The sequence below is a fragment of the Rattus norvegicus genome, chromosome 7, assembly GCF_021556685.1.
Source record: "Rattus norvegicus strain SHRSP/BbbUtx chromosome 7, alternate assembly SHRSP_T2T, whole genome shotgun sequence".
Classification (NCBI taxonomy): Eukaryota; Metazoa; Chordata; class Mammalia; order Rodentia; family Muridae; genus Rattus; species Rattus norvegicus.
In genome coordinates, this window is record NC_141540.1 from 16,392,109 (window position 1) to 16,536,287 (window position 144,179).

The window sequence follows — 144,179 nt, forward strand, 5'->3', positions numbered from 1 at the left end:
ACGTGCATGCGTGGAGGACAGGGAAGGCACTGCGTCCCTCAAAGCTGGAGATCTGGTCATTTGTGGAATACCCAGCTTGTTAACACCAGATAACTGGGGTCTGAAATCCGACCCTCATGATGCTGCTGCAAGCTCTCTTAACAATCGAGAGTCTTTCAGGCCTATTCGTTGCTGTCCTGCTTTGGAGGCTTCTTTTCAGGCAACCCAGACTGGCCTTGAACTTACTGAAACCAGAATAACCCGGAAGTCCCAATCTTTCTGGTTTTGCCCCCGCCGTGCCATGATTGCTGCGGTGTGTTTCCATGCCTGGTTTTTTGTGATGCTGGGAATGGAACCTGGGGTTTCCGGTGTGCTAAGGAACCCTACTTTGTTACCACATCCCCAGCTCTCGCCCAAGTTTACATTCGGAGTTTTCTGGTTGTTCCCAATAACATCCCTTATAGCTTCTCTGCCGAGCCAGGACTGGATCCCAGGTCTTCACCTAAAGTTGTTCCTCTGCCTTAGCTTGAGGTCGGCTGCTGAAAGGATGTCTCTCAGATGAATGGCCTGCAGGTCCTACAAGATCAGCTTTATGCGTCTTTGGCAGAATCCCCGCATCCTTCCCAGGGCACCTGAATCATTATCAGGGCACCTGCCATCTTTCCCCAATACTGGTGGTATTAAGATTTGCTGGCTTGGGCTGAGCTGTCGAAGTTTTCTTCCTCTTATCTCAATATTTTGTTTGTTTATTTGCAGCGCAGAGATGATGCCTGGGGCCTTGAGGGTGCTGACCAACTGCCCTACCAGAACACCCCTGGGCGTTTTGACACAGGGTCTTTGTATGTAGTCGGATTCCCCTTGGAATCACAGTGTAGCCCGGGCTGACTCTTGAATGTACCTCCTACTCCCTAGTACTGAGACTGTAGGCATGTGTGCCAAGCATGGTGTGATGGTGTGGACAGGAACGGCCTCCTATTCATGTATTTGAATGCTTGTTCCGTAAGGAGTGGTATCACTGGGAGATGTGGCCTTGGAGTAAATATGGCCTTGTTTAAGGAAGTTTGTCACTGTGGGGCCGGCTTTGAGGTCTCCTATGCTCATGGCTTGCCCAGTGTAGTCTACAGTCTTCTGTTGCCTTCAGATAAACTGGAGAACTCTCAGCTCCTCCAGCACCAGGTCTGCTTGCACACTACCGTGCTTCCTGTCATGACAATAATGGACTGAACATCTGAAACTGTAAGCCAGCCCCAATTAAATGTACTTTATAAGCATTACCATGGTCGGGCTGGAGAGATGGCTCAGCGGTTAAGAGCACTGTCTACTCTTCCAGAGGTCCTGAGTTCAATTCCCAGCAACCACATGGTGGCTCACAACCATCTGTAATGGGATCTGATGCCCTCTTCTGGTGTGTCTGAAGAGAGCGACAGACTGTGTACTCACATACATAAATAAATCTTTAAAAAAAAAAAAAGTTACCATGGTCGTATTGTCTCTTCATGGCAATAAAACCTTAACAAGAAATGTGGTATCCTCCATAACAAACAATTATTCTATAAGGGAATATTCTGAGACTATAAATGTCCCAATGACCAGTAAGCTTTTTTTTTCTTTTTTCTTTTTTTCAGAGCTGGGGACTAAACCCAGGGCCTTGTGCTTTCTAGGCAAGCGCTCTACCGCTGAGCTAAATCCCCAACTCCGAACATTAAGCTTTTATCCACTGGATTTTTGCATTTGTTGGCAATTTCTTGATTGTTGTTGTTTTGTTTTGTTTTGTTTTTCAGTTTTGTTGGTGTTTTAGATAGTTCTGCTTTGTTTTGGAGATTTGGATATATATATATATATATATATATATATATATATATATATATATATATATATATATATATTCTCTCTACCTAGCCCTGACTGGCCAGGGACCAGCTAATTGGCCTCAAACTCACAGAGATCCAACTACTAATTGGCCTCAAACTCACAGAGATCCAACTACTTTGGCCTCCTGAGTGCTGGGTTTGAAACTGTGCACTACCACACCTGAATCTTGACTTTATTTTTTAAGTTGAGGTCTACTTCACATTATATAAATTCACATATCTGGGAGTTTGATGTTTACAATTCAGTGCCACCTCACACATCCTCAGTTGTGAGCAATTGTGACCTCTCTAGCTCCAAGATACTCCATTATCCTGGGAAAGGGGTCTTGTTCCTCTCAGCAGCCATTCCTTGTCTTCTCCCTGCTACCAGCTTCCTGCATTTATGGCTTTGCTTGCTCTGGACGTTTATTTTCTATAATTTTATTTGTTCCTGGGGCATGCACAACGTCGGTGCGGAGGTCAGAGGACCACTTGTAGGAGTCGGTTCCTCTTTTCTACCATGTGGATTTGGAATCAAACCCAAGTCATCAGCTTTGGCTCTGAGCCATCTCTCTTTGCCCTCAGAAAAGTATCCCATGTCAATAGCCCCCTGCACTCCGTGGCCACCTTCTCTCTTTAGGAGGGCGTATGTTAAGACAAGGTCTCAATATGTACCCTTAAGGGGCCGGGAACTCACTGCGTAGGCCAGGCTGGCCTAAGCTCAAAGAGCACCTCGTGCCTTTGCTTCCTCACTACTGGAATTAAAGGCATGTGCCGCCTCACTGGGCCGTGATTTCTTCTTTGTACTTAAATTTTGGAAGAGCCGAGGAGTTACCAAAAGACCTTATATTTGCCAGGCGATTGTCCTTCCACTGAGTGACCTCCTCGACTACAGTCTTCATTTTATTTGCTTATTCGTTTTGAGATGGGGAGAAGAACTTACTACATTGCCGGGGCTGACCTTGAACTGCTGTGCTTATATGCTCTTCCAGGACCAGGGCTATGGATAGCTTACCGTGCACAAAGTCCTGGCATGGATCCCCACCACCACAGCTTAAAATCAAAACCCCAAAAGCAGTCGCAGTGCCACATGCCTGCAACCACAGCACAGGGGAGGGCCAGACCCTCAAGGTCATCTGTAGCTAGGTAGGGAGTCCCAGGCCAGCTTAGGCTACCTGAGATGCTATCCCAAGAAGCAAAAAACCATGAGCTGGAGAGGTTGGGGATTTAGCTCAGTGGTAGAGCGCTTGCCTAGCAAGCAGAAGGCCCTGGGTTCGGTCCCCAGCTCTGAAAAAAAGAAAAAAAAAAAAAAAAACATGAGCTGCTGAGATGGCTCAGCAAAGAAAGCACATGTTTGTTTGGTGTGTGTGTGTGTGTGTGTGTGTGTGAGAGAGAGAGAGAGAGAGAGAGAGAGAGAGAGAGAGAGAGAGAGAGAGAGAGAGAGAGAGATTGGTTTGGAATCAAACTCAAATCATCAGGTAAAGACACCTATTCCCAGATCTGATAACCTGGATCTGATCCCTGGGAGCCTCATGGTGGACGAGAGACTGACTCCCGTAAACTGTCCCGACCTCTACAGATGCACTGACGCAATGCACAGCCACATATCCGTATGCAGTGCTCTTCGAGCTCCAGGCTAGCCTGGCCTACACAGTGAGTTCCAGGATACTCAGGGGCACCTAAGAGAGGATGGCCATGAAGCTCAGGGTTCTTCTCATATGGATTACTGAGTGCTGAAAGACATGGCTCAGAGCCAAACCTGGTGACTGGAGTTTGAGTCCACGCCCACACGGAAGAAGAATTCGTATACATACACTAAACAAATAAACATTTAAAACATGTTTAAAATTAAATGACCTTCCTGCTTTAGCTTCCCAGGAGCACACAGACTCCTTTAGATAATACTTTTTGTTTGTGTGTTTGTTTGTTTACTAGAGATCCAACTCCAGGCCTCACATGAGCTAGGCACTGAGACGGGGGCCAGGCATGAACGTTACTGCACAATTTCTTTCAATCCTCCTTAGATGGCTTCCAAAGGCTGCCGTGGGATGGGGTGATGGTGACTGACAGGGGGACATCAGTGAGAAAGGAAAGCATGAAAAAGAGGGAACATGGCTGATTAGAGGGTGGTGTTAGAATTGATGCTGCCACTCCCTTCTCATGGGTGTGTCCCTTGTATGGGAGAAGAGCTATCTGCCTAACTTGTGGGCGGAGCTAAATAACCTTGACAAAGTAATTTCACGGATGCCCTGTAAAGGAGCTGAGTTTGCTGTTTTGATAGTATGTGTGCATATGTGTGTGTGTGTGTGTGTATGTATGTATGTGTATGTATGCGTACATGTGTGTGTATGTGTGTCTGTGTGTGTGTCTGTGTGTGTTTGTGTGTGTATGTATGTATGTGTATGTGTGTATGTGTATGTGTGTATGTGTATGTGTACATGTGTGTGTGTCTGTGTGTGTGTGGGTGGTGGTGGTGTGTGTGTGTGTATGTATGTATGTGTATGTATGTGTACGTGTGTGTATGCGTACATGTGTGTGTGTCTGTGTGTGTGTGTCTGTGTGTGTATGTATGTATGTGTATGTATGTGTACGTGTGTGTATGCGTACATGTGTGTGTGTGGGGGTGGGTGGGTGGTGGTGGTGTGTGTGTGTGTGTGTGTGTGTGTGTGTCTATGTGTCTGTGTGTCTGTGTGTCTGTGTGTGTGTGTGTGTACATGTGTGTGTGTATGTTCATATATTCCATGGCTCCAGTGTGGAGTCAGAGGGTAGTTTAATGACATAGGTTGTCCCCTTCATTGTGTGGGCTCTGTGGATGGAAATCAGGTCACCTGATTTGCCTAGCAAGTAGCTTTACCCGCTGAGCCGTCTCACCAGCCCTGTCGCTGTTGTTAGCTTTTGTTTGGTTTGGTTTTTTTGAGACAGGGACTCTCTACCCAGTCTACCCTGACTGTCCTGGAACTCAATCTGTAGACCAGGCTGGCCTGAACTCACAGAGATCTGCTTCCTGGGTGCTGGGATTAACGGTGAGTGCCACTTGGGGCTGAGAGACACTCAACAGTTAAGAGCACTGACTGCTCTTCTTCAGGACGTGGTTTCAATCCTTGGCACCCGCATAGCAGCTCACAACTGTCTATAACGCCAGGATGTGACACCCTCATACTGTCACACACAAACATACAAGCAGGCAAAACACCAATGTGCATTTTAAGAAAAAAGTGTCTGCCACTATGTCTGCCTAGTCATTAGTTTTTGTTTTGCAGTTGTGAAGGTTGAACCCAGGACCTGGTGCATGGCAAGCAACCAGCTGTACCAATTACCTACATCCCTAACATTAAGAGCTCAGATTTGGGGCTGGAGAGATGGCTCAGTGGTTAAGAGCACTGACTGCTTTTCCAGAGGTCCTGAGTTGAATTCCCAGCAACCACGTGGTGGTTCACAACCATCTGTAATGGAATCCGATGTCCTCTTCTAGTGTACCTGAAGACAGCTACAGTGTACTCATATAAATAAAGAAATAATAAATTTTTTTTTTAAAAAGAACTCAGATGGTAAGGGACTCCTGGCCATGTGGATTGCAAGGGAGGGATAAGGAAGGGGTAAAGATTGGACAAAGAAAGGAAAAAATAGGTTGCATAAGGCGGTAGGCTGACTCACGGCAATGTGCTGAGTCAGCTGTCGACTGACTCAGCTATGTCTCTTTAATCAGCTTGGGCAGGTGCAGCACAAGTTCCTCCTCTGCTGTGAGCCCAGGAGGAAATCCAAGCCCCACCTCCCCATCCTGTTGCGCAACCCCCATTGTGGAAAAAAAAATCATGCCCAACAGTGGTGGTGCACACCTTTAATCCCAGCACTCAGCAGGCAGAGGCCAGCCTGGTCTACACCAGCCCGGTCTAAAGAGCAAGTTCGAGGACAGCCAAAGCTCCAGATCTTACCGGCTGGAGAACGGCTCAGAGTTCTTGAGGAGGACCTGAGTTGGATTCTCAGCGCCCATGATGAACTACTCACAGATACCAGTAGCTCAAACTCCAGGGTATTTGACTCTTAACTCCAAAGACAATTGCACTCACATGCGTAAACCCATGCCCAGACACACACATGCTCGACATTAGTAATGAAACGAAATTGTGTTTTACTTACTTTGTGTATGTGAGTGTGATGACGTGCATTTGCCACACGTGTACAGAGGTCACAGGGACAACCTGAAAGTCAGTTCTTTCTACTGTGTGGGTTCTGGGAATCAAATTCAGGTCACTAGGTCTAGCACAAGCCATTATCTCTTAAAAACACTTCCATTAACCTGTATCAAACTATCTTCAACCAGCGGGCCTGCACTTTTCATGGCCCTAGCCCAGACTTTTCTCTCTGTCCATGATGAGAGGACCCTTTTGTTTCCTCTCCAGGCAGAAACTGACCCACAACACATGTTTTTAAAACACACATTTAAGCCAGGCCTGGGGACACACCCCTGAAATTCCAATGCTCAGGAGACATTGGCTCACATATTAGCCCTGGGTTGATTCCTAGCAAACATGATTTTCTGAAGCTGGAGAGTGGGCCCAGTGGTTAAGAGTCATGACTGTTCTTCCAGTGGATCCAGCTTTGAGTCCCAGCAACCACGCAATAGTTCACAGCCATCTGGAACTCTAGTTCCAGAGGATCCAAAATGTCCTTTTCTGACCTCTGTGGGTATCACATGCATAGTGCACAGACACACATACAGACAGACCATCCATCTAAATAAAACAAAAATAAACAAAATCTCAAAAAAACATAGTTTAAAAAGGAGAAAGAAAGGGGCTGGAGAGACGGCTCAGCGGTTGAGAGCACCAACTGCTCTTCCAGAGGTCCTGAGTTCAAATCCCACAATCGCATGGTGGCTCACAACCATCTGTAATGGGATCTGATGCCCTCTTCTGGTGTGTCTGAAGACAGTGTGCTCACATACATGAAATAAATAAATAAATCATTAAAGAGAGAGAGAGAGAGAGAGAGAGAGAGAGAGAGGTAAGTAAGTATGGAGGTGACAGCTGTAATCCTAACAGGTGGGGGCAGGAAGATTAAAAGTTTAAGGTTAAAAAAATAAAAGCCAGGCAACAGTGGTGTGGTGGTGCAAGCTTTTAACCCAGCATTTAGAAGGTAGAGACAAGGGCTGGGGATTTAGCTCAGTGGTAGAGCGCTTACCTAGGAAGCGCAAGGCCCTGGGTTCGGTCCCCAGCTCTGAAAAAAAGAACCAAAAAAAAAAAAAAAAAGAAGGTAGAGACAAGCATATCTCTGTGAGTTCAAGTTCATGCACGCACACACGCATATGACACACACATATACACACATATATACATATATATATACATATATACATATACAAACACACACATACACATAGGTAAAACACTCATGCTAAACACAGAACAATAAAAACAAAAAAATTAAGTGTAATTTAAAAGGAAACACAGACAAGTAAGTAAACAAATGACAAATGGCTTAGGGGATGAGGGAAGAAAAGGAGGAGGGTTGGTGAAGAGCTGTCCTGGGCATGGGACTAGTGTTCTTACCCTGGAAACAGCCTGTCAAAGGCTCAGAAGGTTTGAGGCAGGGAGGTGAAGTTATTAAGGACAATGACCGTGCCACTCTAAGCATTTTGGTAATTCAGGTATCAGAACATCCCGGGTGGGAATGGGGGTGCGGGGAGGAGAGAGAAAAAGAAGATCCCAGGGAGGCTGTGTTACCAGTCCTGCCTGGGTCCCCAACCCACATGTCCTGGAGTCCAGCTCCGCCATACACACGTGCAACACTTGCCTCTCTCCAGTACCCTTCCTGGGTGTGAGGATCTTGCTGAAGAGTTTATGCAGAGGGAGGTCCTGGGAGGAAAAGCTAAGGGCATGTTCTCAGGTTCCTAGTCCGAGTTCCTACAGCTGTGTCTTGGCCTGGACCCATGTCCCAAGTCCCCAGGGACTGAGCTCATGGAGGAGAAATGTAGTCCCTAGCCAAGGCAGCCAGCAGGGTCAGGGGAGGAGGGGCTTGCCCATCCACACCACACAGGTCTGAGCCTCAAAAGGCTGCAAGGTTGTGGGAACGATCACTGCGCCCGTCCTGTGCCCTTGGGACTCCGGGATCTTGGGCAATGCTTCTGCCGCAGCTAGAGAAGCGCAGCAGGGATTTGAAAAGGATTTCTGTCCAATTCCTGTTTTGTAGCTGTATCTTCCTTTAGCTTCTACTCCTCCATGTCATCCTCACCCTTGGGTTCGCAATTTCCCATGGACAGGAGCCGCAGGATTAACAGATTCCTTAGATGCTTTTTGTGCTGGGGATCTCGGCGCACCCCGAGACCATCCATTGTAAGAGAAAGATTCCAGTCAGATGGAAAGGACCTGAGGGCTCTAGCTGTAGGACCTTCTCTGGATCCCAGGAGCATCCGAATGTTTCTGAAGAGGGTGTTTTGGAACCACCGGACAGCTTTTTACAAGCATCCTTACCCTCCCGGTCACTTCCGGGCTTACCCTTCTCTGTTCTCAGCTCTTGGGGCACTCATCTTTCTTCTGATCCTCAAAAAACCGCTGTTTCCTGTGGGAAGGCTGTGGCCACAGAGGGAGATAAAGACATCTCCAGCCCCTTGTGAAAAAGGCTGAATCAAAGGGAGAGAGCTCAGCGGCGGCGAGAAGACTTTTGCTTGTAGGGAGGCAGGGCTTCCTGGAGAGGAATTCTTTTTTTGTTTGTTTGGTTGGTTGTTTTTGTTGTTGTTGTTGTTGTTGTTGTTGTTGTTGTTTTAATTTCTTCTTTTTAAAAGAAATCTTTAAAATGTGTTTTTATTTTGAAGGGAGGCGGGGCACGAGCGTAGAGGTCAGAGAATCCATTCTCTCCTAACACATGGGCACCAGGGATTGAATTCAGCCATCTCTCCAGTCATTTATTCATTTATTTCAATTTTGAGACACATTAGGTATCCCTGGGCTGCCCAGGAATTCCATATGTATACCAGACTGTCCTCAAGCTTGCCAAGATTTACCTACCTCTCCCTTCCAAGTGCTGGGATTAAAGTTGAGTGCCACGGGTGTGCTCAGCTCTGATTTTGTTTTGTTTTGTTTTGTTTTTTCTTTTCGGAGCTGGGGACCGAATCCAGGGCCTTGCGCTTGCTAGGCAAGCGCTCTACCACTGAGCCAAATGCCCAACCCCGCTGATTTTGTTTTGTTTTTTTTTTTTTTTGGAGCTGGGGACCGAACCCAGGGCCTTGCGCTTCCTAGGTAAGCGCTCTACCACTGAGCTAAATCCCCAGCCCCCCGCTGATTTTGTTTTAAACTAAACGTTACTTGTTTAGTTTATACGTGCGTGAGACATTTTGTGCATGTAGAAGTCAGTCGGTTTTCTTCCTTCATCACGTGGTTTCTGGGATGGAACGCTGGTTGCCAAATTTGGTGGCAAGTGACTTAATCCACTGAGCTCTCTCTCTCTCTCTGACCCTGTTTCATCGGGGGTGGGGGTAGGGTTGAGACAAGTTCCATGCATCCCAAACTAGCCTTGAACTTGTTGTAGAGCTGCGGCTGACCTTGGACTTCCTAAACTGCCTCCACTTTCTGAGCATTGAGGTCGCAGCCAACACACCATGCCTACTTTGTGCAGTAGAGACTCAACCCAGGGCTCTGTGCACGCTAGACAAGCGCACTACCCACGGAGTCACCAGGAACAAGGTTTATTTTTGTAAATACTATTTTATTTTAGGTATGTAGGTGGCGTTTCGCCGGCATGTACTTCTGTGCACCCTGTGCCTGGCTGATGCCTTCAGAGGCCAAGAGAGGGTGTCAGACCCCCTGAAATTGGAGTTATAGATGGTTGTGAGCTGCTGTGTGGGTGCTGGGAATCAAATCTGGGTCCTCTGGAAGGGCAGCCAGTGCTCCTAACTGCTAAGAAAAGTGAACAGGAGGACACCAGGCCCAGGAATGAGGAAAGGAAAGCAGTGTCAGAGAGGGTCTGACATGGGCATAGGGTGGCTTGTGTGAGAAATAACAAACCATTCCTGACAATAATGAAGGTACTACACACACACACACACACACACACACACACACACACACATGCAAACACACGCACATGCACATATCATATATATATATGTGTGTGTGTGTGTGTGTGTGTATATATATATATCATATAGATATATATTTGTGCACCTCTTGAGTGCCAGATGCCTTTAGAAGCCACAAAAGGCCATGGGAGCCCCTGGGACTGGAGTTTTGAGCCGCCATGTTGAGTGTTGGGGGATCGAACCTGGGTCCTCTAGAAGAGCAGCCAGTGCTCTTAACCGCCGAGCCATGTCTTCAGCCTTCTTAATTACATTTTAAACATTATTTATTTGTGTATATATGCGTGTGCATACCTGAATAGCATGTGTGCTGTGGTCTCTGTGGAGGTCAGAGGGCAACTTGTAGAAGTTGGTTCTCTCCTATGATGCAGACCCTGGTCACAACTACCAGTTGGGCCATCTGACCAGATTGTTTGTTTGTTTTTTTGTCTGTTGTTTATGAAACACGCTCTCACGTGCTCTAGACTAGCCTTGAAGTGACTCACTCACTCGCTATACGGCCAAAGACAATCTTGCTTTTCTGTTCCTTCTTCTTCTACCTGCCAAGTGCTGGGATTAGGTATGTAACACCACATTCATTCTGTGTGCGGAGGATCAAATCCAAGGCTTTGTTGTCTGCTAAGCAAACAATGTACCAATCGAGCTGCACCCAAGCCCTGCTTGTTTTCTGAGACGAGGTTTTAATATGTAACCCAAGCCGGACTTGAACATTGTTTGACAGTTTGTATATGCTCGGCCCAGGGAGTGGCACTATCAGGAGGTGTGGTCGCCACTGTGGGCGTGGGCTTTAACACCCTCATCCTAGCTGCCTGGAAGCCAGTATTGTGCTAGCAGCCTTCAGATGAAAATGTAGACCTCTCAGCTCCTCCTGTACCATGCCTGCCTGGATGCTGCCAGGCTCCCTGCCTTGAGGATGATGGACTGAACTTCTGTACCTGTAAGCCAGCCCCAATTATATGTTGTCCTTGTAAGAGCCCCTTTGGGGGCTGGAGAGATGGCTCAGTGGTTAAGAGCACTGACTGCTCTTCTAGAGGTCCTGAGTTCAAATCCCAGCAACCACATGGTGGCTCACAAGCTTCTGTATTATGATCTGATGTCTGATACCCTCTTCTGGTGTGTCTGAAGACAACTACAGTGTATTTATATATAATAAGTAAATAAATAAATCTTAAAAAAAAAAAAAGAGTTACCTTAGTCATGGTGACTAAGACAACTAGATTCTCCTTCCCTCAGCCTTCCAAGTACTAGGATGCTAATCAACACATCCAGCCTGGCAAAGGCCTATTGTAGATGGAAGTGATCTAAGTCAGAGCCAGTTTCTCTGATGAGAGACAGAAAAAAAAAAAAAAAAGGAGGCTTAGCCTCGTGGCCCATGCCTGTAACTACAGTACTCAGGTGCCAAGGAGGACTGTGAATTTACACAGTGATACTCCGTCTCAAAAACAACAACAAACCCTACCTTAATTTGCTTTTTTTTTTGTTTTGTTTTAAGATTTACTTATTTTTACATGCATTAACTTTTTCCTTGCATGTATGTCTGTGTGGGGGGTGCCAGATCCTCTGGAACTGGAGCTACCGACAGGAGAGTTGTCATGCCGGTGCTGGGAATTGAACCTGGGTCCTCTAGAAGAGCAGTCTTTGCTGTGAACCACGGAGCCATCTCTCTACTCCCTTAGTTTGCTTCCTGTTGATGTGATAAAGTGTGAAAACCAAAAGCAGCTTGGAAAGGAGAGCCTTTATTTCACCTCACAGACCAGACTAACATCAAGGAAGCCAGGGCAGGAACTCAAGGAAGGAACCGAAGCAAAGACCCTGGAGAACTGCTGCTTACTGACTGGCTTTTCACGGCTTGCACATCTTCCTTTTTTTTATACAACTCTAGACCACATGCCAGCGTGGCACCTCCCACCACAGGCTGAGCCCTCCCATCCCATATCAATCATTAATCAAATAGGAAAGCCTCCCAGACTTGCCTATAAGTCAGTCTGAAGGAGGCATTTTCTCAGTTGAGGTTTCCTCTTCCAAAATAATCCTAGTTTCTGTAAGGTTGACAAATAACAGCTAAGCCACACACAACCAAGCAAGCAAACAAACAGCTAAACATGTGGCATGGCACTCCCTAGTATGCGTGTGGTTCCCCCAACTATAAATATAAGGAAAAATATAGCCTGGGAGAGACAGCTCAGCAGTTACTATGACACATCCCTGCTGCAGAGGACCTGAACCAATTCTTAGCACCTACATGTCAGCCCACGACTGCTTATAACCCAGTTCCAGGGGAATCTGTCGTCGGAGGGCGTCCACAGGCACGTGGCACACGTATAGACAAGCAGGCAAAACACGTGCATAAAAATTTAAAATCAGGCTGGAGAGGTGGTTAAGAGCACCCGACTACTCTTCCAGAGGTCCTGAGTTCAATTCCCAGCAACTACATGGTGGCTCACAACCATCTGTAATGAGATCTGATGCCCTCTTCTGGTGTGTCTGAAGACAGCTACAGTGTACTTATATTTAATAAATGAATAAATCTTTAAAAAAATTAAAATCATTAAAAATAAAAAAACATAATAAGACGTTAAAGACTGAGGCTGGAGAGATGGCTCAGCAGTTAGAGCACTGACTGCTCTCCCAGAGGTCCTGAGTTCAAATCCCAGCACCCACATGGTGGCTCACAACCATCTGTAATGGGATCTGATACCCTCTTCTGGTGTGTCTGAGGACAGTGACAGTGGACCCACATATATAAAAAAATAAATCTTAAAAAAAAAGGGGCTGGAAAACAAAACTGTAAATTTAGGTTGCTGGGGCAGGGGAGAGGAAGAGACAGACCCAGCCACTTACATTTAAGTTAGTGATCCCAACTTAAAATGTATGTATTTATGCATTAGGTGAGTTGCGTATGATACTCAGAGGAGCTGAGCAGGGAGATCTGAAGCCCTCTTCTGGTATGTCTGAAAATAACTACAGTGTACTCATAAATACATTAAGTAAATAAATAAATAATAAATACAGACGTATACAGGCGTATACAGGCGTATAGCTCAGTAGTAGAAATTTGCCCAACATGTCAATCCTTAGTTCCTAGAGGGGAAAGAAAACAACAAAACAAAACCTACTGAGAGATGATGGTTAAATTGTGGCAGGAGGAAGGGAGGGAGGTGTGGCGAGGAAATACAGAATGGCTTGGCTGAGGAAAGAGAATCAGAGAAAAATGAACTGGGGAGGCCAGCAGCCTGGGGAAGGATGTTCCAGGTAAGGGGACAGTAAATAGTCACTCCCCTTGGAACTAGGAAGTAGGAAGCAGGGCTCTGGGGTAGAGTTAGCAAGAGGTCAGGGGAACTAGAAGGCTGAGTTTCACGAGACCATTCTACAATGAGTACAGTGGGAAACAGTGGAGAATTTTAGTTTAAGAGGATGATCTGATAATCTTGTAAACAGATCATTCTTGAAAAAAAATCCCATCTTCTTGTCTCTTAGGGAACACCCAGTCCCAAGCTACCATGGCCTTCTCCTCCGAGTTCCAGATTTTCTGTGTGATCCTGCGTGGGTCCCCCATCCAACTACAAGCTCTGTGGGCTCCCTGCCCACAATGCTGGATCCCTACTGACGAGCATACAGTCTGGTGCACAAGAAGCTACATAATTGTCTTACGTAGCTTCGTGCTAGAGCTAGAACCTAAGGCATACTTGCTTGGCAAGTGTTTGCCACTGAGCTAACTCCCCGATCCCTGATCCTGGTAACTGTTACTTGAATGACTTGAAATGTATGCAGCACCAGGGCCGGTCCATACCCTGAGAGCCCCTTGTCTGGATTCAGATATCCCAGTCCCCATTAGATCAGAAGGAATGGTGGCTGATAGGGCTTTTGGAGGGAGAAGATGGGGGGGGGGGTAGTGGAGAAGAGGAAACTCGTTTCAGTTTGGCTGAACTACTGCTGAAGCCGTTTTGGCAGAGGAAAGAGTGTCACCTCTACTTCTAAGCACAGGCCCCCTTCCACCCTTTCTTCTTGCTTTAAGGAAGGGAGGTTGCGGGGTTGGGGATTTAGCTCAGTGGTAGAGCGCTTGGCTAGCAAGAGCAAGGCCCTGGGTTCGGTCCTCAGCTCCGGAAAAAAAAAGGGAGGTTGCTTCCCTGGACTGAAGTGTTTGTAGCTCACTGAAGGAGCTGTGCAGTTCTCGGTTAGATTCCTAACAGTGTAAAAAGTTTAAGAGATAACATTTAAGTACTTATTTTATTTTTAAGTGTGTGTGTGTGTGTGTGTGTGTGTGTGTGTGCACTCGTTTACATGCGTGCTCACACAGTTTTGTGCGCACACGCGTTTGCAGGTGCCCACAGACCCAGAAGAGGGTGTCAGGCTCTCTAGAGCTGGAGTGAGAGGTGGTTTGTGAGGCTCCTGCTGTAGGTGCTGGGAACCAAACTCAGGTCCTCTGACATAATAAGACATGCTCCTAACCACTGAGAGATCGCTCCAACCTCTAAAAGATGCTATTCTTAAAAGCCTGCGCATACAGAGTGCACATAAACTGACACAGCCGCACATAAACTCGGGCACACATATAAATAAAATAAGCGTTCTTTAAAAAGCCTAGAGCAGTCAGGCCTTTGTGGGGGACGCCTTTAATCCCAGCTCTCAGGAGGCGGAGACAGGCAAATCTCGGAGTTCAAGGCCAGCCTGGTCTGCAGAATGAGTTCTGGACAGCCAAGACTATACACAGAAACCTTGTCTCGGAAAAAAAAAAAAAAAAAGAAGCTAGAACAGCTGGTATCCCCCGTCTCAATAAACAAAATAAATAAATGAAAACTAAAAAGACAACTTTAAAAGTGAGGGAGTGGCTTGCCACACAGGGACATAATGAAAACAAACAGTGCTAGAAGATCAATTCTTCCCTCCCGCTTAGCCTCAGGCTGAAGCTCTATTTACACAGCCAGTGCTCGTCTCTCAATGGCCGAACCAGCCCTATCTCCTCCTAGCACATCTCCTTTCTTCCCTTGCTTATGCTTTCGGCAGGGCTGGACCGATGGAAGCGCTGACAGAAGATGATTTGGGAAGAGAGACGACTAGTTCTTGGGTCCCTCCCTACGGAGTCACTTCCGCTGCTGTGACCCTTAACCAAAGTTCCTTTGTCCAGAAACCTGTCTCTAGGCTCAGTAGACAGCCTTTCTTTCCCATGTCGAGTCAGAAGCTCCTGACGCTTTCCCCATCCTATGCCCACCCACTAGGTTCCCAACAGTCCCTAGACCTCTGGCCACCCCTGGTTAATCTCCCTCAGAGAGGCTCTGTCAGCCTTCCAATTTTCCTCCTTCTTGATGTTGTGAAAAGCTTGGCTTTCTGAGTCCTACAGTAGTCTGCATGCTTGGTCCTCACCCTCGATCGAGCAGCGCTTCTTTTGACACCCTGGCGCGGTTCCATTGCTGGGGAACGGAAGTGTGCGCGCGAGCCTGATTGGCTTCTTCCTAAGATCCCGGGGCCCTCTTTCCTATGGAGAGAAGCCTCAGCTTTAGTACTCCACCCCCTCACCCCCGACTCCCAGTGCATGCTAAAGCTGCCTCTGTCCTTAACCTGTGAGATGTTTCTAGATCTCTATTCCAAGTCCAGGTCTCTTAAACTATACATGTCTTTAATCTGCCTCCGTGCCTTCCCCGCGCATCTGTGTCTCCCAGTTCAGTCTGTCTCTGTCTCTGCCCCCACGCCATTTGAGCCCCCTTATTAGCCCCCAAATAATGTTTCATGTACAAACTTATCCAGGCCCCTCCCTTGCTGGTATTTTAGTGTCTTTTACAACCCCACGTCATCTTAACACTCACCAGTCTCTAGTCTCAAGGGAATGAGAAATCAGCGTGGGTGAGAGGCTCCCTAGGGTGGGACACATTTTTCTCCACAGTTCAACTCTGTGACAACCTCTTCCAGGCAGACTTCCTTTTCCTCCTCCTACTTGTTCATTGTCCCTGCCCAGTTACTTATTCTCCTGGGACCTGACTACATCCTTGTCATATCTCTGTCCCTGTTCTGCTGTGTTCCCTCTGCCCTTTCTCTGGAGCAGGGCTGATGGTGTTCGACCAGTGCGATGTGAACTGATGGATGAATGGATGAATGGATGAATGGATGAATGAATGAATGAATGAATGAATGAATGAATGAATGATGGAAAGTGGGCTGAAGGCAAGGGTTAGAGAACCCAGCCCTCCACTGTGGCCCAAAGTGAGGCATATGCTGGGTCCCTGGGTCAGAAGAAATTCACTTCCCCATTGATTAGCTCAGGCTAGGGCTGGCCAGAGGATTCTGCCCAAGGAATATTACCCCTCCTTCAGAAGACCCTTCTTCCGCCTGCTCCCTCTCCCTTGTTCTACTTCATGACGGGAGTTTGGGGGGGGGGTAGATGAAGGGGGAAGGCAGAGCCTTCTGGTTACTCTGGCAACCATCCCAGCAACTGTCCAAGTCTGTGGTCAGCCTTTGCCTGGGCCTCTCTAGTCACCCAGACAACCGCTATCTCGTTCTGGTCAACCATCAACCCTTCTCCCGTCACCCTAGCAACCACCGGTGGACCCACCACCCTGGTAGGTCCTCAACAGGCCTACAGATTTTTTTTCTCCCCGGACCTCTACTTTAGGATCTGAGAGCCCCTCCTCCTGATCTACGGGGAGAAAGAGCCTATAGTGTGTGTAGGCTTGGCCCTAGGGGTCACGTCCAACCCCACCCCCCAGTCCCTGTCCTCTGTCCCCCATCCCCCGCCCCCTGCAGTCTGAGAAAGTCCTTTCCTGTCTCCCCGCGCGCATTCTTGCATGAACTGTCCAGCCGCCACAGGCAGCTCTTCAAAATGCAAGCCGTGTCTCTCCTCTGCTAAAAAAATCTCCCGGCTCTCTTTGACAATCAGTCTGCTTACAGCTTCTGATGGCCTGGGAGCAGTGACTGGCCTCCCGGTTATACCAATGCCTGGAACTCATTCCTTCCTCGGACTTTCCTAGTGGCTGCTTCCAGACTCCTGGGAAAAGTGCACCCCTCCCCTCCCCTACGAGACTGTGGCTACTCCGGGACCCCTTATCTGAGTTCTGTCACTCACTGGCAGAACCCTCTATTCCCTCTTGCTCTGTGAACTTCAGAATTCCAAGCCCCTTGACTCACATTCTATCCCCAGAACCCACAGAAATGGCTGCTGTCTATACGCTGAGTAAAAAGCATGTCTCTTTAGGAACGAAGAGGGCAGAGAGCAAAGGCCAGCACAGAGGGCTCTGGCTAGGCAGGCTCATTTCCAAAATAGAAGGCATTTCCAGGTCTCCCAAGCTCTTAAAAAACAGGTGATATTGAGGTCCACATCTTTAAAAAAAAAAGAAAGAAAGAAAGAAAGAAAGAAAGAAAGAAAGCTAAAGGTAACATTTTTCCTAGGGAGTGAGCAAAAATCAGAGTAATGGGGACGGGCAAAATAGTTTATCTGGCAAAGGTCAAGTTTGACTGCTGCTGGGACACACATAGTAGAGGGAGAGAAAGAAAGAACTTTTGCAAGTTGTCTTCTGACTTCATAACAAGCAATGTAACACTAGAGCACACAGAATAGACAGACAGACAGATGTAATTTTAAAAACAAAAGGAGGGTAAGTGAGATGGTTCATTGGCTAAAGTTGCCTGTCACCAAGCCTGATCTACATTCTGGTCCCAGGACCACATGGTAGACAGAAAGACCAATTTCTACAAGCTGTCCTCTGACATCCCATCTGTACAACACACACACACACACGCGCACACACACACACACACACACACACACACACACGGGCACATGAGATAAATAAATCAAATGTAATTTTTAAAAGGAGAGAGGGCCAGCGAAATGGCTCGGTGGGTAAAGGTGCTTGGTGCCAAAATTGACAGGCTGAGTTCAATCCCCAGGACCCACAGAGGAATTTTAAAAGTGTAAAACAGGCTGGGCAGGGTGACAAGAGCCTTTAGTCTCAGTACCTGGGAAGCAGAGGCAGAACAATCTCTGAATTCTAGGCCAGCCTGATCTAGAGTTCCAGGACAGCCAGGGCTACAGAGAAAACCCCTGTCATGAAAAACTGTTAAAACCAGAAAAGAACACCAAGTTAAAGGTAGTGCACAGCCATAAACCCAGCACTTAGGAGCACTTCTTGCTCTGGCAGAGGACTTAAGGTCCCAGCGCACACACGAAGACTCACAACCGCCTGTGACTCCAGTTCCAAGAGACCTAATGTCCTCTTCCACGGACACCAGGCATGCATGCATACAGACAAAATAATAGTTGGGCATGGTGGCTGTGTCTTTAATCCCAACACTCAGGAGGAAGTGACAAGTAGGTCCCTGTATATTTGAGGCTAGCCGGGACTACCTAGTGAGATCCTGTCTCAAAATAAATAAATACATCAGTTAATTTATTAACTATAAAGGACTAGACAATAACATTATTTTGACTATTACAATCAGTCTGGAACTGGTGGTCCACCTCATACTTGTTTTGAAAACGTTGTTCTAGTTTTCTTTTTCTTTTTTTTTTTTAAAGATTAAAGTTTTTTTTTTTTAAGATTTATTCATTTATTATATATAAGTACACTGTCGCTGTCTTCAGACACACCAGAAGAGGGCATCAGATCTCATTACAGATGGTTGTGAGCCACCATGTGGTTGCTGGGAATTGAACTCAGGACCTCTGGAAGAGCAGTCAGTGCTCTAACCACTGAGCCATCTCTCCAGCCCTTGTTCTAGTTTTTTTTTTTTTTTTTTTTTTTCCGGAGCTGGGGATTGAACCTAGAGCCTTGCTCTTGCTAGGCAAGCACTCTACCGCTGAGCTAAATCCCCAACCCTTTGTTCTAATTTTCTAAGACTGGGTCTTACATGGTAGTGTAAATTAGCTTCCTTCTTACTGTATAGCTCAGGCTGGCTTCAAACCTGTGGTCATTTTGCCACAACCTCCACTGTCCTGGCCTCACAAGTTTGCACCATCTGCCATGCCCAGCTTTCACTGTCCATTTGTAACCCTACCATTGCAATGCTGAGTATACAGGCCTTTAGACGCACACAGCAGAATCTTGGCTAAGCCAAATATGTTAGCACATGCGTGTAACTCCGGCACTCAAGAGGCTTTGGCAAGAGGATTTCCAGTTCAACACCAGCCTGGCCTACTAAGTAGAAAAAAAAAGGCTTACTTGGAGCAGAAGATTCTAAAAGCTGGAGGCTGGAGGTCTCAAATCCCATTGGTGCCCATTTATTCGTATATACATACATACATACACACACACACACACACACACACACACACACACACACACACATATATATATATATAAACGTGTATGTGTGTGTGTGTGTGTGTGCGCAGAAGTAGTATTATGGTGCGCATGCAGAGGTCAGAGAACAAGTTGTGGGAGTCAGTTCTGAGCTGTTGTGTGAGCCTCAGGGATTGAAGCCATCGGGTCCTCAGGCTTAGTGGGGAGCACCTTTACCTGCTGAGCTGGTTTTTTTTTTTTTTTTTCTTTTCTTTCTTCTTTTTTTTTCCGGAGCCAGGAACCGAACCCAGGGCCTTGCGCTTGCTAGGCAAGTGCTCTACCACTGAGCTAAATCCCCAACCCCCCTGCTGAGCCGTTTTGCCTGATCTCAGATGTCTATTCAGGAGCTGGCCCTTTCTTGTGCTGATTCCAGCACAGCCAGCTTTCAAACAGAATTCAAAGCTGTTTCCTCGGGCATCTGAGGCAGGCTAAGAAGAGAGCATTTAACTTGACTTGAATCCAGTCATGATAGAGACCGGGATCTTCGGGATCTGCCCTCAGTTTGACTTGAGAGGAGTGGGCTCACTCGCCTGTTTCCTGTGAGGAACCTTACCTCCTGAGGTAATTAGGAAGCAGCAGAGAGGCTCCTCACTCTTGGATTGATTGATTGATTGATTTTTTTTTTTTTGAGAAAACGAGGCAAAACTTATTCATTTTTTGCATTTGAAGTACTCTTTCCATAACCATTATTACAACTGCAAATTAGCTGCTTTACCCGGCTTCCCCTCTCCCTCCCTTTTGAGGCCTATCCATTCCCCTAGCTTCTTGTTCTCACCAACCTCAATCAGGTTGGTTTGGTGCCTAACACAAAATACCTCCACTGACTTGACATACGTTGGCTCATCACGGTTGGACGTAAGCACACAGATGGGCTTGGTACCAACAGAGGCCAAGCACTAGGTTATCTCAGAGGAGGGAGGTCTTTTTTTTTTTTAAAGATTTATTCATTTATTATATATAAGTACACTGTAGCTGTCTTCAGATACACCAGAAGAGGGAATCGGATCTCTTTACAGATGGTTGTGAGCCACCATGTGGTTGCTGGGAATTGAACTCATGACCTCTGGAAGAGCAGTCGGGTGCTCTTAACCACTGAGCCATCTCTCCAGCCCTAGGGAGGTCTTTTGTAAAGCAGTATTGACCATTACACCTCAAGCAGCAGTGCCTTCCTTGGCCATGGTAGAGGATTGTAGGTGAGGCTGAATCCTGAATACACCTGAGTTCTTCACAACTCCATCCACAGCATGAGGGACAAGGCCGTTGCTATTTATTAAGACATGGTACTGTCACATGTCCCAGGGTGGCTCTGAATTCAACGGTATTCCTGTCCCAACTTTTCAAGTGCTGAGGTGACAGGGGTGCACCATTGTGACCACCGAGCACCCCCTTTCTTTTTTTTAGTATATGTGCTGCCGAAGCGAGCACACCCCCTTTCTTTTTAAAAGTTGATTTACTTATGTTGTCTATCTGTGGGTACATACACTTGAACCCTGACTGTCAGGTTTGGTGACAAAGTGCCACCATCTTTCTTAATCCAGTGATACCTTCATTGACAGTCCATTGCAACTTTCTGCACTTACGTGATTTAGCAGTCAGTACACAGCCATTGTGACCAAGACACTATTTTTTTTTCAAAGATTTATTTATTTCATGTATGTGAGTACACTGTCGCTGTCTTCAGACACACCAGAAGAGGGCATCAGATCCCATCACAGATGGCTGTGAGCCACCATGTGGTTGCTGGGAATTGAACTCAGGACCTCTGGAAGAGCAGTCCGTGCTCTTAACCACTGAGCCACCTCTCCAGCCCAAGACACTGTATTTTTAAAAAAGATTTATTTCTTACTGGGCAGTGGTGGTGCTCTCCTTTAATTCCAGCATTTGGGAGGCAGAGGCAGGAAGATCTCTAAGTTCGAGGCCAGCCTGGTTTACAGAGTGAGTTCCTGGATGGCCAGGGCTACACAGAGAGAGACCCTGTCTCGAAACACGCATACACAAAAATTCTTTATTGAATGTTTTTATATGTAGGGGTACTTTGCTTGCATGTTTGTGTGTACACTGAATGCCTGCCTATTGCTTAGGGATTCCAGGAGAGGGGGTCAGACCCCCTGGACATGGATTTATGGACGGTCGTGAAACTCCATATAAGGTGCTGAGAATGGAACGCAAATCCTCTACGAGAGAAACAAATGCTTTTAGTCACTAAGCCGTCTTCCAGGCTCCAGAGATGTCATATTTTCCACAGTGGTTCATCTTAGCTCATTAGCATTTCAATTGAAGTATCCCTGCGTGTTAGAAATATAATGGGTGCAATATTGAGGAGGACTCAAACTTCAGACTTGGGGTGGAAAACAAGACAGAAAGGTTAGGATTGATGTTCTGTGTAGCCGTTGGGACAGGCAGGCTTCGAGAAGGAGGAAGACAGTCCCAGCATCTAGCTCCACCGAGGAGAGGCACCCGTGGCTACCAGCATCAAAGTGGCTGCTCGAACAGGGCAGACATCCATGCTATGTGTGAGGCAAGATACCCACAGATGTTTTTGTGTGCAGTTCAGAGTTATCTGCTTCAGGTGATCTGGGAGGCCACCCTGTATGCACACACTGCATGGACTCCCAGGTATACATGGACGGGGATATGTGTTCCAACATATCATATACCTGTTAGGCCGGTGAACAGGAATTTCTAGCCCAGCAGGTCTTGCAAGAAGGCCCACATGTACTGATGCATCTCCTCAGGATGGCTCTGTGGAATCCAGTGCCCACTGCCTGGCAAAATGTGGCTTTCCAGCCGGCCTGGCACGAAATGGCTTTCGATGGCTTCCACCAGCCCCTGCTGCAGGGAGAAGTCTTTTTCCCCCCACAGCAGCAGTGTGGGTTTTGACAGTTCCTTGGGCTCCAGGGGGAAGTTCCTGTGGCCAAGAGAGACAAGTTGACAGAAGAGTGACCACTCTCATTTCCTTTGCCTGGCCCTTTGCTGGGCTTCTCTCCCCGGTAGAGGCTTACCTGAACACGTTTCGGTAGTAGTTGATGGGCCCAGAGAGGCCTCCGGGATGGGAGAAGGGATAAAGGAACGCTTCAAGTTCACAAGGACTCAGGCGTGGGATGCCTTTCTTGTGGTGAGTGAATATGGATTTCAGAATCTGGGTGCACACAAAAACGTGCTGGTTTCAGTGCCTCGGTTGCTTACCCCCAATCTGTTATCCCCATTCCTAGGCTGTAACCCTCACTGCACCTGGAAGTCGGACAGAGACAGCAGTTTCTCTGGCAGCCAGGGGAGCTGAAACAGGAATATGTAGTTCGATCGGAATAACTGGCCAATGTGGCGGGTTGAGTATTCTGGGAATAAATAGATAACGGCTGTGAGGTCTGGGATTGGGGCAGTCCTATACGTCTACCCTCCTACACACAGAGTTTGGGCACATGGGCCTCTAGCACAGCACTACTGCCTGTCTGTGAAGGCAATGACCCCACTCTGGCTCCGTACTGCCCTGCCACGTCGTCTTCACAGCTACAGACCGGGCAAACTCAGTGTTTAAAAGTGCTTGCTGGGGCTGGGGATTTAGCTCAGTGGTAGAGCGCTTACCTAGGAAGCACAATGCCCTGGGTGGTTCGGTCCCCAGCTCCAAAAAAAAGAACAAAAAAAAAAAAAAAAAAAAAAGTGCTTGCTGTCCCCAGCTCCGAAAAAAAAAAGAATAGAAAAAAAAAAAAAAGTGCTTGCTGCTTTCCCAGAAACCTCTGCTTCCCAGCACCTCTGTTGGGTGGTGCTAAGTGATGTGTTACTCTAGTTCTAATGATCTCCTCTGGCCTCCATTATACATGCAGCACAGATGCATACATATAAACATATAACAAAAAGAATTCTTACTGAGTGGTGATGGTGGTCTTTAATCCCAGCACTGAGAAGGCAGAGGCAGGCAGATCTCTGAGTTTAAGGTCAGCCTGGTCTAAAGAGTGAGTTCCAGGACAGCCAGAACTGCACAAAGAAACCCCTTCAAAATAAAATGGGAATCTCTCCCTTTGAAGCTCCCGGGTGCCCTCAGGAGGCACCAACAAGCTTCTCCTACTTAGGCCTGCCATACTCCCCCTGCTTCAGGTAATAAACATTTATTGATCACCTACTGTGTACCGGCTCCCGCAGAAAAGGGTAGAAAGAAATGGATTTTGATCATAATGAAGATCACAATGCTATTCAGGTAAGCTATGGAGTGTAGTTCACTGACAGACTATGCGGTTGGCAATCTTGAAGTTCTAGGTTCTATTATCCACCGCTCTCATACCAGCTAACAAAGGTCAAGTGACAAAAGACACTAGATAGCCGGAAAGACCATCTGATTGTACTGTGGTGAGATTCATTCGTTCCTTATATCTTGCTGTCAGTGCCGAGCGTAGAGGCACTGGATCCCAACATCCAGAAGGCAGAAAGCAGCAGACCTGGTACATAAAACAAGCTCTGGGCCAGCTCAAGTTTCATAGTGAGACTCGTCTCAATCAATCAGTCAATCAATCAATCAATCAGTCAATGGAAGAGGGAAGTAAAAGAAAGAAAACACAGACATCATTTCCTTTGCCTCAGTTTCCCTCAACTAGAACATGAAGCTAAAACTTTCATCAGCCCAAGAGCTCTGGATAATGGCTCACAGGCAAGTTTATTATAGGCAACTTGTAGGCGCAGGTTGACCACCCTCATCCATAAAATTTAAATGTCCAGAAATTTAAATTGTTGGGTTTTTTTTTGTTTGGGTTTTTTGTTTGTTTGGTTTTTTTTGTTTTTTGTTTTTTTGTTTTTGTTTTTTTTTTTTTTTTTTTTTTTTTTTTTTGAGACAGGGTCTCACTGTATTGCCCTGGCTAACTTGGAACTCACCATGTACACCAGACTGGACTTGAACTCACAGATCCATCTAGCTCTGCTTCCCAAGTGCTGGGATCAAAAGTATATGATGGCTAACCTCTGATGGTTCAATGTACACGTCTGTGTGTGTGTGTGTGTGTGTGTGTGTGTGTGTGTGTGTGTGTGTCTGTGTCTGTGTCTGTGTGTGATGTTATGTTTCAGACAAGAAACAATATAGCCCAGGCTGGTCTCTAACTCACGATCCTCCTTCCTCGGCTTCCCAAGTGTTGATTTATTTATTTATTTAGACTTAATTCATGTTTTAGTTTGATTTGGTTCAGTTTTTAATGAAGCAGGGTCTCACTATGTAGACCAGGTTAGCCTTAAACTCATGGAAATCTACCTGCCTCTACTTCTCAAGTGCTGGGATTAAAGGCATGTATCACAATACCTGGCTTCTTTTTAGACCTAAGGCCTTGTGCTTCCTAGGCAAGCACTCTACCACTGAGCTAAATCCCCAACCCCTTGTAATTGTTTTTTTATTGATGTTTAATAGTGTCTACATGTATGTATTCATACCACATGTGTGCCTGGTATCCAGAAGTCAGTTTAGGACATTTAGAGTCTTTAGAACTGGAGTTACAGGCAACTGTGGGCTATTATCTGGGTACTGGGAATCAAACTTGGGTTCTTTGAATAACAAGTGCTTTTCCCTGATGAGCCTTTCCTCCAGTCCCTGCCTCTCAAGTGCTGATATTAATAAGTGTATGCTAGTACAGACAGCTTCCCAAACTTTTCTTCACACACAAAATCACTAAGACTAGGCTAGAGAGATGGCTCAGCGGTTAAGAGCACAGACTGCTCTTCCAGAGGTTCTGAGTTCAAATCCCAGCAACCACATGGTGGCTCACAACCATCTGTAATGGGATTCGATGCCCTCTTCTGGTGTGTCTGAAAACAGCTACAGTGTACACATGTACATAAAATTAATCAATCTTTTAAAGAAATCACTAAGATTATTGTATAAATTTCCTTCAATCTATTCAAATCTAGGTGTAGAAAATATATAGGAAGCACAAATTAGGCTCTAGCAACAAGAGGTCTATTTGATTATGTGTGTAAACACTCTAAAATAAAAGAAAACACAAAATCAGAAACAATCCTGACCCAGTTCTCCTTCCTCTCTCTCTCTCTCTCTCTCTCTCTCTCTCTCTCTCTCTCTCTCTCTCTCTCTCTCTCTCTCTCTCTCTCTCTCTGTCAATGCTGGAGATCACATCTAGGCCTTCTAAGATATTAAACAACCACTTAGCTATCCCCTGTCCCCAGCCTGAAGCATTTTGTTATACTCACCTCCAACCTGAAAGTGCTCAAAACAATTTACGTCATTCCTAAGCGTACTATCATTTATCTGGGTCCCTGACACGGTGACAGGTCACAGATGAATACTCGGGCATTTAGCACATCCCAACACACCTTGGAATACTGACATGGGAGGTCCACTGACCACAATCATCCGATCCACTAGGGACGGGAAGTAGACTGAGAAATCCCAGGCAAGGGCGGCCCCCCAGTCGTGGCTCACGAGGATGCACTTGGAGTACCCTGGTGGTGGAAGGCGACAAACACAATGGTGTAATATGTTGTAGGGGTGAGGTAGGCGTGTAGGAGTGGGTACCAAAAGGAGCAAAAGTGAGGAGATGAGCTCATACCCAGGCCTAGGATGATATCCTTGATGTCAGTCAACAGCAAGTCAACGGTGTAACAATCTACATCCTTTGGAGCATCAGAGGGGCTATAACCACGCAAGTCTACAGCTACTACGTGGAAATGGCTCTGAAACTCCCGCAGCTGGTAGCGCCAGCTGAACCTGTCGGATAAGTTGGGAATTTAGTCAGCGTCCGCAGGATGCACCTCCTAAACCCAGCAGATACCTTGGGCCACCCCACATTTATGTTCTGGACTTTTGAGGAAGGAAATAGTGGGATCCCAGGATTACTCAATCCTATCTATCGGTTCCCATTTCCTAAGTACCTCACAGTCAGAACTCTACCTTTCCCTACTCTAGTGAGCGCCAGGATCCGGGGACCCAGACATACCAGTTCTCTGGGAAGCCATGCAGAAATAGCATGAGGGGCCCATTGCCGCGACCAGCAGAGACGTAGTGCAGACGCAGGCCGGAACTCTGCAGAAGGACACAATCTAAGTAAGAGTTGAAGGGTAAGGAAATAATGGAGCTTCCTCCCTAGGCTTGAGCCCCCAAGGATGGTTCACATTCGACATTTCAACCTCCTTTCTTCATTTTGCATCCACCCTCAAGAAACCTACCTTTGAGGAACACTCACCCTGAGGGTTAGAAAACAATGCTCGCCCAGCGTGGGGTCTCTCAGGCACTCTGGGGCAGACCTCTGGCGGCCGCAGCAGCCCCGGCGAGGGTGGCACAACACATTGGTGAGCGCGACGCAGCTGTAGACAAACGCGGCTACCAAGGCAGCCAAGTACACCAGGCTCATCACCAGCGCTCGTAGCAGCTTCAGCGACAGGCGTGAGGGCGCGAGCAGCGCGGTCACCACAAATTCCGGCATATCCTTGCGCTCCGGGACCACTACAGAGCCGTGGTCGGAAGACTGAGCAGGGGGCGCTGGTGCCGGCAGCCCACCACCTTTGTTTTGGGTTTCCACCGTGCTGTCTGAGTCCACTGGACCGGCCGAGGAAACAGATGCGCGACTCGGATAGAGACTGCCACCGCACATGACTCACTCTAAAGTGTCAGCTAAACTACCTGGGCAGAATGAGACACTTAAGCATGAGGAGGTGGGGCCTGCGAGGACCTGTTTTCTGCGGTTGGGGAGGAACTTTAGGGGAAAGAGGGACTGTGGGCGGAGCCCGAGGACATCTTGGATGGAGTTTAAGACAGAGGCAGGCAGGGAATTAAAATGATTTCTGTAGCAGGTGGCGGTGTTCAGGACCTAGAGAATGGCTGGGCAGATAGGAGCACTTGGCACCACGCCTGGCCACCTAACTTTGATCCCAGAGAACGCAGTGGAAGGAGAGGACTGACTCTCACAAGTAGCCCTCTGTTCAACACATAAACCCCTTGATGCTTTACTCTCAGCACTCGAGGGACAGAGGCAAATGGAGTTCAAGGCCAGCTGATTTTATATATAAAGTTCTAGACTAGCCAGAGTTACAAACAAAAAAAAAAAAAAAAAAAAAAAAAAAAAGGAACTGGTAAGGCTCGAAGGAGAGTTGAATCTAGAAGGAACGAAGGGAGGAACTCTGTGAGATGGGTGGACCCAGAGGCTGTGCGAGGGTTGAGGGGCGTGGTTTATGGAGGAAGGGGAATTAGGTGGAGTTTGTATTTGAATGAGAAAGACTAAGGCTAGGCTTGTTGGCTTGGGTAGAAGCTAGACCCAAGAACTAGTTTGTTCTGGAGCTGGAAAGGGGCAGGAAACTAACGTGAAAATGAGTGTAACAATCCCCAAAGTGGAAGACCAGGTAACGTTATATAGCTGGAAATTGTAGGTAGTCGTGAGCAGGAGGAGTCTCTTCGTGTGTCTTCCAAGACAGAAGGCTCCATCTAGAAGGCTCTACCATTAAATGAGACCCATTGTCGCTTTTACCCGGTCCTGGTTCCAACCCTGCTTTGTCCCAGGATGATGGGGCATCGTGTCAAGCAAGAATCGCGTCTCGGTAAGAAACCAGCTTCTTTTGCAACCTTTGCCAAGATCTTTATTTCAGGGACACCCATTCTTTAATCCTTACTGCAGGTCTGCATTAGCATATCCTCACAGATTATGAACCTGAAATTCGGGGATGAGGTCATTTTGCCTGAAGTCATGCATCTGGCCTAGCAGCAATCCAGAACAACACCGAAGCAGCAATCCGTGCTTCCTCCAACACCGAGGCCACTGGCAAGCTTTCAAAAGCCCTTCTGGTGGTTATTTAGGTATCTAGAGAAATATTAGGCATTTAGAGAGAGACATTTCTGTAGCTGCGTCTGTCTATTTGGTACTAGTGACGGAGCCCGGAGCCTTGCTCATGCAGGGCAAGCACTTCGGCAGGGAGCATCACCCTTAGCCTTAGAACAAAACCATTACCGAGTTTTACCCAGCTGTTTTTAAAAAGTGACATCACAAAATTTGCAGACACATTAGTGGAACTAGGGAAAAAAAATCATCCTAAGGTAACCCAGACCTAGGAAGAAAAATGGGATATCCATTCGCTTACATGTGGATGTTAATAAAGCTCATGCATTCGCTTACATGTGGATGTTAATAAAGCTCATGTATTCACTTACATGTGGATACTAAATAATTCAATGACAATCAATCTACAACCTGTAGACCCAGAGAGGTCAGGTAAAGATGAACACTAGGAGGACACATGGATCTCTTTGGGAGGGATTTTAGAACAGATTTTACTGGACTCAGGGCAAGTAGGAATAGGAATGGGAAGACCAAGTGGGGCGGCAGGGGGAGAAATAGGGTTGAGATAGAAGTGGGGCATTTGAGGATGATATGAAATCCTAGTGCCATGGAAACTCAAACATATGAAGGTGATCCTAATGAGGTCTCCTATAATGGGGGATGTGGAGTCCCAACTGGCCATCTCTTGTCACCAAATGAGGCTTCCAGTACCAGGACTGGGGGTTCCCATGAAAATTCCAAAACCACCCAGGCTGTCGCTAAAACAATGGGTTGCTCTCCACAAACTGGCAGTGGTGGCCCACTGCGGAGGACGACACCCACACAGCTCATTGAACATGGAGAAGTAGAGCTGGTGTCTACTTGCAGCCTTCATCCCTATGTTCGAGTGTCTTCGGTATACGAAGGCACTCAGCAGGATACCAAGAGAAGCATAAACAGCAACTCAGCCACAAAACCTTTGCCCTCCAATCTGCCCTGCCTACGAGATATGCTAGTGCAACGGTGACGCTTGTGAGAATCTCTTACGGCCCACTCCACAAGAGAGAGCACACCCAGTATTGCTTGGGTGACCAAGAACCAGCGATTAGTCAAGACCTAGGGTAAAGTCACACTACTGACCTAAAAATGTATCTAGCAATAATGTGACTCTTAATGACTCTTTCTTTACTCAGCCATCCTCAGAGAAGCTTCCTCCTGCTGCACAGAGGCAGAGACCACACAGCTAGCTATTACATGTAGACTCCTTGGAACGCTCAGTCTATCAAACCCTTCCCCTTAGAGCGCAGGGAACCTGAGGAAGAGGCGGTGGGGAGTGTAAGAGCCTGAGAGAGTTAAGTATGCCAAGAGAACAAGGCCCTTTGAATCAACTCAGTGGGGCTCATTCCAGAGACTGAAGGGTAAATACATGGGTCTGCACTCTCCACACACACTATAGCTTTCAGCCTTTTGTTTCCCTCTTCCTTTTCCTGGTCGACCCCCACCAGTACCCCAGACAAGGTTTCTCTGTGTAGCCCTGGCTGTCCTAGAACTCACTCTGTAGACCAGGCTGCCCTTGAATTCTGGGCTTAAAGCTGTGGGCCACCACTGGCGGGTTTTCAGCTTAGTATTTTTATGGGATTCTTCTGGTGTGAACAAGTGTGTTTCTTGATTTTTGTGCTTGCTTTTGGGGCTCTTTTCCTTCTGTTGGGTTGCTTTGTCCAATCTCAATGTGATAGTTTTTTTTTTTTTCCCTTTTTTCTTGTTTTCGGAGCTGGGGACCGAACCCAGGGCCTTGCGCTTGCTAGGCAAGCGCTCTACCACTGAGCTAAATCCCCAACCCAATGTGATAGTTTTTATCTTGATTGTATTTTGTCTGTTATCTTTTAAAAGCCTGTTATTTTCTCATGATCTAGAGAAGGAAAGAAGTAGGGAGGAAATGAGAGGAAGGGGAAACTATAATCAGGATATATTGTATGAGAAAGTAACCTGCCTTTAATAAAAGGGGGAAGAGAAAAGCAATCCTTATTTATTAGGATTTCCCCCACCAGACTGACTCTTGCAACTATGTAGCTCAGGATGGACTAGAACTAGCCTTCCCTTCTGGTTTGATGGGAACAAAGAAATAGGCCAACTGTATCCACATTTTTGAGACAAGGTTTTACTTGCTAAACTGCTCAGGATCCTCTTGTGCTTCAGCCTCCTGAGAAGCCACGTCGGCTGCCTGGCTGAGTGGCTAATTCTTTGAGACGGGTTCCCATGTATGTACCTTAGGGTTGGTCTCAAACCCTCTCTGTAGGGAATCACTAGCAGCTTTTGATCCTCCTGTTCCCTGAGTGTTAAGGAATGCATTACCATGTCTGGTTTCTGTGATGCTACAATTGAACTCAGAACCTCACACATGCTAGGCAAGCACTCTACCAGCAGGGCCACATCCCTTCCCAAGTAACTAACTATATGCCTTTGTACTACCAAACAGATATTTACTGTTGAAGGACCGTAGTAACACACTCACAGTGAATGGCCACACACATTGTTCTGCCTTAGTTAACTGGGCACTTGAATAGAATTTCACTGCCTTTGTTGTTCTAGGACTTAACCATCTTTCTTGCGTGATTAACCAGTATTGCTTTTCTTTTTTCTTTTTGGTGGGTGGGGCAGGGCTGGCTACCTCCTCAGAATTCTGCTTCCTCCATCCCTCCTGAGTGTTGGGACTGTGAACCACTACACCCGGCTAACTTTATAGTTTTAAGCTCATAAAAATCAGTTCTCTGACAATACAGTTCCCAGGATCTCTCCTGAGCCCCAGCTTGGCTCTTATGACTAAGAGGCATCTAAGACTGCCCTTTTTCAAACTCCACTATGCAATCTTATCTCTAACCCCCAACTCACATCCATTTCCCAATTCTACACTCAGAAAGACATCAGTAATCACAGGAGGGTAACTTTATATTCAGTACAAATGTTTATTTTTGCAATGAGAACTGCACAAAAAAAACCCCCTTTAAGTATATAAGTGAAAAGTCTATGAATTCCCTTCTACAAATGTCTAAAGTATTTTAATACAAGTCTCAGATTCACTGACATAATTATTGGCCGAGCGACCCGTGCATACAGTACAGTGGGGGCTTGTACACACCTCTTACTCTTGTATAGGACTAAGATGTCTAGTACTGCAGGAAGGATTTGAAAATGGTCAGAGAAATTAAATAGATCCCAGTTCTAATTACAACCCAGTTAGAGGAACACCCATGAGGAAGGTGCGGAGGCCATTCAAAACTCCAGCAAGAAGGTACAGCTGAAATGATCTCCCCACCTCAGAAGTGGGGCCCAGCGTGGGGAAGTATCTCAAGAGAAGACTGTGAGGGTCGGATGTGGTAAAAGCCGCCTCAGAGGACTAAACCTGCCATTGCTCCAGCACAGTTATGTACGAATCGCCTGGAGCAGGACAGGACCTTAAGGGAAGGGAGGGAGCATTGGCTGGGTACCTCAACTGTGCCCTGTACTCTGAGGTTCGGCCTTTCTGGTTGAGGGGGGAGATACGGATTAAGAGTGCTAGAAACTTTGAGTCAACGTGTCTCTGCTTATGTAGAATTACTTATCTTACATCACAGAGACTGTTCTTGGGGGCCAGGACATGTGTGAACAAGTGGGCACAAGGTAAGGAAGCCATCTGGGGGCTTTCTCAGTGGAAATGTGTTCATGTGTAGGGATACAGAGATCCTATTTGGAGGGAACGTACATTACCTAAGAGTATGTGGTTAACCCTGAGCTTAAATCAAATTAGGAGTTAGGTAGAGGCAAGCATGGTGGGAAAAGCAGCCCCAAGCCTTTGTGAAGAAGGGACTAGGATGATCAGGACCTTCAGGAAGAATGTGGTCTGGATAAGCCAAGTTTCAGTGAGCCTCATCACCACCCAGTCCAGGCAGTTACAGGGTGTCTGGCTCCCTATTAGAACTTCAGCTTGGGGTGGGGGCACTCTGAGCCCAGGCAGCTCCTGCCCAGGAAAGGCAGGACTGGCCAATGGAGAGTAGCTGTGTCCACTGTTGGTAAATCTTACACAAAGGTGCCTGGGAACCTGGGCCTAGCCTAAACAAACTAGAATACCTAGTTGGTTCACAAAGAAATTTCAGGGAGACACCAGCATTAAAAAAGAGAGATGTGTTTATTCCATGATCAGTACAGACCAAATGCATATTCACCACATGAAAGTCAAACCAGTCAGTGACTCCAGAGTTTGGCCAACACCGAGGCACCAGCACTGTGGTGTAGACTGGGTTCTCATGGCACATGTAACCTCACCAGGGGCTCCAATTTAAAAACAAAACAAAACAAAACAAAAATGCTAATGGGAAGGAAGGAAGGCCCAGCGCACTGGTCTGACCAGGTGCGCATGGGACCTCTGCCTCAGTTTGCAGCCCACCAGGGCCTGGAGCCCTCCCCAGGCTCTCCCTTTCTTGGTAAAAACAAACAGATTTGACATTAAAAAACAAAGAAGCCAACAAACAAGGGGTAGAGGGAAAAGAAATTGCAGCTTTCTGGTTTTATAATTAAAAATAAGACTAATAAAGTTTGAAACTGAATACAAGCAGGACTTTCTGTGTGTGTGTTGGGTGGTTTGTGGGGGTTTTTTGTCTGTTTTTGTTTTTTACACCAGTTTGGTGGAGTCACCAACAAACTTCAAACAAAGATATGCCAACTATGTTCACTATACAGTACAGCCACAGTCATACACTACCCACAGCGGGGAGGGGGGGGGAGCTGCCGCTCATGAGGAGACGGTCACACCATTTGGAGATAAGCAGTGCCACTGTGTCTGAGGAGAAGAGAGAGTTAAAAATAAAATAGAATTCAACAACAACAAAAAAATATATATATAGGAAAAAAAATAAAATCAGAAACACAGGTGGGAAGGACTGACTTTGGTTGGTGGCCTTACTCCCCAGGCGAGGCCTATCCACACATGTGAACAGTCACCTCTGTCCAAACTGCCATGGGCACACACACTTCCACGGCACTATTCCCTTTTGCACAAGCGAACACTTATAGAGAGCGGCTCTCAATTAAAGGCTTGTGGGGGGAGGGGAGAGGGTCTGTTCAAGGCAAAGTCAGTGCCAGCAAGGGGTGGGCCAGTGCCTTGCTGCTCCAGTCCACACAGGCTTGCCCTGGCCTCCTGGGAGTGGGCAGCGATGGCTGGGGTGTGAAGGACTCCCAATGGGTAGGACGTCACAAACGTCATGTTCTCAGGGACAGAAAATCAGTCACGGTGGCGGCAGCAACAATGTCCTGTGTATACTGTGTAGACATTTGGCGCAGAGAAGGGCCTCTGCCCCGCACGCGGGGAAGCAGGCCTCAGGTCCAGCCGGCACTTGACTCAATATACTGAGACGTGCTCTGAACTGACGTCCACTGAGCGGGTGGCATGTGGTAGGACGTCTGTCCGGCTGGCTGTAAGGCAGATGGGCTCTGCGATCCTCAGCTGCCCGTCAGGCCTGCCCCGGGCATAGCATGCAGGAGAGCCAGGCCCAGAGACATCCCTGGCTGCTGCTACTGCTTCCACTGCCGCCCCTAACACTATGGAGAGTCAACATTTTTGCCAGAAAAGTCAGAAGTCACCTGGGTGCTCTCAAAAAAGATTTTCTTCAAATATTGACAAAAGATCACTCTGGAAATTCATGTCAATTGTAGCTGCCATCTAGAGGGGGAAGAAGAAGAAGAAAGAATTGAGTTTGGGTACCCTGCTCCACCTGTTCCCCATATTGCTTACGCACAGCTGCAACCCTCCTGGACCTTTTCAAACCCAGTTGTCAGTGAGCTAACTCCTCAGACCAGGCTGGTGGAGAGCAGCAGGCCTGGGCTCACTGCCTGCCCGTCCCTCCCTAAGTCCTAGGACCTTTATCCCCAAATCTTCAAGGTGAACGGACTCCTGCCCAAAAGTTCCCACCAGGTCCCCCTACTCACTGCCTCCCTGCGCCTCCGCTCCTGTTCTCGCTTTCGGGCCAACTCCCTCTGCTGGTCCAGCATAGACTGGGGCTGGGAGCTCTGGGCCTGGGGGGCGGAGGCAGCGGCCACAGCAGCTGCCTGCTGTTGCTGCTGCTGCTGCTGCTCCTGTCTCTGCTGCTGCTGCTGCTGCTCCTGGCGCCGTCGTGCCTCCTCATGGGCTCGACGTGCCTGTTCCAGCGCATCCTCATCCTCTCGGCTCCTGGGCAGAGCGGGGCCCCAGGTCAGCCTGGAGCCCAGTATGGCCCTGGGAGCCCCAGTGCCCTGCATGGACCCCAGCCCACCTCATGCGCTCCTGCCTCAGCCGCTCCTTCTCCTTCTCTGCGTGCTCAGCCTGAGCCTTCAGGGCCTTTTCCCGCTCCTCCTTCTCCCGAGCAGCGCGGCGGAAATGCTCAAAGCTGTCGCTTGAGGACTTGGCTGTGGAGGATGGGGTGGTCGGATGCTTCTGTACCAGGCTGGCCCAGGAGCCCATGTTCTTAATTTTCAGGTCCTATGTAGGCAGAGGTCAAGGGCCAGGTGAGGAGGGCCTGCTGCCCAGCATGTGGCAGGAGGCTTATGCCCACCCACAGGACTCTCAGTGAGATGCGGATGCAGAACACGTAAGCACCTACTATCCTCACTTACCTTTTTGGGCGCCACTGGTGTTTTTGGCTCCTGTTTCTGTTTGTCCTTGTCAGGGGCCCCTGGTGGGGGTGCACTCTGCTCTGGAGGCCGGATCACAGGCCTCCCTACATCTACAGGCTTCATCTCAGGCCCTAGAGTTCATAAACAGTGTGTGAGTCTGGGCACCTGGAAGGTGTGGTTCACGGTGTGTGGGTTACAAGCCAGGTGCAGGCAGAGGACACTCACGCTGAGGCAGGTGGACTGGGGCCTTCATGTTCTCTGGGTGCTTGGGCGGCTCTGGGCGAAGTGAGGTGCTAAAAGGCTCACTGCGGATGATTGGTGAGTGAATCTTCTCCTCCTTCACTACCACCAGGGGCTGGGGCTGGACGACTGACGGTGGGCGCAGCTCCTGGGACAGCATAGGTACGGCAGCCGGTGAGGCAGGTGGGCATCCCTGGCCTCGGCCCATGACTGGCCCTGGGGGCTGTGGCTCAGCCCTGCCCTTTACCTGCTTCTTGGGCTGGACGTTTTGCTGGGGTGGAGACTGATGGGTCAGGCTCTGGAACTGTGGCATTTGAGGGGAATGTATCATAAGCGGAGAAGGGGCTTCACGAAGATGACCTAGGAGATCAGACAAGATCTGTCAGGGAGCTGGTATATAGGCCACTAGGATCTTGAGAAGAGAGTAATTAAAGGTCAGGCTGTACAAGGGATGTCACATGGTCCAAACGAGCTGAAAGAATAGAAACGTATAGTATCTGCTCTTCCTGGTAAGGATGACACGGCCTTTCTTCCTTGAGTGATGTTAGAGAGCCTGTTCAGTTATGCCCCAGGCTGGAAGCGCAGAAGCTTTTGTGTAGTCCTGAGGTGCTGAGCCTCAGATTCGACCCTTCTGCACCTCAGCATTACCCAGGGAGCTTTACTAAACACGCATCGGGACACAGTGCATCTCATGTGGATGCCAGAGCTTTTTAAACAACACCGCTCCCCTGCCCCCACCCTGTGCCCAGAAGACTCTGAAGTTAACCTGGATTATTCCTAGGTTATTCAAGGGATATCAATAAATTCTGAAAACTGAACCAGATAATCCACCTTGTTTCCCTGTAGCCTGGATGGCTCTAGAGGCAATGCGGCTGCTTAGGCTCTGGAGGGAAGGCGGGCTGCTCCCAATGCCGTTTCCTAGCTCAGTCTGCTCATCCTACAGAATGCAGGGAAACCTGGGGCTGACCTCTACCTGGGCAAAGCAAGTCCAACGGGTCCCAGGGTTCACAGTCTCCTACCTGCATCTAAACAACAGGGCTAAGGAAGCTAGGTGGCCACCTACACACCCAGCACATGTTAGAAGAATTCCAGCAAACGAAATACAGAGCAGTCAGTTCTGACACTCAGCTGTACCAATGAGGAAACTGAGTCCTTAGCACAGTGAGTCAGAGCCTCGGCCCGGGGAACTAGAGAATCTGAGTTTGATCCCATGTAGTTTGCTCTCTACTTAAATCCCAGCTAGAAAGGGGTTTTGCCACCTGTTCTATAGCTCAGCTAGCTACAATCCAGGGTAGTCCTCCAGGTTCCACTTCTAGCCACCATGAGAGTATAGGAACTCTTACTCTGACAATATCCCCTCTCCTCCTGTCTAATAGACCTATTTTGGCAGACCCAAAGAAGACCATAATATCTTATGTGGACAGACCTTTGGCTCCACTGTGGGCCAGTATCAAAGTCCAGCAGGGTGAGTTCTGTCAGATTTTCTCTTTTCTTACAATCCAGCTTATCAGGACTCCTTTGGAAGTTATCACCCTGGTTCCATTTGTCGGTAGTTCACAGGAATTATGTCTGTGACAGCCCATTGCCTGGGTCAGTGCCACCAAGAGCACCTGGTAGGCTGATCTGAACCAGAAGACTCTCTGGCCTAGTAGATCAGGGATGGTGCTGGGAATTGGCTGGGTGCCCATCTGAGTCTCGACAACTTGGTTTTTGGCCCCCAGCTGTCAGCTAAGTTTCAACTCATATGACTCCTTACAGGAGCTTAGGTGGAACCCTAAAGACTCTACACATTCAGAGGGAGGTCCTAAGTTGTTGGCCCAGGCTGCCCAAAGCTGGTTCTCTTGCCACCCGTTCACCACCTTCCTTCCAAAGGGTGAGATCAGCATAGCTAGATGGGTGGCCATGTCCAACTCTAGCTTTTCCCAGACAGAACCAACAGCTGCACTTAGCTCAGGGCACGCAACGATTTGTTTGCCACTTGGTCGTTTGTGTTACGCATAGGTGCAGTCACAGCCCTGCTTTGATAATCAATTTGCAGGCAGCACTCAGTTCAACCCTTGGGCAAACTACATGGCGTATGTACGGTGCTGAGCCCAGGAAGCACACCCTGGCCCTCAAATGCTACTGTAAGATGTTGCTGTAAGCTTTGACTGGGACATTTTCTAGCCAGGGATGGGCAAAGCATTTTGGTTATCAACAGCTGAAAGTCAAATGTGCAATAAAAACCCCAACACACTGTTGAAGAATGGAAGTCTGCACCAGGCTAGAGACAGACATGGCTCCTGAGTGGATTCTGCCTATGAGTCCCAACCATAGTCATCTACATGGTCTAATCAATGCCGCCTGGGTCTTGCAGGGCTCAGTGCGGAGATTGGCTGTTCCCAAACTATCCTCTAATTCCCAACAGGTTTACCAAATTATCTCCTGCTTAACTCATGGTCACCTCCAGGAACCTACCCTGACCCTGAATGTGTAGATATGGTGCCTCGACTGGCTCCTGGCTTCCATTTAGAAGGAGTTAAGGTCAAGGAGGTCTTTTTCTGAACTATTTCTGCTGAGAGCAAGACAAATAACATCACAAATATAAAACAGGGGCACGATACTCCAATTACACAGTGGCCGCCAGGGTTTGGCTCTGAACCCACTGAAGCCTGAAACACAACTGACAGTGTAACAGTCTTAACAGTTGTTAGAATAAACACAAACCCAGCCCAGACTCCCCTGAATACACAAGTAGGATTACTTACCAGCTGAGTAGGGGTCTGACTTGTGGTGCCGGGGTGAAGGGTGATGCTGGATGACTTGCTGAGGCTTGGCAGGCTGTGGTGGGGGTGGCTGCTGTCCTGGGGGTGGGTGGGTGGGTTGCTGTCCTGTGGGTGGTGGGGGCTGCTGAATGTGAGCAGAGAAGGGCATGGATGGCAAGTGAACTGGTCGTGGTGGGGGCTGGTGTTGTTGCTGGGGTGGTGGCTGTGGCTGAGGAGGTGGGGGTGGTGGTGGCTGCTGCTGGAGCTGCTGTTGCTGCACAGAAGGGTGGGGTGGAGGCGGCAAAGGTGGTGGGGGTTGGGACTGCACCTTCACGGAAGGGAGTAGTGGTGTGGGAGGCTGCACCTTCTGCAGCTGCTGTAGGTACAACTGCATCTGCATGGAGGTGAGGGGTGGGGCAGGCGGCTCTTCATCCTCCAGCAGCACTTGGGGGGGCTGAGCCATAGGTGGCTGTGGGAGCAGGGGGGGCTGGGCCAAGGCAGGGGACACAGCTGGGGGTCGGGCAGGCTTTGGGGGCAGAGCAGCAGCTCGGTTGCTGGGCCGAGATGGTTGTTGGGGCAGCGCATTGTGCAAAGCTGGAATTAAAAACAAACAAAACTGACGTGAGGCTTTAGTTACTTTATGATTCTGGACTGGCTTTTTGTTCTACCCTGACCTTGTCTAGACTATAGCGACCACCTTCTGTTCTTCCTCCACTCTATCAGCTTCTACAGCAGTACAATAAAGACAGCTTTCAGAAAGCCCACAGGAGCAGATCCCTTGTCATCTTCCCTAGATTCTGTGTCCCTGCTCTTTCCTCTTGTTTTCTGCAGACCTTCAGGCCTCACTGCAGGTCTTTGCTATCTGCTCATAGACTTTCATTAGCTTGCCAAGCGGGTAAGCATCCCTGTTTCTCTCTCTCTCCCCTCTCCCTCCCATCCGTGTTGCCCAAGTCCCACAGGATTAATTATGAGAATGAGTACGTCTCCTCCATGCCCTAAACCAAGGGCTGCAGACAGATCCAATTTTTTCTGATCTAACATAATGCTTGGCCCCAAAGAACTAAACTACAATCTCCTGACACACCAGTCATGTCCCAGAGAAGCAACTGACAATCAATCACTGAAGCTAGCAGGCTGCTCAGAGTAACTGGTCACGCTGCAGTAGAACAAGGTGACAAAGGGAGAGATAGCCATGGCTCACCTGGAGGAGAGACCACAGCATGCTGGTTGAGATGGGGTGGAGTGCTGTGCTCCGGTGGCTGGGGCAGGTGAGGAGGCAGCTCTGGCTGCGGCAGGTGCAAGATGGGCTGGGTGAAGTGGCCAATAGGGTCAAAGACACTGCCTGGTAGCTGTGGTTCCAGGACGGGTACCTGGGCAGTGATGAAGGGTGGGGGCGAGGACTTCATCGCTGGGGCAGTCTGCTGTGGCATGGAGGGCGGAGGTGGTGGGGGTGGGGGCTGCTGCTGCTGCTGCTGCTGCTGCTGCTGCTGCTGAGGAGGTGGGGGTGGAGGAGGCTGCTGTGGAGGTGGCGGCGGCTGCTGGGGCACAGGAGCTGGGGCTGGCTGCATCTGTGGGTGGTGATGGTGATGATGCTGAGGGCAGAGAGACACCCAGGCTGACGTCAGACAGGAGACAGGCCGATGCCTGCATCAGACTCACAGTACCCTCTCAGCAGAGGAGAGGGGCCAGCTACCACTGAAGGAGTAGATATCCCTGAAGCACATACCTTTTTCTGGTCCCTCCCAGTGTGCCCCTTCTTTTTTGACTTGGGAGCCATCTCTGCAGAGAAAAGAAAAGGTAGTGAGACTTCAAGGAAGAGATTATGAACTGGCCTTGGATGCAGAAGACAAGGACATAGGGCATTTAGGACAAGGGCTGGTAACACTGAAAATGTCTCTCAACTGGGCCATCACAGGGAGGAGGAGCAGATGTGTGGCGTATCACCTACCCACCTACCTTTCTGTAGCTTTGCCAAGGAACTGCCTGAAAAATGCCTCGGCAAGCTCCAGACCACAGGCACAAGTAAAGGGAAAGGCCCTGGCTATCTATGTCGGCATCTGAGCTCTAGAGACCTTACCACCTCCCCATGTCATGAGTCACACCTGGGATGAGAGTGTCAGCACACTCTGTATTATAACCCGCCATGCTCTGGAGTAACTCGGGATACTTGCAATGATCCCAGGTGAGACTAGCTGAGAACAAGGCTCCAGCCAAAAGTGAGGACAACTATTCAGGACCACAATGCTGAGTCGCAGTTTAGGGCCTCTGTTTACTGAGGCAGTCCTTGCCTGACAGTAAGAAGCTGAGACTGGGACTGAGAAAGATCAGTGATACTGGCTGGCATTGAGCATAACTTTGACCAGCGCCAGAGCGGGAAAGGAGAGGGACTATGAATGAGAACGCAGAAAGGGACACCTTTTGGGAGTAAGGATTGGGCTATCCTCCCCAGAATGACCAGGAACAAACAGGGCAGGTGGTCACTGCCAAGAAAATGGCACTGGCACCCTTTCTCTTCTTTGGGCAAGACAGATGTCAGTCACCCTTCTCTGGACAGTCAATGTGCACAGAAGGTCCTTAAGAGGCTGAAGATCAGTGCTTAATGTGTGCAAATGTGCCTTTCTCTGTTAAGCTGGTTAAAAACCTAAGTTTATACTTCTGCCTCCACCTTAAGAGTTTATAAGCAATTTTTACCAGTTGGATACTCCAGGAGAAGGAAGGATAACACCTTGGCCAGTATTCTTGGGCTGACAAATACTACAAATGCCAATCAACCAGGTTGGAGGCTGGGCCCATGGTATAGAGCCTTTCAGATTACTGTCACTAGGCATCACTTTTGTGTCCTGGTTTTGGCCTTCCCCAAGTGCCTTGTCAGAACACCAGTTCTTGCTGTTAAGTGTTAAGGTTCATAGCTGGGTGCAGTACGCTACCAACAGAAGATGGGACCTTGTACCCTGCAAGAGCTCACCACTCCATGCAGGACTACTGACAAAACAGACACAGATCTCAGCAGCCACAAACATGTCCTCACACAAATGACAAAGGGCAGCAAGTGAGGACACCTAGCACATGAGAACCCAAGGCTGAGCCCCAAATTTGGATGCCAGAAACAGAGCTCTCATAACTCCTTGGGTCAGTAGAAGAATTTGGTAAGAGAGCTTCTTAAAAGGAAGACCTTCAAAAGGAGGTTGTTGGAAAGACTTGTAGAATCAGGGCAGGGCATTTGGCTATTTAAAATGTAGAAACAGCACTACCTAGAGACCTCACATCAAAAGGACTTGAATGACAGGGGACACACAACAGCCAGAGCGCCAGTAATTCAGTAGTGGGGGAGAGAGAGGGGCTGGAACAGCCATTGGACAGTCTCCTCTATTAGCTTTTCTGGTGTCATTGTAAGAAGCATGGAGTAAGCAGGGAGATAACAAAAACGCTAGGGATATTCTTGAGGGGATCTCAGCATACAGAGAAGCCAGGAGACGAAGCTGAAACCACTGTGTCCAATGTGATTTGGAAAAGCCTTGAGGGTGGCACCCAGACGCTGAACTGAGTGGTGAGATGTCTAGGAAGGAAGTGGTGCTTGCTTCCTCTTGTCTAGTAACATTGAACATTGTTTTCCTAACTTATATAAAAGGGACAAATGGCTCCTGCCTCTCACCACCTACCTCAAGTTATGGTCTACAAGACTAGGCTTAGGACCAAGAGCAGTGGGCAGAGGAGTTCTAGGAAATATCTCAGCTGCACTGCAAAGGTCACAGGAGTATTTGGGGATTCATCTTCAGAGTGGAAGTGGAGGTTACAAGGCAGCCGGCCCTCTGGGCCCCAGTGAGACTAACTAGTGGAGCTGAAATGTGTTGTGAGGCAGTCCTATGCAGCTCCTATAGCCCAAGCCTTGTGTTGGTTACCAGTAAGAAGGCAAGACAGTCAGTGCACAGCATCATTACACAGCAGCCCCAGACACCCCCACACAAAACTCTCTAGAAAGGGTTACATGGAGATGGCCTCAAATACTGTGTGATCTTTATTCCAACACAAATTTCATCTTTACATAGGATGGTATTGTACAAAGTAAAATGATTTCTGTAAACTCTGATTAAAACACTGATTTCTTCAACCACAGCCCAGCCCCACTTGAATGAAGGAGACAGGTTTGAGGGCAGGGCAATGGAGGACAGAAGCCCTCCACTGTTGTTGCTGGCTCCCCAACAGGATCCCACAGTCAGCTGGTACACTAAGGCTTTCCAAGGGACCTCCTCCCATTGCCCAGGAACAGAAAACTACCAACAAGGAAGAGCAGGTGGGACACTGTCCTTTCTGGCTGTGTTCCCGGCGTACCAAGTACAATCGGTAGTTTAAGTCTAAAGATCTTTCAAGTTCAACAGGTCCTGAGTGTTCCTGCCACACAGTAGGCCCACACAGCCAGGGCTGGGATTCAGGACAGCAAAGAGTACTAGACAGGGCAAGATGCCTATATGTGTGCACACGTGTAGACAGAGTGTTGGGAGGGGCAGGGGTGGCACATAGCCAAGATACTGTGGGAATGTAGGCCATCATTTGGTCCAAGATAGCAAAATCTTCCCAGAAAGATAATGCCAACAGCTTTCCCAACTGTCCTGTGGGAATCTCTGGGCAAGAAGCCTCCCCTTCCCCCAATTCCAGCCAAGCCAAGTTCATTGGGAATACGTCAGGCACAGGCCAAAGGGCGGCTGAAAATAGTATGTTTGGCAAAAGGAGCTGTCTTGAAACTAGATACACAGAGGATTTAGAATGGTCTGTGCTCAGCAGCATCATCTTGGGGTCACTGGGTATTCTAGGGAGTCTGAGACCCAAAGGCCGTCGTATCAGATCTAGGATAGCCAGTAACCCTTGAGTAAGGGAAGTCTGGAGTCTGGGAAGGGGTACAGCACCACCTAGCTTCATCTTAGCCCCAGGGAAGACAGGCTCCAAGGTGTCGGAGACAGTCCTCTCAGAAATACATAAAAGCACGTTTTAAAAGAAAAAAGGACAAAAAGAGCCCATTAAAATGGGGCTTTTTATGTCAGGCAGTTTTCTGGTGAGATGCTAGATTTGTGATCAAAAAAGGGCCAGGGCCAGATTTTAGGGAGGAAAAACATAATAAAACAACAACAACAACAACAAAAGGTCTCAACCAAACACAAAAACAGCCTATTACGGTTTGTTTCTGGAAAGGTTTGGATGATATGGCCTGTTCTTGCCTGGTCTAGCCTCAATAGCTGCTGTCATTATAGGAAGCTAAAGATGAGGATGGCCGTGATGGTGGTGGGACTTGGAGAGGCACTGTATGTAGTTCACTAGCAGCCATGTTATCTTTCTTGCCCACTTCCCAGATCCTGACCTGGCTTGGCAGTGGGGCTAATGTGCCTGCATGTCCCTCACCAGCAACCTTAAAGGGTATTTTCTCATGTGACGAGAAGACCAAAGAACTCGGGGGAATGTCCACTAGCCACTTTGACTTTTAGTACTCTGTGGGGACAGCAGAGACTGAAGGAGAATTCAGGAGGCTGTGTGTCAGCTAAAGCTGACACAGCCTCCATCTGATCAAGCCAACCAGGGTGGCCCCACACAAGAGGCCAAAATGTTCATCCTCAGGGCGAATTAGTTTTCCTGGGCTAAAGTCACTGCAAGGTCTGGAGTCTCAGAAAAAGACGGAAGGGACGGAGAGAGGAAACACACTGTGATCAGGCTGTGCACACAGAGCAGCACCACATGTATGCATAGAGGAGGACAACCATCACCCTCTAGGACATGCCACCCACCCAGAGGACCCCAGATGACCAGGGAGGCTGGGCAGGATAGCCAGGCAGTCTTTGAACAGAGAGGCCCAGGCAGCAGGCCAGGCAGGCAGCCTTCCTGAAGGTGAGACTAGGTGTGTGCTGCTGGACATGACTAATCCACCCCAGGGGATAGGCCCAGGGCTCTGAGCAATTCCATAACTTGATGGAGTCCTGTCCCTTTCACAGAAGAAAATGGACTTAAGCTATAGCTCGCTGGGAAGGAATCTGGAACTGAAGACCGTTTTATTAAGAGTCCGTGTCCAATGATTAGGCAGGACCTACATAGAGGGAGAAAGAAACCAGTGTGAGAGAATGGTGTGGAATGTACCGTTCAAGTTATAAGAACAGAAGAATTGCAGACTGAGCCAGCTTCTGTGCCCTAGTGACTGAAAGGGCACAAGAGGACCTTGTTGGAAACCAAGAGCCCCATCCTCAACTGGCTTGCCACAGCAGGGATGGATAAATCTACACCATAGGAAGGTCACAGTATATAGAAGTCTCTAAAATTGCTTGAAGCTTGTCTGCATTTCTGAACAAACCTGATTTTGCTAATGAGTTCCATGTGCCCTGCCTGAGTGCACTGGTATTTTCTTTACTCCTGAAGTCTCTCTTACAGGAGGTGCCCCCCCACCCCCAAAGCTATCTCACCAGCCAGGTGTGTTAATAAAGTCACCAGGAACCAGCTAACCATTCTTCAGAAAAGCAAAATTACCTACCCTTTCTCATAGTGTGGTCAGGGAAGAAAAGCCCAGCAAAGGAGGCAGCACTTCCCACCGAGGAAGGCCAAGAGCAGAGCCATCTCTGTCTAGCTCCGAAACCAAAGTAGAAAACTATAAAAAGCAGAACTGGTGACAGTAACAATTGTTGAGGAAAGGCAGAGGCCAAAGAGAAAAGGCCTTGTCCTTTCCATCCTTTTTCAGGACATCCAATATGGCTTCTAGTCCAGAGAGGGGTCTGGATTGGTTCCCACATGTAGCAGAGTGGCGCCGCTGCTGGAATTATAAATGTTACAATCCCTACTCCCAGAACATGCCTGGGAAAACCCCGCCCACTCAGCCTCTTACTGTAGGCCACATTCCACAAAGCTGGCCCTCACCCCAGGGAAGCCCCAATCAATTCCTTCAAACTCCTGGGCTTCTGGAGATGCCACCTGGCTCTGCACATTTCCTACTCTCAAGGGGCTTTACCCCTTTCTGAAGTAATTGTCACAATCTGGCAGCAGGACCACTATAACCCTGAGATAAGACTGAAGGGGATCTCTCAAAGATACTGGGGCCAGAGAGCTGAGGCTGGCTTCCTGATCAGAGCCTCTAGAGTGTGTCTCATGGCCCCTGTCTGCACTTCCCAGCTCCAGCCTTTCCAAAACACCATGCATTCCTCTTTACCCTGGAGCTATTAAGGAACACCCACATGTTCCAATCCTGGGAAAAGGAAGTAAGACTAAAATAGCTGGACTGTGCTCTTGCATGAACAGGCTGCAGTTCCAGAGCCTTCTCTCTGTGTGGCTCCAAACCCATTCCAGCCCAGACAGATGAGGTGCACTATAGGGGTGGCTCCAGAGGGGATGTACACAATCAGCTATGTGGCTACTTATACTTAAAAAGACCTGTGAAAAACATTTGAAAAGAACCAAGACAGTCTTAGGACATCCCTTACCCCATAAGAGGGATGATTTGATCCTCTGCTGGTGACTGGGGTGTAACAGGAAAGGAGACCCATAGCGTCCACCCCTGACTTGCCTAGCCCAGGTTTGAAGACTTCCTAGAAGCTGAAGGGAGTTGCACCTGGGCCTTATTCTCTTTATTCTAACACTGAACCCCTAAGCAGTTCCAGACTCAAGTTAGAATCAAAGCTCAGTGAAAATCAAAACAGCCCAACTACAAATAACTGGGCTCAAGAGAAATGTCAAGAAGGGCCATTGGTGCTGCTGCAGGAGATGAGGGAATCACACAGTAAAGCATCACAGCCATTTATCTGCAGCGAGGTCTAACCCTATGCATCCCTGTATATCCTTCTAGCCCTGCTGAGTGCTGCTCTTCAGTGCTTTAGATGATGTGTGTCACTAGGGCCATGCCAGTAGACCTGACCCTTAGTACAAGTGACAAAAATAGGTCCCATGAGAAATTTTAGCTTCAAGTAAAAAATAAAAACATAAACTAGACCTAAAGACCAAAGTAAAACATGTTCTGTGTCTACTCCATCTCCATCACGGTCTCCTGCCATGGTAGCACTACCAGTGACTTGTTACAGAGGTTGGAGTTGCTGGGCTTCCTGGACCTAGGATATCAGCTACTAGAGGATATGTCCACTTCTGTATTCCAAATTCCACAAAGTGCAGTGTCTGTGTGGCATAAGGAGACAGAAGCTGTTTTACTGGTGTATCATATGTCCATGCACATCCATGTCCTTCTGTGTGTCCTATGTGTGGCTCTAGAAATGTTAGTAGGTCCTTCCTAAGTAGTCCTGTCAACACAGCACTCTGAAATGAAGACAAGTGGGAGCCAAAAATGGGAAGAGCATCATCTGGAAGGAAGGAGAGGCTCCGTCCAGGCGGCCAAAATGGTCAGGACTACATAGCCAAGGCCTAAAAGGCTGCAGGTCAGCAGCTCCATGACTTTAAATTCCACCCTCCTTCCCGCCAAGACAGCTGTTCCCAGGACTCTCAGATTACTTGTTGCCCAAGCTTTCTACTTAAGTGAGGAGGCCGGTTGGGGGGGGGGGTCTTCTTTCTGTAACAGTAGCAAAAAGCTTCTGGAAATGTCATCATGACAGCCATCAGGGAAAGATAGATGCAGGGCACTCATGTAGGACCACAGGACCATGTGACTACCACCCAAAGAAGAGGGTTGTGGGGGCAGTGGCTCAAAATACTTGTGTGTGAGGGATCAGAGTCCCCTAAGATCCCAAAGGTAAGCCAGGATGTTTAGGTCAGGGTCAGTCTCTGGGTTGTAATTTAAACACTTGGATTTTAGAAAAGAAAGCTGCAAAATCTCAGGAGGGACAATCTAGAAAATACAGGACCCCCCCCCCCTCCCAGAAAGAGAGAGAAAGGGAGGGGGGAGAGAGAGACAGAGAGAGAGAGAGAGAGAGAGAGACAGAGAGAGAGAGAAGGGGGGAGGGAGGGGGAAGGGGAGGGAGGGAGGGAGGGAGAGAGAGAGAGGGAGGGAGGGAGGGAGGGAGGGAGGGAGGGAGAAAGGGGGGGGGAGAGAACAGAGGAAAGGCAAATCTAAAGCTTGGCTGGCAATGAAAGTGAAAAGTCAGTGCCCAACAAGAATGCTAATGGAGCCCCAAGAATACATCTATTCACCCCATTCACCCTGCTGAAGGCAGTGGCCCCAGTTCAAGGAATGGCTCAGGGCCAGCCTTTCCCGGCAGGCTTAGGATGCAGCTCCCCCTGCTGGTTCATGGGAAATTGAGGCAAGGTGTTTTAGAATGAACAGGGAAAAAGAAAAAATAGGGGAGGTTGTGAGACCAGCCAATTTGCACATACACACCATTTAGTAGATTACATTTTCTTTGTAAATACATTGCTCATCAAAACAAGGCAATACAGAGAACTGGGAAGGCCAAAGCCTATTCAAAAATGTCTCTTCCAACCTAGCTTCCAGTTTCTGTGTGTACAGCTTGAAATAACAAAGCTCATCCTCGCTGTTGAAAGGGAGCCTTGACTCTCCATGATCAGGTGATTACTCCACAAGTCAAAGATCCATGGAAGACTGCCAGGAGCCTTTTTGTCTACAGGCCCTATAGGCCCTCTGCTCACTATAGAACTCACACATCCTAGCCCATTTTCGTGAGGCCCCAGGGCAGGCTCATAGGTGGACGATATTCTCAGCAAATAGAACCTGCCCTGCCCACAGGAGCCATGTGTCAGACAACCTAGGTACAGCATACCTTTCCCTTGAGGCCAATGTGAGTACCTGCTCCTCTGAGAACAACAAAGAAGAGTGCACCTCTGGGAAGGAAACCTGTTCCCATCTTTACCGCAGGCTCTGTAACTGGTGCTCAGAACAAAGAAACTGAACACCACGATATAGGCCCACAGAGCACAAGGATCAGAGGAAGAGCAGGACACACATACAGTTAGAGCAATCTGGGGACAGACAACACAAAACAGCAGTGAGCACATTGTGAAGAAAACGGCAGCTTCCATAGTTCAAGGTCAGGCTCCAAACAGACTGATCATGCAGGATGTCAGATACAGGTGGCTTGGCTCTACTCTGCTAAAATGTGGCCAGATTCGTTTCCATGCCAACTGTAAGGCTAAAATACTGGAAGAGGAGTGGGGACATTCCAGCCCAATGTTGATGGGACCCCAACAACAGTCCTGCAGTCCTCAAGGTCTACCACTACCCAGATGGAGAGAATAGAGTGCTCCTACACAGGGCAGGGAGAGGGAAGATTAACATGATGCACGGGTAGACAGGAGAGCTCAGGCAGTTCTCAGTGGCCATCAACTCTGGGCTCTTAAACAGCCTAGACAAAGGACTGAGAGAGTAGCAGGTATGAATGCGCAGGGTAGTTTGATGAGATGCTTGGACAGGAGCCAGCTAACCTGTTTCAGAGTCTTCACTGTCAGAGGAGCTAGATTCGCTGGTGCTCTCCGACTCAGAGGATGAGAAGCCCTTCATCTTGGAAGAACCAGCAATCACATCAACTTTTTCAGCTGCAACCCAAACAACAGAACTGTATCAGAAAGGATACCAACTCAGACAGTCACTGCTAGCCACAGTGTATTCCCAACTACCCAGAGGAAGGACCAGAGAGAAGCCTGTACCCCGCAGGCTTAAAGACTGCTCCTGAAGACGACTACCAGCCCAGATCCTGAGTGCAGAGGCTCTGACTGGTGTCCTACACATTCAAGGCCTTATCAAGCTCTTTTGTAATACCCTCTGCATGGTTTCTCCTGGACTCAGAAGACCAAGCAGAGCAGTAATGTCTTCACACAGGTTATCTGCTGTGTCCAGAGCACAGCAAAACAAGCAAAGGGCTAGCTCCAGGGCTCTCAAAGCTTTCCTGTTAAGCTGCAAGAGTAAAGCCCATATGATGTCACTGAACATCAGATTCTGAGGACCTAGAAGTTAGCATGGGCCCAGAAAGCAGTATATAAAAATATTTTGACACACACCCTAAGCTAAATCAACCCTCTAGTACTAAGGGGGAAAGTTACAAGCCAATGTAAGGCGTATATAAGATGGAAGAGAGGTCTGGAAGGCTGATGGCAGGGATGAGATGGGCATCACCTCTGCTAGCAAAGTGAGGCTTAGTACTGAACATCAGTACACATTAATAGGACATCCAGACACCTCTTTCCTCCTGGCCTCACCTCAACAGAGGTGGGAGATCATTTTTGGAGAAGACTGTATGGCTAAGAACTAGAGATGAAAACAGCTGCTGTTTAGAGCAAGGCTCAAAAGACAGCTGATTCAGGTAGGTTTCAGCCAGCCACCAAAGAGGTCCAGAAAGGCACGACAGGGTCTACTGCAGTGTCATTCTTGGGGTTTCCATGGTAAATGTGTGTGGGGTGGTGAGTGGGGCTTCACTGTAGAGTGCTGAGTTAGAAGAGGGCTAACTGAGGGTTTCCATGTGAAGGACCCCAATACCAAGAGTTCTCAACTATACCTTGAGGTTTCCTTTTCTTCCGCAAACAGGAGGTGACATATCGCTCCAACTCTCGTAGTGTAGATGGCTTCAGGGTCTCAAAATCAATCTCAATCTCATCAGGGTTGGAGTTTTTAAGTGATGGTTCCCTCGACTGAATTATGTGTACTACACGGCCTAGCTTCTCACCAGGAAGTTTGTTGATATCTAGACTTAGCTGTCGCTTCTCCTCATAAGACATAGGCTTACACTTGTCCTCTTCTTCTGATTCATATGTGGGAGGCGGCTTGGTCTTCGTGGGTGCTGGTTCCTTCTTGCTATGAAGGGATGATATATATATATATATAGTTAAGAATGGGTTCTCCAGGGATTGGGGATTTAGCTCAGTGGTAGAGCGCTTACCTAGCAAGCGCAAGGCCCTGGGTTCGGTCCCCACCTCCGAAAAAAAGAAAAAGAAAAGAAAAGAAAAGAAAAAAAAAAAGGTTCCCTGATGAAAATTGCACACAACACTCAGAGTGTATGTGATTAGGTGTATGTGTGTGGGGAGGGGTGTTGTTTGACTTTGCACACCCAGTAAGTAGGGAATGGGATTTAAGGCTACTTGCAATCAGAAAGACCAGCAGTAAACTGTGGCAGGTTACAGAAGCTGTAGCTGCATGATGGCTGCCTACTGTACCCTCTCTGGTCAAGCAGTGAGTTACCAAAGCTCATGGGGGATGGGGGAGGTGCTTATGATAGGGCGCCAACCCAGACTGGAGACTGAAGCAAAAGGGTGGTCTTCTTCCCCACCAAGGACTTTTGGGCCAAAGATGGAGAAGCTGGGAAACACAGACCTCACATTGCTGTTGCTGCTGTTATTTTTCTTTGTCTTTTTGGGAGGAAGTTCCTTGGCTTTGCTTTTTTTATTTTCCTCCATTTCTTCTTTCTTTTTGTGCTTTTCCTTTTTCTTTTCCTTCTTGTCCTTCTCCTTTTTCTTTGGTTTGTTCTGTTGGGGCTGTGAGAGGGCTGCAAGCTGCTCATGCACGGCTTTGAGCTGTGGAGCAAACAGGAGACACAGACACAGACACAGACACAGACACAGACACAGACACACACACACACACAGACACACACACACACACACACACACACAAACACAGAGAAAAAATAATCACAACCAGGCCAGGCCATGATGGCGCAGGCCCTATAATCAATCCCCTTTCCATATTTGAGAGGCAAAGGTAGATGGATCTCTTTGAATTCCTGGCCAGCCAGAGTTACACAATGGGAACCTGCCTCAAATGCAAACTAACCCACCCACTACCAGGACTAAATGTTCTTCTCACTACCTAAACCCTGGAGGACAGCTCTGTACCATGTTAACCATTTATGCTTGAGTGTTAAGCGGTAGGCATGGTAGAAGCAGACGACATGCTGGCTTCTAGCCATGGACCTACCACACCACATCAACCAGATCCCTACAGTGCTTACCCACTCCTTCATCTCCAAGGACTGCTACAGCCCTCCACAACAGACAACCTGAAGACCTCGACAGACACTAAAGCTGCTGCTTCTCTCAGTCCTAGGGTGTCTGAGGGAAGGAGGATTTTAAGGGCTAGGTAAAGGGGATACTGAGACACTGGGGCTTGGTGACTAACTCAAAGGTAAGATTATTGTAGGCAAACAGCTTCAGGATCCGGAAGCCTACTCTCACAGAAAATGTTCATACCTCATCCCTACTCAGAACACATAGCATATATATCTATAGGGTTATCATGCCGTTGAGAAAGAGGAAGTGCCTGCCACAAGGATCTTTAAGAGGTAGTGAAGAACATCTCTTAGATAGCAGTGAGACTACTATCCTGCTGTCTGCACATAAAAGCACAGATTACCTCACCTGCTCCTGGAGCTCAGCCAGCCGCTGGGCTCGCTCTTCCTCAGAGTCGTCAGTGGAACTGTCACTGTCAGAGGAACTATCACTGCTGCTGTCACTAGATGAGGGTGGGGCTACCACCTTTGTAGGGGGTGGCACTGCAGGGGAGGACACCGTAACAACTGGCTCTTCAGGCTCATCAGGCATCTTGGCAAAGCGCATTTCAAACACATCCTGGGGAGAAAAAGCCATGCTTATGTGGGTGCTCAGCCTCAGGAATGCCTGGGACCAAGTCAACAGGAAGTGGACAAGCTACAGGTTAGGTAGGTACATCTCTGTGCTGCATGTGGGTGTGCCTGATGTTACTAGGATCCACTCCCTGGAGAAAACAGTAACTAGTAAAAACTAGTCTTCTGAGAACGTTAGTGAGGACATTCAGTGTTAGGCCAGGAGCAAGAGCACCAGAGAACATGCCCAAACCTCCTGCCAGGTCTGCAGCTCTCTGACATGAGGTTCTGCTGGCCTCCTACACAGAGGAAAGAATCCTGGCATAGGCTCTGTGTGGAGTATTCCCAGTAGAGTGCACATGGCTATGTGTCTGCATCTGCCTCTTTACTCAGAGCAGTCCATGAGACTGAACAAGCCCATGGCGCACCCATCTCTAGAAATGCTGGCTAGTTAGGTGTAGGGTGCTTATGGCAGGCTTGGGGAGGGGATACCTTCTGAGGTGTAACAAACCAGAGCAGAAGCCACAGGGATTCTGGGCAGAGGAACACACTTTAAGAGCTGCTCAGACTAGCTGACAGTTACATGGAGTTACAGAACAGTAATCCCTGCCTGTGTTCCTAGGAATCAAATCACACATAGCCAACCAACTGGCTCCTGCACCTCCTTCCCCCATGGTGGGGACTCCACAGCTAATCCAACAACAAATTAAAGAACAGGCATGTAAGGAATAAGGCTGGCTTCCCAGAAAGATTTCTTTTTAAGACCTGATTTAAGAATAGAATACTCCTCCCCCAACCACACCTACCCTATCCCCTGCCCTGCCCTGCCCTGCCCTGCCTGCAGCACGTGGGAGAGCAGCCTCGACAGCACAGTGGAGCTGGCTCTGGAGTTGTTGGGTGCAAGTGAGCACCGGAGATCATGAAAGCTGACCCTAGCTCTCCTGCTGATAGAGGCAATGCGAGGCCTAGCTGGAAGAGTGCTAGAGAACTCACCCTGATGGTGCATGCAAATAAGGGTCAATCCTGCTGACCCAAAGCTACAGGATCTCCATGACACAGGGCAACAACAGAATAACCGAAAGGAGTCCCAATGAGGATCCAATATTGGTTCACAGAACATATATGCAGAGGGTCTAGGTCAGTCCCATGTGTGTGCATGTATGACTAGGTTTGTGTATTAGAATACTAAGCAGGTACCTGGCCCAGGGTGTATGTGATATATGAAAAAAACATAAAAGTCTTTACAGTACAAATTCAGATGCTAGGAGGCCAGTGTCTATATAAACCATCTCAGATGAACATTCCAGAAGCTAAGGTTGAAAACCCATTGAAGATTTTGGGGTACAAAAATGGAAAGTTCAGTAGGTGGTGCCATAAGCTTGGGATGAAGCTTGAACAAGGCACACACGCATAGCGAAGCCTGCCTGCCTCTGGTACCTAATATAGGATCCAATTTCTTTCTAGTTTCTTTCTATGTAAACAATTACAACCACAAGGAATTTGTGGCCACCCCTCAACAAATTAAAGTCCTGTAAGCCCAAGAGCTGAAGTTACTACAAACCTTCGGAAAGGAAGGTGAGAAGGAAGTAGACCCTTTTCTAACTTTCCCAAGTCAATTCTATTCTTGCAGCACAGCCAATTAAGAAACCTAAGTTCACCTCAATAATTTTTTTTCTTAAATTGTGTTTAGGGTTGGAGAGATGGCTCAAGAGGTTGAGAGAACTGGCTTCTCTTCTGACCCGCAGGCAGGCATACATGCAGGGAGGACATTGTATACATAATAAACAAACAAATAAAGGAATGAATCTTTTCTGAAACTTGGTTTTTTGGGGTTTTTTTTTTGCATGTATGGATCAGTGTGGGTGTTGCCTATGGAGAGAGTAGGTGTGCATGCCTGTGTGCATAGAGTCCTGAACAGGGCACCAGATGTCCTCCTTTACCATGTACCTGATTCTTTGAGAAAGGTCTCTTTGGAATGTAGAGCTCATTTTTCTTGGCTGGATAGTAAGGTAGCAAGGACTAGCCATCCTACTCTCTCCATCTCCCTGGAAATTGGGGTTATAAGCATGTGCAGGATGCCTGACTTATTATGCCGGTTCTGAGATCTAAATCCTAGTCCTCATGATGCCTAGAACACACTCTTAAACACTTAGTCGCCTCTTCAGCCTCCTTTACACTTTTTAAAGGAGTAAAGACGGTAAGAGCTTTGTGTCCCCCTTTCTAGCTACTTATAGCATTTTGACAGGGGACATTTGTAGAAAAAAAATACAAAATCCAAAGATACTACAAACACTGCCTTCCAAAATAGAAACCTGCCTGGCAAGAGATAATGCTACAAAGAGTCTCTGCCTCAAGTGGACTGTCCTTGAGAACAGGCATCTCATCTAAGCCAAGCTTGTTAGGAAGTCAATGCCCATGAAGAACTCATCCCTGGAGGTTGCTAAGTGGCAGATGGCTTGGTGATTCTAACAATGAAAATGGCAGGCTTGGACAGATTCGTCCACAAGAAGAGAAAGGTACACAAAAGAAAACTTCTAAACAAGACACCAAAATGGAAAACCAAAGCAAACCCTCAAAGGAGGACAGACTGTAAAGAGGGAGTAGTGGCAAGGTATCAGGAGGACGGGGAATCAGACGGGGGTGGGGGAGGAGTGCTGTGCTAGGAACAGTGGCTTTTCATTCCCTTCTTTAATAATAATCCTTCAAGGGGCTGGGGATTTAGCTCAGTGGTAGAGCGCTTACCTAGGAAGCGCAAGGCCCTGGGTTCGGTCCCCAGCTCCGAAAAAAAGAACCAAAAAATAAATAAATAAATAATCCTTCAAGATAGTATTTTTCCTTGCTGGCAAGTAACTGAATTGAACTTTATAGTTTCTGAAACGGGCAAAAATGGGCAGCTATTAAACGGGCAAATACTACCCTGGATCTTCAGGAAACTGAGCAAGAAGAAAGGTCTTGAGATCCAAGACTGAAGGCGCACTGCCACCTGGTGGACCTGTCTAAGAATTGCAGTCAGCTGAGTTTGTGTAGCCTCTTTAATTCCAGCACTCCAAATGCAGAGGCAGGACTAGGCAGCGATAGATAACAAGAATATAGCTCAAATACATTAATAAATAGAATATATTTTAAAAACTGTAGCAAAATTTAAAAGCCCAAATTCCACACAAAAACTAGTCAAAGCAAACATAAATGGTGAAGGGGCTGCCTTTTTTATGAAGCTGAAGGACAGGTAACACAAACTGGAGAGAGAGGGAGTCCTAGAGTCCAGTACAAGTTGGGAAAACAACAACAACAACAACAACAACAACAACAACAACAACAACAACAACAACAACAGAAACCTAAGGAAGATTTAAACAAACACCAAAATCCAACCACAAAAAAACAAAACAAAAAAGCCAAACCGAACCCAACCTTCTAGGTGCTGGAGGGCTAATACTGGATGTTCTTGCAGGGGATCCTGGGTTGGTCCCTAAGCGCCTTTCATGAGGCTGAAAGCTGACAAAGCCAGTCTGGAGGGTCTGCTACCCTCTTCCAGCTTCCACAGCCATCAGATATCTCAGTCGGACCACCCATGCATAAGTGTAAAAGACAAAACCAACCAACCAAAGACAATAGCAAGTGTGATCATGTATTTGAATTTTAAGAGCCAGGTCAACACTAACAACAAAGGACAGTCAATCCTGTCAAGCCATCCTTGAGACCCACAACTCATATACATACCCATGCTTCCTAATAGTAGGTTGCTCAGCAGACCACTGACCCAAGAGCAGTAGCAACCATGAAACTAATAAATGGCTAGGAATTGAGGTCTTTCCTTTAAGGCAGATCTGGGCGTTATAGGGAGGCTCAATGGTTAAGAGCACTGTGCACCTTACAGGTCTCAGATCCGTTCCCCACACCCTGTCAGGCAACTGACAACTCACTTTAATTCCAACCAAACCCAGGACATCCAAATACCCTTCCTTTTCTGGCCTCTATGGGCACCCACACACATGGCATACACAGAAAGTTATCTAAATAAAAATAAAATTAGAGTAAGTAAAAGGCGGGTCATAATAAGGTAATAAATATTGCCTTTATTCTCCAATTTTAAACATATTAATAAACCTTATGTAATAAGGGGGGTGGGGGTGGGGAGGACGACGACAATAGGATGGAGATGGCTCAGTGGTTAAGAGCACTGACTGCTCTTCCAGAGGTCCTGAGTTTAATTCCTGACAACCACATGGTGGCTCACAGCCATCTGTAATGGGATCTGATGCTCTCTTCTGGTGTGTCTGAGGACAGCGACAGTGTACTCACATACATTTAAAAAAAAAAAAAAAAAGTATCTTAAAAAAAAAAAAAAAAAAAGCCTCCTCCAGGTTACTAGGGTAGGAGAGAGGAAGAGAGAAACAGACCCAACCACGTTTAAGTTGGTGATCCTAACTTAAAATGTATGTATTAATGTATTAGGTGAGTTGCGTATGATGCTCAGAGGAGCTGGGTAGAGGAATCTCTACTAGTTTGATTCTGGCCTGGTTAATTTGATTCTTACCTGGAGTTTTCGAGCCATGGCTACCACTTCATGGTCAGGGGGATTGTACTTGTAGCAGTTGGAAAACATCAATCGGACATCAGCACCAAACTCCTGGGCATCTCTGTACTCCCGGGACTCTAGTTTAGACTGCAAATATAAAATAAGTAAGTCCTAGTTAGATATTTGTGCGTTTTAATGGTGTGTGTGTGTGTGTGTGTGTGTGTGTGTGTGTGTGTGTGTGTGTGTGTGTGTGTGTGTGTGTGTGTACACAGTGATGGCTACTCGTGGAAACACGATGGCCTCTTAAGAGGCTCTCATTTTAATCCGGGGCTAGACTACGGATTATGGGGACAAAGAGGAACAACAGGATCACTCCAGTTCTCAGCATGAGACAGTTCAAGTTTTGGGGCTAGGAAATGATCTGTTAGTGCCAAGCTTACCTACTGAGGTCAGTACAATGTCTAAAGGGAAACTGAGCACATAGAGCCCCAGAGGAGATTATGCCAGAACTGATGAGGAAATAGAGTGGGGTCCAGTTCTGATCTTTCACGTACTGAGGGTACAGAAAAGAATATAAGTTGGACACAGCATTGTCTCCTGACTAAGCAATGCTATTCTACTTCCAGAAGGAGAAAAATTAGAAGAGTCCTTAAATAAAATACTTTGGTGATGATGCTGGTAGTGCTGTGTCTTCTACAGATCAAACAGCAAAGCCTTTCTTTCCCATCACACTGAACCCAGAGTAACCAGAGTCTCCTAGGCCACCTGCCAGGTGCAAGGGGGAACCACTGAGAAAGCCTCAGAGTATGCACCTTCTATCTCCTTACACCAAGGAACGAGGCAGTTATCACCCGAAACCAAGTACACTAGGTTAGTGATCATTTCAACAATGAAACTGCAGGGGGCACCCAGAACTTTATGGATTAGTCTAGGAGAAGTCCCATCTTTGACTACCATCCCAGGTAGCTAACCTTGATTGTGCTCATGTCCATGGGGTGTTTAATGATGTCACAGTAGTCGTGCAGACCCAGTGCCTCCACATCCACGGGCTTGTAGAAAGGCCAGGCATAGGCAGCATGTTTCTTAGCAAACATCTCCTTGAGGATGCCACTGCAGCACTTCAGCTGCTCAGAGATCTTGCTGCTCTTCTCTGGCCCTGGGTGCTGCTGGGAGTCTGGTACATCCTTCTTTGGGGGCTTCACAGGTCTGCTGCTCTCCCGCCGAGGACCCAGCTTGGCGGTCTTGGGCTCCGGGGCCAGTGAGGGCGGCTCATGAATGGGGTCGATGGTGGTGGGGGTGGTGGTATCTGCTTTCCTCTTCACCCCTTTCTTTGTCTGCCATGAGCACAGGCACAAAGGTCTCAATCAGAGGCTCTGGCTGGTACAGTTGCTCTTCAGGATCACCTCTGAAACCAAGCCCTGACTAGGATCCCAATACTCAGGACAGGCCCAAAGGTATAACTGCATGGAGACCCTGTCATACCACTGTTTTCCACAGCTGGAATAGAACCAACCAGCAACAGGAGAAAAGCACAAAACTGAATAGAGTATTTGCTCCCTAGAGGCCACAGAACCTCCTGAAGAGGTTTCCTGCTTAATATCAATCAGGGCCTTGACCACAGAGCCCATAGAAGAATCAACTAAGAGAAGCCTGCCAGCCCGTCTCTGGTGGCAGCAGTCCACCAGTGCCCAGGATGCTCACCTTCACAGGCTGTGGGGTGGTCGCAATGATGGGAGGGTGACTCTGCACAGGCTGTGGAACTGGAGCAGGTGGGGGTGGTGGCTGAGGGGGTACCGGTGAAGGAGTCTGAAGTGGCTGGGGGGGCACCATTGTCATGACAGGAGGCTGGGCAATGAGGTCTGGGGTGACAGCAGGAAAGGGGTGAGTTGTGGCCTGCACAGGTGGAGGAGGGTTCTGCTGAGGCATCTGGGTCTGCGGAGAAGTTGATGCTTGAGTTGTGTTTGGTACCGTGGATACACCAGGCTTTGCTGTCCCTATCAATCATAAAAAGGATAGGAAATTTAAAATACATGCTAGCACACACTGGCTGACCCTCACAAAACACCCATACATATTTCAGATATCACAGTGCGGCAAACTTATCCCTGTGCCCGCAGGGTTGAGAGGGAAGTGGCACCGTGCTGCATTTCCTGAGGTATCCTGGTGGCAACTCCTCACTCAGAGTCAGGCTGTCAGAAGGGAAGCCCAGGCTAAAAAGTAGGAAACCTATATGCTATGGTAGCACCAGGGCTGCACCAGGAAATCAGAAATATGCTCCTTGGGGAGTCCAAACAGCTGCCTTCATTTCCTTCAGAGTGCTTTTGGCAGGACCTGGCAGCAGCCAACCTTGCAAGGTGTCTGAAAACTAGGATGATCTCAACTCTCAGAGCCACTGGAAACCAGTGGATAATTGTGGCCATTTGTGACTACCCTCGAGCTATACCTTCCAACACAAAATAGTCACATGGCGCAGCACTTCAGAATTAAAAACAAAGAATTAGGGGTTGGGGATTTAGCTCAGTGGTAGAGCGCTTGCCTAGCAAGCGCAAGGCCCTGGGTTCGGTCCCCAGCTCTGGGGGGGAAAAAAAAAAGAAAGAAAAAACAAAGAATTATAACTACAGCTCAAATGTGAATAGGTGGACCAGGGACATATCCTGTACTGCCAAATTCCTCTTATGCAGACGGAATGACATGGAAAGAAAACAGACCCAATACACTATAAAAGCAAGTCTTTAAAGCCTGCAATCTCAGCAGTGAGGAGGCCAAGATATAAGGGATTAAAGTTTTAGGGCCAGCCTGGACTGTAGCAATTAAAAAAAACCCTACCTCAGAAAGGAAGGGAGGAAGTGGAGAAGGGGGAGAGAAAGGAAGAAAAAGCATTCTATGTCTGTAGGCTGTCCTAGAGCACTGCCCAGGAACCATATGAGGAAGGGGGAGATTCTACTGAATTTCCCAATTTTCTTTCTAGTCTCCAAGCCTGGCACCTTCCAGGGCTGATAGAGAAGATGCCCATGCCTGCCCCACAGTCAAATAATCAAAACCGTTAGTCCTAGGAAGTGAGGAGTAGGCTCTGCGTGTACAGATAAGGGATGTGGTTTAATATGTGTGCCTGCTACAAGTTCTGAGTAGTTGGGAGTATCTGCAATACCAATACTCAAGAGCATGAAGATTTTGAGTCTGAGTCAGCAGAGGGAAGGAGAGGGAGAGGAAAAGAGGGAGGCAGCCAGGAGAATGGAAGGGAGAGGGAGGAGAAAGAATGGGAACATAACATGTGAATGACTGGCTTTCTTTGGTAATTCCAAGAGCTGCTCTGGATTCGGTCGTTCCATGTCTTTGCCACTTTAGAGCAAGGTGGGAGGCCATGATAAAAGCATCTCTTCAGGGGTTGGGGATTTAGCTCAGTGGTAGAGCGCTTGCCTAGCAAGCGCAAGGCCCTGGGTTCGGTCCCCAGCTCCAAAAAAAAAAGAAAGAAAGAAAGAAAGAAAAGCATCTCTTTAAAGAAGCAAACAACTAAGAACCAGAAGCCACCTGAAGCTGTCACTTTTGTAGCTCAGAATCATCAAGTGCAGGACTTAGTACCCGTTTATAGCAACTTTGCCAGACGGCTGCTTGAATTTTGTTAGTAGTGGTGTAGGTGGGAACTGGGAGGCAGGAAGGAGTAATTGGCTTCAGATATGTGAGCAGAGGCAAGCATGACTGGACTGGCACAGTGCATTAAGGGAATTCAGATAATAAACCTGATTGGGACACTAGTTACAACAGCTTCTGTCTGAATAATTTCTTTATTCGAAAATGGAAAAGCAGGGCCGGGGGGTGTGAAGCTGAATGGTGTGATTGATACCTGCCTAACCATTGAGTGGTGCTGGATTTAAGCTTTAGACCACAAAACAAGTAATAAATAATAAAATTGAGAGAAAAGCAAGAAACACTGACAGTACCAAAGGGGAAGAATGCAACCACCAAAGTGCTTGGGAAAGCCATGCTTTCTTTTACACCTAAGTTTATCAACCACAACCACTCAGGCCCAGTGATTTTTGCCAAGGGGAGACTTCAGATCCATGGGACGCCCTGGGAGCATAGATAATACTGAAACTAATCCCACCATGTTCAAACAACAGCAATGAAACATTTGCTGTCACCACATACCCCTGTAATCCCTACCACTCTGCTAAACTTGGCAAACAGGCAAACATGAGGGAGAAACACAACTACCTGTTTCTTTCCTCCCTCGTCCTCGTCCCTTTGCCTGGACTATCATGATCTCGGTTTCTTCTGTAGGCAGTTCATTGATTTTCTGCAAGAAGAGCTTCTCCAGAGCTTCTGCCATTAAGACGATGTCATCTCCAGGCTGGATGAGGAAACAGGTGGGGTAGAGCTGGAAGGCCCCTTCTTCCCATCTTTGTGGATAGGACACCAAGGCCACCCGCATGCCCCAACACATGGAGCATTGCACCCAGGCTCCTTCCATGACATGGACTCCAGGGGCCACAATCATTATGCTACTAGGTAAGGTAATCCTAACAATACTGGACTCCAGGGGCCATAATGGTTATGCCACGTGGTATTCCTAACAAGACCTATCCACCTGAATCTCCCTTCAGTTTTAAGCTTCAAGAAACCATCCTTGTGCCTTATGTACCTACCAGCTCAGTCAATTTCCTAATGGGAGGCCCTCCTTTACTTTGGGATTTTTTCAGATACAACTCAAATGAATTCACTAGAAATACTCAAATTACACAGCTTTTTTTTTTTGTTTTGGGTGATGAATACTTTTTAGGGTTCCAACAGTGCTCCCTAATGTACCCCAATGGCAACTCGGTGAGGTTTGGACAAAGCCCTTATCACATTGTCTTATGGATCCCCACTCTGTCACCACATCCAGAACATGCTGTCCCCGTTCAGCTCTAAACTGAGGGCCTAGTCTGTACATTTTGCTTTCCACCTAAGTGGTGAGAACTAAGGCTTTACAAAACACAGTAAACTTCAAGAAACTCACCTACCCATCTCTTCTGGGCAATTTTACCCACTACACGAGCAGAGGTCAAAAGCTGAGTTCTGTATAGTGTCTCCCTCCAGAGTCGTTCTATTTGAAAGGGTTGGTTTTAATCACATCTGTGGTCTGAACTGTAAACAAATGATCTGGCTTCATGGCACAGCCGAGCCGAAAGGTTTGGCTACGGGGTTAGGAAGTGACCCATGGGTCTATATGTAAGACCAGGGGGACACTGGATTTTATGGCCATGTCCACAGTTCCAGGAGACTGTGACCCACAGAACAGCTGGGGTCTGCAGCTAGCCCCACTGTGCCCTCTCACATCAAGGTTTGTGCCTGAGCACACTTCTGCAAAACTCTAAGTTGTGCAGGCTCTTTTACCTGAAAATGTACACCATCCCAATGGACCATCTGGTGTCATCTGACCTCATACGTTCTCTACTAGACATGCTCAAGAACTAAAATAAAAACCCCAGGGTACTACAGGCAGATGCTTCAGGCTAACAAGGGTAATGCCCTCCTCCCCATAAAAGAAACACCCAGTCCTATGCACAACTACAGGTCCCGTTATCCTACTTCTTGGAGTCTCTCGCTGTCATACTTACAGCCCAACTATCCCAGCAGCCCTGCCCTTAAGGCTCCTGACAAGTATCCCTATTTTTACTTCCTCTCCTTCCCAAGCAAGGAAACTGGACCTCTGCCCCCAACATCTCACCTTGTTATAGATGTAACAATTTGTAAACATAGTGTTGAAGTCCTGGATACATTCCTGAGCATTCCAGTAATAGTTGTTTTCCAAGCGCTTCTTTATTGTTCCCATATCCATGGGTGTTTTAATAATCTTATAGTAATCCTGAGGAGCAGAGAAAGCAAAGGCCAGTGTTACTGGAGCAGTTAGCACGTGAGCCCTCTCATGGCTTAATAACTCCACAGTCAAAATTTTTCACACGGTGTCAGTGAAGAACTGAACATAAAGTGGGTACAGGACAGATTCCTAAACACTAGATTGCAATTTAGACGGAGAAAATATATAAGCTAACAGGTTGTCTTCACCGGGTGTGTGTGGGGGTGGGGGGTGGTGGTGGTTGAGATCAAATACTTTCTTTTTACATAAAAAAAAACAATAATTTAGTGTGTACACAATGTATTTTGATCAATATCTACCCTCATCCCCTAATCCCCTCATCTAGGGCTCCTTGTCTTCCTGGTTTTTTTTTTTTTTTTTTTTTTGGAGCTGGGGACTGAACCCAGGGCCTTGCGCTTGCCTAGCAAGCGCTCTACCACTGAGCTAAATCCCCAACCCCTCCTTGTCTTCCTGTTAAACATTCCACTGAGTCATCGAATCACTGATGCCTGTATGTGCATGGGTGGGTGGGGCTGTTAGTGCATCGGCAACCTCCCAGTAGACATATCCCCAAAGAAATCTGACTCTCCTTCCTCTCAGCGGCCAATTATCACTATCTCCTCAGGTAGGGTGGGGCCTTATAAGCTCCCCTTCCTTCTCTCTGGGGGATGTTAAACATCCCTTCCTTGTAAGTATCAGGGAAGGTACACAGTATTTTAAAAAACAGTTAGGGATAGAGGGACGGAGGAAAGCACCAAGATACTGTTCCAAAATTAAAGTGAGCAATAAGGTTTTGAGATGTGTTGACACCCAGAAAGAAAGGGCCACCATTGTCTATGCAAGAGAAGCCACATACAGGTGGTCTTGCTCTGGTAAAGGCTGCATCTGTACAACCAGGCCGAAAGACAGAAAATCAGACCTTCTACTTGTTTCATACTGTTTCCTCCCTTCTTAAGAGAAGTAAAAACAAACAAACAAACACCTATAGAAATCTAAACATTTTTATTCTGTGGAGAAAACTCTGAGAACAGTGTTTTGACTTGTATTGGCTAGTATTTCAAGTGGCTCAAAGACAGAAGGAAAACATTAAAGGGCAAGCTGAGAGCAGTGAGATAAAAGAATGTTGGGGGAAAGAAAATAAGAGCTGAGGCAATGGGTTTAAGGTAGGACAAGAGGTCAAACTGCATGTGAAGAAGACATAAGGCCTCTAGAAAATACAAAAGGGGGACCTGGAAGGTGGCTTTCTAATAGTTCCTGAAAAGTATGAGCTCTTATGCCACCGGATGATTAGCCCCTAGGTCTATGCAGATTAAGGGCCTTGAGATCACCCATGTCCAGCAACCTTTCTTTGAAGACATCAGTGGAGGTACACACCTGCAATTCAAAAGTTAGGAGGATATACAGTCAAAGGACCAGACCTGGCTATGAAACAGGTTCAAGGCCAGCCTAGGACTCTGTCCCTTTATTTTTAAAAAGGCTGCTAAATGTGAAAACAAAATTTAGAAGAGGGGTAAAATTCACATCATACAAAAGAGGGAAATTCAGGTTCATCTTCAGGAATTCCAGTCTCTGCACTTGACAGATTTTAATAGATAGGTATTACCTACAATATACTTACTGGCCAAGATATTCCCATAACCTCACTTGAGTTCCTTAGAAATCCCAGTATGTTCCTGTGACCTCACCCGAGTCCCCTAGGAATCTCCTGTATTGGTTGGTCTTTGTCCCTGCAAAGGCCTGTGACTCTGCCCCTATTGAATCTTTCTATAAAAAATTCATATTCTATTCTAGCCTGGACATACTTTTCCCTCAAAGCCATGTTTCTTCAAATAGCAGTTTCATATCATTATTTCATTCACACTATCACAAATCTGGTTTTGACTTCTATGTCGACAACACCCTTCTAAAGTCAGTAGGATCATAGTGTAGGACTCTCATTATTTTCATTTTATGTTCTGTGATGTAGAAATCTGGAGACTACTGTTTGCTGGTGATTGTTTAGCCTCTCCAATAAGCGCTCACCTTGCCCCTCTTCTCATAAAAGTTTGGAAAGCTGCCTCCCACACTTCCAGCTCCTTATACTCTATTTGACCTAAGTGTGTTGCTGTGAGGTCTAGTGAGGTCAGCTGCCATGCGTTTATATACTGAAACGGTTGGCCCCTAGTTAGTGGACTGTTTAGAGCATACACCAGGCCTGGGGAATTTTACTCTCTCTGCTCATCAGGGTATAATCTCGTAGCTACTGTTCCAACACCACACCTGCTCGCCAACATACTCCCATCTATGATGTCCATGGACTAACCCAATACTCTGAAACTGTAAGCAAGTCCCCCAATTAAATACTTTATTTTATAAGCTGCCTTGGCCATGGTGTCTCTTCACAGCAAAAGAACAGTCACCTGGTGAAAACCTGTTATAAACGATTGCCATTTATCTCCTCAAGCAGCCCCCCAAGTGACCTGCAGGTCCTACTGTCAGCTGCTTGTATTGCTTATCTTAGTCAATGGTGAGCACTACCCTCACAACATCCCTTCTAGTAAGTTTATAACCCAGATGTCTTGTCTCTTCTCCTAAGGCCAAAAGACATATATTTAGTGGACAACACAGTTATCAGAACTGTGATTTTTCAAGATAGGTCAGAGTAGGTTATCACATTTTGAAGAACTTGAACACCTATCAGAAACTAAGCCACCAACTCCACATGAAAGAGTTCTAGCCCTCACAGACCATAGACTACCACCAGATAACACATTCGCCAGGGGGAGCATGGAGCTTAACACATACCAGACAATAACTCAGAAACTATGCCTTGGCTTTTGAAGGAAACTATGAAATCACTTGTCCTAACCATTCACTGAGGGTCAATGAGGTAGTTCAGATTACTGAGTTGCCTGCTAGGGATATGTACAAACGGGACATTCCCCAAGAAAGAGAGATGCCCATGGGACAGTAGTGGTCCCCTGGGAACCCCAGAGCCTGTGTGGTTTGAAGTACTACTTGAGGTTCTGACATTAGCTTACCCTGTTTTAAACTTTCTCTAAACAACTTTACCTGGGGTTCCAATTAACTAAGAAATCAGTTTATGTCTAAGTCAGTTAGCTTCCTCTCTTTCTTTCCTATTTTGATTATTTTCAAGTCTACAATACACTGAAAGACCACTGTGGACACTCTTGTTCAGAGTTCAATGACTCCAAACCCAAGTGCACCCTTCTGCAGAATCTTCCTTCCTCAGGAGACTGGGGGCGCTGGAAACCAGAGACCCTGTCCAGATAGCTACTCACAGGGAGGTTCAGCTTGACGGCATCCACAGGCTGCTGGAAAGGCCACGCAAACTGGTGTTTCCATAGTGTCTTGAGCACCACTCTGAGCAGATATTGCAGTTGGTTGGTCTGCCTCTTGGGCTTGTTAGGGTTGGAGGTCTCTGGGGGTGGAGGATTGGTGCTGGCTGCATTTGCTGACTGGGGTTGGGCCTGGGCCTGCGTTGTAGACATTTGGGAGGTTTCTAGTCCATCCCCCATTACTGGCAGATTTCTCAATCTTGTCCCAGGGCCGCTCTCCGTAGACATGCTAGTGATCCCATCACATTCTTCACCAGGCACTCTACACAGAAAGAAAAAAGTCCCATCAAAGACCAGATAGCACATAAAGCAAACTGGAAATGAGTAACCCTGGCTGCAGAGTCCAAAGACTGGGCTCCATCGGCATTAACTGGTCATATCCCACTCTCCAGCTAAGAGCCTTCTTCTAAGAGTGGCCACCTATCTGGGCTTAGTGATGAGGGCCAGTAATCCCAGGGATTTTGGAGGCTGAGAAAGGTGGTTTTGCTAAGTTTAAGACCTATATGAACAACTCAGTCAGATTATATCTCAAAATAAAATAAGAAGGGTACTGGGTGGATATACCTCAATGGTAGATAGAGTGCATGCCCACTATATACAATCCCACTAACCATCTAGCACAGAAAACGGTATTACCTATCAACAACCAGGGCAGAGCACTAAGTAAGAGCGGATCAGGAACAAGCGAATCCACTGGAAACTACAGAGTTCACAAGGGAGAAGTTAGAATAAAGCTATGTTTCATAAACTTGCATGGTTCTTTCCCTTACAGATCTCTAGAGGATGTTGGTTGTGTGATGGTGAGTTCAGAACGACTTTATTGGAGGGTAAACATGGTGGTAAAATACTGATTTAGTTTAGCTAGTATCATGCATTATGCTAGTTTCTTCCCTTTAAACTAGAGAAAGGGAGAGGGAGAAGGAGAGGGAGAGGGAGGGGGGAAAGATAGACACAGAGACAGCGACAGAGAGACAGACACACAGACAGTGTCTCCAATAAAGCTGAAGGACAAACCTCCAGTTTGGTTGTTACAATCAGGTTTTCCTAGAAAGCTTACGATATGCCTATAATGCCAAAACTTGAGAGGCTGAGACAAGATCACGAGTTCAGTGCCAACATGGAACAGTCAACGGTCTCAATATACTAACGTGCACACATACCCTCCCACTCCTGATGCTGTACGCTGAACATGTGAGTGTCTCAATATATTAACGTGCACACATACCCTCCCACTCCTGATGCTGTACGCTGAACATGTGAGTGTCTCAATATATTAACATGCACACATACCCTCCCACTCCTGATGCTGTACGCTGAACATGTGAGTGTCTCAATATATTAACGTGCACACATACCCTCCCACTCCTGATGCTGGACGCTGAACATGTGCCCAGTGAGCAAGTGGTGGACAGGCAGGCAACAAAGAGACAGGCTAATAGCCCAGGAGTCTCATCCTCACCGATAATATGGTTAATATCATTACTATATACAACCAGGGGAAATGAAATGCTCTGGGAATTAAGAATCCACCCCCCCCCACTGCAGTGACCCCCACTCTCAAACAGAAACAAAACAAAAACAATCAATAGGAAGGGCCTAGTGATTCCCCTTACAGCATAGAGGGTAACCTATTTAGTCCCTTGGTGAACTCTCCCTTTAATGTCATCCTCACTAGGCCTCAACTACCTATATTCCACAATATGACCACTGATAGACATCCTTGTTGCCATCAGACAGCTTACTGGCTATCTCTGCTAAAAGCACACACGCAGAGTCAGAGACTCACTTAGCTAGTGTGTCTCACCGGAGCTACATGAATTTTGCAACTGACAAGACATTCCGAGTTGGTTAAGCAACACTTTAGGCGATACCATAAAAAAGCCCGGGCTGCTGCTCTAGCCATGAACAGGGAGAGAAGATACTGTACCGAAGACAAGGTATACACATGTGCACTTACGGTGAGGTAAGCAGAGACAAGTCTTGTCAGTACAGTGACAACCGAGGCACTGATCCAGGCAAGAGAGACAGCAACATTTATGAGGAACAAACAGAATGGTAGCTAAGAATCTGACAATTAAGGCAACTGTTTAAGCCAACTTAGGGGCTCAAAAAGTTGCCTCCTTTCCACTTTTATTTCTGACCTGTTAGCAAAGGGCATAAGGCCCCCTATTTACTGAGATAAGAACTAAAAAATGGGGCTGGAGAGATAGCTCAGTGGTTAAGAGCACAGACTGATCTTCCAGAGGTCCTGAGTTCAATTCCCAGCAACCACATGGTGGCTCACAACCATCTGTAATGGGATCCGATGCCCTCTTTGGGTGGTCTGAAGACACCAACAACATCAGTGTACCTACATATATAAAATAAATAAATCTTAAAAAAAAAAAGGACTAGAAAATGGTCAAGGGGCTGGTAGAGAACTCCACATTTTGGTTTCAACCTTAAATGCTCATGACCTAAGTGAATATCCTGAGTCTGAATCTGTTCAAGAAGCAATCCTGCAATAACCTTTCTTGAGTTTAGAGGAATAGGGGGAAAGATAAAACAAGGGTGAACAGTGTGGCACTAACACCAAGGTGTCCCGAGGACATCATGTAAGTGAGAAGGTCACTGCAAGCACTATTAGCACAAAGCAATTGGTCTTTTATTAGACTCTAGTATATTCCTTTCAATGGTGCTATAATTTCTAAAGCTTAACACCTTGTTGTTACTGTAATAAAAAGCAAATATCACAAAAAAGTAAACATAAAGAGGGGAGTAGGTGGTGCCCACAATGGTTCTCAATCTGAGGTTATACCTATTGTATAGTTCTTGAGACAGATGGTCAATAAGAAGTAACTATAATAACATACAGATAAAGTAGTTCTCCTTTCAAAGAAATTATTTTTCCAACAGCAACAGAGCTTTTGGGGCATTAGTAGTTTCACAAAACTAGTGAGTGCTTCCTTTGGCCCGAGTCCATATGAAAAGAAGAACTTTGCCATTTCACACACAGGAGTGTTTGTGCTCAGTATATATGTTGCAATGTATGTAGGCAAGTGTGCCTGCTTTGTAGAGACCCTTGGGTAACTTGAAAATTACCATCACTTATGCATCCACCTTAATTCTTTGAGATGAAAAAAAATCTCCCAATCAAGCCTAGAGTTACCTGGTTTGCAAAGTCTCACTAGCCAACTTGCCCCTGTGGCCAATGTGCCCATCTGACATTCAGTTTCTGAGGATCTGAATTCTAATCCTCATGCCTGAGTACCAAGTACTAAGCCTGAGTTAGTGGGAATATACATTATTATAATAAACATTCTTGCACATGTACATACATATTTCCCAAAGTTCACCAACTCCTGATTGAGTATGCAGTCCTCTCAAGGACATCTTTTATACTGCCTTGCCTCTTATAATTGTGATAAGACTATTTTAGACACAGTTGATATGTGTATCCCAATGGATACAACTGTTGCACCTCATCACCATTGCCAAGAAGTTTAGTAGGTTGAGATCAGCCACATTTGGTTCCAGATCAGATTCCAGCCTTAGTCTCCTGAAGCCCAGTGACTCCTCAATTCTGCCTTGTCGCTTCAAACGTACGTATTTCTTGATATTATAACATATAAACAGCAAAATGCCAGAAAGATAAGGAACAGTTCTGAGTATTGGTTAGCTGGTTAATCGGCCCTAGAGCCTAGAAAAACTCTCCACTTCCAGGGCTGATGATACTTTATGCTCCGCATTATAGACTTGACCTATATTGGCTTGATTAATTCTCACAACAACCTCCTAAGTCAGACAGTGGCATCATCATCTTCACCATGATACCCATGACAACACAAAGGCTAACTAGAGGTCATGTGGAGGGGTTGGAGAGATGGCTCAGCAGGAAGAGCACCAACCTCTTCCAGAGGTTCTCAGTTCAATTCCCAGCAACCACATGGTGGCTCACAACCATCTGTAATGAGATCCAATGACCTCTTCTGTCATGTAGGCTTACATGCAGACAGAGCACTCAGATAGACAGACAGACAGACAGACAGACGGGGGGGGGGGTCATGTAGAGTAGTACATACTTGGTACGCTCTGATCCAGAGCAGCCTCATCAAGCACAGGAGCAATAAGCACGAGTCTCTGCCTTGGCTGGCAGCAGAATATTTCACCCTCAACAGACCTGCACTCAGTGTAGATGTATCCAAACATCACACGGTTCAGGAGCTAGGGCTCCAGCACGATTCTAGTAGTGCTCTCTCCAAATATTTTCACTCCCAATAAGTCAGAACCGAGCCACTTTGTGGTAATTGGCCATCTGTTTACAAGGAGACTTGGATATCATTACAGGCAAAATCTGAAGCACAATTCCCAGTTGAAGCTTGGGATGTAAGAAGAGACAACGAACACAGGTCAAACTTGTTTCCTTCTGACCAATATGGCTAGCTCCAGGCCCATAGGGGAAAATACATTCAAATTTACATATATCCTTAAGACATGGAAAACAGACAGAGAATAACACCTTTTTACAAGTGCAAATACTTGAAAATAAAGCATTTGAGGAAGTGACCCAGTATTCCCAGGAATAAAGGGGGGTGGGGGGGACCCAGGATAATTGGCAAAATACAGTCAGAAAAATGAAACAAAGACTTTATAGGTAAATGAATGGAACTACAAAAGATCATACTGAATAAGGTAATAACCCAGATCCAGAAAGACAAACATCTTCTGTCTCACTGGAGGCTCCTAACTCCTAATCTTCAGATGTGAGTACATACACTGGAGTAACTCCAAAAACCAGGAGGAAAAGGACCATTGCCAGGGTAAGGGGTTGAGGAAACAGAGTGGTGAGTAACAAGGTATGAGTGATCTGATCTGGGTGTGTGTGTGTGTGTGTGTGTGTGTGTGAGAGAGAGAGAGAGAGAGAGAGAGAGAGAGAGAGAGAGACAGACTGACTGACTGAATGAATGAATGAATGAATGACTGAGGGAGGAGAAAAATACAGAATATGACAACAGTAAGAATATCTGAAAAAGCCATAAGGAATCAATCACAGCATTAACTCATTCAGTTTTTATAACTATACATACATAGCTTGAATCAAAGTTTCTCATTTGGGATGGCAGTGGTCCCTCCTACAGACTAAGACCATCTAACAGAAAACCCAACACCATGCAACTCTTCTGAGTTGTTCACCAGTGTTGTTTAAGAGGCTCTCAAACATGTATGCATGTTATTGCTATGCCTTGGGCTGCTCTAGAGAGGTGGAAGGTAAGTTCCTATTTCTGAAGACATCAAGCACTGCAGATACAGGGCCCAGAGGCCCCTGAACTGGAACTAACTTGAATGCCTCCTTACTCAGAACTAGCTTTTCATGGTACCATAAGGCACCATGCAAGCTTCCAAAGAAGGGAAGCAATCAACAATCCTATCTAGCTACAACTCTGTGAAAGCATCAATGACTGGCAGGCACAGCACACAAATCTTGGTAGTAATAGATAGCTCTATAATTGTATTCAGGAGGAAAATTATGCTTGGTATTAGAAAACTAGCCAAGAACCCAGGGCTAGGTGAAGTTATAGATTTGGGAAGAGAAGCTGACTAAAACAGCCCAATCCCTAACTATATTCTAAACCTTTTTTTAAATCTCTACAGATGAGTGCAGTCCTCACTTCTCATCAAGGAAACTTCTCTTTGCAACACAGATAGTAACAACCAACTGAAATGCCACTCCCAATTGGATCTATCTACAAAACACTCTTGCACTTAAAGCTCATGGGACAGTGTGGAAGAGGTAGCAAAAAGATTCTAAGAGCTAGAGGACCAGGGAGCTGGCTGTTAAGACTGTCTCCTGATAACGTCAGAAGCTATACCTGTAAAGTCTCACCAACATGACAGCCTAAACATGAGCTGAACAAGAACAAAAGACATGCTAACGGGGATGGAGGAGTAGTCATGTAGTTCAATCCTAAACAAAGAACTACAGGCAACTAAGAAATGCTCGGAGTGTTAAAAATAATCTTCTCCAGGGAAAAGGACACCAACTGGTTATCCAATACTCAAATGGTCAACCCTGAAAACATAAGAGTAAATTTACATACATTGAGTAGAATAAATATAAATATATGTGTATTAAATATATGCATCTAAACAATCAATTTTTTTAAAGGCCATTATTGTGAAAGCAAGGAGAGGTACACAGGAGGGACTAGAAGGAGAAAGGCAAAGGAGAAATGATGTCATCATATTATAATATCAAAAAGAAAAGAAAAAACTAAACATATAATTTCTCATTAAAAATCAAGTTGCAGCATCTTACCCTGTCCTAGAACATCTCTGCTGAAGTACTGGTTACACAACAAGAATGAGAAGGCCCATTCCTCTCCTGGTCGTAGAGCAGTGTCTACTCCACACTCATGACGACAGCACTGTTTAGCTGTGCAGTATGTGTCAGTGGGGAAGCACAAATGGAATTACTGTTCCATCTGACTGGCTCTTGCAGCTGGTGAGAACAGCGCTCATGACAGGAGCAGACTGCACTGCCTGGAGCCAGGCCAGCGGCTATGTGCCAAGGCTGCTCTTAGAAGCCTTAATCCTTTATTGCTCAGCTTGTATATAACCTGCCCCCCACCCCAAACACATGACAAGTTGGGCCCCATTACCTCAGACTCTGCAGTACTGCAGGCTCTGTGTCTTCACTAGAACCAGATGAGTGAGGGTGGCGATAAGCCAGCCTTCTCGCTAAGGGAATGTGAGATACACTGAAGTTCTGTCTCCCAACTGTAGGGAACATGGGCCAACAAAGATCGTGCAGCCAGGAAGAAGACCAGAAGCCAGGCTGGGTCTGGCTGCAGCCCCATCAACTAGAGTTCCAGTGCTTTTCCCTCAAAAAGCAATAGGCAGGCCAGCTACACTGGGAGTGTGAGAAAGCTGAACTGTTTCCCTCTTCTCTGTAAAGGATGCCAGCAACTTAGAGGGACAAGCAGCAAATGTACAAATAAAAACAACAACTGTTACATACAAGTTACATCATAACTGTTAAATCTGGGCAGAAAGATGCATGAACTTAAAATGTTTAAGCAACATACATGAAAATAACGAAAATCAAACCAGACCAAGCACTGGTATGGACACAGTGAAGACTGCTGGGTAACTTTCCCTGTACAGAACCCTAAATAATCTCTCAAAGTAATTCATTCTTCTGTTGTTAACACAGTGGGAAAGCAACCATGGACAAGAAAACAGGTAAGCCCAGTCACAGAGGAATAAAACTCCAGGGCCAGTTTGGAGGCTCTGTTCCACACATTTCTAGACTTTCTGAAGAAAAGGAAAAGGAAAATATTTGGTTTTTTTTGAAACAGGGTTTCTCTGTGCAGCCCTTGCTATTTTGGAACTCACTCTGCAGACCAGGCTGTCCTTGAATCCAGAGATCCACCCACCCCTCCCCTAAGTGCTGGAATTAAGGGCAATGCAAGCTTCATTCCCGGCTAATAAAAAGTTCATTAAAAATTTTTTTTCAGGGATGGAGAGATGGCTCAGCGGTTAGAGCACTGACTGCTCTTCCAGAGGTCCTGAGTTCAATTCCCAGCAACCACATGGTGGCTCACAACCAAGTGTAATGGGTTCTAATGTCTTCTTCTGGTGTGTCTGAAGACAGCTACAGTGTACTCGTATAAATAAAAATAAATCTTTAAAAAAATGTTTTCAGCGGGTTGGGGATTTAGCTCAGTGGTAGAGCGCTTGCCTAGGAAGCGCAAGGCCCTGGGTTCGGTCCCCAGCTCCGAAAAAAAAAAAAAAAAAATGTTTTCAGATGATGTTAGGTTCAGATGAACAGACACATGGAACAACAGAAAAAAAGCAGATGTGGTGGCAGGTCTGTGAATACCTATAGCTATTTACACTTAAAAAAACAAAAAAAACCTAACAACAACAAAAACCCACCACACATATAAAAACAGCAAGTTAAGCACCCATGCACTCTGCTGGAGTCCATATGCATGCCAATACTATTATCAAGCTCTTGTTATGAAGCTATTGTTTGTGGAAGGCAGAGTTGACACAAACAAGGTCTCACTATGTAGCTCTGACTATTCTGAAACTCACTATGTAGACAAGGCTAGCCTCAAACTCAGAGATCCACTTGTCTCTGCCCCACAAGTGTTGAGATTAAAGGCATGTTCCACTACACCCATGTTATATGGGTTGATTTCTAGGCTCTTAAAAAATACTTACTTTATGTAATATGAACGTTTATGTCTGCATCTAGGTATGTGTATCACATGTGTGCCTGCTGTCTTCAAAGGCCCAAAGGGGGCATCAGATCTTCTGGAACTAGAACCATAAATGACTGTGAATCCCAATGTGGGTGGTGTTATGAACTGAACCCTGACCAGTTTATCCTCCTAGCCCCGATTTCTAGGCACTTTCCTGCCTTACATCTGATCATGAACTCCAACTATACAGGACGGAGAAGGAAGTAAAATGAACACAGGAAGTTAATACAAAATTAATGTCAGACTTATGAAGACTCCAGGCCTTCAAAGGAATAAGTGAACAGTAACCCAAAGCCAGAAGATCCCAGTTAGTCACAGCAGACAGTATCTAAAATGAGATGTCCATATCCAATACAAACCAGAGGATATAGAAAAAGCCAGTTCTAAACCCTCATAGATGCCTTTGAAGACAATGAAGCTCCTAAATATGCATACAGGTCAAGGAGATTATTGGCTTCCTAAAAAAAGGTCACCAGAGACCTCAGCCAGTGCTCTATTTTAGATCGTATAGACAATTTAATCAAGTCAGCTGGAGGGGGTGCTTGGATTTAAACTGATGCCTTCACAGTAACTTCCAGCATGAATAGAGGCTAAAATAAACCCTATATCATTTTAAATGACAATAGTTAAAAGCAGAAAACAAAAAAAAAAAAAAATCACTTGACTAAGAGCCATGACTTTGCAAGAAATAATGTTGCTACTTGACACTAATTCTACCTACTTCCACAAAGCAACCCACAAAAATCAAGGACCCCAATTCAACACTAGTAAGAGAGAGGATAGAAGTGGTACAGAAAAAAATAATCACGTTAAGGTAAGACAGGTCTCCTTTCCTCTTGGGGTTCCTAATCCTCTTCCTTCCTCTTGTCTCTGTGAGAGGGCAATGATAACCAGTCCCTCCCTGGCGCATCTAGGTATCCAGAGGCACCTCGGGAGCACCCAGGTTGGCATCTGAGACTCAGAATCTGTAAGTGTACTCCACTGCAGACTATCTGTCTTCTGGGTCTAATTAAGAAAAAGTTAGGCTAGAGACACAGTTCAGGTGGTAGTCACACCATTTGGACATGGCAGCACATGCCTCTCTACCTATAACCCCAAGACAGGGGTGGGTAGAACCAAGAAAATCAGAAGTTTAAAATCATCACCCAGTTTGAGGCCTACTTGGGATACACTAACTCCTACTCTAACCCCCCCCCCCAAAAAAAACACACAACACTAAGAGGAAACCAGCATTCACTGACAGGGAGCTTTCAGCCAAAGCAAACTAAATCTAGGTACAGACTATTACACATATCACTCCCCAGATGAACACTTCATAGAACAACTTGTTGCTTCTGTATTGAACACTTTGGGGGGGGGGGACTAATTTTCATAGAGGGCCAGGAAAGTGAAAGAAAATTGGCTGGGGCTGGGGGAGGCTCTATGTAGTCTGTCTCTAAGGATGGCTCAGCTGAGACTCCTAGTAGTGCAGTATACAGAGCCTGAAGTGGCCACCTCCTATGGCCAGGCAGGACTCCCAGTAGAGAGATAAAGAAACCAACCCACCCACAAAACCTTTCACCCAAAATTTGTCCTGCCTACAGGAAGTACAGGAACAAAGATGGAGCAGAGACAGAGACTTGGAACCCATCCCATGGGCAAGAACCAATCCCTGACACTATTAATCCCCGACAGACACTATTAATGATATGCTCGCAGACTGTCCCCTGAAAGGCTCCACCTAGCAGCTGACCGAAACAGATGCAGAGCTTCATAGCCAAGCATCAGACCTAGCTATGGAGTTGGGGCTTGTAGAAGAACTGGAAGAAGAACTGAGGAACCCAGAGTGGGCAGGGAATTCACAAGATCAACAGAGTCAACTAACTTGGACCTTTGGGGGCTCCCAGAGACCGAACCACCAACCAAGGAGGCTAGACCTAGACACCCCACATATATGTATAGCAAATGTGCAGCTTGGCCTTCATGCAGCTTACCCTGAATCTGTTGCCTGCCTGTGGACCTGTGCCACTACCCAGGCTGTCTCGCCTGGCCTCAGTAGGAAAGAATATAGCTAGTCCTGCAGAGTCTTGAGGTGCCAAGGTAGCAATAGAAGACCTCCCCTTCTCAGAGGTGATGAGAGATGGGGAAGGGGACAGTATGAAAGGGGACACTGAGAGGTGAGGAGGGGGCTGTGATCAGGACATAAAATGGACGGAAGGAAGGAAGGAAGGAAGGAAGGAAGGAAGGAAGGAAGGAAGGAGGGAGGGAGGGAGGGAAAAAGAATGAAACACACAGGGCATACACATACTCCAGAGGAGAAAAAGAAATAGAAAACTACCTTTGTTTCACTTTTATTCTCTATTTCATTATCTGTTTCCCATCTCCTGGCTAATAAAATAGTTCCTAGTATAGGAAAAACAAAAAAGAAAAAAAAGTTAAAAGATCTTAAACAGTCGGGTTTGAGTAGGAACAATAGTAGTTGTTAAAACTACTTGTTAAGGGGTTGGGGATTTAGCTCAGTGGTAGAGCGCTTGCCTAGCGAGGGCAAGGCCCTGGGTTCGGTCCCCAGCTCTGAAAAAAAGAAAAAAGAAGAAAAAAAAAAAAAACTACTTGTTAAAATGAGGCCCACTTAGTTCTTAGTTAGGGTTTCCACTGCTGTGAAGAGACACCATGACCAAGGCAACTTGTATAAGAAACAATATTTAATTGAGGTTGGCTTGCATTTTTGGATGTTCAATCCATTAACATCATGGCAGGAAGCAAAGCAGCATACAGGTAGACATGGTACTAGAGAAGAACTGAGAGTTCTGCATCTTGATCCAACTGCAGCCAGGAGAAACTGACTCTTCCCCACTAGGTGAAGCTTCAAAGTTCACCCCAGTATTGATACACTTCCTCTTACAAGGCCACACACACCTCCTAACAGGGCCACTTCCACTTCCCAAGGGCCAAGCATATTCAAACCACATTCACCTTGATATAAAATGCAGAGAAAATGGAATCACACATTACAGCTTTTCCAGATAGATTTCCCGCACTCTTGATGTCTTACCCAGGGCAGGGAGGAGTTCTAATCACAGTAACCTGCCCTCTATGCCATGAGGTAAGAGATTTGGCTGATTCGCTGCCTTCCATGAGTTTACCTCAACACAGTGCTAAGAAAGCAGAGACTGGGTGCTCACCGCCTGAGATCTCATTAGGACACATGAAATACCAGCCAAGAATTCGCCCAAGAAGAAAGGCCCAGAGACTTCAGCATCATTTAGAAAGGAGAGTAAAAGGGTCTGGTGGAGTGCCCCCAAAATGGAAATTGCATCAATGACATTGTGTCTATGTATATCCAACACAAATGTGATAAGTCACGTGGCACATTAACATAAAAAGGGGAGATTAAAGTTAACAATTTGCTTGGTAAACCCCTACGCTCAAATTTTTCAATATATGATCACTTTTTATAACAACAACATGAATTACTGGCTAGGCTACGTTTTTAGGCCAGCCAGGTCTTCCAAAACAACAAAAGAGGCAGAGTTGGGGAAAGTAAGATCCTTCAGTGGGTAAAAGGGTTTACTGTAGAAGCCTGACAACCTGTGTTTGATCGATCCTCATAACCCACAGGAGGAAAACCAACACCCAAAAGTTATCCTCTGATTTTCACATAAGCACCTGCATTCTTTTGCAAACCCAAAATATAATTTTAAAAATCATTTAATATTGCAGACCTAATCTTTTTTTTTTTTTTTTTGGTTCTTTTTTTCGAAGCTGGGGACCGAACCCAGGGCCTTGCGCTTCCTAGGCAAGCGCTCTACCACTGAGCTAAATCCCCAACCCCCTGCAGACCTAATCTTAGCACTCCGCACTGTGCATCTTGACTTTGAGGCAATTTTTTCATTCGAAAATACATGATTGGGACTGGGCATATAGACCTTAGGAGTAGTTAGTTAGATGCAGAAACTTTTATTTCAAGTCCCAGCACTGCACACACTTAATGCTAGCAGTGCATGCCTGTAATTCAGAATGCTTCCTTCAACGAAAACCATGTAATAAGTGTAAATGGGAGAAGATATTTTTGGAAACAATCCAGGAGATCTCAATAAGTGATAAAAAAATTTTTTTCAGTTTTCCTGTTTTTCTGCTAAGGTATTAAGAGGACAAGGCCCAAATCTCATGCTTGGTTTGAGTCAGGATCTATCTTTGTATCCCTGGCTGGTCTGGAACTAATAACTCTGTAGACCAGGCTGGCCTCAAACTCAAAGAGATCCTCAGCACTGAGACTGAAGGTACGAGCCACACACAAGCCAGCTCTCCTTACCCTTTCAGAGATGTCACTGACACAGAGCAGCCCGATCTGGTCTCTAGGTGCCCCTGCTTTGGCCTCGGAGCTTTAAGTGCGTTCCTGTTACTATACAGTAACCACATTAACCACATTACTACACATTAACCACACCGCACATCTCTAGCTCTCTGCACTTCTCTCATTTCAGTTCCACCCAACTACATTCCATATCTACAAGCCTCACTTGAGTGGAACTTCATGGCTTATTTCATTTAAATAAATATGTATTTATGCATCCTGCATACATGCCTGGTGACAAAGAGGTCAGAAGAAAGACTCTAATCCCATGGAACTAGAATCACAGATGGTTGTAAGCCACCTTATAGGTGCTGGAAAAAAAAAAACAGGAGTTCTCTGTTAGATCAGCCAGTGCTCTTAACCATCAAGCTATCTTCCTAGCGCCACCCCAACTCCTTATTTTTACAGTTTGTATGGTTATTGTGAACCATGCTGTTACATAGGTAGGTATAGGTGTACAAATACCCATTTACATCCCTGACTACAAGGCATGTCCTCCTGTTTGTCTTCTGAGACAAAGTTGCCCAGGTAGGCCTTGAATTCATGATCATCCAGCTCTGCCTTCTAAGTATCTAAATTAGAAACATGCACCACCACACCCAACAAAAATGTCATTATTTTAGCATGCATGTGCAGACAGGTAGGGGGGAAGGGGCATGCTTATAGGCCTGAAGTTGATACTGGATATCTTTTTGCAATCTACTTTAAGATAGGATCTCTCTATTGAGCGCAGAGCTTGATGATCACCTAGTCTAACTACCCAGCTTATCCTGGTGATCCTGTCTTTGCTTCATTAATGTTAGAATAACAGATGGCGGCTACACCTCCATGGCTTTCACAAAGGTTCTGGGATCTCAATTCTGCTCCTCAGGTTTGCACAGGGAGTTCTGAGGAGACTAAAAAGAAAAGACCCTGCACCCACTAGGATGGCAATTTCTCCAGCTTACTTAGGGTAGGCATTATACAAATCCTTTAAGAAGCTTGTTGAGAGGAAGGAAAATAAGTTTAGCATAGAGGCTCCTAAAGGAACAAAACCAAACCACAAAGGGGAAGGAGGTGCTAAAGGCATAAATCAGTGTAGAGTACAGATTTATCTCGCATAAGGCCCTAGTATCCATCCCTAGTGCACACATCCTCCAAGACAGGTGAGAAAAGACTGGGCTAAGACTCAAAAATAACTCAAGAGCCTAAAAGGACTGGATTCAACATCAAGACCAAAGGCGACATAGCACGACAGGTTAGAAGTGGCAGAGAAAGACTTTACCGTCTTAGGCTGTTGTAACTTATGTCCTCCAAAAGCCAAACTGTACATGCAAAGGGAGAAGCAGAAACCACTCTAAAAATATTAAAGTGTGATACAGAAGAGGCTTCCACACATGGCTGAGACTGAAGGAAATTTTTTCTTTTAAGGACTTATTTTATGTATATGAGTATACTGTCACTGACTTCAGACACACCAGAAGAGGGCATCAGATGCCATTACAGATGGTTGCGAGCAGACGTGGTTATTGGGAATTGGACTCAGGACCTCTGGAAGAGCAGTCAATGCTCTTGACCACTGAGCCATCTCTCCAGCCCCTGTCAGGCCATTTTCTACACATTTCTGCCCGTTCTGTAATGGAGAACCTGACATGCGCCTGACTCTGGTGTTTATCTCCTTACAGGGAAATCGGCCTTACCCTGGGCTGCAGCCGTGAACATGGAGGCTACCTTGGCTCTGCTGAAAAATGAAGCCAATAAGTACATGCAGTCAGTGTTCTTAATCACTCGCCACCTCTCTAGCCCTGACAGAACATCTTAGAACAAACAAGAAAAATACACTAAAGAAAAAGGGATAACCAATCAATCTAGAAAGTTTCAGAGTCTTTTTTTTTGTTGTTGTTGTTGTTGTTGTTCTTTTTTTCGGAGCTGGGGACCGAACCCAGGGCCTTGCGCTTCCTAGGTAAGCGCTCTACCACTGAGCTAAATCCCCAGCCGAAAGTTTCAGAGTCTTAACAAGTAAATATATTTATACTATGATAGGCTTTTCAGCCCCTTAGATGGCTTTTCCAGGAGGATACAGAAAAGTTAGCATCCTCACCCACACCCCTCTCACGCTGCAATAGCTGAGCAGCTTGTGGTACATAACCCAGTGCTCTGTCACACGTGAGGGGACATTCAGGACCCTTCACAGCAGTACCAAGAGCGGGAAGTTAAGGCACCTTCTCTAGCAGACAGAGAAAGTCAGACTTCTAAGCATACTGTTCTGTGAATGAGTTCTTTGATGAGCTGAAAAACATGCTTACCAAACCATCTGCTTAAAGAACAGAAAGGTTATAGGAATAGACTCCTGAGCCCTCCTAAGGTGGCAAATATGACCATGAGAATACCCATCTCCATCAAAGCAACTCCCACAGACATGCACTCCAATAAGCCCCTCCCTCTGTCCAAAACAATCCAAAAGAAAACAGCCCAAACAAATGAAATGAAATGCTTGTGGGTCTGGAGAAATGGCTCAACTTTTCTTCCTAAGGAAGAACCAGGTTCTATTCCCAGCACCTACATGGCAGCTCACATCTGCCTGTAACTCCAGTTCCAGGGGATTCAATATCCTCACACAGACATATATGCAGGCAAAATACCAATGCAGGAAGGAAGGAAGGAAGGGAGGAAGGGAGGGAGGGAGGGAGGAAGGAAGGTGGTTCTAGTGTTCTACCTCAGCTTGTCTTTGTTAGTTAGCTCTCTCTCTCTCTTTTTTTTTTTTTTTTCCCGGAGTTGGGGCCCGAACCCAGGGCCTTGAGCTTGCAAGGCAAGCGCTCTACCACTGAGCTAAATCCCCAACCCCTAGTTAGCTCTCTCTTACCCCCACTCTCATGTCTAGGTTCAATTAACTGATGCTTAAGTCAAAAGCCGATCAGGAGGTGGGTGTTATCACCAAATAATTCCAGGAGAAAACTTGGTTTTTAGCTAGTGTTGCACATCTGTTGAAGCAAGTTCAAGGGCAGCCTCAGTCACACGAGACCCTCTCTCAAAATAAAAAACAAACAAAAAACCCTCCAAGATATATGTATTTGTTTTCGTGCCCCCAACCTGAAAATAAGAGCATTTTTCCTTACTCTGAACTGTTCCATGTAACTTAAATCTAACAAAATAGAACATGAGCTAGGAGACTGAAGCACCTTGTAACTGGGTCTGGACAGCGGGCAACCTCACAAGGTGACACAGGTGCTTACTTCAGCAGTAAGAGGCTTGGGTCAAGAAAAGCTTCCTGAGGCAGTAGGTGAAGGTTGAGAAGTAGTCACATTCTCAATCACAAAAAGGATATACAGTAGTCAATGGTAAAAATTTGTACTAGCCAAGCCTGAAGACATGCCTTTAAGCCCAGAAGCAGAGGCAGGGGGATCTCTTGAGTTCAAGGGTAGCCTGGTCTACTTCGAGTTACAAGCCAGTGAAGTTATACAGTTAATGAAAAAATGATTAATTTTTAAAAATTATACTGGATAAGTTCAAATCTCTTCAAAAAGTAGCAATGACTTACAACAGAATTTTAGATATGCCTTCAACTAATCCTGTTATCAAGGTAGACACAAAAATAGAATCTGCTCCCTTGGAGTTCACTAGTTGCCATAGAAATGGCATCAAAATGCATTACTTTCGGGGTTGGGGATTTAGCTCAGTGGTAGAGCGCTTGCCTAGGAAGCGTAAGGCCCTGGGTTCAGTCCCCAGCTCCGAAAAAAAGAACAAAAAAGAACAAAAAAAAAAAAAAAAAAAAAAAAAGCATTACTTTCAGGTGAAGAAATATACTATGGGTGCTGAAAAACAAAAGCCTTATTAAATCTAGTATAAACTTACACCCTTTAATGATAAAAAGCGGTGCAAGAACAACCCCAAAACACCACCCAAATAAATAAATGCCCTAAGCCCGAGAGAAGACTTTTCCATCATTTTAACACAGAACACCAAACCATGGGAGAATCTACGCAAAGTGGACTGCCCTCTCCTCCAGGGCCCAGCCACCATATTCTGTGCCTCCAGGTTCTAGTTCTGTCCTACAGAGTCTGAATTCATAGAATCCACACACATCCCCAATACAGCACTTTTCATGTTTCTATTGTTCCTTTTTCATTCTAAGACATGTTTTTAAAACATGACATCCAACAACCCACAGGAGTCCCTCCTGGAGCTGGCTCACTTCCTTTCCTGTGTCCTCTTAGAGAGACATCTATTAAAGAGGGGAGGGGATCTTGAGTTACAGAGGTAAAAGAATACGTGACTACTGCAGCAGGACCTAGATGGAAAATAAGCACCATGACACAATGAATACCACAGAAGTGGGCTGGAGAGATGGCTCAGCAGTTAAGAGCACTGACTGCTCTTCCAGAGGTCCTGAGTTCAATTCCCAGCAACCACAGGGTGGCTCACAACCATCTGTAATGGGATCTGATGCTCTCTTCTGGTGTGTCTGAGGACAGCTACAGTGGACTCACATACATACAATAAATTATTCTTAAACAAAAACAAACAAACAAACAAACAAACAAACAAAAAACCACAAAAGCCCTCTCAATGAGTTAACAGTAAGGATGTAAAGTGCTCCTCCAATCCATCCACTGTTTAGAGCTACCTGCTCACTAACAAATATTTATAAGGGCTGCTTCTGAGTTTTGATTGCCTCTCTCTTACCCGCCCCCCCAAAAAAGTTGCTTGTAAGATAAAGAGGAGACTGCACACAAAGCAATAGTTGGCCTGAGGATGACTTCATCACCTCATTTCTGTCATTTGAAATGTGTACTACTGGATCTCTCACTCACCCACTCAACAAATAACTTATTTATTACATATTCTGTTGCTCTACAAGATCTGATTCCAAAACATTTGTCCTCACGGCCCCAGACAGACAGCCCCTTGGGAATAAAGTAGATGCTAAGAAAAGAGGAAGAGGAGGAGCAAAGGATTGAGAGCCAGGTGAGGTGAAATGGGACTTTTATACTGAGGCTCTGTGGTGTATCTTTTCTCATTCCCTCCACAGAATAATAAATGGAAATGGCACTACACAGTCCACCAAGGGGAAGAAATGTCCCTCACTAGAACATGCCATTCAAGTGCTAAGTAATCTAAACCTGATTTCCCAGCTTTAAGATAAGACTGTGGAATCTCAGCTACAGCTTCCAGTCTTCAACAGCTACAATCCCAAGTGTAAAGCTAAAGAAAAAGTAGTCAATCTATTACTTTGCATAAGACAATTCATTAAGCCAAGCCTACATTACAACTTTGGTGGTTCATTGTACATTTTGCTATTTTACCTACTAATTGCTATGCCAACAATAATGTGCGATCCTGAATCCCAACCTCTCAAGCAAGTTACAGTGAGCAAACCCAGAGGCTTATGCGGCTGCATTTTCAGATATACACAATTCCTTCTGTGCAGAGGGGCATCCTCCTAAATAGACCCTTTAATTAAGCATTGCTGAGTGAGAGGCACAGAACAACCCAGTCAGAATTTTTATCTCTCCAGTATGTTCTATATTTAGAACAAAGAGAAGTCAAAAAGAGAAGCCACTATGCATAAATTGATCTCACTCAGTTTACTCTCATTTTTCTTTCTTTCTTTCTTTTTTTTTTTTTTTTTTTTTTGGTTCTTTTTTTTCGGAGCTGGGGACCGAACCCAGGGCCTTGCGCTTCCTAGGCAAGCGCTCTACCACTGAGCTAAATCCCCAACCCCTTACTCTCATTTTTCACCCCAAAACTTGATCTTTTTCACTTTATAAATTATGGAACCAATAACAAGACCAGACACAAACTGAACAGTAGAGACTTAGCCTCAGCCAACAACAAAAGGGAGAAATTCACCTCCAAATCACTCTCAACTTCAAGGGATGGAGGTTACAGATGTAAAGTAAAATAAATGAGGTGGGATAGGCTAACAGAGGAAAAGAATGTTCACATCTTTTGGAAAATTTTTAGGAATTCGGGTGGCATCACTTTCTTCCATCTCAACAGAGGCCACGGTACTCATCAACTGTCATATGCTTAGGGTAGGGCACAATTCCACTCGGAGGGAATTATAAATAAGTAATTCCTTACTTAATCTTACTTAATCTGGCAGTCATTCTCACAGCCATTTTAATTATTTATTTTTATGTATATTGATGTTTTGCCTATGTGTAGGTCTGGGTGAGGGTACTAGATCTCCTGGAACTGAGGTCACAGTTTTGAGCTGTCCTGTGGGGGGTCAGGAATTGCACCCAGGTCCCCTGGAAGAACAGCCCATGCTCTTAATGAACTATCATTTATCTCTCCTGCCCCACTGAAAGTCATTTCCAAGTCTAGTTTCAGCTAGAACCTACTACAGAAAGACTTCTACACCATAGACATCCTGTCCCACAAAGATAACATTAAGGAAGGTAGGTGCTTCTCAACCTTGATAATGCTACAGCCTCATGCTGTGGTGACCCCCAATTATTTTGCTGCCAGTTCACAGCTGTAATTTACTACTTTTATGAATTGCGTATTATTTTTTGATAGATGAGACCCCCATGATAGGGTCATTCTCTTCCTACCAGAGGGTCTTGACCCACAGGTCTCACAAACAAAACAAGTAACAAAACAGATCAAGATAGGATAAAAATTCAGCTAGATCACCTAGGCAGTACTCAAGGAAACAAATATCTAGAAACGAAACAAAGAGTTCTGTTTCACAGCCATCTGAGGCTCATATGAGTTATCTATACTGTGGAAGATCTCTTTTTTTGCTGGAAATGGTAAGCCAAGAAGCCAGTTGTTATTTAAACTATTTAGTGTAATACAGAGAAAATGGCTTATCCAAAGAAGGTTCTTTGGGCAAATAAAACATTTCTCCAGATATGAATGAATGTATTCTATTCCACAATTTTGGACTTGAAAGATTCTGGGAAGACAACTCTGCTCATGGCTAATGACAAGAATCCTTTCAAAGACCCTTGAACGGTGGATCTGACCAAGACCACATTGCTGCAGAAACACCTAAGAACCTGAGATCAACAGCTATCCACTGCCAAAGCCAACAACTCAAGGAGGCTACTACAGCATTGCCCAGAGAAATGACACACCCAACCAAAAAGATAAGCTGCAGTCTCCAGTCCCTAATACTTGAGAGCCTACCCTTCCCCTGCTCCTTGGGAAGTTTCTAAGACCAGCCTGGGCCTGGTCTCAAATAAAAAAATACCTTTAACTCAAAACAAAGTTTAAGTACCCATGAAAGAACAAGATTTATAAAGCAGACCTGAGGCTGGGCAGTGGAGGCAAAGGCAGGTGAATCTATAAGTTCAAGGTCAATCTGGTCTTCAGAACAAGTTCCAGGACAGCCAAGCCTACACAGAAATACCCTGTCTCCAAAAACAAAACAAAAACAAAAAAACCCCAAAACCAACAACAAAAAGAGGCCTGAAAATACAACAGTTCAACTTATTAATTACACCAGAGTGGGTAGTTTAAGAATTCCTGACCAATTGTATTTCACAACATTGCCCCAAATAAGCCACAGGAAGGTGGTACTTAGTAAAAATATGGTGACAACAAGCAACAAGTCAATACCAGCTATGCTGTTTCACAAAACAAAAATTCAGTCAAGACTTTATAACTGACAGGAGAGTGCAAAAGCCTATAATCCTTGATAGGTACACTCACCGACTATCTCAGAACACTGCACATCATCAATAGAAGGACCAAGGAGACAAAGGCAGGTATGTACAGGCCAGTCTAGGTTACACACTGAAAGCATATGACTCAGTAGGGCTAAGTACATTTACACTGTAATACAGTCATCATTCAGATTCTTCTTCAAAACTTGCCCATCACACAACACAAAGTCTGCTCACAAAATATTAACTCCTTTCTCCTGTCTCTGGAAACCACTGCTCTACCTTTATCTATATGATTGCACAAATATCTCTGAGTAGAAAAACACCATCATTTATCTACTTGTCTCTGGATATTTCCATTTGGTATAATGTGATCTGGACCAACCCATGATATAACATGTGACGGTTTCCCTTTTAAGTCTGAAGGATACTACACTTCATAGGAATAATTATATTTTGCATATTTTTCACCTTTCCTACAGATGGACAGTTACAGTTGTTTCTGTTTTATTCTGTTAACAGGCTTTCATTATAAAGCCCATGCTAACCTAAAGCTTTTGAGCCTCCAGGAATATTGAACAGTACAATCATAGTGGCAAAGGTACTTTTACTCAATGTTAAAAAAAAAAAAGTATCAAAAGTTCATTCATTGAAAACTTTCCATATCAAATGACAGACAGAAATAGCTTCAACATTGAGGATGGTAAGAATTAATTTCACCAACCAAAGCAGCCAACTGGACCATAAGAAAACAAACTATCATTATCTCTACCTTCAAATAACAAACTGATGCTCAACAAGAGAAATCTAGCAACAGGTATTAAAAAAAAAAAAAAAAAGTCACACAAATCCAGAAGTACAATTTGCCTAGGATGTATCTCATCTCACAGACTGTGGGTTTGAATTTACAACTCAGCTCCTGACACAGTGTAGGACCAGAAAGTGGCAGTATGCAGAACTGCAGGACCAGCCACATCTAGGACACCTTTATAGTTTTTGATACTTGGCTCATCTCTACAGACTTCAAAAGGGGTCTCTAAGTAAGTACCAAGTGTTATTAGTTTCTAAACCTTCACTGATGACTCTAACCTTCAAATCATAACTCTGAACCACTGTACAATCAAAATCAATGAATAGAGCCATGTCAGACACACCAGAAATCTGTTGAGTATTTACAATGTAATTTGGCATCAATGTCCTCATAACCTAAAACTAAACATAAGTGGATATAACTAAGTATAATGTTCTCTTTCCCCACATTTCCGAAGCTGTAATAGGCTTGGATAGACAGTTCAATAGAGAAAGGATCAAGTCTCTAGACTGGAGAACTGTAGCTGTCTTTGCTACTTTGTGGGTTCTTTCTTTCACCCCTTTCCTCCAACCCTCTAACACCAGAAAAGAGAGGAAAAAAAGGATAGAAATCCCCGAAAAAGGGGTTGGGGATTTAGCTCAGTGGTAGAGCACTTGCCTAGCAAGCGCAAGGCCCTGGGTTCGGTCCCCAGCTCCAAAAAAAAAAGAAAAAGAAAAAAGGAAAAAAAAAAAAAAAAGAAAAAGAAATCCCTGAAAAAGTCAGGGGTAAGAAAGGGGGCAACATTGCTGCCAGATATCTAAGTTTGTCTTCTTTGCCCACAACTACTTAGACAAATCTTAACCAACAGTGACCAACCAACAACCAACCAGCCACCACATCTCTTGGGGGCCCTGGCATTTATATACCTTCTGAAAAGTTCAAAATTCCAAATGTCACACAATCTCAGAAATGATCTGCAACTGGCAAAATCACATCCTTACTAGAGCAAGTGGCAAATCATAGTCAGCTACTGTGGACAATCTGAAGCAGCCCTATGTCCCATACTGAGGATTAAAACAAAACGTCTTATTATTTTTCTGTTTTTAAAATTCCAGAATTCTCACTCACTACAGAGAACTCCAATTTGATTCAGGGGATACACCCTGGCAGGTTGATTTTCTTTGACCCAGTGTTGTGTCCAGACTGAAAGCAAACATGGGAATGAGAAGAGACAAGGACTTTTTCACTACCAGTTTTGCACAAAACTGGCACACAGCTGGCTATCTTGTGGCTAGAAAACAAGGAGACTAGAGAGGCGGAATGACGAAAAGAATTGGCCTTGGAAAATCACCTCCACTCTCTCTCCTTCTACCGTTTTCAGACGCTTTCTCAATACATCAGAGACAACTAACAACCTAGGGCAGGCTTGTGCTTCCAAGGGCAGATTGAGCCAATGTTTGAGGCTTCTCTGCCAGGTTCCCAGGGAAGGACACTGTAAATGATGACTGGATGCCAGGGCTAACTCAAAAACAAAAAACAAAACCACTGAGTCCCTCAGAGCCCACGGTTCTAGGTCTCAGCTGACATCTAAGCTCCTTGGTAGGCTGAGGCACTGTGGGACTGTGGGACCCTAGGCACCGGTAAACTGGCATGGCAGTCAAGGACAGAGAAAAGTGGACAAGCAAGTTCCATGCCAGAAAGGCCATTCAGAAAGCAAACTAGCATGTCTAACGCCAAAAAACATTCAACATCATACTTTTACTTGTGTTGAAGTTCCAAGAACGTCTTGGACAACAGTCAAGGAACAAATCATACAGTTAAATCATACTGTTGTGGCAGGCATAGTGGTGCATACCTTTAATTCCAGTACTCGGGAGGCAGACATGCGAATATCTATGAGTTTGAGACCAGCCTAGTCTACAAACAGATCCAAGACAGCCAGGGCTTACATACAGAAAAACCCTGTCTATGGGGGGAAAATTTTCATGCATGTCAACCTCAGAGAACCAACTTGCTAAAAAAGCTGTACAACAGCATTCTACTGCAGTCCAGGGATGCCAGCCTACCTCTAGTGTCTGCAGACCATATGTCTAACACATCAGTACATCCAGTATGTTATAGGACCCGGGAACACTAAGTTTCCATAACTCTCTTGCTGAAATAGTAGACCTACGATTTCTTCAAATATACTAGCTTTTCCCATTTCCATAACCCCGCATCTGCCCTTCTCAAGTGATCTTCCAAAATGTTCTGAAGCGGATAGACTGTTGTATGGCACTCACAAAAACACCTCCTTAACACTGAGGAGTTAGAGGCTTTAACCTTTATGATCTGGAACAAGCAAGGCAGTCCTTTAACTTGTATGCCAGTCTTAACTAATCTAATAACAAAAGGAAACAAGAGAAAGACACAAGTGGGAGGGAATAACTGTTTTCTTTGCAGATGCTATGATTACCTCCCCTAGAATATCAACAGAAAGTTCTACACTAGAAATAAGGATGCAGATACAAAAACGTGAAATTACAAGCAATTATCAGAGTGAGTGAGGGGCCTGGCAGGTTTGGAAGGCCCCAATGTGTTTGGAGCTTAAATTAATCACAAAATTAATTCATACACGTTGGAATAGGATGTTCAGAGACAAACCAACATGTCTTTTAAGAAAGCAAAAGCAGTATGCATAGTTAATTCAAGTGGAGCCCTGAGAGAAACAAGGCGAGCACGTGTGTGTGTGTGTGTGTGTGTGTGTGTGTGTGTGTGTCTGTGTGTGTGTGTCCGTGCGTGCGTGCACCAGTCTCCCTCACCTCCCAATCAGTTTCTAAAGCACCTTCCACCTGATTTTGAGTTGGGGCAGAACATTTTCTCTAACTCCGAAAAGCTAATGACAAGAGATTGCTCCGTCCTAAGAGCCACCTATTTCTCTGGTGGACTAGTGAATAATCAGCTGCACCTTTGTACTCTTGACAGCGGCTGCCCCTCGCAAAATTCTTCTAAACCAGCAAGACCTTCCTATAGACCATGACCTTTTGTGATCCCGAGCATTTATTTTAGCTCAAGAAGACGATTTTCGGGGTTGGGGATTTAGCTCAGCGGTAGAGCGCTTGCCTAGCAAGCGCAAGGCCCTGGGTTCGGTCCCCAGCTCCGAAAAAAAGAAAAGAGGGGGAAAAAAAAAAAGAGATGACTTTCTATCACCAACCTCAGATTTTTTCTAGTTTTTAAAAAATTTTATGTGTGTGTTTTGCTTATGAGCATGAAAAGACAGGCATAAGTGCCTATTGCCTCTGATGCCTATGGAGGTCCGAAGAGGACATCAGATCCCCTGGAATTAAAAGCTACTGGTGGCTGTAGGTTAGCACGTGAGTGCTTAGAACTGAACCCTGATCTTCTGCAAGAACAAGTACTCTTAACCCTTCAGCCACCTCCTCAGACCCATTAACCTTATATAAAAATTAAACAAAATACATTATATTAAACTATCCAGTACAGTTATGCAAAACTAACTTTTATCAGGTTTTCTTTCTCTCTCTCAGATACATATATATGTAACTGTGAAACTTAAGCGCCCTCAACTTACATTTTTACCATTCTGACAAGAAAACAGCATGGTACTGTCTAGTTTGGTCTCTTTTATTACACCCTTAAATGTCAAGAAGGGAATGTAGAGATGGTTCAGTTGAGAAAAGCTCTAGCTTAGCAAAGCACAGGACTGAACTTCATTCTTTCTTTCAGATAGGTGAGGGAAAGAAGATGAATAACTACAGTTTCTTTAACGACTAAACTAAACCGACCTTGTCAGATATACATCCCACTACTAGGAAATCAGCTCCCTGAGAAAAATGACAATCATTTATCCACTGAAAGTAACCCAACAACAGCCACCCGAGAACTAAAGAAAGAAAACAGCCTGGAAGTGGTAGCCAACACCTTTAATCCCAGAGTTTGGGAGTCAGAAACAGGTGGGTATCTAAGTTCAAGGCCAGCTTGGTTTACAGACTGAGCTCCAGGACAGCCAGGCATACACACAAGAGAAGCCCTTTCTCAACCCCCCTCCATAAAAAAACCAACACCCCCCCCCAAAAAAGAGAAGGGGGTTGGTTAATGTAGCTGGGATCTTGAGTAATGGAGTACTTACTAGTGATATGAAGGCAGAAAGATAAGTCATAAGACCATGTCACCCCACCCCCTGCCCCCAAAAGCCAACAAACAGCCAGCAAGCAAGCATATACAACATGAAGAGATCATGTAACACAGATGGGCTCAGAGGTTAAGAACACCGGTGGCTCTTCCAGAAGACCAGGGTCCAGTATCTACATGACAGCTCATATCTCTAACTCCTGTCTAATAGGATCTGCACTTCTTACCTCTGCAGGTACCAGGCTGACACATGCATACACACCTGGGGTACACAGACATATACATGGATGCAAAATACTCATACTTTAAAAAAGAAAAAAATAGGTCTTTATAAAAAATTTTTCCAGGCTGGAGAGATGGCTCAGTGCTCTTGCACTGATTGCTCTTCTAGAGGTCCTGAGTTCAATTCCCGGCAACCATCTATAATAGTAGCTGATGCCCTCTTCTGGTGTTTCTGAAGACAAGGACAGTGTATATTCATACACACGAATAATTAAAAAAAAACCAAAAAAACTGCTTAACATTCATAGACATAAATATTTTAATAAATGCACACATTTAGAAACTGAAAATAATTTTCAAGCTTACAATTTATACAATGTGTCACATGTTCAATCACAGAGACTAAAGGTCAATAAAAACAAAGCTCCAAACCAGACTTATTTGTTAAGCTCAGGCCAGAATTTTCTCTAAAACAAAAGTGGAGCATGGCTTGAGGAAGCAGAATTAACATGAGACTAAAAAAACCACCAGGCCAACCCACAACACACAAGTATCTTTACTAGAGATTTAATAAACACTTTAAAATGAAGCCAAGGTCTTTCATAAAGTATGTGAACCTTCTTCCCGCTTTAATTGGTCGATAAAGGTCTGTGATTGGGCAGTGGAGGGGAAAGGTGGGGCTGGAGGTTTGAGAGTGGAGGCAGGTAGAGAGGCAGAAGTGGATGAGAGGGGAAGGAAAGAGAATGCAAGCCAGATGGACTAGAATCACAGGCCAGGAGAAACCACAAGTAATAAAGGGTCTTACAGTTGAGGAATAAATTAGTATAGTGTTAGACCTGCCCAATCTAGATATATAGCTTATAATTATAATAACCAGATCGTGTGTTTTTTATATGAACTTATTGGAGTTGAAATCTCCAACAACACTTGTGTCTTCGGGAATAAGAAGGTGATAAAAATTCCTAGGCAGAGGAAGTGGCCCTACTGAACATCCTCACGTTTAGAGGAAAAAGCAACAATAAAAAGGACAAATCTGTCTCTGGAACTAAAACATGCAGCTGTCATGACCATAAGGTAGAAAAGGCTAATGAAAAGGCCACTTGGCATATAGCACCTATTTCTATGTCCAAGGTAAGCCATAGTAGTATTTAGATTCAAAACTATACTAATGCCAGGTGGTGATAGCGGTCATGCCTTTAATCCCTTTAATTTACTTGGAAGGCAGAGGCGTAGAGATCTCTGTGAGTTCCAGGCCAGCCTGGTCCACAGAAAAACCCATCTCGGGAGGAGGGGTGTAAGTGGGGTAACAACTGTACCCACACACACCTTACTTGTTATCTTTAACTATGGTGTGAACAAATAGATACCTGCTTTCCTATCACTATAGGCCAGTCTCAATTAACTACTCCCACTTAACTGGATGTTTCCACTTTTCCCAGTATGATCATTGATCATTAAGTGAAAAAGACATCTGATGGCTAATTATTACACTCTGTGAAAGACACAGGACAAAGCCCCTGAACAATATGCAACAAGACCAGGCATAGTGGCAGGTACCTAGAGTTCTCACTATTTAGAAGGCTGAGGCAGAACAATCATTTTAAGGCCAACCTGGGCAATATAATGGGACTCTGCCCACCCGCAAACATTCTATCAAACACTCCTTGCACAAGACGCCCCATCAGCAAGCCAGGCAGAGATTCAATGACCTCTGAATGTGTGATGCCCTCGCTCTGACATCTAAGAGTACAACTTATAAAGAAATGTCCACTAGCCAGGCAGTGGTGGCGCATGCCTTTAATACCAACACTGAAGAGGCAGAGACAGGTGGATCACTGTGAGCTTGAGGCCAGTCTAGTATACAAATGAAATTCCAGGACAGTCAGGGCTGTCATACATGGAAAGCCTGTCTCGAAAAACCAAAACCCTACAGGGGCAGGGCTCCCTACCTTCCTCCAGAGAACACTTAAAGCTATTCTCACTGCCTACATCTTTTTTTTTTTTTAATACATTCCCCCCCCCCCCCCCCGGAGCTGAGGATCGAACCCAGGGCCTTCGCTCTACCACTGAGCTAAATCCCCAACCCCAACTGCTTACATCTTTAAACCTACCACACAATTCCAATCCATTCTATCTCTTCACAAATCACTCAGAGAAGACATGTTGTGGCACAAGTCACCAGCTCCCCTGCTGTCTGTTTGCCCACAGGAACACTTAGTGTGTGTGGGCACACATGGTTCTCTCTAAACAACCATTTTTGCACCAGAAGGCTTAGCTCAGCTCAGTGCTGCCGGGCTTCCTACCACAGTTATAAGTAGGTTGTGACCTAAGCAGGGATACAGGAAATTGTAGCTACAGTCTCATTCATTCTCATTCTCTCTCTCTCTCTCTCTCTCTCTCTCTCTCTCTCTCTCTCTCTCTCTCTCTCTGTGTGTGTGTGTGTCTGTGTGTCTGTGTATCTGTGTGAGCACGTGTGCTTGTGCTTATACTCGAGCACGCACAAAGCATGGTAGCCAGAGGACAACTGTCACATCTTTCTTTGGGATCAACCCACCTTGTGTGGTTGAGCTTTTTTGACACTATCTCTCTCCAGCCTAAGGCTTGCCAAGTGGGCTAAGCTGACTGGCCAGCAAGTTCCAGAGAATCCCAGAGAATCCATGTGTCACCACTTCCCAATACTAAAATTACACATAGATGCTGCCTTGTCTAGACTTTTAATTTTTTTTTACATGGGTTCTCAGTTTCCACAAAGGCAAATCAAGCACTTTAGTGATTTATCTCCTTAGCTTCTTTCCCAGAAGGCAGGGTTGTGCTTTCACTTCTAAACTGCGTAACTATGATGAGGCAAACTGTAACATCGGGTGGGAATTAAGCCCTTGTACCTGCAAGCCAACAGTGCCCTACAAGGAGATTTACTGAGTTGTCCTAACTGTTTACCACACGTAGCAATTTTCCCAGTTAAGTGCCAACTTTCACTGAATATCCACATGCCTAAAGAATAAGGCTGTCTGTCCACAGATCAACAAGCAATTACTGATAGTCTACACTAAGACTTAAGGTTCACAGCTAACTGTATTCCAACTTCATGAGGATCTTGAACACAAAAGAGTACAGGACCTTGGATTTATAACCAAACAAACAAGCTCATTAGTTACGACGACGACAACAACAACAAAAAACCCAGTCCATTTAGAATCTGTGTGACCCCTTTACCTGTACCTTAAATTGACACAAACGAAAGGCAAAACTTACAACATTTTAAAAGGCATTTTAAGTATTCAATAAGATTTATTTGATAAGGGGATGCATATGTTGCTTACTTGTAGAGGTCAGAGGACAACTTTTTGGTGTCAGTTCTCTCCTACTGAGTCCTAGAATCAAACTCAGGTCACCAGGCTTGATGGTAATAAAAGCACCTTTTTATAACTTTTTCAACAAAGAATATAGCTGGCATCAGAGCAGTGCTCTTGCCAAACACAAGGGAGAAGTTAATAAATTCACATACATTAATCAAAAGATACTCTAAGTGACACGCAGAAGGGCCACCAAACTTTACCCACAAAGATGTAATGCTCAAGATCTTTGTAATTGGGGTTGGGGATTTAGCTCGGCAGTAGAGCGCTTGCCTAGCAAGCGCAAGGCCCTGGGTTTGGTCCCCAGCTCCGAAAAAAAGAAAAAAAAAAAAAAAAAGATCTTTGTAATTAAAGTCACAATGGCATTTCACATCCATCAAAATTAAACCTGTTGATCTATTGATAGAGAAAATGTAAATAAACATTTTAAAACTTGGCCAAGTCAAACTGCTAACAATTGTTTTGAAAATACTTGGTGGGGTTGGGGATTTGGCTCAGTGGTAGAGCGCTTGCCTAGCAACCGCAAGGCCCTGGGTTCAGTCCTCAGCTCCGAAAAAAAGAAAAAAAAAAAAAAAAGGAAAAAAAAAAAGAAAATACTTGGTAATTTTACAACAGCATCCCTACTGACCCATGCTGAGAAACTTGTACATCTTACATGTGGAATGCTCACGACAACACTACTCACTTTTTTAACAAGTCTGTATCTTTTTTACTAAGACTTAAGTACACTGTTGCTGTCTTCAGACACAGCAGAAGAGGGCATCGGATCTCATTACAGATGGTTGTGAGCCACCATGTGGTTGCCGGGACCATTAGAAGAGCCATCCGTGCTGTAGTCAGTATTCTAAACTACTGAGCCATCTCATCTCTCCAGTCCAACACTACTCTCTCAGTGTGCCTGTTCTGTACCCTCAATAAAAACAATTCTGATGGGGTTGGGGATTTAGCTGAGTGGTAGAGCGCTTGCCTAGCAAGCGCAAGGCCCTGGGTTCGGTCCCTAGCTCCGAAAAAAAGAACAAAAAAGAAGAAAAAAAAATCTGATGACAAATGTAGATAAATGTCTACAAAATAAATTGAATAAGCGCACACATGTGCACAAAAAAAAAAAAAAAAAGGAAAAAAGTTCCAACACCTTGACTACATCATGCATATACAGGCATTCACACAGGCCACCGCAGTAACTGGTGTGTCACATGACAAGACTGAGAGACAGTATCCACCACCAACACAACTACTAGCTGGGTATAATGACACAAATCACTAATTCTAGCATCCAGAAAAACCATAGTAGGATAGTGAGTTTGACACTAGCCTAAGTTATATAAGGAGTTCCAAGCCAGTCTTGAGTACTACTACACAACACCTTTTGGACGGCTGTCTGGCGGTTCCCTGGGAACTACTTAAACACCAGTATTACAAAACCTATGCTTCTATCCATACATGTATACATCCAAAAGAAAAAGAAGCACATCTATACAAAACCAAAACACCTCATGTATGAAAATTGACAGCATTACTCAGAAATTACTCAGCAATACTCAGAATTGCTCAAAAAAAAAAAAATGAAACAATCCAAGTATCCATCAACTGATTTAAAAAGTGGTCTTTATTATATTATTGGAGGGGAGGCACTGAGGCACTTTTGAGAAACAATTTGTATAATGTAGCCCTCAATCCCAAGGCTCTATGATGGCCTTCTGAGGACTACTGTTTCATAAGCTTATCTACTGCTCAGTTCTCACATCCAGCACCTGGATGGTTCCTGGTGCTTAACTGCCCAATGAGCAGACATTTAAACACCAGAAAACTCTCCAAGCGTGCACAAGGTCCAATTCTACAACTTGGAAGCCATCTTGCATGAACCATCAGGTAAATCTTTCTTCTCATCTTGACTTCCGTTGCCTCCAAAGTAGAACTTCCAGCAGCATTACTTAGTAGTATAGTTCAGTTTTAGTCCCGACTTGACCATTGTTCATATTCTCTCCATTCACAAGACTATGTGCCAAAATGGGTAGTCCTGCTCAAAGCTCCACTCACAAAATGGGGTTCAGGGTGAGCTGGGTGAGAGTCTCTGTTCTGAAAACTAAAGAAATAATACATAGCTAAGTACTAAATAATTTGTATGATAACAGGATGAATAGATGGGGTGAGGGCAAGAAAAGCCCTTCCAATGAAGCTGCATTTACTACCAGTGTTCTCATTCCAATCTGAGTCTGGCTTTCTCAAGCCAGGCTCTCATTTTTAACTTTAGAGTAAAGATGCAGCCATGCTCAATATTATTATCTTTGTCACCTTAAATGCTGGCCTTCTCTTCTCTCCCCAGAACCCTGGCACCTCTCACCAACTTCTGCAGGCAATATTGAAGATACTAGGTCTTGCTTACATCTCCCCTTGCATTAGCAGTATGCATCTCTTCCTGCCTTCAGGGCCATGTCCACAAGAAAACAGTGACAAGACTCTAAATTGAGGCCACTGTTTCTAAAGCCTGTCAAAGTAATTCACAACAGCACTAACTGAATTCTCCAGACTATTTCAAAGCCTCATTTATGCACAGGGTAGTATCTACCAGGCTAGATAACCCACTGAAGTTCTAGAAACTTGGAGAGTTACTAGATACGATAGCACACACCTGTAATTTCAGCACTCCTCTAAGTCAGAGGCAAAAGGATCACAGCAGGTCAAGGCCAGGCTGGTCTACACAGGGAGTTCCACACCAGCCAAGGATACAAACAAGATCTTCCCCATTTCACAATACAATAAACACAAAGTGAGAAATGGCTAGAGAAATGAATGAATGATTTACTAAGTTATTTGAGCAAGTGCACTGTGAAGTCCAAACTGGCCCAGGAAGAATGGGGTGTGTGGCTGGAAGGAATGAGAAATCACAGTAATGAAGCATGACAGTAGCCTGCCACAGAAACCAGGATCCACTAAGAAGGGAGTATGACTTTGGAGGCGGAGAAATAATTATGTTGCAGCAAATTATATTTTGATCATGAGTTAGTTTAAGAGTAAGTTTTGCCTGGAGCTTACTTAACCACTTCTACCATTTTCTCTGAACTAGGTTTTTCTTGACATATTCTTGAACCAAACTCTTACTTGAGTAGGTTACTGCTATCATTTTTTTTTAATTTTTTTTCGGAGCTGGGGACCGAACCCAGGGCCTTGCGCTTGCCTCTACCACTGAGCTAAATCCCCAACCCCACTGCTATCATTTTTTACAGTCAGGTAAGTTTTTAAAAGTAAAATGAGAAAAAGGAGGAGTGATGGTTCAGCAGTTAAAAGCACTTGGTCTTTGTAGAGTACCTGGATTCATTTCTAGCACCTACATGGGGCTCAATAAACACTTGTATCTCTAATTCCAGGGGGCCTGACACTCTCATCTGGCTTCCATGGTCACAAAGACACACAGAAATGCATGCAGACAAAATACCCATACAGAGCCTCTCTACCTCTGGCTGACCAGAAACTCGCTATATAAAGTAGGATGTAAACCCAAGGATATATGCCTCCCTCTACGTCCCAAGTGCTAGGAATAGGAATAAAGGTCTGTACTGCCACAGCTGACTACAAAATAACAAAAACAAAAAGAAGAAAAAAAGTACAATGAAAATTGCTCTATCTCCATACAGCCACGGCTACAGTACCTGCCCATCACATGCAAAGTCCTGGTCTCAATATCCAATAGCACCACCACCATCTAAAGGGGGGATGGGGATGGAGCTGGGGGTGGGGGAGTGAGCAGCCAGAAAAAACTCAGCATCTCATTAAGAAACTATACTGGGGGAGGGGGGTGAGGTCGGTAAGGGAGGGTGGATGGGGGGGTGGCCACTCTTATAGGGGAGGGGGTTTATGGACAGGAAACTGGGAAAGGGAATAACATTTGAAATGTAAATAAAGAAATATATCCAATTTAAAAACAAGGAAAAAAAAGTTATGCCTTTACACTAAGTATAATTAAGCTAAGAAATTCGAGTAATTAAAAGCTAAAAATAGTAAATGAAGGCAGGAAAAGTCACTAGTGCATACATACAGAAAATTACAAACCTTAGAAATTAGGGAAGGATAACAGAGTTTATAATAGACACTGCACTGTTCTTAATAGTAATGAGTTCTTTTCCATTCTAACCCAATTCTGCCCCAATTACAGAAGTATTAAGTTTATGGTATTATATTTCCTATTTCTTCCACTAGGCAGTGATGTGGGGAAGGAGAATAGAGTGACATCCCAAACAGAGCCTGGTATAGTGTGTTTGCATACCTCATGTGCTGTGCTTTCCCACAAAATGCCTCCTTTACCCTGTATGTTCAAGTACATGGCTCACCCACTGTCCTGTAACTCAGAGCAGGCACTAAGCCACATAAGACACCATAGCTATGCATATCTTCTAAACCTACCTATATTCGACACCACCAAATAAATCAACAGGTTGGCTAAGGCCATTAGGTTACTTTCTACAGCAAAGGCTCCATGACAATACCAAAACCCAGCAGAGATGTGGAAATCAGAAGTTAGGGCAGAGTTCTGAAAAAATGACCTTGGTTCATTTATAGATTATATTATACCACCCTGAAATTCTCCATCCCCGTTAAAGTATACAGGTGATAAAGTGAGGCACAGGGCACCCAGCTGCAGCAAGGCAACACTGTTGACACAGAGGTAACTTGAGGACTCTAGAAAACCCTCCCATGGACGTTTGAAAGGACAACTACGGAGTGCTCAGACTGATTTAGGGTCAAAAGTCTGTAAATCTTTACAAGTGCAGGATGTATATATAAGCCTCCAAAAAATATCTTAAAATAAAAAGAATTTATCACTGCAGAAGTAAACACAGTAAATCCATCCTAAATGTGGGTCTCTGTTTTTAAGGTCCATAGATTACATACTTTTTTTTTCTTAAAGAACCAGAACATTCTTCAAATTCTAAAAGGGCTCTCCAACCGTGCCTAGGCTTACTGATGCTTTAGCAAAAAGTATGACTGGTCTAATTCTTGGCCAATGGTCTTTTAATTTTGACAAATCTTTCAACAGCAAGAACCATAGGGAAATGACTGTTCTAATGGAGCTTATTTTGATAAAGAAATCTAAATAAATTGTAACACTAGAAGAATGGTAAGCAGAAGACTTTACAAAAGCTTGGTTATAGAAAAGTGTAGCCAATCATGAAACTGCAGTTGCTTCTTTCTACAAGCATGGAAGACAGAGTTAAAACATCTTTTAGCACACTGTCAATACTGTAAGTCTACTGAAACTTACCTATCTGGCTTCTCAACAAAAACTTCCTTCCAATTCTTTAACAGTGTATGCCTCTCACCCATGTTTCCTGGGGGTTACTTCCAGCCAAACTGAGAACCCTATATACCAGCAGCCTGAATCCTCCTGCCCACTTTGAGATTCAGCTTAACTCCTCCCTTGAGCAGAGTCTCCAAAAAAACCTCTGTACCCGTATAAAGTACAAACCATGTCTTTCACTTCTGCTACTAACAGACTTTTCTGATATTTTTAATCCCATTATCATCTTCATTTTCATTTTAAATCTCTTTGGGTTTTTCTGGCAGGAGGGGAAGAGGATAGTATGGCACACTTGCTATGTAGCCGATGTATGCCGGGCTGTATGTTCATCATATGTTATCATATGTTATTCAGAGGTCCTGAGTTCAATTCCCAGCAACCACATGGTGGTTCACAACCATCTGTAATGGGAGCCGATGCCCACTTCTGGTGTGTCTGACGGCAGCTACAGTGTGCTCATATATGTGAAATAAATAAATCTTAAAAAAAAAAAAAAGACATGAGGAAAGTACTAAAAATAGAAGACAAGTAGCTTACCACACAGCACAACCCAGCACACATAGAATACATAAGCAGTCTATAAACACTTGCTTCCAAACACTTAGCAGGATCTTTACTACCTGCTTCCTCAGCCCTTACCACACACAAACTCCTACCAAGCACTGAGGACAAAGAACAGAAACTGCGTTTCACCTGCTGCTAGAAAGCATATCCAAGAACACACTTGGGTAAGTGGGAAAACAACAACACTAAGCAACACAAACTAATCAAAAAATAAAAACCAAAACCAGCAGTATGGTGATGCCACCTGGCCTTTAATCACAGCACTCAGAAGGAAGAGGCAGGTGGATATCAACTTCAAGGCCAGCCTGGTTTACAGAGTGAGTTCCAGGACAGCCAAGACTGAACAGAGAATCCAGTCTCCAAAACAACAACAAAGTCCCTGTCTAAAATTAAAAAGGAGAAGAGGGGAGAGAAGATAAGAGACATTTCAATAAATAAACTCAGGCAAAGGTTTTATGAACTAGCCTTAGAATGTATGATATTCTTTGTCCTATCTTAACCCGCTAATCCATTTTATGACCCACTGTTTGAAAAAAGATAAAGAATTACTGTTGGGTGAGGTGACTCAACACTTGTCCCTGCACTCAGAAAGCTACTGAAGCATTGCCCAGTTAGATGCAAACCTGGGTTACAAAGATCACACCACAAACAAAAAAACAAACAAACAAACAAACAAACAAACACACAGTCTTTCCCTCAATCTCCAGATTCTACAACCTAATCCTTTCACCCTATTTTATATACAAGAAACTGAGTCCTGGGAGATTACAGTAGCCTAAGGGCAGACAGCCTTATGCCCTGTATGACCACCCCACCCCACCACTGAACCACACGGACAGCCCCTATATTCCATGTGGTTCTCATTTCAACCACACAATGATGATCAGCTGCCAGAAAATACACTCTTCCTCAAAGTGAATGCCAACCATTTCACATAGAAAGTCCTCGAATTTAAGTCTCCTTTAACTAGTCCTCTTCCTGTTTTTTTTTTTTTTTTTTTTTTTTACATCTGTAGTCTTGTCTCATTGCCTGAGGAAGGACAACTGGGGATACTAACCATACTCAAGGACAAAAGAATTACTAATTAGTATTTCTGGAAATTGCATAATACCAAGCCCAGCAATACCTCTCCCTTGGCACTATCTTCACAAGGTGCACAAGTCTCTTGATGTAACAGCAGCTAGAAACAAATAAGCAATTTCGACCTTGAGTGGAAACCAAGAAGAGTGGCCACTGCAAAGTAGAAAAGACCTGGACAAACAGTCCCAGTTCTTTCCAAAACAAATGCTACTGGTTTCCCCCTTTCACACCCAATGGATAGCAATACAGCACAGTAATAATACAGTAAGATGCACCCTCAAATTCAGCCACACATAAGAGTGCCATCCTTTTCCACATCAAGGTTTAGGATTATAAGCCATTTTATAAGTCAGAATTGTGGCTTACAGAGAGAACATGATTTGGACAGGAGTAGGTCTGAACCCTGACAGTGAGCTTGGCTATCTCCTTCTAGTACACAGTGCAACCCAACAAAGACCACTGTTTCCTGCAGCAAAGTTCCAGGGCCTTTGTACACAGGAAGGACTAACATGATTTTCTTTATGGAAGGAGGTGGGGGGTAAGACCATTTAGATGATACACCATTAACCCTAGCACTCAGGAGATGCAACATTTACTCAGTTTCTCTTACTTGGTCAATTGTTTTGTTTTGAGACAAAGTCTCAACTATGTAGCCTTGATTGGCCTGCAGACCAGGAAAGTCTTAAACTCAAGAGATCTGTCTCTGCCCACCTCATGAATTAAAGATGTGAACCACTACACCCAGCAATTTCTCTTAATTTGGGGTTAATGTTCAAATTATCTGGCCTATTTGTATTTTAAAAAATTATACATTTTGTTTGTTCATACAAACAAAATGGAATTTCCTAAGAAACTGGATCTTGTGGTCAAGACCCAAAATCCAAAAGCAAGACCCCAGCATAACATTGAGGAACTACATGTACCTACTTATTAGCCCATCCAATTGCCAGCTACATCCTACCAATCCCCTGCAGGGAACCAGAATACTCTCAACCATATCTGGACATCCATACAGTTTAAATGAGAGCCAAGAGGCAATGACGGTCTGGAGAAACGACGTGCTGTGCCCTCACACTCCAGCAGCATTTTCTGGCTTTCATAAAGTCACATCACCAGAACTGCTTCTGCTGGATGGATCATTTCCCTAAACTCTAACAAGTATCTCAAAACAAATACCTTTATAAGTAGTACATTCAAGTAACCCCATTGTTCTGCCCTTAATCTCGCTATTGGTAAGATAGACAATTCCCACCTTTATATCATCTCCTACATTAGTGTCTACTGAAATTTGCTAGGTAGGAGGGAGACATAACACCCTTGGAAAGCACTTGGAGAAGAATAATGCTATCTATATCATCTGGTGACTTGCCTAGAAAATCAAGTCCTGCTCATTAGGGTACTTATTCCTAGCTGTGGACATACCCTATGCCTGCCTGGTATCCTCTTCCCACCTTTCTTTATCCTACATAATGCAAGCAGACAGCATATACCTTAAGAGGGTAGTGGAAGGCTGCAGAGATGGCCCAGCAGATAAGAGCACTGACTGCTCTTCCAGAGGTCCTGAGTTTCATTCCCGGCAATCACATGGTGGCTTAAAACCATCTGTAATGGGATCTGATGCCCTCTTCTGGAATCTGAAGACACAGTGTACTCATATAAAGTAAATAAATTAATTAAAAAAAAAACAAAACACTGGATTGGTGACAAGATCTATGCCATACAAGACACTTATTTTAATACAAAATAGGCAGAGACAGGCTTCTTGAAGGGCAGGGACAAATGAGGAGAGACTGAAAGGCAGTAGCACCAGAATCAAGATGACACGCTCTAAAGTCTTAGGAGTAGAACAGCAAAACTGAGCTGTGACTGAATGACCAGAGGCTGGCTGCTTAGATCCCTAGAGTCACCATCCTTAAAGCATTCAGATAGCAGGGGCTTCAGGACCAGGAGACTGGATTGGGGTTAGGGGCTTACTATGGGCAAGTGGGGAGTAAAAAGATCAAATGCCAAGAACATTTTCTTTTCTCAACAGCCTTGAGAACACATCTAAAAAAAGATATTTTGTGTTCACACAACTGTCATTTATGAAGAGAAAATGTTAAAACCTCACTTGTATAAATAAGATTGCTAAATTCTGCCAAAAGAAATGGAAATGAATGCAATCTTTCTAGAAGAGTAACTTACAGAAAAATTTCAAATACACATTTTCTGATCTAGTGGTCTTATTCCTAGAGATGAAAGAGAAAATCTGAAAACCACATCCAAAAATAGAAATTATGGTAGACTTACATGGTACTTTAAAGTACTTACTTTTTGAAATGCCCACCTGTATAGTAATTTGGTAAAACAAAAACTAGCCAGGCTCTGCTGGTGCATAGCAGTAATCCCAATAATTAGGAGGCAAAAACAGGGTTGATCATGGATTACAAAAGCATCCAGGGTTACTGAGGGCATTTGTCTCAAAAACAAAAATTCAACCAGAGCAGGTACTCAGTAGATCAAAGAGTTTTAGACCAGACAAGAGATTGCCAGAACCTACATAAAGGAGAAGAACCAAATCTAAAAAGTTGTCCTCTGGCTTTCACTTGTGCACCAAAACTCACATATTCTCTCACAATTATAAATAAATACAGGGGTTGGGGATTTAGCTCAGTGGTAGAGCACTTGCCTAGCAAGCACAAGGCCCTGGGTTCGGTCCCCAGCTCCGAAAAAAAGAAAAAATAAATAAATACATACATACTATACATACATACATACAAACTCCACAGAGCGAGGGCTATAGGTCAGTGGTAAAGTACCTGACTAGTGTGTGCAAGTTCTACAGACACCCACTCCTAACAGAGTCCAATTCAATTATGCTATAAAAGTATAGGTAAAACAACTGAAAAGAAACAAAGATAGGATTAAAAGATAAATTGGGGGGGGGGTGGTTTTAGTTTTCTTCAAAACAGGATCTCTGTGTAGCCGTGGCTGTGCTCAAACTCAGAGATCTGCCTATCTAGTACCTTCCAAGTACTAGAACTAAAGGCGTAAGTGTACCATCATCGCCCAGCAAAAGAACTTTCAACCTTAAAAACATCTTAAACTTAACTTTCCAAATTCTTTAAATGACCACATATTACTATTGTTCAGATAAAATGAAAAATGATGTGGTGTGGTGGTACACACCTTTAATTACAACACTTAGAAGACAGAGGCAAACAGTAAGTGGCTAGCGGGGTCTGCACAGTGAGACAAATGTTACAAAAAAGTGAAATAAAGGGCAAGTCAAAGCTGTAGCAGTTACAGCACTGGAGTAAGCACCTGGCGAGTGTCTGTGAAGCCCTAGATTCCATATTCCCTTGGGCGTGGAGTTGAAGAGAGGTGTATGTCTACACTGTTTTAAACCTAACACTAGACACTCTCTCATCAATTTATTCAGAATAAGATATGTTCTGTGGTGTACCTTGGGAGATGCACATACAGGTTTTATTAAGATTGGCATGCTATTTAGATTGGGAGAAAAAAAAATCTTCAAAAATAAAAGCTGCCAGGTGTGGCGGCACACACCTTTAATCCTAGCATTCAGGAGGCAGAGGCAGGACTTCAAGGCCAGCCTGGTCTATAAAGGGAATCCAAAACAGCCAGGACTACACAGAGAACTCCTGTCTCAAAACATATGAATGGATGGATGGATGGATGGATGAATAGCTGGGTAGTGATAGCACAACACATTATCCTAGCACTTGGGAGGCCAAGGCAGGCAGACCTCTGTGAGTTTGAAGCAAGCCTGGCCTATGGAGTTGAGTTCCAGGATTGCTACGGCTCTCCAGAGAAATCCTGTCTTAAAAAACTGAAACAGCAAAGGAAAAAGGCCAAACAGAACCGGCTCAGCAGTTAAGAGCACTTGTTGACCTTACAGAGGACCAAGGATTAACCAATCCCAGCACCCACACAACCATCCTTACTTAACCCCAGGCCTGAATGTAGTACACAGATATATACAGGTAAAACATACATGCACATAAAATTAGTATACTCTATACATACTTCACACACGCAGGCAGACACACACATATGCCCAAATAAATTTAAGAATACAAAATGTGGGGCTGGAAGTGGTGGTGCTCAAGTTTAATCCCAGCACTCAAAAGCAGAGACAGGCAGATCTCTGTGACTTTAGGCCAGCCTGATGTAAATGAAGAGTTTTCCAGGACAACCAGAACCACCTAGTCTGAAAAAGCAAAACTAAAAAGGGGTAAATTTTGGCTACTTCTTCCAGACTTTCACCTATATACACACGGGTATCACACTGATGTACAAGCACTTACATTCTTGGACTTCCGAATCTCAAATGTTATTTCATTTCAACACTATGATACAGGAACTAGAAAGGCAATGCAGTTGGTCTCTGCAGGGCTGGGAACACAGCTCAGATGGTACGGTGCTTGCTTAACATGAGCAAAGCCTAGTATATGATCCCCAGCACTATATAAATGATGGTGGTGCACACTTATAATTCCAACATTCAGGTAGAGACAGGAGGACCTTGGCTATGTGAGACCCAGTCAGTCTCAACACCCTCCACTGAAAAACAAAAACAAAAAATAAAAATAAAAAACACCAAAACAGTCTCTGTACATCTTCAAAATAATGAAAAAGATTACCATCTGACCTATCAAATCACTCCTAAAGATCTGGCCCATAAAATTCATCCATATCCACATAAATACTTGTATACAAACTTTTTTGCTTATAAACAGAGCCTCAAAATGTAGCCCAGGCTGGTCACCAATTCTCTACCCTGTCCCTGACTCCGAAGAGCCACCATAACTGACCTTGTATAGAAGTGTTTATAGGCTGGGGATTTAGCTCAGTGGTAGAGCGCTTACCTAGGAAGCGCAAGGCCCTGGGTTCAGTCCCCAGCTCCAAAAAAAAAAAAAAAAAAAAAGAAGTGTTTATAAGGAGCACTATTCCCTCCCTCCCAAAAGTGAAAACTATTATTCAAGCCCACGATTTTATCCATTAAGACTTAATAAATAGGACAGGCTGTGGTGGTGTACACTTTTTTTTTTCTTTTTTTTTTTTCTTTTTGGAGCTGGGGACCGAACCCAGGGCCTTGCACTCGCTAGGCAAGCGCTCTTTCGCTGAGCTAAATCCCCAACCCTGGTTGTGTGGTGGTGTACACTTTTAATCCTAGCACTTGGCTGAGAGGCAGTTAGATCTCTATGACTTGAAGACAACCTGGTCTGCACAGCTAGTTCCAGAACAGTCAAGGTTACACAGAGAAACTGGGGGGGGGGGGGGGCAGAACAAACAAAAGAATGAATGAATGAATAGGGTTGGAGAGATGGCTCAGTGGTTAAGAGCACTGACTGCTCTTCCAGAGGTCCTGAGTTCAAATCCCAGCAACCACATGGTGGCTCACAACCATCTGTAATGAAATCTGATGCCCTCTTCTGGTGTGTCTGAAGACAGCTGCAGGGGCTGGGGATTTAGCTCAGTGGTAGAGCGCTTGCCTAGGAAGCACAAGGCCCTGGGTTCGGTCCCCAGCTCTGAAAAAAAGAACCACCACCAAAAAAAAAAAAAAAAAAAAAAAAAAAGACAGCTGCAGTGTACTTACATATAATAAATAAATCTTTAAAAAAAAAGAATGAATGAATAAATAGAAAGTAACACATGCTATGAAAGAAAATAAAGTAGTGACTGAGGATGAATGAACATAATCTAAAAGCACACTTAATGAAAGAAGACAGAGAGTAAAGGTTAAAGTATCTGGAAAGAATCCGTGTACAGAATAGATTATAGTTTCTAGGGGAGGGTAGAGTAGCTTCCAGAATCACAGTTTCTTTGTGACTGATTACAATTAATTACAGTGATGGATGCACAATTCTGTGGCCACACTAAAATTTGATATACTTTATTGTGTAAATTATGTATCACAAAGCTATTCTTTAAAATAAAAGACATCTGATAAAATTTTACAGGTAACAACCTCAGATTACACAAAATTTTACTCAAACACTTGGAATACCAAAATTAAATCATTATAGAAATTGAGGGATGAATTACAGAAATGTATACTTATACATGAAATCATAATAAAAAATGTGTCCAACATTTTCTAAAGTAGCCAGTATTTTACTAGCAACATGAAAGTTCTGTTTATAAAAAAAGGGGGGGAAGGGTGGCTGGAGAGAGATGGCTCAGTGGTTAAGAGCACTGACTGCTCTTCCAGAGGTCCTGAGTTCAAATTCCAGCAACCACATGGTGGCTCACAACCATCTATAATGGGGTCTGATGCCCTCTTCTGGTGTGTCTGAGGACAGCTACAGTGAACTCATATATAATAAATAAATCTTTAAAAAAAAAAAAAAAGGTAGCAGGGCAGGAGGTGCGTATCTTTAATCCCAGCACTGGTGAGGCAGAAACAGGTTGATCTCTGAGTCTGAGGCCAGCCTGGACTACACAGCTAGTACTAGGACAAAAAAGTCCTGTCGACAGACATGAAAAATGCTGCCCATACACATTTAGTACCCACTTCATCTCCCTTTTAAAATACTTTCTACAGGTCAGGGTTGAAACAGCCCACACCCACTCACCACATTTGCAAACTGCTAAATAGGAAAGAAAGTCGAAGCAGTACACTTAAGCAACTGTGTGCCACACTGCTCAGACTCACTAAGTTTACCATAATTACTAGACACTTCAATGTTATTATCTTAGTTAAAACTTACTTATAAATCACAGTATTGTTTTAATAAACTTGCATTCAGTACTATGTACGGCAAATTCTTGTCCAATTGCTAAGATGTCCTTTTAGGTACCAAGTCCACAATACAGAACAAGAAAAGCAAAGCCAAACAAACAAGCTCTTGTAGAACTTAAAAAATCTGCTACATGTGCATACCACATGTACTAAGTGAAATAGCAGCAAAAGGATTTTCTCACAACTCTCACTTTGCAAATGTCCAGTGTTTCTTACTAGAGTAAAAACCACAAGGACTTATCAGATAGTACTAGCAAGGGTTTTTGTTTGGTAGGTTGGTTGTTTTTTAGCTTTTCTTGTTATCTCCATGTAGCCCTGGCTATCCAGCAACTTGCTCTGTAGATCAGGCTGGCCTCAAAAGATCCCTCTGCTTCCAGAGTACTAGGGAGTAAGGGCCAAAGTCACCACACCCAGCTCCATTAGCAATTTTCAATGACAAACATTCCTTCTTGAGCACAGAATCAGTGGGTGGCCCAGGTTATTCTAGAACTGGAGATCCTCCTGCCTCTCTAGCTGCTGAGTGCTGCGACTAAAAGGCTATGATACCATGCCCTTCTTTCCAACCAACAGTGTCAATCTCACAAGTTCATTCAAACTTAGACATCATAATTTTAACTTTTATTTTGCATGTGTGTACACTGTGCCTGCATGGGAGAAGGAAGTTATAAGACAGTGTCAGTTCCCCAAGAGCTGAAGTTACAGGTCATTCCCTGTACACTGCCACTGTAGTACTCTGGAAGAGCAGCTGAGCCATCCTTCCAAACCCTAAACAGCAAACATAACCACAGAGACCATAACAGTGGCTTGTTGAAACTGACTGCCCAAAATGGCTTTTCTTTAAAAACGACTCCAAGCAGGACACTGTGGCCCCCAGCACTTGGGAGGCTGAGACAGGACGACTGCCAAGTTTGTGGATAGCCTGGACTCAACCTTGTCCCAAAACACTGTCTCCAGTCACAAGAGAGAACTCACGTAACTGTAACTGCAGTTCTTGCTGAGGACCCAGGTTCTGGTCCCAGCATTCTCATAGCTACTCACAACCATGTGTAACTCTAGTTCAGAAGGATCTGAGGCCCTCTTCTGGTCTCCAAAGGCAGAATATATATGGTGCACAAATATTACTAAAAATAATCTCCAATCTACAGAATTTCTAACTCTTAAGTCATTCAGTAGCCTGAATTGTATAACTTGAAAATACTGCCTTGGTCTGTATTTCTAAAAGGGAAAGTGTAATTTGGTACAAAGATCACAAAAACTGGCTCAAAAGGATTATCTTTTGGAAACAAAGTCTAAATTCCTTTAAACAATTCAATAATTTAGTGGAAATTTTACTTAGTGTTCTAAGGTTCTCCAGCAATCTTTAGATAATTCCCTCCCCTTACATCCCTCCAAACTAGACACACATTCAGAACATTCAAACTGCCCCAGTCATTTTTGTATCCTAGCTTTCTCTCATCAGTAGGCAAGATCCCTTATCTTTAGCAATTTGCATGTGCAGAATGCTACAAGATAGAAGAGGTTTACTTCCAATTAAGACCAACTAATACCACTTAAAAAAACTTGAGTCCTTAAATACTTTATCAGCTACCAAAGATGTGACAGAAATATTTGGGGCTTTTCCTTCTAGATTTGATTAATTCAATTCGAAGTATTTGACAGTGTTACCTTCTCCAACCTTCCTGATTGAAGCTTTGGTTACCTATAAATAACCTCCGTCGAAATATCATTCCCCATCCAAATTAAAGTGAAAACAATGTTCTTATAAATTATTGCAAAGCCCATAAAACAGAGTGCCATCTAAAGACTTCTTCAAATTGTTAACACGTCCACAATTCCTTTTAAATTTTGTGCATGACATTCTTTACAACTTCTAACTCTACCAATTCCAGGGACTAACAATTTAGGAAAGTTGACATCTCCATACATAAAAATTTTTCAACTTTTTACTATTGCATGGAGGAGCACACTGACTTAGAAGTACACTGCAAGTTGGCTTTTAGTAACCAGGGATTATTAATACCCCCCTTGATGGTAAGAAAACACATTTCGATCCTCAAGAGGGCTGCTGCAAAAGATCACTAGCATCCAACATGTATACACACACAGAAAATAATCTCACCAGATTTCGAAAAGCATAAACAAGTAAACAAGCAGGCTAAAACACTTTAATAAAAAAACCAAAAAACAAAAAAACCTTGTCTTGAGTAACAGGGAGGTCAGCCACTAAGCAGAAGCACATGACTCATCCACCAGCCTGAGCAAAAGTATTCACACTGTCCACTACACAACGTGGGATTTCCCATCTCCAACCTAGCTCGGCCTCGGGGGCATCTCGTTTAAATGTTATTTCCGTGTTTGTGTGTGTGTTGGGGGGGGTCATTTTGCTGAATCACAACTCCCCAACATCCCCACCCTTGCCTGACACACTCCTGCAAGTAAGAAGCCATTGCAAGGAACGTCAGCAAGCAGAGATCCTTCAAAACAAAGCACCCAAAGAGTGGGCTTCCAGGGTGCAAGTGAGTGGGTGGGTCGAGAGGGACTCCTGGTCCTTCGTCACCCTTCCTGTCCCCTGGGTCCCGCCTGGAGCAGGCGTGTGGTGGAAGCCCTCTCCCTGTGGACAAGATCTTCTACCTCTTTCTAGGCAGAGCTCCAGGGACAGCCGGAAAGGTGAGACTATGGAAGCGGGAACTCGCTATCCCAGCACTGGCAGGAGGACCCAGCTGACGGAAGGAGAGCGCGCCAGGGCAAAACGCGCAGGAACGGCCCGCCCCAAGGGGGAACCGCAAGCAGAGAGACCAGCGGTACCCGCGGCCAGCATCCCGGGCCCGGACTTACACGGGCCGGGCGCGCACCGCAGATCCCGCGGCAGCAGCTTCCTCCTCCTCCTCCTCCTCACTTGACAAAATGGCGGCGGCAGGAAGTGCCGGGAGCTTGGCCCGCCCCCCGCCCGCCCCCGGCCTCCCGTCCCGCCGCCCAGCGCGCCCGCGCCCCCGGTCCCGTTCCCTGCTGCAGCCCGCGCCAAGGGGGACAGCGGCGGCCGCAACCGCCCCGATACTTAGTCCACGAGCCCACCCGGCCGCCGCCGCACCAACGGCGCGGGCGGCCCCGGCAGAGCGCGAGCAGCAGCAGGCTCCGGGCCCACGAAACTGCGGCCTCCCCACCCCCGCGCCGCGCCGATGGCGTAGGTGGTGGCGCACCGGCTCCATTACGCAATGCAGGTTACGCGGGCCGCGCCGTGGGGCCCCCGGCAGCCCGCCTCGCGGCCGCGAAGGACACCGGTCCTCACCTGAGACGCTAGGCCGCACGCCGCCGCACGCTGTCCGGGACGCCTGCGCCAAGCCGGGGCCCGTCCGCCGCGCCTGCTGCGCCGCTGCGCTCACAGGCCCCGCTTGCCTGCGGGCACCGCCGGCAGCCGCCGCCGCCGCCGCAGCCGCCGCCGCCACTGCTTCGGTTCCTCGGCTGCGGGAGAGCAGAACAAACAGCCCTGCCGCCGCCGCCAGCGCACTGATGTCATCACGCACGCTGCGCGCGCGGCCCCGCGTCATCGCCGCCGCCCGGCGTGCGCGTCCCGTCGGTCCTCCCAGGACCAGAGAACTTCGCTAGAGCCCGCGGCGGTTGTAGCGGTGAAGGCGGGAGACCGAAACTCCCGAATGGGGACTTAGGGGGCTCTTGAGCACAATCGAGGGTCTCTGCGGACTGAGGGATGAGGCTGTGTACCCGGCAAACAGAAGATCAAGAGAAGAGAGCCCTCAATACAAGAGGAGTCAGTCTTCAGGGCCACCAGAAAACAGAGCTTTTTGGAGGAAGCCGACACGCAGATCCAGGGAAGGAACCTTGCAGATGAATGGGGATGGTCACATGGAAGGAAGAAAGAAGAGAAAAGATCTTAAGCCTAAAACAAACATCCAAAAACTTAAGTGATCGGATGACAAACTGAAAAGAGCAGATGGCGGAGACCTCAAAGACAGATGATAGAAGAACGTTAAGGTCGGGGGATTGTGGTTAGTAGTACTGCAGTGTGAACTGACAGTTGCTGAAAGTACATTCACTACACTCGACTTAAAGAATCAACTTAAGGAAGATATACCTCGTATCACTGTATCGATATATCTGAAAAAGGAATAAGCCAGGGATTTTTCTTTTTCAGAGCAGGATTTTAAGAATTCTTAACCTTCTTGCCTCAACCTTCCAAGTAACGAGATTACGTGTGTTCACCACACCCAGACCTTCATGACTGGCCTCTGTAGATCTGAGGACTGATCAGTACTGATCTCTAAGCCTAGGGCACTCTCCTTGTCCTCCAGATTAACTTTAATTCTTTTTTTTTTTTTTTTTTTGGTTCTTTTTTTTTCGGAGCTGGGGACCGAACCCAGGGCCTTGCGCTTCCTAGGTAAGCGCTCTACCACTGAGCTAAATCCCCAGCCCCAACTTTAATTCTTGAAGACTTAAATCAGCTCTCAGCATACTCTGAACTAGGTATGTGACCCCTTCGGGGGTTGCAAAACATCCCAACCTGGAATACAGAAGATCTTTGAGATTTTTCGAGACATTGTTTCTCTGTATAGCTCTGGCTATCCTAAAACCTGTAGATCAGGCTGGCTTTGAACTCAGATCTGTCTTTCTCTGCCTTTTGAGTACTGGGATTAAAGGTACGCCCTACCACCGCCCAGTGAAAAAAATTATAATTTTTTTAAATTAGAATTTTTAAGGTTCTCCTTACAAATATATATATTTCAGCACTAAGAAGGCTGATGGGAGAAAGAAAAAAGTTGGCTGAGGCAGAAGGATCATAGGTTGAAAGGCAGACCTCCCTGCATAGTGAGACTGACAAAAACAAATGGGTTGGTGAGATGGCTCCAGTGTATCCTCCGGCACTTGCTGCCATTTCTGATCACCTGAATTCAATCCCTGGAACTGGCCCTCTGACTTTCCAACATAAATAGTCTTTTTAAAAAAAAAAAAAAAAAAAGCAACACAAGAAAGAACAAAAATATTCCCTGCCATTGTGTTTTCCTCATGATTAACCAACAGTAAATCATTGGTAGATTCTAAGCCAAGTAAAAATTAAATTTTACCTTTAGTTATGATAATTATGAGAAACAATTAGTTACAAGAAATAAAGAAGGGCTGGAGAGATGGCTCAGTGCTTAAGAGCACCAGACTGCTCTTCCAGAGGTCATGAGTTCAATTCCCAGCAACCACATGGTGGCTCACAACCATCTGTAAGGAGATCCGATGCCCTCTTCTGGTGTATCTGAAGACAGCTACAGTATATATAATAAACAAATAAATCTTTAAAAAAAAAAAAGAAATAAAGAAATTGTAACATTTGTTAAAGCCTCTAACCTTGGGTTGCAGACCATTGAAACTCAAAATATCTTCCAATTTTGCATGTTCTTTACAATAGACGCTCAGAAGGGGGAAATTACCAGTAAGCCTTTATAATTCCGGGAACAACCCGAATTTTCTTTTTTTTTTTTTCAATTTTTTTTTTCAATTTTTTTTTTTTCCGGAGCTGGGCACTGAACCCAGGACCTTGCGCTTCCTAGGCAAGCGCTCTACCACTGAGCTAAATCCCAACCCCCCTGAATTTTCAAGCTTGATGATATCCCTGACACTTGGTGGAAGGTGAGAAACAACTCTTCAAAGTTGGCCCTGACCTCCACAAGCTTGTGTAGTCTACACACAAAATGAGTCCATGTAATACCTTTTGAAATTAAAAATAGTCTGACCTATAGGTGCATGCCTTTCATCCCAGCACTTGGGAAGTAGAAACATCCAGATCTTTTTGAGTTCAAGGCCGTCCCCTTCCACGTAGGGAGTGTCACGCTAGGCAGAGCTACATACTGAGACCTTTTCTCAAGACTTTTTTGTTGTTTTTTGTTTGTCCGTTTGACACGGTGTCTCCCTATGTAGCCCTGACTATCCTGGAACTCACTATGTAGACCAGCTGACCTTACAGAGATCCACCTGCCTCTGCCTCTCCAGCACCACAGGGCTGGGCTTAGTATGTTATGGTTAAAGGAACCACATAGTATCAGCTCTAAGCTGAATTGACCCTACCCCCACTTCTCTTGTGTTACTAATTTAATTTACTAGTGTTACAGGCAACAAACGCTTTTGAAAATAATTTGGAGCTGCCGGTTTGCAAGGCTTAATAAAATCTGACTCCCCACCCCCAGGGTAAAAATAGAATACTACTGAGAAATACAAAATGCCAATTTATACCCTGGTGTGGTGGTGCCTGCCTTTAATCCCAACACTCTGGAGGCAGAGGCAGACAGATCTTTGAGTTCAAGGCCAGCTTGGTCTGTAGAGAAAATAAAATGCCAGGCAGCCAAGGCTATGCAGAAAAACCCTGTCTCAAACAAACAACAAAAAAGGCAACTTAGAAAGGAAAGGAAAGGAATGTAGCAAGCGCTAGGATGAAATGCTATAATGCTATGTAGAAGTTTTTCATTTGTTTGGTTTCTTTGCTTTTTTTTTTTTTTTTTTTTTTTTGGATACCAGGTTGCTCTATGGCCCTGGCTGTCTCTGCAATCTAGGCTAGACTCCAATTCAGAGATCTCCGCCTTGAAGTTTCATTTTATTAGTCATACTTCTTAGAAATTCAATCCAGAGGCTGAAGAGATGACTCATCGGTTAAGAGCACTGACTTCGGGGCTGGGGATTTAGCTCAGTGGTAGAGCGCTTGCCTAGCAAGTGGAAGGCCCTGGGTTCGGTCCCCAGCTCCTGCTCTTCAGAGGTCCTGAGTTCAATTCCCAGCAACCACATGGTGGCTCACAACCATCTGTAATGAGATCTGATGTTCTCTCCTGGTGTCCGAAGACAGCGACCCTGTACTCACATACATGAAATAGATAAAATAAGCCTTATTAAAAAGGGGAGGGGCTTACAACTCTACAAACAAAAGTTTAAAAAAGAGAAAACTTCAATCCAGTCAGAAGAGACACAGTAAGTAGCTCTTGAGGCAGCGTCTCAGAACTCCTTTGACAATGTCCGTCTGTCTTCTGTAATCTACTGAACACAAGTCTTAAGTTTGCGTATGAATGTGTGCTGAAGTGAAGTATACACAAGTCCATGTATATAGGCTTCCAGACCAGCGGACAGCTAATAGGAGTCCATTCCACCATCAGTTTGTTGGCTGAGCTAACTCCTGATACTATTTATTTAATTTTGAAGTACTAGTGATTGAACCCAGAGCCTTGAACAAGTCAGGCAAGTGTTCTACCACCAAAATAGACTCCCCAACTGCACAATTTTTAAAGTTTTATTTTATTATTGATTATATTATTTATTTTGGTTTGATGTTTATCCCAGGCTGGTCTCCATATCCTAACAGCACTCCTGCCTCAGTCTCCTGAGTACTGGGATTACAGGTGTGTGCCATCATCTTTGTACCTTTTCCCATCACTGTTGTGTTTATTTTTTTAAAAATATTTATTTCATGTTTGTGAGTACACTGTTGCTGCTTCAGACACACCAGGGCAGTCACGGGATTAAAAGCACGTGCCAGCATGCCTGGTGATGCAGTACTGGGGATCAAATGGAGGGCTTCATAAATGCCAGGCAAGTGTTCTGTCAACTGAGCCTCGCACAATTCTAATGGCTGATTTTAAATACAATACGGTACTCAGTTTTAATAAGTGTAACAAATCTATTTAAATTGAACAATACAAAATAATATAATAGAAAGATAAGGGCTGGAGAGATGGCTCAGCGGTCATTGACTGCTCTTCCAGAGGTCTTGAGTTCAATTCCCAGCAACCACACGGTGGCTCACAAGATGGCTGCATTTACAGCCCCTAATGTTACTACACTGATGTTTACTTTTTGTCCCATGCTGTATCTAAGGCGAGTAATCCCACATGCCAATTGAATGCTTCATATGAAGCTGCCCTGAATTAAGAATTGTTGTAAATGCAAACTACATGCTTGATTTAAAGCATTTTAGGTGATGGCTAGATAGATAGCTTAGTAGTTAACAGTCCTCGTTGCTCTTGCAGAGGACCTGGAGTTCAGTTCTTAGCTTCCACATTGTGGTTCATTTAACTATCAATAACTCTGGTTCCAGAGAATCCAATACATTCTGACTTCAAAGAGTACCAGTCACGCATGTGGTACACATACATACATACATACATACATACATACATAATACATAACAAAACATAAATAAATCTTGATGATTTTTTAATTAATTTTAGAATTAATGTTTTAATTTCATCTAAAAATGTAACATATATCATTCACTTTAATTTTTATTTGTAATGGGCTATACAGAATACAATATTTTTTTTTTCTTTTCTTTTTTTCAGAGCTGGGGACCGAACCCAGGGCCTTGTGCTTGCTAGGCAAGCGCTCTACCACTGAGCTAAATTCCCAACCCCCAAAATACAATATTTAAGGGACTGTGAGATTGCTCAGCTGTTCAAGGTGCTATCCACTGAGCTTGGTCCGATCTTTGGCTCTTTGACAGTATGAGACATGAACAATATGCACTCATCTCAGATAGGAACTAATGACAAACCAAGGTGAGGCTATTACCAAAGTGCAACTGGGTAAACAATGAGTTTTATCAGAGTTACTAACAAGAGCAAAAACGACTCAGATAGCTGCTTCAATAAAAGCCCAGCCCAGCTTGAGTGACAGCTCACAGAGAACTGGAAGAAAAGAGAGTTATATATGACTTGTAGGTAGATCGACAGGCCAGAGAGTATGGTAGAATCACTGGTCTACTCTGGTCTGAGAATGTCTTAGTAGTTAGTCTTCACTGCATCTGGTCAGTTTCAGAAATTTCCTGAAACTTTTCAGTTGTTGATTTCCTCATTGGGCCACCCTTTAAAATACCCTGAATTTTGTTTTGTTTTGTCTGAATAACCCTGATTGCCCTGGAACAGGCTATGTAGAACAGGCTGCCCTCCAACTCCCAGAGATCTGCCTTCTTTTGCTTCCTAAGTGCTGTGTGTCTTGAAGCACTTCCCTGAAGGACAGAATGTATCTATTCTTTGGGAAACTGTAACAGAACACCTGATTTCAATTCTAGGCGAAAGTGAAAGGAGCAAAGAACTCCTGCAAGCTATACAATAATGTCTGTACTCACATTCATACATTAAATAAATGGAAACAATATTGTGTTTAATTTCGTGTCTTCCTTAATAGGACTATGCATACTGATCACATTCTATTTCTTTTTCCAAGGTCCTCACACATTACCTTTAAGCTTACCTCCACCACCTTGCATCACATTCCCACTGAACAAGGCTGGTCTAAGTAAGAGAGGGATAGAGAGGGGGCGAGAGAGCTAGCTGTGTGTAAGCATACAGGTGTACTAGTTGATGTATCTTCCTCTCTCCCTTAAAGTAAGCACTTTACCCACTGAGACATCTCCCCAGGCCTAGGTTGTTTTGTTTTTGTTTGGGGGGGGAGGGGCATTGGTTTGTTTTGGTTTTGGTTTCTCTGAGATGAGTTTCTCTATGTAGCCTGGGCTATTCCTGGAACTTGCTCTGTAGACCAAGCTGACATTGAATTTGTAGATCTGCCAGCCATTGTCTCCGGAATGCTTTGATTAAAGGTGTTTGTCCCCACCCCAGCAAGGCCTAGGATTTTATTACTCGTATTTGCATGGCATGTGCATATGGTAAGCTGGAAGAGGGCCTCGGGTCCCCCTGGCGCTGGGAATAACAGGTGGTTGTGAGGTCCGCAGTTAGGATTCTGGGACCTAAATGCTGGTACTCTGCAGAGCAGTTTTGGAGTTATGTGGGAATTGGGAACTGAACTCTATCTTCTGGAAGAGTAGCAAGAGCTTTTAAATGCTGAGCCATCTCGCCAGTCCCCCTCCTCCACCGACAGAGCATTTTCAGTTTTCTTTTTTGTTGTTGTTGTTTTATGTGCACTGGTGTTTTGCCTGCAAGTTCGTCTGTGTGAAGGTGTCAGATTTTGGAGCCACAGACAGTTGCGAAGTGGAAGTGAGGTGCTGGGAATTGATCCCAGGCCCTCTGGAAGAGCAGTCAGCATGCTCTTAACTGCTGAGCCAAGTCTCCAGTCCCCTAGCTTTCTTTTAAGACAAGTTCTTTCTATAGCCCTGGCTGTTCTGGACTTGCTCTGGTCCGCTCTGTGGACCAGACTGGTCTGGAACTCAGATCTGTCGTCCTCTGCCTCCCAAATGCTGGGATTAAAAAAACATGTGCCACCACTGCCTGGCTCCATCCAAGACTTTGTACTCACTCAGACTATAGGCCTGAGATACTGGGGACAGGGAGGGAAACTAGGGCTTTGCACATACTAAACATTCTACCAATCATAGTCTTTATATATTTTCAAGTATTTTCTTGCATTTGAGCTGGAGAGGGAGAAATGGTTTGTTGTTGTTTTTGCTGAGTCAGGGTTACCTATAGCCCAGGCTAGCCTCCAACAACCTGTGTAACTGAGGCTGACCTGAAACTACTGATCTTCCTGTCTCTAATGCCCAAATGCTAAAATTACAATTTTTTTTAAAAACATCTATTTCTTTTTTTTATTTATTTATTTTTAATTTATTTAATGTATAAGTTACTCTGCTGCATATGCATCTGCCTGCCTGAAGAGGGCATCAGATCCCCCTATAGACTATAGATGGTTGTGAGCCACCATGTGGTTTCTGGGAATTGAACTCAGGGCCTCTGGAAGAGCAGTCAGGGCTCTTAACCGCTGAGCCATCTCTCCAGCCCTCATGAGTTTTTCTACATTAAAAATGTATCTGGGGGGGCTGCCGGTTGAGTGCTGGGATTAAAGGTGTGCGATTAAAAGTATGCGCCACTGCTCCCCAGCTCTTCCAGAGGTCTCGAGTTCAGAATTACCCACTTGCCAGATTAAACCAGCTAACTGTAGTCCCACGGGATCCCATTTGTCTGTCGCTATATATTGTAATGCTAAATTCCTGAAACCCAAGGTCAAGTTGGGATGCAGACTAGAAAATTGTCCCGTATACCAGCTTGGTTGAATAAAACAGCTACAACTAATTACTGGAGGGAATAAAGGTAGGCGGGTTTTCAGGTACCTGGCTGGGGTTGCGGGTGGAGAGGAACACATGTGAGCCAGTGCAGAAGAGAGGAGGAAGCAGCCATGATAGGAGGTAGACCATGAGTACATGGCCTGGAGAAACAGCAAGTATCTGGGGTACCCTGCTAGGGAAGTGGTCAATCCAGCAGTTAGAAAAGTAGATTAGGGGTCACCACCCAGTAATTGTCAAAGCCAGATAAAATAACCATAGTCTGAGTCTTATTCATTTGTAAGCCAGACGGGGACAAACTTAAACCGATTCAACTACATTTTCTCTTATAATATATCCTGATTATAGTCCATGGAATCCGGAAGAGGGTTTTGGATTTCTCGACACTAAAGTTACTAATGTGTTTGGGGGGATATGAACCCCAGACCTCTGTAAAAGCAGCAAGCGCTTTTAACCACTGAGCCATTCTTCCGGCCTCAATTATTAAAACCGTGTTGAGCACGTGCACGTGCACACGATGCCTACAGAGCCCAACAGTGTCGGAACCCTCTGTGTCTGGAGTTACAGGCAGTGGAAGCCACTTGACATGGATACTGGAAACTGAACTGGGTCTTCTCCACAAGCAGCAAGTGCTCTTAACTGAGCCTTTGATGATCCAGCCTCCAGCCCTTCCCCTTTTCTATGAAAGAACTTCAGTTTCCTGATCTTGAGGACCTTTCGCGAGTAGTCACAGCTGCTCTGATGAAAACAGTACTGGCCATTGTCACAGGCCAGCGTTCTGCAATAATTTTGAAAAAAAAAAAAAAAGCAAAATGCTAGTGCTTATTACGTTAAAAAAAAATCCATCTATTATGTATTTGAGTGCTCTGCCTTCATGCCAGAATGTGGTTGCTGGGAACTGAACTCAGGACCTCTGGAAGAGCAGCCAGTGTTCTTAACCACTGAGCCATCTCTCCAGCCCCTTATCTCGTGTTTTTCTTTCTTACGCAACACCTGACTTGAAACTATGGGGCTGGTGCTACTCATCTCTGGGTATGACTTCCCTCCTCAACCAGACCTTTCTGGAAACATCTCACAGACATATCTAGATGTTGTTTCCACATTATAATTTAAACCACTCAAGTCCGGTGGTGACCATTCAACACTGCAGTGAGTCATCAGATCTCTAAAATACTGCCAACCCTTATAATCAGCTGTAGCATAAAGCAGCCATGCATGACACCTAGTCAGATAAGTGTGACTATGTTCTAATGAAGTTTTATGGACAGGTAAATTAGGATGTCAGGCCCAGTCATGGTGACACATGTTTTTGGCCTCAACACTTAATAGGCAGAGGCAGGCAAATTTTTGTGAGTTTGAGTCCAGCCTGGTCTGTGCAACAAGTTACAGGCCAGTCAGGGCTACAAAGTGAGTCTCAAAACATAAAGGGAAATAAAATCAACAGACATAGTGGCACATGCCTTTAATCCCAGCACTCAGAAGGCAGAGGCATGACGATTCCTGTGGGTTCGAAGTCAGCCTGATCTTTATTCTTTTTTTTTTTTTAATTTTTTTTATTTATTCATTTATTATATATAAGTACACTGTAGCTGTCTTCAGATACACCAGAAGAGGGCATCAGATCTCTTTACAGATGGTTGTGAGCCACCATGTGGTTGCTGGGAATTGAACTCATGACCTCAGGAAGAGCAGTCGGGTGCTCTTAACCGCTGAGCCATCTCTCCAGCCCCAGCCTGATCTTTATATTGACAATTCCAGGACAGTCAGTCAGGAGTACATAGAAAAAAGCTTGTCTCGTATCCCCAGTAAAATAATACTAATACTACTAATAATAACAATAACGATAATTTATAAAATCATGAATCAGGAAATAACTTTATTCTTTTTGTTTTGAACGTGCATGTATGTACATATTCATGTGTCTGTAGATGTACTTGTGATAGGATAGAGGGGCGTTCGTGCTCGTGCATGTGGAGGACAGAGAAAAACTTAATGCTACTATGCCCAGCCTTTCATTCAGTTTCTGGGGATGGAATTCAGAGCCTCGTGATTATAGAGTGAACGGTTTCCTGACTGCGCTATGTCCTCCAGCCCTTCAACGTTCTTTTTCTTCTTCTGAGATGGGATCTCATTGTGTAGACCGAGCTGTCCTTGTACTTACAGACACACTTCAAACTCAGCTCGGTTACAAGCTCCTCTACCCACTGAGCCATCTCACAGTCTTAAGGTTCTTCGGTGTGTGCATTTGGTGGTGGTCCTAGATAACAAGTGACTAGAGTCCTGCCGGAGTCTAGGCAAGCACTCTCTCTACTCCTCAGCTACACCCAAAGTGTTAGCGCTGGAGAGACCTGAGTTCAGTTCTTAGCGCCCATGCGTGGTGGGTCTCAATGACCTGTATCTCTAGATTCAGGACATATCACTCCAGCTGCAGGGGATCCAACACCTATTGCTTAGGAGCTTATGAGGACTTCCACACACACACACATTGCATCCCCTCGCATACATATAATTAAACAATCTTTTTTGGGAACAGGGTTTCTCTGTGTAACCTTCACTGACCTGAGACTTGCTTTGTAGACCAGGCTGGCTTGGAACATGCAGAGATCAGCCTGCCTCTGCTTCTTGAAGGCTGGGATTAAACGTGTGTGCTACCAGCGCCTGGCCCTTAAAAATACATTTAACAGGGCCGGAGAGATGGCTCAGCAGTTAAGAGCACTGACTGCTCTTCCAGAGGTCCTGAGTTCAATTCCCAGCAACCACATGGTGGCTCACAACCATCTGAAGTGGGATCTGATGCCCTCTTCTGGTGTGTGTGAAGACAGTGACAGTGTACTCATATAAATAAAAAAGATGAATAAAAAATTCTCACTGATTTTGTTATTTAAAAAAATATTTTGGGGTTGGGGATTTAGCCTAGCAAGTGTAAGGCCCTGGGTTCAGTCCCCAGCTCCGAAAAAAAAAGAAAAGAAAAAAAAATTTTATACCATATACTGTGGTGGCTAAAATACATAAATATATATATTTGAAATGAAAATATTTGGGTCTGGGGAGATGGCTCAGCAGTTAAAAGCATTGACCTCGGGGTTGGGGATTTAGCTCAGTGGTAAAGCGCTTGCAAGACCCTGGGTTCGGTCCCCAGCTCCGGAAAAAAAAAAAAAAAAGAAAAAACAAACAAACAAAAACCAAAAAGCATTGACCTCTTCTCCCAGAGGAGCCTGGTTCAATTCCCAGCACCCAAATAGCAGCTCACAAACCGTAACTCCGGTTCCAGGGGATCTGACACCCTCACACGGACACACATGATATGCATGCAGACATGTATGAAAAATTCCAATGCATGTAAAAAAATTAAAAAATAACTAAGTTATTGGAAATAAATAATTTTGGTCCCCAGCAAGCATGTCAGGTGACTTATAACTGTTTGTAACTTCAGTTCCAGGGTATCTGAGGCTTCTGACCTCCAGAGAGAGGCACTAGCATACACGTGGCACATAATACAGATACATAAAAGTCTTTTTAGATAGAAAGTTTCAGCTGGACCAGAGAGATGGCTCAGTGGTTAAGAGCTCTGACTGCTCGTCCAGAGGTCCTGAGTTCAATTCCCAGCAACCACATGGTGGCTCACAGCCGTCTGTAATGGGATCTGATGCCCATTCCTGGTGTGTCTGAAGACAGGTACAGTGTACTCACCACATACATAAACTAAATAAATAGTTCCTCGAAGGAAAAAAAAAACGGAAAGTAAGTTTCAGCTGATCTATTTATTCATTGCAACACTTTATTTAAAAGAAAAAAGGAAATGAAAAAATTAGCTTTGCCCTGATGACATTGAGATTCTGTGGCCCTGGAATTCCAATTGCCCAGCTTGTTGGGACACTTAAGGTTTGATGAACACCTACCCTGGAGTCAGCCCCGATGTTGCCAGCAGTTTCTTAAATGGTTCTCTACTGCAGAACAGCCACATCGAAAACGCGAGCAGTTCTTATCAAGAGGAAGCCTAAGAGAGAAGGCATGTGTGCTCATCTCCTTTTCGTGCAGACAAAGTGGATGGAATTTTCTAGATTAGTGCTACTCATGCTGGTGCGTAATGGAGTCCCTGACCATGGCAAGCAGAGGCAGGACCCAGGAGGGCACCCCAGACTACATGAGACCCTGTTGCAACACCAAACGGACAAGAGATGTGGCTCAGCAGTTAAGAACACTTGCTGCTCTTCCACAGGACCCAAGTTTGGTTCCCAGCACCCACATGGCAGTTTACAAGCATCGGTAATCCCAATTCAAGGGGACCTAATGACCTCTTCTGGATTCTCTGGGCACCAGGCACACATGTTGTTAACAGACAAGGGCAAATACTATAAATACTATAATATAATATGCATATATATCAAAAACTACATTAAAATGATAAAATAAAATTAAAAGAAATTAAAGAACAAAACAACAACAGAAGGGACTGAAGACTCGTGAAATTAAAGGCCTGTGTCACCAAACCTGGTAAAATCAACGGAGTTGTGGCGCTCATCTTTATTCCCAGCACTAAGAAGACAGGCCACCTGATCTTCTAGTTCTAAGTCAGCTTGGTCTACAGAGAGACAGTTCCAAGACAGCCTAGGCTACCCAGAGAAATCCTGCTCAAAAAAACCAAAACCCAAAATTGAAAAGATCAAATCAAACCAAAACAACAAAAGGAAGCCATCAGGGCTTTTCTCCAGTTGTTTTCCTTTGGGGTAGAAGCAGGTTCTTATTGTACAGCTCTGAAGGGCTTTAGTCTCACCGTGCCAAGTGCTGGGAATATTAACATGTGCAACTACATCTGGCTTCTGCTCAGTTACTGCTTTAAGAAAGAGGAAAGGGGGCTGGAGAGATGGCTCAGAGGTTAAGAGCGCTGTCTGCTCTTCCAGAGGTCCTGAGTTCAATTCCCAGCAACCACATGGTGGCTCACAACCACTTATAATCAGGTCTGGTGCCCTCTTCTGGCCTGCAGGAATACACGCAGGCAGAAAAGCTGTATGATGTATACATAATAAATAAATAAATTAAAAAAAAAAAAAAAGAAAGAGGAAAGGAGGGCTGGAGGGATGGCTCAGCGGTTAAGAGCACCAACTGCTCTTCCAAAGGTCATGAGTTCAAACCCCAGCAACCACATGGTGGCTCACAACCATTTGTAAAGAGATCTGATGCCCTCTTCTGGTGTATCTGAAGACAGCTACAGTGTACTTATAGAAATAAGATAAATAACTCTTTAAAAAAAAGAAAAAGGAAAGGAAACTAAACACTGGCGTACCTCAGAAACCATCCATGCCAATCCATTATCCTTTTCAGATCATCTTGATAATCGGTGGTAATTACTAAATGTGTGTTATTGTTACCTTTTAAATTTTTTTTATCTATTTATTTATGTATGGGGCAAGTTCTCACTATGTAGCCCTGGCGAACCTGGAACTTGGTATGACCTAGACTGGCTTGGAATTTACTGAGCTCCACCTGCCTCTGCCTCCTGAGTGATGGGATTAAATGTGTGCACCAGCATGGCTGGTGGTTGTTATCGTAGGGATTTAATTTTATTGTGTGTGTATGAACATGTGTATGAGCATGCTTGTGTGAGCGCCTGTATTAATCAGGGTTCTCTAGAGTCACAGAACTTAACAGGTAGTCTGTCACCCCCACTCCAGTGGAGCCTGTATGACATGAAGCTCTTGTGCTTCGTTTCTATCCAGACAGAGGCCTGTACCTGGAGTGGCTTGGCCTCCTGGAGGTCCTGGCCGTCTCCCTACAAAAAGATGATGACCAGGGTCTATGCTTGCGGTGGAGGTGCCTTCTGTATTCTAGCCTTGGTGATTTAGCAACTTTAAGCCTGTCAACAATATCTGATTTTAAGAATATAGCAGTGTGGGAAGATGGTCATGGACCTTTAGATGTCTCAGGAACTGAAAGTTCAGAGACGGAAACGTCTCACACCACCATGATCCTGATGAACTCAACGGCTGCGATGAATTCAACTGCTGCAGCCATTAGTTCCCAGCAAATAGGAGAGAAATCAATTGCAGCTACTAAGAACATGACTGTTCCAGAAAAGCCTTTTCCCCCTTTTGGGAAAGTTTTGTTTAGCATGATTCAGAATAGTAGTGACTCTTTTAGAAAGATCATGGATAAGTTCCAACAGGTTTAACAAACTTATCAAGAGTTAACTAGAAGGGAAAGAGAAATTGACATTGAACAAGAAATGAAATTATAGAATGGTTACAAAAGTTTCCATATTATTCTGAGGTGCCATAAACATAGAGTTTAAACTTTATTAAAACACAGGTAAATGTTGAATACATACCTGGTGCCCACAAGTCTGGCAGTATAACTGCAGTTTTCTAAACTATTGTTTATGGCTGAGAACTGTTTCCTGGATTGTACGTTCTGCTTTCCTCCTTGTAAGGGACATTTGGTGGGGTGATGAATAAGAGCTGGATGACTGCCAATTATGATGTACCTGCTCTAACTGCTGAAATCTATGCCAGGAAGTAAAGCTTTTCGCAGCAGCACACACCTCGAGTTTGTGTCTGTCTGTCACGCCGAATCCGTTCTCTACCTGAAATCCAAGCCTTGGTCCCTCTGCTGACACATTCCCCTGGGTGGGCTGCGGCAGTAGTCTCCATATAGTAAGGGAGTTTGTCGGTGGCTTACAGTCTGTAGTCCAACTCCCCAACAGTGGTCAGCAGCAGCTGTGAATGGAAGTCCAAGGATCTAGCAGTGGCTCAGTCTCACAAGGCAGGCAGAAGAAATAGAGAGAAAGAGAGCACCTTCCTTCTTCTAATGCCCTTATGTAGGTCTCCAGCAGATGTGTCCCAGATTAAAGGTGTGTGCCACCATGACTGGATCTGGAACTTGCTTTGTCCCAAATGATCTTGAGCTCAGAGATCTCCTCACCTTACTCTCCTGGGATTCATAGCCACTATGCCTCAAGATCCACATGCCAAGATCAGGTCAGAAATTTGTATTTCCCAGACTCAAGATCAGGATCACAGGCGAGCCTTCCAATTCTGGATTGTACGTCATGTATAGTCAAGTTGATAACCAGGAATAGCCAGTACAGTGCCCATCGATACCAGAAGACTTCAAAGCCATTGGCCAGAGTTACAGGTATGTATGAGCCATTCAATATGGGTGCTGGGAACCCAACTCCAGTTCTCATTTTAGAGCAACCAGTGCTCTTAATTATTGAGCCCCTGGTCTTGGACTTTCCTGCAGGCCATCAGCCCTTCTTCTTGACTTTATTTGCTGATTTTGTTCTTGTTTACTTTTATTTTACATGTTATGAATGTTTCTCTTAATTTGTTTGTGCACCAAACAGTGCCCACAAAGGCCTGAAGAGGGTAGCAGATCTCCCCCAACCCCCAAACTGGAATCACAGATTGCTATGAATCGATATGTGGGTACTGGGAATTGAACTTTGTAGGGATCCTTTCTACACGTATTCCTTTTTATTTTAATTTATTTATTATATATAAGTACACTGTAGCTGTCTTCAGACACACCAGAAGAGGGCATCAGATCTCATTACAGGTGGTTGTGAGCCACCATGTGGTTACTAGGATTTGAACTCAGGACCTCTGGAAGCCCCTCTACACTTATTCCTTTTTTTTTTCTTTTTTTTTCTTTTTTTCAGAGCTGGGGACCGAACCCAGGGCCTTGTGCTTGCTAGGCAAGTGCTCTACCACTGAGCTAAATCCCCAACCCCTCTACACTTATTCCTTAGGCCTGACTATTTCCTGTGTCATACTTCAACATTTGAGTTTGTTGGAACAAGGTATCCCTTTTGTTGCCCAGGTTAGCCTAGGGATGTACTACCATGACTAGTACAATTCTTTTCCTTTTTAAAAATTACATTTTGGGGGTTGGGGATTTAGCTCAGTGGTAGAGCGCTTGCCTAGCAAGTGCAAGGCCCTGGGTTTGGTCCTCAGCTCCAAAAAAAAAAAAAAAAAAAAAAAAAATACATTTTGTCTATTTTGTGTGTGTCAGGGCGAGGGATGCCCATGCTGAAGCATGTGGGTGGCCGTCAAAAGGGCATCTTTCAGGAATCAGTTCTCTTCTTCTACCACATGTCTCCCAGGGATGGAGCTCAGGACATCAGGCTTCGGTGGCTAGTGGCTTTACTCCTTGAGTAACTCACAGTAGATTACTAAAATGAACGTGACAACTGGAACTCTGGTTCAAGGCCCAGAAAAAATAAAACAAAACAAACGAATAATAAGATTGATTGAGGTTACAGTGTAAGAGAAGCACACACAAAGCTAAGAATGAAATGGACAGCTTGTGAGCTTGTGAATGTGCAGTTACACACACACATACACACACACACACACACACACACACACACACACACAATTGAAATTTATTTTGTTGAAATAGGGTTTCACTAAGTAACTGTGTCTTGGAACTTACGCTGTAGACCAGGCTGGCCTGGAACTTGGAGAGCCTCCTGCCTCTGCCTCCCAAGTGCTGGGACTAAAGGCCTGTTAATGTTAAGCTTAAAACTCCTCTACAAGGGGTTGGGGATTTGGCTCAGTGGTAGAGCGCTTGCCTAGCAAGCGCAAGGCCCTGAGTTCGATACCCAGCTCCAAAAAAAAAAAGAATAGAAAAAACAAAACAAAACAAAACAAAACTCCTCTACAATCTTGTAGGGCAATAGTGCTCTAGCCTTTAATCCCAGCACTCAAAAAAGCAGAGGCAGGCGGATCCCAGAGTTTGAGGCCAGCGTGTGATCTACAAAGTGAGTTCCAGGAAAGCCAGAGCCACACTGAGAAACATTGTCTTTAAACAAAGATTTAGACGTGTTTGTATATGGGATGTGCACTTGAGTGCAGGTTCCCATGGGAATCTAGAAGACAGCTGAAGATCCTGCCATCTGCGGCAGGAGTGCTGGGATCTGAACGTGGGCCCTCCTTCATCCCTCCAGCTTGATATTTTTGTTTTATTTTATGTGTGTGAGGATTTACCTGTACGTGTATCACATGCATGCCTGGTGTCAGGGACAGAAAGGGGTACTAAAAAGGACCAGTATCAGCACAAGACACCCCAAGGCCAAGTTCTCAGCACAAAGGAGATACACTTGCCTCAGAGGGACAGAAGACATGAGAGAGAGAGAGAGAGAGAGAGAGAGAGAGAGAGAGAGAGAGAGAGAGAGAGAGAGAGAGAGAGAGAGAAAGAGAGAGAGGCAGAGAGAGAGGCAGAGAGAGAGAGAGAGACACAGAGAGACACAGAGAGAGAGAGACAGAGAGAGAGACAGAGACAGAGAGAGAGAGACAGAGAGAGAGACAGAGACAGAGAGAGAGAGAGGGAGAGAGAACACAAGGGAGAAGGAAATAAAAACCAAGGGGTTGGGGGGCAGGGAGGTTGGGAGGCGTTTGCTCCAAGGGACAAGCCTCTGGGCAAATGGCAGTTTATAAAGGGAAAGGGGGAAGCCTGTTTTAAAATGAGTTGGTTAATTTTGATTGAGCATGTTAATTACGGCAATCAAAGGCGGGTGTTGATTGCTAGACTTCAATGCTTTGATAGCTGGACTCTGCTGGTCAGTCTCAGGAAGAGGAAGTGGCCAAATAAGGGAATTGATCCTGGTGACTAGTTTAGGAATGTTATCTAACAGTTGGGCAAAGTAGAGGGAATGGAGGAAGGGCAAGGCCTGTCAGAGCCATGCTTGCTGTTCTTGGGTCTGTGTGAGCCCCTTCAGGTACCAGATCCTCTGGAGCAGGTACCCGGGTGGGAACAGAGCAGTTCCAAGGGCTTTCCCTTGTCTTACAGGGTTCTGTGGGGTTTTTGTTTGTTTCTGGAACAGGTTCTCAGTTGTGGCCCCGTTTGGATTTGGCTCTGTAGACCAAGCTGGTCCCACATTTACAGAGATCTGCCTGCCTCTGCTTGCTGAGCAACAGAACCCAAGGCATGTGCCACCACTGCCGGCGTCAGGCTTATTTTTAGAGACTGTTTCCCTTTGTAGTCCAGACTGAAATCCTACTGGGGTAGCCTGAGAGTTCGAGGGTGGGCCACCACATCTAAACAGGAGTCAACGTCAATGTGAATGAAGGCTTTAAGGATGAACATATCTTGAACTAGGTAAAAGTCATTATGCAAAACCGTGATTCCACTCAATGCCACCGCCCATTTTAAAACAGGCAATAGGCCAAGGGTGATGGTGGATGCTTGGGTTCCCAACACTTAGGTTGAGGAAAGAGCAGGTCTAGCTTGAACTACAAAGCAAGACTTAAAGCCCTGTTTGACCCCAGGATCCCATAATGCTTAGTCAGCTGCAGCTCAAAGCTATAATCCTAGTATTTAGAAGGTCTCTGTAGGTTAGCTATACAGTGTCAAGATGCCAACATCTTAACATGAAAACAAGGAAACATGAGACCCTATCTGAAAAGAAAAAGCTTTTAATTCTAAGTGCAGGGAGTAAGGCACTCTAGCAAATGTATACTCTTGACATCCACTTGCAATCCCAGATCCATGAGCCACTCTTTCAACAGTGCCAAATGACTTTTTTTTTAAATTTTTTTTTAAAGATTTATTTTATTTATTATATATATAAGTACACTGTAGCTGTCTTCAGATACACCGGAAGAGGGCATCGGATCTCCTTACAGACGGTTGTGAGCCACCATGTGGTTGCTGGGAATTGAACTCATGACCTCTGGAAGAGCAGTCGGGTGCTCTTAACTGCTGAGCCATCTCTCCAGCCCTTTTTTTAAATTTTTATTTGAGTACACTGTTGCTGTCTTTAGACACACCAGAAGAGGGCATCAGATCCCATTACAGATGGTTGTGGGCCACCATGTGGGTGCTGGGAATTGAACTCAGGACCTCTGGAAGAACAGCCAGTGCTCTTAACCGCTGAGCCATCTCTCCAGCCCCCTAAATGGCTTAATAAGAAACTGTGAGGGTGGATTTTCTTTACTCAATGTACTCAACATGGTTTATTTACTTCTAATTAAGAATCTTATGCAGCCAAGCTTGGCTTTGGAATCTGTGCAATCACCATAATGACCTGACCTCCAAGTGCTGATATTAAGGATACCCAAACTTGGCTAATAGTGTTGTCACAGACAAAGTATATAGTATATAAATCTGGGGCTGAAAACCAGCTACCCTTGTCCAAGTTGCCCAGCATCTTTTCTTTGTAGCTCTGCTGGGGATTAATCCTAAGACCTCACATATGCTAGACATGTTTCTTTTATATATTGAATGCGTACGAGTACTCTGTTAGCTGTCTTCAGATACAGCAGAAAAGGGCATCAGATATCATTACAGACAATTGTGAGCCACCATGTGGTTGCTGGTGTTTGAACTCAGGACCTCTGGATGAGCAGCCAGTGCTCTTAACTGCTGAGCCATCTCTCCAGCCCTAGGGATGCTTTCTAGCAAAGCTATTTATCTCATCTTTTGTTTCTTTCTTTTTTCTTTGGGACCGAACCCAGGACCTTGCGCTTCCTAGGTAAGCACTCTACCACTGAGCCAAATCCCCAACCCCTATCTCATCTTTTTAAATTTTGAGATATAGTCAAATTGACCAGGCAGATCTCAACCTCTGAAGTAGCTGGGATTACAGGTCAGACTTTAAAATGTTTGTAGAGGCCTGGAGAGATGGCTCAGTGGTCAAGAGCACTGACTGTTTTTCTTAGAGGTCCTGAGTTCAATTCCCATCAACCATATGGTGGCTCACAACCATCTGTAATGGGATCCGATGCCCTCTTCTGGATTGTCTGATGACAGCGACAGTGTACTTATACATATTAAATAAATAAATCTTTAAAAAAAAGTTGTAGAGCTGGGCAAGGTAGTCCACATCTTTAACTCCTTACTGGAGAGGCAGGGTCAGCTGGAATTACGGTTGAGACCCAAAACAAGAAAGCCTACTTTTAAAACAATGTGCCCTGTGGAAAGCTCATGGTTATCAGCATCTGTAAGACTCACATATCCAAGTACTTTTTCCTCATCTTGGAGAGACTTAACTCCATGTATAATAAAACAATCCATATACTTTGAGATTAAGTGGGAGATCATGCACAATTAAGATGAGAGGTTTCTCAATGGCAGGCCTACTTAAAAGATTCTTAGTCTCAAAAGCCAGGCAAGGTAATGCACGCAAGAGGCAGGTGAGTGCGTGAGTTTGGGGCCAGCCTGCCTCATCTACACAGGTAGTTCCAGAGCAGTCTACACAGAGACCCTGTCCCTGAACACAGAAATTCTCAAGTCTCTTTTCATTGCTGTTTGTTTTTTTGTAATCCCAGTATCCTGGAGACTGTCAAAAAGAAAGCTGGAGAGATTTCGCCAGGTTAACGGTGTTGGCCGCCAAGCCTGACGACAGGAGCTGGATCCGTCTTCTGGGTGGCATATCTATGTGCACACACTAAGTGAATGTAAAGAGCTGCTTGCCAGAAGGGCCTGGGCTTCACTCTCAGTTCAGAAACACAGACACACACAGTCTAAACAACAGCAACTAACGAACAGCAATGTCTCCGTGGCATCAATTTATTGCTTGTTTTGACAATGATATTCCAAAGTCCCTATCACATCCCCAGTAATGCTCCTTAACAGACAGACGTGCTGATGAAATTGCTGTGATGGTCTACCATCTCTTCTGTAGTCCCTCACTGGCTCATGTTTCCAAGATGTGAGCTGTGTACAAATGGACACAGCATTGTAACTTCAAAACGGGGGAGACCCATCATTCTGAGCCTGTAAAACCTTAGCACATGCTGCTTTAGAGACATGCTAAGCCTCCCTTGCTCGGACTACTACTTGCTTTAGTCAAACACTTTTACTTAACGGTTTGAGCTTTTGACAGACAGATCCCAACTATGAAGTCCACATTTGTTTTTCATCAATGGAGTAATTCCATGGTTTTCTAAATACCTTTAGGTGGAAATAACAAAAGGAAAGAGAGCAAACAACAAAACATCCACTAATAGAGGTGGGAGACGAACACCAACTGATTAGCAAGCACTGAACAGTGAGAACCAAGGCCTTAGCAGTGTCTTCGATCTACAGGCTCAGGTGCGGGTCCTTCCAGTGGAAGCCTGAGGGACCATCTCAAACACAGCCAAGTCACTGCCATGTCATCTGTCTAATGCTGCCACAGCTGGAGAGGAACATAGGATACAGTGTATTGCAAAACCAAAGCCCCACTGAGCATGGCCGTACACTCATGGCCCCAGCACTGCAGAGGCTCAAACAGTAGGATTGAGTTCTAAAGCTAGCTTGGTCCAAGCAAGATGCTATTTCAATGCCGAAGGCCTTAGGAAATGGCCTGATGTTTATTGAAACAAGACTGTTTATTGGTGGAGGGCACAATCTCAGCTCTTGCACACATGAATGGTTGAACTGTGTATGTCCCACATCAACCATGCAGAGGTGAATAAGGGAATTCCCCTAAATAATTTTTTTCTCAAGTAAGCTATGTTCGTATCAGATTGCTTCCCAAGAGAAAAAGCAAAATAAAGTGAAACGAAGACCAAACAAAAACACAACACAAAACAAAACAAAAATCCTCACATTCTGTCCAATTCAGGACTCAACAAGTGTCAGGAAGATCTACTCTTACTATTCTAGCTGCAGTGCACAGATAGCCATCAAAGGCCACTTGGGAAAATGGTTTACCTCTTTTTGTATTTCTAACAGAGGTGGGAAGCCATCTACTGTATAGCATCAATCCTTGAGGTACACTGGGAAGGAAATGGCCCAGTCTTTCCACCGAATAACACACACCCCAGTACAGCTTATAAAACAAAGAACACATGATATAACACGTCCCTTGAAACAGGGAAGAGAAGATCATTATTCTGTGGGAGTATCTTTGGCCTCTGCATCAGTTTGTTCCAGCTCATCTTCCAGGATTCCTGGGATGGCTATGACAGGTACTGGGCTTCCGGCGGCTGCTGCTGGCACAGCTGCTTCATTTCTGGCCTCAGCAGCCTCACCTCTGGCCATGTCTTCCATGTTCCTGGTTTCAGATGCTGTTTCACAGGTCTGTTCTTCTAGCAGCTTTCCAGTGTGGGAGTCACTACCAGCCTCGGCGGTGTCCACAGGCCCTTCCACTTCAGCTAGGACGTCACTATGCTCTGCAGCTGGTTCTCCATCCCCCTCTACAGCCTTCACCGCTGCTGTGATCACCTCTGCTAAGACTTCCGCAGCTACCTCCTCTGGTGTCTCCTTCTCCTCTCCTAAGTTCTCATCTCCTTCTGTCTCAAGATCAGCAGTTTCATTGACAAAAGGATCCTCGCCCTGGACAAAGAGGAGACAAGTCCGTGCCACAGCCAGGCGGAGGCCCAGTTTATGAGCGCTTGTTTTTTAGGGACAGAGTCTGCAAAGCAACATACTACACCGATAGACTGCAGCCTTCGAAGCTGGGTAAATTTACTTAGAATTTCACATGTGAGTCCTCTACTTACGACATTTCCCCCTCCCTCTCCTTGCCGCAACTCTCCTTCATCCTTCTTGGATCCACAGCGTGATCATGTTATCTACCACAGCACTAGTGCCACCCACAGATCCTATCTGCACTGTTTTTAGCCTTTTTTTTTTTTTTTTTTTTTATGGCTCAGGCTGGCTTCAAATTCAGTAATCCTCTTGCACCTGGCTCCCAAATGTTAGTATTACAGGTGTGTGCCGTCACACACTTTTCCTTCCATGTAGTTTGTTTCATTGTTTTTAACTATTTATTTGATGTCTGTGAGCACACTGTAGCTATCCTCAGACACACCAGAGGAGGGCATCAGATCCCATTACAGATGGGTGTGAGCCACCATGTGGTTGCTGGGAATTGAACTCAGGACCTCTGGAAGTGCTCTTAACCGCTGAGCCATCTCTCCGGCCTTGCTTCACTGTTGAGCCCAGGTCTTGGTATGTGGCCATGCTAACCTCAATTTCTGGGGCTGAATGGATTCCCCCATGGCTCCAGAGTAGCTGGAACTACAGGTCCGTGTCATTAACTCACCACAATGCTTTCTAGTAAGCCTATCACCAGCATCTGCTCAGTACTTTACAGCTAAACAGTCATGTTTTTGGGGTGTGTTGAGTATCATAGCACAGTGATCCGCACACAGCACCCGTATCCAAGGTCACAGCTAAGTACCAAGTTCCTAAAACCTGAACTCACAGGTCCAAACCTCATGTCTTCCCATCTCCTTCAACCTTTTCAAAACTCAAATGCTGAGCACTGCACGCTGGCTACACATATCATACAAATCTTCCACCCCCAAGGCTTTTCTGGCCCATCAGATTCCAAAATACAAACCTTGAGGTATTTTTCTAACATCTTCACTATATGCTTGTTGTTCAGAACACTCTTAGCCACATGGAGACTTGTTTTCTTGAATTGTTCAGCAGCCAACTGCAAAGGCAACCAAAAATAACCTTGTTAAAATAGCCAAGAGAAACCAGAAAACTAGTTTAACTGTCAACCTGACACGACCCAACCACCCGCAAGCTTCAACACTGCACTGTCTAGATCAGGCTACCCTGGATCAGTGGTGGGGCAGAGGAGAGAGAGCCAGCTAAACACTAAGCACGCATGCGTTCATTCTGTCCACTCCTGACGATGGACATGACACCTTGATTTACTTCCTCCAAATGATGTGGTATAACCTGAAATCAGTTAAACTCTTTCCCCACTACTCTAAGCTGCTTTTGGTCATGGTATTTTGTCACACACAGTAAGAAATGAAACTAGGATACTGCCAAGCTTTCATGACATGTAACCGCCATTAGATGGCTAGTTTCACACCAGCCAAAGCTATTTAGTGACACCGTATCTCAAAACAAACAACAGACACACCAAAAAGTAAGATGTGTGGACTAAACAGGGAAAAAGGGCAAACCTTTTTAGTTTTGGGGATAATATTGCTCTCATAGTAAATCCCAGCAGCATGAACCAAAACTTTAGATTATGCACACATGGTGGTGCAAGCCTTTGAGCCCAGCCTCTATAGGGTGAGATCCTGTCTCAAAAAAGCAGTTCATGGGGCTGGAGAGATGGCTCGGTGGTTAAGAGCAGCAACTGCTCTTCCAGAGGTCCTGAGTTCAATTCCCAGCAACCACATGGTGGCTCACAACCATCTGTAATGGGACCCGATGCCCTCTTCTGGTGTGCCTGAAGACAGCTACAGTGCACTCATATACATAAAAGAAATGAATATATTTACAAAAAAAAAAAAAAAAAAAAAAAAAAAAAAGAGGCAGCTCTGCAAATTTCTGCAAGCCCTAGAGGAACTGGAGAAGATGACAGTTCATTGGCTAAAAACACTTTTTGCTCTTGTAAAGGATCCAGTATTCATTCCTAGCATCCACATGGCAGCTACCAATTGGGAGTATCTAACTCCAGCTAAAGGGAATCTGGCACTTTTTTGACATCCATAGGTACCAGACACTCACTTGGTCCACAGGTATATAAACAGGCAAAACAATCATACACTTTAAATAAAAACAATTTAAAAGAAGCAAGCACTAAGGGATGAGACGGAGCCAGGTGGTGGTGTATGCGTTTGATCCCAGCATTCAGGAAGCAGAGGATCTGTAAGTTCCAGGACAACCAGGACCACACAGAAACCCTGTCCCAAAAAACCCAAAATAAATGAAGAGATGGGTTGACAGTCACTGGTGTTCTACACTGAGATGTGCTAGCAATGTAGCCAACACCCGCTCTATCATCTGTGGCTACTTCTGCATATCTACAACAGCTGTACCATACAATGGAGATCAAATGCTCTGGGCCTAGAGAGCCATCCTAATTGCAGAGAACTGACTTCATGGTCCTTTCAAATAACAGAGTCCAAGCACACTCACTTCTCCTATAAAGTGGGTTGGTATGTGCATACGTTTATGCCTATCCCCCTACAAGTCCCAGAAGCCCAGCAACAAAACCTTGCTAATCCCCAGGTTAAATCTGTAGCCTCAGCCTCATCATCAACGGAAGACCAAACCAATACTAAACAGAGGTCAGTTCTCCAAGCCACTGAGTTCTGAATAGTTCTGGTCTCACCTTACTGAAATCCAATTTCTTAGCACCTGGGAAACTTACTCTGACTTGTAGAAAACAGTTTTAATTCAGAATTTCAGCTACTATGCTATACAGCCAATCTGCACACCAAATTTCTGTGTTTTTCTCCCCTTCTCTTTTTAAAAGAAGGGGCCAGGCTGGGTGTGGAGGCAGAGGGAGAGGCCAGCTAGGGAGACATAGTGAGAATCTGTCTGAAACAGAGGAGAGAGAGAAGAGAGGATGAAAGCCTGCCTTTCAACTTAGCATCAAGTAGGCAGGAATTTAGAAGTACATCACACCAAGTCCAACCAAACTTTAACAGACCTCATCCAAGCGGCAGAAGAGGAATGATGGCCCCAGGAGCCAGCCTGCATCAGAAGACTTACCCTTCGATTATGGTTATGGTCCACAGAGTGCAGATGCCGCTGCAGGAGCTGGTGCTGTGCAGGAATCAGCATGTCACAGGCCAGGCAGTGTGCGGCTTCAATCCTTTTGAAGAAATGCTCCTGGCCAATCCCTGGAATGGAACCCAAAGAGCTTTCTTCCTCCTCTCCAGCATTGTGTCCGTCCCTGTGCTACCCTCTAGGCTATCTTTAGGACAGGTGACAAGGTAGAGCTCACTCTCCTATGTGCACGCCTCCTCCTTCCAGCTGTCTACACCGGGAGAGAACCATTCAGTTGCTTTACATCCCTCTGATGAGCTGCTAGCAGCTGTGCTCTCATCTCACCGCCCTGCTTCTTTCCACTGAGTGCTTTTCCACAGCACTTGGCTGGCACTGCACTGTTGTTCTTGTTTAGTGTTCTGAGACATTATGTAGCCCTGAGTATCCTGGGACTTGCTCTATAGAAGAGGTTGTCCTTGAACTCAGACTGAACTGCTTCTCCCTCCCAAGTGCTGGGATTAAAGGTTTGGGCTGTTTAATTTTTTAAAAAGTCTTATTTTATATGTACAAGCAGTTTGCTTGCACATGTCTATTTATCACATGTGCCTGGTGCCCCAGGAAGCCAGAAGAGGGCATCATATCCCCTAAAACTGCGGTTATCGACAGATAGTTGCTACTATGTTGGTGCTGGGAATCAAATTCAAAAACTGTAGACCAGCCAGTGCTCCTATGTGCTGAGGCACTCACTTCTTTAGTCCCTGGGCTGTTTTTTATAGGTGGGGATTAAACAAATTCTGACCTCATACATGCTAAGTACCATAATAGAACTACATAAACTTTTGCATTGTCTTCTTTTTCAATCTATTTTACGTGCTGATATTTTGTCTGTATTTGTGTCTATGTGGACAGAAGCCAAAAGAGGGCATTGTATTCCCTGGGACTGAAGCCACAGAGCTGCGGTGTGGTGGTAATAATCAAACTTGAGTCCTCTGGAAGAGCAGCCAGCCTACATGAGTCATGTTCTGCACCTTTAAGAGCATCTAACAACCTGGACAATGGGATCACAACTGACCTTTGAATGGATCTGGTTTGGGTTTAGGGCTTTCCTTCTCCAACAACTCCTGACGCCGTTTCTCAATTTTCTTATTCCTGTTTATGATATACTCCTAGAAGGATTGAGAGATGCCACCAAGTTAAATGACAGCACACTATTCTGGGCATTTCTCAACTGTAGAGTGTGATAAAGTGTTACTGTGGCAGCTCTATGGGCAAAACTGGCTGTGGTCAGAGCTATTATCACGTTGTGACACAGGAACACGTACAGTAGTTTCAATTTGGGAAAATCAATTGTAACATGTTTAGGTCTCTCATTCTTAGTCTTTAAAAAAAAAAAAAGATTTATTTTATCTTATGAGTACACTGTAGCTATCCTCAGGCACACCAGGAGAGGGCATCAGATCCCATCACAGATGATTGTGAGCCACCATGTGGTTGCTGGGAATTGAACTCAGGACCTCTGGAAGAGCAGTCAGTGCTCTTAACCACTGAGCCATCTCTCCAGCCCCCCTCTCATTCTCCTCAACCCCTCAAGGGTTCTCATACTTTCAGGGCTGTCTACAAATACTGTAGCATACTTTACCTGGAGAAATTCTACTGTCTTGTCAGGTAGTTTGGTACTTATAAACCGCAAGGTCTCTTTATGAAATTTACTTTGCAGATGCTTTTGGATTTCTTCATCTTCAAAGCTACGAAATTTGCACACAGAACAGGCAAACTGAATCCTAGAGAGAGCACAGAAAGAAGTGGTAACAGAGATCGCCAGTTCGCCAGTTCATCTGTGGGTACAGAAATGCAAAAGAAATAGGATTCATCCTGTTCTTGAAAGAGCTAAGGAGAGCCTCTTCCAGTTTCAGTCTCTCAGGTTTTGAGCCACGAAGCCCAGCTAGGAAACAGCATCAGATGGTACTATCTAAGCCTTAAGAGCAGGGGTTATAGTCTGGAAGAACTGCTCAGCAACTGACATCAATCTTCAGTAGGAGAGCACTCCTACAAACTGCGTTCTGACCTTCACAAGCATGCTGTGGCACTCACACACACGTGGTCCCAGGAGATGGCTCTATAGGTAGAGGACTTGTTTTGTAAGGACGATGACGACAAAAAGCAACAGGTTCTCATATAGCTTAACTAACCATGAGGGGTGGTCAGAGAGATATTGTATGGGCCTGGCATTTTAGCATTCTTGTTTGATACAAAATCGGACCAGCAGATCACGTGCACACGTATTCTCACTCTGCTGAATTCCAGAGATTGTCTATATTTGGACAGGGGAATCACGACCCCCTCCTACCAGCTCTATTGAATGACGGTCATCTTCTGTCTAGGAGGTTTAAGGCCAAGTAGGATTAGACATCCCTTAGGCCTGCTGAAGAGTCAAGAGGGTTCTCACAGTCCTAGCATCCAGGCTCTAATGCAAAGGTCTCAGAAGTGGACTCTCCAGTAAGACAAAGCTGACGCACTACCCCCATCTTTCTTACACTTCTCACTTGTATCTTCCATTAACCTGGCTAAGATTTCTTGCAAAACCAAACTCCTGTGCATTACAGGAGGACATGTGACTTGGAGTCTGAGAGAGCCGAGATCCAAGTGCATCACTGGCCCCAACGACCTGCCTCACCTTAGCAGCCCCTCACCTGTCAGCTGCTCGGTCCCGCATCCGATCTCTCCTCCTTTGCTTCTCCCGTCTCTTCTTCACATCCTCATCCTCGTCCTCCTTTTCTCCTGCAACAGAAAAGTCCCCTCGAGACACTGAGGAGCCTGCAGGAGGGGTCAGCTCCAGGGCCAAGTTGGATGCTGCAGCTTGGCAGCCATACCTTGTGCCCAGCTTCCATTACTTTTGTGGCAGGGCTAGGATACCCCAAGGCACCAAGGTGTTGTTGTTAGAGGTTCCTGATGTACCAGGACCTTTGATGAGAACCCAGAGGAGTTGCCCCACTCCTCCCATGGCCTGATGGGCAGAGGCCCATCTCACTCATGGCCACCTACTACTCTGTTCTGTCCTAGGCTGCGTGTCCACTACAGTACTTTGTTGTTGGCTCTTCTCCCACATCACTCAGAGAGCTGCAAATATCCCCACACAGGCAGCAGCTGGGAAGCCTCAGGGAACAGCAAGCTGCACTGCCACCCTCCATCCCACCTCCAGGTGGGGTGCGGTGACTGTCCTGTTGGCTTCACCTCAACTGGGGACTCAGCAGGTCTGACAGTCCTTGCTGGCCCGATCTCTATCTTCCACTCACAAAACCAACAACCTTGGACTCTCCCAAGGCGGAGTGGGAAATAATCCTAGACACAAAAATGGGAAGAGACCGAATGGTCCTCCCGTCCATTCCCTGGGGCTGGCATAGCTCCCAGGAGAGCCCTGTGGCCAGCATCTCAGCATGAGACCAGCCAGAGCCCCAGGGTCAGGGCCAGGGCTGGATGCTGAAAAAAGGTTGGATAAGCATCTGAACTGTAACCCCTACCCCTGATGCCAGTCCCGAGACTGTCCCACGAAGATGGCGACCGGCGTGCGCTGCTCAGAAGCCTCTCAAAAGGACGTGTGGGACTTTTGGCAAGAGGTCACTGCCTGAAACTATGACTGCTGTTTAATAGCAAAGTCATCCCGGTTGGGTAGCAGGACCTGTGCGCAACAAACATGTCACCTTTGCTTTAGCATTTACCCGGCTGCGTGAGCTGCTCAATGCTGGGGGTTGGGGAGTGGTCCGCGCTGTGGACAAAACTTTAATGTGTAGGATGAGGGACACCTGAGGGTTCGATAACCTGAGAACCTTAGAGGAGCCATACGCCTTCTGACACTAAGGGATATGGGCTAGCCTGTGAATCTTGAGAGGAACCAGCTAGAACAGGTCCACACCATAGGGAAAATGACAAGTGGCTGCTGGGTGAGCCTAAGGCCTTGCTGCTCAGGCTGGTTCTCACCCTTGGGTATAACCTTTGTTGGGCTCTTAGGTCTCTTGCCTTTAGATATGGGCCTGAGTACACCTTACAGGCTATCCTCCCACGACCTCAAGATCAACCATAGTAGGTATTTGCTCTCTGTGCACAGGTACTGAAGATGCCAATATTTCTTGCAGAGGCCAGGGTACAAATTGAAGCTCACAACAGAGAGAGAGAAAAACAAAAAAACAAAAACAAAAACCAAACCAAAAAAACAAAAACAAAACAAAATAACAAAAATACCCCTGGTGGGAATAAAGATGGGCCAGAATACGGGAATAGAAAAGAGGCCTCTTTCTCTTCAGACTTCTGAAACCTTTTTTCCGAACATGGGTATCACAGATACCCAGAGATGGGTTTCTACCTCCTACAACTTGTATCTAGATCTGAGGCAAAGGAGCTCCTCCTTTCAGGCAAACCTTGCCCCAGACACTGGAACCACGCTTTGGGGATGGCTCCCACAGTGTGGGTCCACTGACGGCTGCAGCTCCTCTGCCATCAACCATGGCGTCTCCATGACAAGTCTGTTTTGCTCAGAAGCTGGCCGGGAGCTGGGCGGTGAGTGTGGGTCAGATAAAGGCTACAAAAGATGCTGGGTGACACCTACCTCTCTGCTTCCGGGAGTCACAGAGGTCGTCCTCCTGAAAAAGGGCACATACAGTGTCAGGCTGTGGGGTGGGGTCCAGAAGTCTCTCTAACCAGCCCAGGCCATACCTAGGATGTGGTCTTACCAGACCTCGGCCTGCTGTGGTGTGGGAAATGAGCAGCAGGAAACCTCAAGAGTCAAAGAGGAGAGCTCAAGTGCCCCGTTATAATTCACTGCTATTAGAAGACCACAAAGGTATTTCCTTTCCTACAGTGACCAACTCTGTTCTCTCCAAAGTGACAGAACCTGCCCAGTGGCAAACGTAGCCCATGTAGTTCTACACCACAGAAAGGCTTATCCACCGGCAGGGGAAACACCCAGTCTGGGGTATTCTAACTAGCACTGATTGTAAACAGGCTTCCCCAAGCTTCTTAGGATATATTTAGCACTCTAACAAATTAGTGTAAATACAGATCCTAGGGTTATCTAGGCAGAGTCAGTTCCCTGGGCAGGTCTAAGAGATGTACAGAGACCCCCAGCCTTAAGGCTACGTCACCTGAATGGGGAGCAAGAAAGAGTCTTAGAAAAACCTCAGTTATTGGTGGTAGGTGGGTGGAGCACTTGGGAAACATGGTTTAAGCCTTGGATTCTACCACCTGCTGGCCATAAGAAGAAAGCTGTCGCCCATCCTCGCTTGGCTCTCCACCCGACCATCAGAAGTACCCAGAGCAAACTTTCTAACAAACACCTTGTGCATTCCTCAGCAAGGTGGTGTGGCCCAAGACTGGCCTCTGCTGACACTCCCCAGTGATTGGGTATCAGGTCAAGAGGCTAGACAAGGTGAGTAGCACCCTGCAGAGCCCCACAATTAGAAGGCTGAAGGTTAAGACTCAGCACTGTAAGGCAAGGGAAATGAAAGAGGACAGTGGATGATCTTCCTGGGAGACCTGCTCTTTTCAGAAGGGAATAGGAGCAATGGATCTAGGGAAGAGGCCAGGAGGTTGGGGAACAGAAACTAGAATTAAAGACAAGCAAACACAAGAAACAGTTGTTACAGGCCACACACAAAAGATATATGCTTGATTTCAGCAAAAACAGCTATTTTCACCTCTGTGAGGAAAAAAAAGACAGAAGAAAACAAGGCCAAATCAACAGTCTGTGAAGGTGAACTTACCCCCCTAAATTCTTCATCTCCTGACCGTAAGTCACCAGCTCCATCATCTGCCAGACACAGGCAACAGAAGTGTCAGTCCCTAGGTGGATGGGTCTCAGAGCGCTTTCACATTCCCAAGCTCAGGGACTAGACTAGCAACAGGGCTCAGCTAAGGCAGTGTGAGCCAACAACGCCACCTCATTCCAGAGCGGGCAACTGACTCTGATCCCCAGAGCATACCGTTTTCAGAGAGGTCTCCTTCACTGTCAGCACGGGCCAGCTTGGCATCAGGTTCTTCATACAATGGAAACGGCTTCCGCTTCCTGCCCATGTTGTCTGGTCCAAAGCGTTCAAACCCCCTCCTTCTGGGCTACAGACACAAACACATGTCATGTACCTGGGCCTATAAGATGCCCCAGCATTTTTAAGGACAGAAAACAAAGGCAGGAAAAAGCCTTCAAAAAAGCAAGAGACTATAACAGAAGTCAAAAGCTTGAGAGGGAGCCAGACACACAGAACCACATGTACAACTCCATTGCTGTGAAATATTCTACAACAGGCCAACCCAGGGACAGAGAAGGGATGAATTGAGGGAGACATCTAAAACCAAGTGGCGTAAACTCACTGAAAGTGGGACTGTTCCCTGGGAAATAGGGGCATCTTACAGTAGACAAAGGTACACAACTTTCACCTCAACTAAGTTTTAGGAAGAAAAGGCAACAGGCCTGACAGAACTTGGTAAACTTACCCAATCCCGTATCCGAGTCTGGGACCGGCCACATCCATAAGGCATGGTGCCACCAAAACCGCCCACCCCCTGCATGCCCATCATGCTGTAGTCAGGGGCCATGGACTGGGAGAAGAGGGAAGGAGGCGGCCTGTTGGTGGAGGGCCCACCTAGACCACGTCCACCCATGTAGTTCAGCTCACTCCAGGTGGTGGATAAGGGCTCTGAGGAGGCTGAGGGTGGCATGAAGGGGTCACTACGTATGAAGGTGCTCGAGTTGCTCCGGTCCTGGAAGCGGCCCTGGCCCCGGCCCCTTAAGAAACCATCAAGGGCGCCTCGCTCTGGGGTTGGGTCCCGACAGTCGTTGAATGTCCCGCCAAAACTACCATTGCGGTCAGTTCCCAAGTCAAAGTCATAATCGTAACTGTAGCTGGGGCGGTAGGGAGTATGCTCAGGCATACAGGGCCTGGAGTCGTAGGACTCATATGGCTGGAAGCGGAAGGAGCTGCAAAGGAAGTAGACAACCCATCAGGAGCAGCCTACGGCACCCAGGCTACCCAACAGTCTGCCCTCTGCTAACTTTACACTGAGCTGACCCCCTTACATTCAGAACAAGAAACCAATCCACCCAGTATCTACCTAAATGCCCAGAAAGCAAATTGGCCTCAGAACACTCATTTAAACATTGCTAACAGAGAAGAGCATGAAGCCCCTGCCAGAAGAAAGAATCTTCGGTTAACTTAATTGGCCAACAGTTTAGGAATCCTCCCAACAGGGTCTAGCTCCTGCCTAAAACAGGAACAGGAAAAGAGGGCTAAGGCTTGGTACCCATTTTCATGATTCTAGAAAGGGATTCTACCAGGAAAGGTTGAAGGCCATAATCACCTGTCTCGGTCCTGCATGCCCTCCCCACCGCTGCTGATCCCACCCCTGCCTCCTTCCTTGGACAACATGTCCAAACGTTGATTGATCTTGGCAATGAGCGAGTCAGAGTTGTCGGTGCATGGCTCTGGGGCAAAAGAGGCCACATGCATAGCAGAACTCCCAGCTGCCAGGCCACCATCACTGGCCTTGGTGGCCTCCCACGAGGCTGGGCCATAACTATAGGGTGTTCCTGTAGGGACACTGGTGTTCTGGGCATTGTAGTAGCTGTAGTTTTCATAACCTATCAGAAGAAAGAGGAACTGGGTTAGGCCTCAGCACATGAGGCTAGCCATGACATTCTTGTCTGCAGAAGCACTCTCTGCCACCAAGCAGGAACCAAGCATCACCAACATCATACCACAATACGCAAATGATCAAGACCAGAGAAACAGCTGGCCACAGGTTGTAGTAGCAGTTTTTCTTTTTCTTTTTTTTTTAAAGATTTATTTTATTTATATGAATACACTGTAGCTGTCTTCAGACACACGGGAAGAAGGATGGTTGTGAGCCACCATGTGGTTGCTGGGAATTGAACTCAGGACCTATGGAAGAGCAGTCAGTGCTCTTAACCTCTGAGCCACCTCTCCAGCCCAGCAGTTTTTCTTTTAAAGACAGAAGGACTTGTTTCCTAATCAAAGCCAGAGGAGGCTAAGTGCCTCGGAATAGCAATCCAGACTGACAAAGACATTTGAAAACTGTTCCTGCACTCTATCCACGATCCCTCAGGAACAAGTTCAAGTCACCTTCAGGTCAGCCTAGCTTGGGCATGACTCGAGGCCCAGTGCCCAGCAGCCTCTATTCCCCATGCTATCAACAGAGATTTTGGGCACAGCCAGGATGGAGGGATAGGACCTGTACTTGACTCACTTGCCCACCTCAAGATCCCTTTCCAAAGGTCTTACCTTGCCAGCTGGCCACACCACTTCCATATGTACCTTGAGGAAAAAAACAAAAACACATAAGCACTTCACTGCACCAGAGTTACCTAAGGACAGCTGCTGCCTCACTGCACCAGAAGACAGAATGGGTACAAAGCACCATTGATATTTCTCTCTTGGGGCAAGCCTGACTTCTCCCAGGAAAGAAAGGTACAGTAGTCCCTAGGACGGTGATCAACTGAGTATCAACTGAGAGGACAGTCTGGCCTGGACCTTAGAAAGATCCCCTACATAAGCTCAGTTCTCATCAGGAGCCCAAACCTAGTTATTCCCGATCATACCTAGGGCATCAGTGGGGGAAAAAAAAAAATCACATTTTCAACCGAACAAGAGCACATTATGTGGCACAGGTATTGAGGAGACCTCCTCATGGGACCTCAATGATACACAAAAAAAAGAGTGGCTGGCCTCCAATGGTGCTAGGGTGTGACCTGGGACTAGA

General features: G+C 45.4%; 3 protein-coding genes across 23 annotated transcripts in view; all 3 read right to left on the reverse strand.

Moving 5' to 3' along the window:
• Positions 1-21,148: 21,148 nt before the first annotated feature.
• On the reverse strand, positions 21,149-26,770 carry Ephx3 (epoxide hydrolase 3). 2 transcript variants are annotated; one of them, XM_087558449.1, is made up of 8 exons: positions 26,339-26,768; positions 26,093-26,178; positions 25,706-25,863; positions 25,470-25,598; positions 22,401-22,504; positions 22,172-22,308; positions 21,827-22,077; positions 21,149-21,454 (listed from the first exon to the last, which is right to left on the reverse strand). In XM_087558449.1, the coding sequence occupies exons 1-7, from the start codon at positions 26,744-26,746 to the stop codon at positions 21,852-21,854; spliced, it is 1,248 nt and encodes a 415-aa protein (XP_087414575.1). In that variant the 5' UTR covers positions 26,747-26,768; the 3' UTR covers positions 21,149-21,454; positions 21,827-21,851.
• A 4,075-nt stretch (positions 26,771-30,845) lies between these two features.
• Brd4 (bromodomain containing 4) lies at positions 30,846-110,541 on the reverse strand. 16 transcript variants are annotated; one of them, XM_087557794.1, is made up of 20 exons: positions 110,316-110,541; positions 64,612-64,930; positions 61,202-61,339; positions 59,707-59,842; positions 57,196-57,488; positions 56,466-56,828; positions 55,513-55,641; positions 50,773-50,982; positions 49,730-49,929; positions 48,918-49,213; positions 47,851-47,961; positions 39,233-39,285; positions 38,708-39,074; positions 37,510-38,100; positions 35,010-35,122; positions 34,748-34,910; positions 34,523-34,653; positions 34,183-34,388; positions 33,860-34,100; positions 32,045-33,593 (listed from the first exon to the last, which is right to left on the reverse strand). In XM_087557794.1, exons 2-20 carry the CDS (start codon positions 64,894-64,896, stop codon positions 33,525-33,527), a joined length of 4,095 nt encoding a protein of 1,364 aa, XP_087413920.1. In that variant the 5' UTR covers positions 64,897-64,930; positions 110,316-110,541; the 3' UTR covers positions 32,045-33,524.
• Positions 110,542-130,513: 19,972 nt separating this feature from the next.
• Akap8 (A-kinase anchoring protein 8) overlaps positions 130,514-144,179 on the reverse strand; it is a 16,194-nt gene continuing 2,528 nt past the window's right edge. For 2 of the 5 annotated variants that reach the window (XM_087555354.1, XM_087555355.1), the window contains exons 3-12: positions 141,897-142,380; positions 141,389-141,518; positions 141,170-141,216; positions 140,017-140,050; positions 138,107-138,194; positions 137,056-137,197; positions 136,489-136,582; positions 135,420-135,550; positions 133,294-133,389; positions 130,514-132,281 (exon numbers count right to left, since the gene is read on the reverse strand). In XM_087555354.1, the coding sequence (XP_087411480.1) occupies positions 131,835-132,281; positions 133,294-133,389; positions 135,420-135,550; positions 136,489-136,582; positions 137,056-137,197; positions 138,107-138,194; positions 140,017-140,050; positions 141,170-141,216; positions 141,389-141,518; positions 141,897-142,380 (1,693 nt within the window). In that variant the 3' untranslated portion in view covers positions 130,514-131,834. 5 annotated transcript variants of the gene reach the window in all.

Coding starts and splice junctions, on each gene's coding strand:
- Ephx3 (XM_087558449.1), bottom strand. CDS start 26,746: ATGTGCGGTGGCAGTCTCTATCCGAGTCGCGCATCTGTTTCCTCGGCC. Junction 25,864..26,092: donor CATGGCTTCCCAGAGAACTG/GTATGTCTGGGT, acceptor CTTATCCGACAG/GTTCAGCTGGCGCTACCAGC. Junction 22,309..22,400: donor TGTCTCTGTCCGACTTCCAG/GTGCAGTGAGGG, acceptor GTGTGCACCCAG/ATTCTGAAATCCATATTCAC.
- Brd4 (XM_087557785.1), bottom strand. CDS start 64,896: ATGTCTACGGAGAGCGGCCCTGGGACAAGATTGAGAAATCTGCCAGTA. Junction 55,642..56,465: donor TGGACATGAGCACAATCAAG/GTTAGCTACCTG, acceptor TTATATTTGCAG/TCTAAACTAGAGTCCCGGGA. Junction 34,389..34,522: donor CACCAGTGGCGCCCAAAAAG/GTAAGTGAGGAT, acceptor CTGCCTACATAG/GACCTGAAAATTAAGAACAT.